This window comes from Salvia hispanica, chromosome 3 (assembly GCF_029641045.1).
Source record: "Salvia hispanica isolate PSC_SH4W2 chromosome 3, Shi_PSC_v1, whole genome shotgun sequence".
Lineage (NCBI taxonomy): Eukaryota > Viridiplantae > Streptophyta > Magnoliopsida > Lamiales > Lamiaceae > Salvia > Salvia hispanica.
In genome coordinates this window covers 40,966,361-41,082,646 of record NC_142694.1, presented here as the reverse complement: position 1 = coordinate 41,082,646, position 116,286 = coordinate 40,966,361, and the positions used below count along the sequence as shown (strand labels likewise).

Sequence of the window (116,286 nt, the reverse complement as noted above, 5' to 3'; positions counted from 1 at the left end):
GAATGGGTGTAATCTATCATCAACCTTATTTTAATCTCAATGGTGGTTTTGATATAGTCAATTCTACTAGTTTTGTTTTGCCCACCTTGGGAGAAATATAATTTTCTAAGTCAAGTCCAAATCCCACACCAAGAAACCAACCCACATAATCCTCATTTTAGGCCGCCAAATGATTGTAATTGTTTCTAGATTCTAGAAAAATCAGACACCGACTAAATTCAAGTAAGAAAAATCAGATACCAACTAAATTCAAGTTTAAGAAAAATCAGATACCAACTAAATTCAAGTTTAAGAAAAATCAGATACCAACTAAATTTAAGGTGGAAGAAAAATCAGATAACAACTAAATTCAAGTTTAAGAAAAATCAGATACCAACTAAATTCAGGTTTAAGTATAATTAGATAGCAAGCCACAAAATCTTTCTTTTTAGGTGATATTTTATGGAGGGAAGAAATGAGGTAGTATATAAAGCAAATGATAAAACACTAAAGAAAAAGTAAGTATTTTTGCGTTGGGATAATAGCTGAATATATAATGAATTTTGATTGAATTTTGATTGTAACTTCAAATCAGAATATTAAATTATAAATTATAATTTTTTTCAATTTGCCATTAGTATATAAAATATCATATTTTTTTAATTATAAAAATGACGTTGTTTTGTTAAAGTAACTTTTATCTTTTCTTCAAATTTCTTTTCTATAATTAAACAACAACGCTTTGACTATCTCCAAAATTCACCAAAGATGACATTTTGTACACAACTGAAATAATTAATATAAATTAAAACCCTATAATTTACTATTTTATTTTCAATCTCAAGAGACTAACAAAATAAACTAAATTTCATGATTTAATTTGATACTACTATATTCTTTTTTGCATGTGTTTTTTATTGCTACTCACAGTTTCAACCATTAAGAAGGTGAACATTACTCCCTTATCCCTACGAATATGTCATTCCCTTTATTCCAAGAGTGTCGAATTATACTCACTCTGTCCCACTTTAGAAGCACTCGTTTACCATTTTTTAATGTCTCACTTTAAAAGTCCCGATTGAAATATTCTATAAATAGTATTAGGTTCCACATTCCACTAACATTTTTCCACTCACAATTTTATTATAAAACTAATATAAAAAAAATAGGACCCACATTCCCGTTTTCATCAACTTTCTTTTACATTTTTTAAAACTCGTGCCGAACTCAACCGAGACTCCTAAAGGGAGACGGGGGAAGTAGTATCTTTTTGGCTTATCTAAACGTGTCTTTAATAATCCAGAACAATTACACCACATCCAAAAAAAACTTTTCTGTCACATCATCACAAAATAAATTAAGAAAACTAAAAAAAAACGAAAGGAGACCGACGCGGAACCGCAGAAGCCACTGTCCCTTCCGCCCCGTCCACGCCGCAAACGCAGCACCACCTTACCCACCGTGGCACCTCTTGTCCAGCAATAGACCGTCGCGACAAGTCTATTGTTGAAACTTTAAAAGTAATTGAGTCATTCAATTTTGATTTTTTTTTTTTATCATTTTTTATAATTTACTTTATCTTTTACTTTATTTCATTTTTACTATCCTTTTTTAACTTTAATATTAAAAAATATCCCAATTATCTTTGGACAGATAGTACTTAATTTTCTGGCCATTCGCAATAAAAATACCGCACTCCAGGTATTAAAAAAAGTAAATTGTCAGTAAGAGCATCCGCAATGGTAGGCTAGCCATCGGCTAGCCGATTGACGTGGCTAGCCGATCGGCTAGCCGAACCATTGGAGTAGGCTAGCGGGAAATCGGCCAAAATTTCGGCGTGGGCTAGCCGATCGCGTTGCGCTGGCCGATGCGCTAGCCGATGCGCTGGCCGCCATTGTGGCGTGCCGATCGGCCAGCGATCGGCCAGCGCTATTTTTTAATTTTTTTAATTTTTTTTTTGAAAAAATATATAATGTATTTTTTAAATGTTTTTTTATGATTTTTTTTTAATTATGTAATTTTTAAATAGGCACACAGACGACGGGCTAGACCCAATACAAATTTAAGACCTAAAACAGAAACATGTCCGTTCGGCTAGCGGCAAACTATAATGGATTCAAAGCATACTAACATTTGTTAATGTATTTTTTAATAAATTAGTGAGGAGTAGAGTGGGACGGTGGCTCGTGTGTGGAAGCCCGGATTTTATTTTATTATGTAATGTTTTTTATTTTTGGTTAATGTACTTTTTTTATTTAAATAAAATTAACGAATTTTTTCAGTATATGTGTCGTAAATTTAATTCCGTAAATGTAGTATATTTTGAATTATTTTTATTGCGGCTGGCCTATGACTAGCCTATGGTTGGCCTAAATCTGATGTGGCAGGTGGTTTTTTTAGTGTTGCTGACGTGGCAGGGGAGAGAATAGCTGGCCTACCGACTATTGCGAATGCTCTAATACTACTCATACTTAATTTTTTTTGCTGGCCATTCGCAATAAAAATACCGCACTCCAGTTATTAAAAAAAAGTAAATTATCATTAATACTCGTATCTTCATTTACATATCCCATCACGAGATCCATTAATTAGAAAAATAGAAATAACAATAAGTGAAGAAAAGAAAAAAGAAAAATCGGCAAGGAGGAGTGATTGACCCTGCGCTACCGTGGTCCCCACTTCCATACTGACGGACCCCAAACCCAAATTCCAATCCAGTTTATCACGCAATACTAAATTCCACACCAGAAAAATCGAGCAGACACGTCAAACCAAAAAAGATGTTTAATTTATTTATTGACGAGACGTCCGTGACGTGGGCCCCACCTTATTCCCCCACCCGTCGCTTTCATCGCCCCCTCCCCCCTATAAAAACCCGCTCCCTCTCTCTCCTTCCTCATCGCAGAACTCGCTTATTTCTCTCTCTACAATCCCCAATTTCACATTCAGTTACACATTCAATTTCACTCTCCGCGCTGCAAATCGAGCTAGGAGCTTCGTTTTTCATCCAATGGAGGAAGTAATTAAGAAACGAGCCAGGGACGAAACGGAAACGGAGGAGATTGACTCGCCGGAGGTGAAGCGGCTGAGGGAGGATCTGCTGGACGGAAACGACGAGGATTCCGATCTCTGCACCTCGATCCACGACCTCGACTCGTTCATGAAGAGCTTCGAGGAGGAAATCACCGCCTCTCCCGCTTCCGGTCACGGATCCGGAGCCTCCGGGGAAGGAATCGTTGAATCGGTGTCGGATTACGGCGAATCCGGAGCGATTGACGAAGGAATCGTCGAATTAGCTTCAAATTCCGGCGAATCGCGGTCGGATCTAGGCTATCTGCTCGAGGCGTCGGACGACGAGCTAGGGATTCCGCCTCCTGCATCGTCTCCTGCGAAGGAGCTGGTGACGGTCGAGTCGGACTCGTCTGAGTTCGGAGGCGAGTTTTGGGAGGTGGATGAGTTCGGGTTCGGGTTTGGGGGAGGTGAGAGTGGTAGCGGTGAATACGTGGCGCTGGACGGGTTGTTTGACTATTCGGATGTAGGATTCGGGTCGGGTGATGTGGTGTGGAGACCCGAGACGTTGCCGGCGCAGTGAGGGTGAGGGGTTTTTTGTTCCCACCTTATGCTGGCGTTGGTGTTAGGCGAAGAATATTGTTAATATATCAATTTATTTTATTTTATTAGTTACATTTGTTTTGATACTTGGAAAAAAGTGAGACGAAATACTGGTAGATGAAGATACGTTTTATGTTTCGATTTTGGCCTGAAGGTTTTCTAATTGGACGGATATTTCTATGGAAATGGAGAAATAATATAGAGTTAATAAATGATTAATTAAACTACAAGCCGTGAGATATTCCCTTAGTCCACAATTAAGAGGATTAAGAGCTCCCGGTGGCTTTTGTGCACTTATTTTATAAAAATAATAAAAAATAGTTAGAATGAATAAAATAATAAAAATAGTTAAAATGAAACACTTATTTTATAAAAATAAATAAAAAATAGTTAAAATGAAGAAATGATAAAGTAAGAGAGAAAATAATGTTGACATGTCTTATTTTATCATTTCTCCACTTTAATTATTTTTTATTATTTTTATAAAATAGGTGCACAAAAGTGATCGGGACTCCTAGTCGCGGACGGAGGAAGTAACATATAAACTAACATTTAATTTTATTTTTACTTTTAATCATAATTTCAATTTTAATTTTTTATTTTATTTTTTCATAGTCACATTCCTATGTCTCAGTCATATTTTTTTGTCTGTCCCTCTATAGCTCTTTAAATATTTTTTTGGGTTCTATCGGATATGAATCATTTTTTTTCAGCAAAAGCTTACTTATTTTATTTTATATATTTAGTTTTATTTTATTTACTTTTTGTCTCTCTATCTTTTTCCTAACATATTTTATTATCTATTAACTTATATAACTTTCAACAAAATTTAACTCTCATAAAAAATAAACAAACGCCTCTATTATAGACGCACAGAAAAAGTATCAAATATTTATTTTTAAATTTTTGTGGTAGTACTAAAAGAATATATAGAGTATTCCTTCCATCGGATAATAAATGACACATAGATAATGTTAGAAAATTTTAGAATAAATTATTTTGTGTGTTACGTGGAGTATATCTGTATTAAAGTTAGGGATTAAGAAAAATGAATAGTAATATTTTTTATGGATAAATTTATAAAGAAAGTGACAGGTTAAAAATAGTTTTGGTGAGAGAAAGTGTCACTTAACAAAATTACATTTAATTTTCATGAATAAAGTAATAGGAATTTAATCTCTGAATCTCACTGAGTGAGACAAGAAAATGTTTTTTGTTTTTTTTTTGGTTTGATCATAGGGGTACCGAATCCACCTTCGGTGGAATCCAACTAATCCTGTTCGATCGGATTTGCGAATTAAGGCCGAAAGTTTCCCAGTGGGTGGTGAAGTTTGAACTCGTGACCTTAAGGTCACCACAGCTCCGTGCTGCCAACTGTGCTACAACCCGTGACCTCAAGAAAATGAGTTTTGTTAGTTATTAATAGAGTAGATTAAAGTACAAGAAAATATAAATTACTACAAATGAAAATGTAAGAGAGAAAGTCAAAAAAATAAATGGAATACTTTTTTTTTTTTGAAATATTATCTAGTTTTGTCATTTTGATGAAATGTTCTCCACTTTATTTTTTATTTTTATTTTTTATAAATGGATCTTACTTTCTACTGATTCTTTACACTCACAATCTATTATAAAACTAATATTATAAATATAAGACCCTAATTCAACTAACTTTTCTTCATATTTCTTAAAATACGCGCCGAGTTAAACTTGAACAATATTTCATAGACGGGAGGAGTGTTTATCTTGTGATATCCCAAAAGGAAATATAAATCATTTAATAAGGGGGATGAAGTGAGTATTAATTTTGTAATAAAAATTTTACTATAAGAGCATCTCCAGTACTACGGACTTTCTGTCGCCTTTCCCAAAAACACCTCCTGCGACGTCATAAGGACTTCCCACTGCACAATCCGGACTTCCAATCGCCCTTCCGCGCGGACTTTCCGCAATAAAAAAAATTCACAAATATGCAATTTACGTTACAGAATTAAAATTTCGACACGAATACGGACGTGGAAAATGCAACGATTTTTTTGTAAAAAAAAAGCATACATATTTAAACTAAAAAAAAGTACTCCAAATGTGTGGGAGAATGAGTTAGTGAAAATGAGTTTTCGACAAGAAAAAGCATGCTTGTTTTCCCTTAAATCTCTATAGTTTGCCGCTAGCCGAACGGGGCGTTAGATTTTTTTAAAAAATCGTATATACAGAGTTTGCAACGAGCCGTATATATAAAGTTTAAAAAAAATGAGAGTGAACAGCATAAAAGGGCCCTAACTTTTCGGCTTGTTGCACCATTGACCCCTAACAAAAAAAAAATCCCACCACAAGGGTCTAACAAAATATGAAATCACAAACCTTGCATATTTTACCATTTTTCAGACGAAATTGCCCAAATGGCTTTAAGGGCAATTTAATCTCGTTATCCCTCAAACCTGTAGAACTCTACACACCTGCTATGCACACTTTCCTATTGTTTTTCTCTCTCACTCCACTTTCTTCTTCAAAGTTTCTCTCCTAAAATTTGCTGAACATCTATCAGCGTAAAATAAAAAAATCTCTCTTCCACTCAGATTTCTCCACTCCTACCCACTCTCTACGTAAAATGGAAATACTCTCTCCACTCCTACCCACCCTCTCTTCCACTCAGATTTCTGGAGCACTCCTTGGAATGTCCTCCCTCCCCTCTTCCGGTTCTCTCCCGGTAAAGCACTTCGGTCGCCTGGGTGAAAATAGCTGCTGGTTTACTCAGATTTCCAACGGCCGCCGCTGTACTAGATCCAGTGTAGTGGCGGTGCTCGGCGAAAATGGATCCGGCTGCACACAACTTTCCTCTTGCTGCAGGTTTTGGAAGTGGTGACTTTCCAGATCTGGATGTCGATTTAAGAACAAATTTGAGGCAGTGTTGAATCTGAATTTATAAGCCTCTATTTTAATTTTTTTTGTGGATTTCTTTTGGGAATTTGAACCAAAAAAAAATTGTATTGTTTGGGATGAAAAAAATTTGAGCATAATTCTCCATAAAAAAGAACACAAACTGCTGAATATTTTTTTTGCAGATTAGAATTTACCCATTTTTTTCCAATCGACCATTGTGGCATTGTTCATCTCTATCACAAATTAACCATTACGAAAAAAAAAAGAGAGAAAAGTGTATGTATTTGCATTAAGGTAATATTGTCATTTTATAGCATATAAATATAGTAGTGAGATAAATTATCCAATTTACAAAACAATATCATAAAATTCTTATCCATAGAGCTGTCAGTACATGTAGCAGGTTGCATGGCAGGGCGATAGGGCGATGTCAGCATGGAGAGTGTTAATTTGACAAGAATGACCTTTCAGGGTTTGAGGGTGTTATCGTCCGAAAATATCTGGTTTGTGATTGTATATTATGTTAGATCCTTGTGGTGAGATTTTTTTTTGTTAGGGGTCAATGGTGCAACAAGCTGAAAAGTTAGGGCCCTTTTATGCAGTTCACTCAAAAAATAAAAAAATTGGAAAGTCCGCGCCCGACATTCGCGAGTCGCCACAATGGCGGACGTCCGCACGCCCTTCGGCCGACGACCGCGCCCCTCCCGCGTCCTCATGGGACGTCCGCATCCGTCCCTCCACGCCTTAATGGCGGACGTCTCGGGCGCCCTTCCCGGAAGCCTCTCCGACGTCCGACGGGAAGGGCGCCGCTGGAGATGCTCTAATATCCCCTCCATACCTTAAATTTTATCACTTTTTCCATTTTTGCTCGTCCCACAAAATTTGTCACATATAACTTTTTACCTTTTTTGGTAGTGGACCTCATATTTCACTAACTAATTCTCACACACATATTATTATAAAATTAATATACACCCTCTGTCCCTGATTAGGAGTCACACTTTTCCATCGGTTTGTCCTCAATTAAGAGTCACACTTCATTTTTTATCATATATAGTAAATAGGTCTCACATTCCACTAACTCAATCCACTCACATGTTATTATAAACCAATATAAAAAAATAGGTCTCACGTTCCACTAACTTTTTCAATCAAATTTTCTTTACATTTCTTAAAATCCGTGCCCGGTCAAAGTGTGACTCCTAATCGGGGACGGAGGGAGTATAAAAATAGGATCTACTTTCCATTAATTTTTTCAGCTCACTTTCCATTATAACTCCTTTCTGAAACTCGTACATGATCAAAATGTGACAAAATTTAAAGGATGGAGGAAGTAACTGATAGATAGTGAAATTGTTTAAAATAAAAAGATATTTTAATTGATTATAATGTTGAAATATTAAAAATAATAAAATGGACCATTTAAGGTAAATGGATAGAACTTTGGGGCTAATAGCATGTTGATGAATCATGTATGAACTTATTGAACAAAATGTTAGCATCTTTATTACCTACTTTGAATGTGGTGAAGAACATATAGTATGGAGTAATTTTTACTTTTTAAGTGTCCAGTCAAGCTTTTACCAAAATTGAAGTTTAATCAAACTGAATCGAATGTATAACGTTAAAATATGTAAATAGAAAAAAAAAATTACATAAAATAGTTTAAGGTAAATATCACGATCACCTAATTAATCATCAAAACGAAGTCGTTTGATGTACTAATTTGCTATTTGAGCAAAAGTTTATCATGTTATTTATATTTGTAACATAACGCGGCATATAAGATTTAATTTTTTCAGAATATTTGATCTTGGAAAATTGTCATTAGACCAAAAGTGTAAGTATTATTTCACCACTTAAAACTAGTGATTAATATTTGAATTGTCTATAGTTTCTTGTACACCAATTGTAAACTCATAGTTCTGAGGCCCATTCGTTGAAACGAGTCATATGGATCAGACGTTTTTAAATAAATAAATATAACTAATGACTAGGCCCATTAGATGTGGCCCAAATTCAATTTAGATTGCCCTATTGTATGTAACGGTTTTTTCAAATGATTTTAAAACCATAATTAATATTAATCACGTAATGATAATAATAGTAATAAAAAAAAGTGAATAACTGGAAATAATAAACTCTTAAGTATTACTCCCTCCGTCCCAATTTAGGAGTCTCATTTGATTCCGGTACATATTTTAATATTGGTGTATTTGCTTTGTCTGATAGTCACAATTACCTGTTGGTATCATGGCTTAAATGACGTTTGGTTTGGCAGTTTTATTTTTTGTATGGCCCGTGCAATGGGCCCCGGCCCAAGCTTTGGAGGCTGCAATGGCTAGTTAACTTATCGGTAAAATTTGGGCCGATACATATCTGTATTTCCCATAAATAACATGTAATTACACTTTTGTCCCTGAATTGTCTTCCTAAATTTTTGTTTCTTTCTTATGCAGAAAGAGAGAGAGATTCAGCCAAACTTTTTACAATTTGAGATTTACAACCTGCGTCGACCCCCTTCTCCTTCAATCCCAATCCGACCACATATTCGTCGCCGATCCGTCGGCGAACACAGCGGCCCTGGCCCATCCGCCACCAGAACCACCGACCGCCGCTCAAGTCGGCATATTCGGAGAGCCAGCGTGCCTGCAAGTAGGTGTGTTGAAGACGAAGGGCATGACAGCGGCGCTCGCGGGTAATTCGGGTGTGTTGTTCATGGTTTGCGGCGTCGGATGAGGCGGAGAGATAGTGGAGGAAGATGGGGGAGGATGTGGCCCATTTTCTTAACGATTTTTTTCTTATCAATTTTGCGTAGGATTTCTGGAAGTCAAAGCCCTTAGGATTTGGATAAATTTCTCATTCTAAACAAAACAGATGTTGTGTTGCTGTGGTGTGAGATGGGTGCACAAAAGAAAGTGCGCGGCGGCTATGCATGAAATTTTTTGGAGATGTGATGACTTACCCAATTATAATTCTTGAGGGACAAAGTTGGAAATAAGAAAATGGATGAGGATATTGAGGAATTTGTGAGTAGTAGCTGATGTTCCTTTACTGGCAAACCAAACGTTTAAGTTAAAATCACTAACCGCAGAAAAGGAACTTTCTATGAGACTCCAAACATTTTCTAATGAAACGATAACCGACAAACCAAACGAGCCCTAAATGTAAAGGAAAATTAGTGAGTAATGATAATGAGATGTGAGTCCTAATTTTATACTCCCTCCGTCCCGCTTTAGCAGTCCCATTGACTTTTCTGCACCCGTTTTGTAAAAATGATAATAAATAGTTAAAGTGGAGAAATAATAAAGTAAAAAAAGAGAATAATGTAGAGAAGACTATGAAGAGCGACTAGCGACTTTGCCTCATGTGCGAGTGCCAACCAGCCCGCCCTGCTGTCCGGCCTGTCGCATAGAGCATCCGCAACGCTGCCTCGTTGCGGCTCCCGTCTCGTCTCGACGAGACGAGATGTCTCGACGCCCGACGCGTCCCGGCGAGGCAAGTCTCGAGGTCGCGAGACACGCGCCCGGCGCCACGTGGCGCGCGCGGGCTGATGGCGTGATGCCCACTCGCCGACCCGCGAGTGGGCGTCGGATTTATGACGTCATAATTCAATTTTTTTTTAAAAAAAAATCAGATTTTTCAAAAAAAAAAAATAAAATTTAAAATAAAAAACGGTAATATTACCGTTGAACGGTAATATTTTTAATTTTTATTTTTTTTTATATTCTATATATACTCTTCTCCATTCTCCATTTTACACACAAACACACATTTATTCTCTCATCTCTCTTTCTTTCCTCTCCAATCACTTCTATAAAATCATTCCTTTATTTTTTTCTTCTCCCAAATTTAATCAATTATGGATCCATTTGAGCAAATGCGTCGAATAATGGAAGAATCGCTAGAAGCAGATCGACGTAGGGAGGAGGAAGCCGCCGCGCCTCCTATGCAACGCCGGACATACATCCACCGTAACCGGGAGGAAGCCGCCGCAAGGTTGGAACGTGATTACTTCAGTCCGAGCCCGGTGTGGGGAGATATCTACTTCCGTCGCCGTTTCCGTATGTCACGCCCGCTATTTTTGCATATCGCGAACACATTGGCGGCACGGGAAGAGTTCTTCAGAGAAGGGTTCGACGCTGTTGGCCGTCCTAGCCACACGACGCTCCAGAAATGTACTGCGGCGATCCATCAGCTTGCTACTGGACAAACGGCGGATGCGTTCGACGAATACCTGCACGTCGGAGAATCCACTGGGCGACTTTGTTTGTTGAACTTCTGCAAAGGCGTCCGGGCAGCCTTCACCGCCGAATTTCTGAAGAAGCCAACCACCGCAGATTGTCAGTTTCTGCTCCGTCTTCACGAACAAGTGCACGGATTCCCCGGGATGCTCGGGAGTGTCGATTGCATGCATTGGCAATGGAAGAATTGCCCTGTGGCGTTGAAGGGGTCATACACGAGCGGCCACAAAGGCACCCACCCCACCGTTATACTCGAGGCCGTCGCCGACTACCGGCTATGGATTTGGCATGCGTATTTCGGGGTCCCCGGCTCGAACAACGACATCAACGTGCTCAACAACTCCGACCTCTTCGCTGAAGTTCTGAATGGTAAAGCGCCGGCCATCAACTTAGTCGCTAACAATCGCCAGTATAAAATGGGGTACTATCTTGCCGACGACATCTATCCGAAGTGGCCAACCTTCGTGAAGACGTTCAACAGGCCTACGGACGAAAAGCAGTCTCTTTTTGCGCAGAAGCAAGAGTCTGCTCGCAAGGATGTGGAGAGAGCGTTCGGGGTTCTCCAAGCTCGATGGAACATTTTCAAAGCCCCGGCTCGACAGTGGTTTATAGAGAATATGGTCGACATCATGTATACGTGCATAATCTTGCACAACATGATTGTCGCCGACGAAGGACCTGAGGCGGGAAATTGGTTCGACCCTGAAACCCCGGGAAGCTCAACCGCAAGTAGTCCGCCTCGAACGGGAGTGCATCCGTCTTTGCAAGAGCGGTTGTCTATTCGGGCAAGGACACGTGATTCTACCGCCCACGCCCAACTCCAGGAGGATCTAATGGAGCACATTTGGGCAAAATTTGGCAACCATTAGATGATCGTCACTAGAGAACTCCTTCTTCTGCTTCTTTGCCTCCATTTTTTTTATTTGAGTTTAAGTGTGCAATTTGTAATTTCTAGTTTTTTAATTATGTCTTTTTTATTTTTTTATGTATTTTAAATTGTAATTTTATTTTATTTATAATGAAGTGTGTTTTTTATTAATGGAATTTGTTGGAATTAAAAATAAAAAATGAAATTGAATGAATAGTTAAGAGATGGATAAGAGATGGTTAAGAGATGGAGGGTTGCAGGTGCTGTCTCTTAGTTAAGAGATGAGCTGAAAAGTACAGTGGGGCCCATGAATAGTGAAGAGATGAGACGGTTAAGAGACGGATAAGAGATAGCGTTGCGGATGGCCTTAGCCTCCCCGCAACGAGTGGAACCGCAATCGGACATGCCAAAACCACCTCGTGCTGGATTGATGCCCTTAATTCCATCTCATGCCCTCTCCATTACAATTTTTCAAGCATCATCTAATAAAAAATATAGTTCCATATAATTGAAAATTTAAATAAGCTGGAATTATAATTTAATTGTTTCAATAATTGTATTTTAGTCATTGGTTGATTGGTAGAATTCGGCATCCAATCTCGTGACGGATTTATTAATCTTATCGTAATTATCGTGATCTTGTATATGTGATGTAATTCATGTTTTTTGTGAAATTAAGAATTGTCGAATGAATCAATCAAATGGCATCATCAAAATCTATTAATTATATCTATCCATCAGATACCGAAAATTAAATTATCCATATGTTAAGTGGAAAAATTATTTAACTTCTAAAAAACATTATGTTTCTATTTAATCTCAACTCAATATTTTAAATTTGGGTAAATTGTCAGAAAATTATGATGTTTAGTGAAACTCTGGTCCGTCCCACATTTTTAATAAATTAATCAAAATATCATGAAGTTTGAATTTGTTCACAATTTTTTAATGACGAATATATTGATATGCAACGTGAAGTCATATGTTGGTGTCAATGCTGATGAATTAAATGATGCCGTCCATTCACGAATAAAATTGTGTACATTTGATTAAGAAAACGTCAACAATGTTTACATCTGATTTATAAAATTGCGGTAAAAACTAAAATTAGACTGAATTTAGTAAATTTTTTTGACAATTATATTCATCCTATATATTGTACTAGTAGACATATAATTAGTAGTAGTAGAATAGAGAAAAGGTTGTATGCGACATTTTGACGTGTCCATCTCTACAAGTGGGCCTGAAAACTTCGGATTATAGCAAAAAAGTCCGTTTCCCACCAAAATAATGGGTCACCAAAAATTTATTCAATTTCTCATAGACACGAAATGATGGGGACACGAAAGTCTATCATTTACAATAATTGCTAATTTGATTTGAGTTACTAAATTTAAATAAGCAACGTCACATGATATATACCTAGTCTAATTCAATAATTTGATTTGAATTTGATTGACTACTTTCACTTTCGGTGGTAAATCTCCACACTCTTGTTTAAATACTATAAAAAGATATTTTGTCACGGGGAAGTTATCAATATTCTAACAAAATTCCAAACCTCTTGGAAATCTGAATTTTCTCTTTATTTTTGTGCCAACTACTGAAATCAAATGTATATATCTTCTAAGGCTTTGGCATTTAATTAGGCATAAATTTCTTCTTGAGATCAATAATTGAACAAGAATTGTACCTCGTGGACAAAAAGCAATAATTAACATTGAAAAACTATAGAAAAGCCAAATTGAGGAAACAGAATTTTCCAATGAATGGTGAAACTGACAAAGCAAGAGTGAGAAACAGTAACCACCACTACTATTTTGAAATGAAATATACGGAGTATATAACTTAACAAAGCCAAAACTGGAGAAACATTATCTAAATCAAAAAATATCTAATCACACTAGTATTTTGAAAAGAAATAGCCAAATTTTCATGGCCACGGACAAAATTTATATTTTCATAAAATATAACATATGTCTTTACTTGAATATTCATCACATACAAATTACAATCCTTCTTGCTAATCATCCTAAGGAATTTAACTTCATTCAAACTTTTATCGACGTATGTATCACATTCGATAAAGTAATATATATTGGCACTTTTTAAGGGCATGGATCCAATTTACTATTCATGTCAATGTCCTATTAGAGTAATCGAACCAAGATTAGAAAATTCAATGAAACCCTGATCTCTCAAAAACCTAGTTTATTATCATATCCATAAAATTGAGGACATAAACAGCTTGCTTACTATTTTTACTAGTATCAACCCCGTGCGTTACACGGTTTATTAAATTTTCTCATATAAAATTGAAAATTTAAATAAAATAAATTATGATATTTTTTGCACTCATTTTGCAAAAATAATAATAAATAGATAAAGTTAAAAGAGAGTAAAATAAGAGAAAGAATAACGTAGGTAAGACTATTCTCTACATTATTCTTTCTTTTACTTTACTCACTCTCTACTTTAACTATTTATTATTATTTTTGCAAAACGAGTGTGAAAAAGGAAATGGGACAATCTTTCTGGGACGGAGGGAGTAGAAAATAAAATTATACAGTTTTTAATCACTAATACAATATAAACCAATGACATTTAATTACAAAGCAATTTTGATTTTGTTATTAATAACTTTTGGTAATGTTGAAAAATCAAAATAACTTTCCATATTGTCTTGTAGATTTTTTTTAATAATGTTGAACTTTTAATTTAATACTTATATTGGAAGTAATTACATTGTTCATCAATCCATTTAATTACTAATCATATAACATTCAATAATTTCACTATTAGAAAATCAATTAACAATAGCAAATTAGTCAAGTCCATTAATAGATCAAAATGCATCCAAGAAATAAAAATTTCAATAAAAAAAATAGAATCTAAAATCATTTATGCTCATGTAGCTCTGCCCCATCGCCCATCGACCCTCATCTATCTCCAATAGCTCACCGTTTCCAACACTTTCATCTGCGTCGACACCATCTTCTCAGCCCAGTCAGTTTGCTCCCATATGTAGATAAGAACTTCAAACATAGTCAACTACAACCCCCATATTGCACTTTGAGAAATATTTTCATTCGTGAATAATGCGAACACAACTTATCATTTGTACTATAAAATTTATAAAATACTTATCAATTTCAAAACCAAATTTGGCAATGTGAATGCGTCCATGATATCAACCTTTGATTGATAAAGTTATGGTAGACTGCTAATAGAGAAATCTCATTTCCATAGTTTTAACTATCCTCTCTGATAAGAACATAAAAACAAATATGAGTAACATAATAATTACACTTAAAGAATGTGTAAAATGTAGAAATATGAAAAGATACTATTAATAAAAAGCAAGAATCATACTGAAAACAAATTCGTAGAAAATTCAGTGATGTAATAGATTATAGGTAAAGGTAATGAGAAAGTGAGTAATAAGCTAGTGAATGGCACATGTATATAGAAAAAAAATATAGAGAAGTTACAGTGTGTTAAAAATTTACATTAAATTATTATTAATATAATTCCTAATAATGGGACGGTTACAAAGTTACAAATCTTCTAATTCATGTAACCCCAATTCCATGGTTGATCTATATGTAATGCTTATTATTGAAATATTGAGATTAAATTACAATTATTAAAAATTTATAACGGCCAAAAATTTATATACCTTTATGAAGAAGACTTCCAAGCCAAATATTTGTAACGGCCAAAATATAAATAGATGAATTGACTCAAATAATTTTTACAAATGGTGATTAAATTTGTAACAGTTATATTTATAAATTGAATTAATTTTTTGATTGGTCAACCAAAATATCTAAATTTTATTAAACAATCCAAAACTTATAAATATTTGCAATTAAGGGCAAAACTCGTCTTTTATATATGTATAGATGAGGTTTAGAAAGCTTAAATAACTTAAAAGGAAAAATAAAACAAAATTTTATAAAAACAATAAAAATATGATTTCGCACCTAAAACGACCTCCAATGGCCAAATTCCATCAAACATCATTGTTCCTTAGCTTGTTACGCATGTTCTGTGTCAATTTCAAGTCATTCTCAGACCGTAAACTTTTCAGTTCATCCACTATAATTACATCCACTACTAAGGGAAATAAAATATGGTCATAGATATCATATATATATATATATATATATATATGTAGTAAGATAAACCGAGTTATCTACATGAGAGTCTTTAAAATCCATCTTTCCTAAAAACCACATATTTTCCTGCTGCATTTTTTTGTAGGGTTGTTTGATCACTTACATTGTTGAAAGTGACAGCTCACTTATCACAACCTTACTATAAAATGCCTATCTTCAACTCCATTTGGTCCATAACAAAAATCAAGAAACATGGCCACGATAAAAAAGAAAGATTCCACCATCAAAAGGAAGCAAGGTGGCTTGATCACAATGCCCTTCATCTTTGGTGAGTACTTCTCATCTAAATTAGCATTAAATTATAGAAGTATTAAACCTAATTAATAATGATTATAATGTGATTTTGCAGGAAATGAAGTAGGTGAGAAATTGGCTGTGGTAGGATTTAGCACAAACATGATAAGCTACTTAACCGGGCAGCTCCACCTTCCCATGACCAAGGCCGCCAACACGCTTACAAACTTCGGTGGCACCGGAGCCCTCACGCCGCTTCTCGGGGCTTTCATCGCCGACGCATTCGCCGGGAGGTTTTGGACCATTGCAATCGCCTCACTCCTTCTACAATTAGTTGAGTTTCTTATTTAATTCTTGTTTTTTTTGTCCTTAACTTTCACCTATTTTGCTAAAACTTTGATTTAATTTACGTGTTATTTGGTACAGTTTGGCGACGAAACGTTCAGTCAATTTGCCAATAAAGAAAGCTGGCGAGTTGACTTAGCGTCTCGTCCCCGGATTATGCAAATAAAGAAATAAATTGAACTTTTTGGCAAAATGAAAGTTTAATCATTTTAAGTAAAGGCAGGTGGAATATATTTTTCTGAAAAAGCAATGAGAGTTGATGATACGAAACAAATTTAACCAAATTAATTTGCCTAAATATACTAAATAGATAAATGTAACACATTAAAAAAAAAAAAAACTAAAGTCTGTCCATTTAAGTTTAGATTTGTTCGCAATTATTTATATCATTCTCACTGTATATAGGGAATGATAAGTTTGACCGTCTCCGCTATCCTCCCGAGCCTAAGGCCGCCATCATGCAAGCCCGGGCCCGGCGTGCGATGCGAGGAGGCGGACTCCGGCCAGCTCGCCTTCCTCTACGCGTCGCTCCTCCTCTCGGCGCTCGGGTCAGGCGGGTACCGCCCCTGCATCGTGTCGTTCGGGGCGGACCAGTTTGACGAGAGCGACCCGCGGCAGAAGGTGACGACGTGGAAGTTCTTCAACTGGTACTACTTCTGCATGGGCGCCTCCATCCTTGTGGCGAACACCGTCATCGTCTACATCCAGGATAACGTCGGCTGGGGGTGGGGACTCGGCGTCCCCACCTTCTTCATGGCCGTCTCGGTCGTCGCCTTTGTGGCGGGGTACCCAATGTACCGGAAGCTAGACCCTGCAGGCAGCCCCTTCACGAGGCTGCTGCAGGTCTGCGTCGCCGCGTATCGGAAGAGAAAGGTGTCTTTCTCTTCCGATACGAGGGCGTTGTATGAGAATGAGACGCTTGATGCGGCTATTTCGGTTGGGGGCAAACTCGTCCACACCAAAAATATGAAGTGAGTTTTCTTTCTCGCATATGATTGATTTTTTTTTTTTGTAAATCTCACTTTTGGGTGTGAATGGTTTGATTTAGTAAAGAATGAGGTTAATTCGTAACTAATCATAAGTTAAGTAGCTTGTGTAGTATTTTATTACATACTTGAGTTACTAATATTTTTTATTTTGCGAGGGTAATGATGTGAATTTTGACTAGTCAACATAATAGTCTGTGTATTGTTTATATTAGGCGCCACCTAAAGATAAGAGATTTTGTGTGATATGTTTCTTAGCATCACGTTATTAGATAAGGTTCATGTCTCCCTATAGTGCCAAAACTACATTCTTCTCGATATTGTAAATTATGTTTCATTTTTTATTATCGGTCTCCGATTCTGCTTGAATATGTCACTGATTAAGTATCAGAATGTATGTCTGTCGTGTGTGTTAGTTATTTTGCATAACTTTGAGTATATACATTCGAATCATTATATACATGGATTGTATTATTGAATTTGGTATGTCTTGTCATTTTACACGATACATTCCGATAAAATTGACGCAAATTAATGATGTTTCATTTGGTTAGGTTCCTTGATAAGGCGGCGGTTGTGACCGAAAACGACGATCCTAAGGCCCCTGATCCATGGCGGCTTAGTAGCGTCCACCGCGTCGAGGAACTCAAAACCCTAATCCGGATGGCCCCGATATGGGCGGCCGGAATCATCACCATCACTGCGGCCGCCCAGCAGAACACTTTTTCCCTCATGCAAGCCCGGTCGCTGGATCGGCGCCTCAGCCCAAAATTCACGATCCCGCCGGCCTCCATGTCCGTTCTCACCCAGGTGTCGATGCTCACCACCATCGTCTTCTACGACCGCGTCTTCGTCCCAGCCACCCGCCGCCTCACGAGCCTTGACCGCGGCGTGACCTTCCTCGCCCGGATCGGGATCGGCTTCGGCCTCTCTCTCCTCGCCACCCTCGCCGCCGGCTTCGTCGAGGTCCGGCGGAAGGGGGCCGCGGCGGCGCACGGCCTCACCGACGACGGGGCGGCCGCGATCCCGATGTCGGTTTTCTGGCTAGCGCCGCAGTACTGCCTCCACGGTGCGGCGGAGACGTTCACGTCGATCGGGCACCTCGAGTTTTTCTACGACCAGGCGCCCGAGAGCATGCGGAGCACCGCGCCGGCACTGTTCTGGCTCTCGATCTCGGCCGGGAGCTACTTGAGCACGCTGCTGATCACGGTGGTGCACCGTTACAGCGCCGGCCGCGACGGATCGAACTGGCTGCCGGATGATAATCTCAACAAAGGGAGATTGGAGTATGTGTATTGGCTCATTACACTACTCCAGTTCTTCAATATTATTTACTACATCATTTGTGCTAAAATGTATACATACAAGCCATTGCAAGTAAAGGAACTAACAGATCAACAGAGGGAAAGAGAAAATGGAGTTGAGTTAGTAGAAAATGCTTAGTATTAGATGCAATGTAATTTGTAAAAGAGTGAATTACATATTTAGGACTTATACTTATCACGACGCACGTTTGCGGTCCCTATACTTACAAAATATCATTTGCAGTCTCTATACTTGTATTTATGCACATTTTAAGGTTCTTTTCTTTTTTTGACATTTTTTATGACAAAAATACCCCCAAATAAATGATAGGCAAATTTATATATTACTATTTTCTCTCCTTTTTCTTTCTTCTTCATATTTTCTCTTTCTTCTTTTTGTAAATGACTTGTATAATTACAACAAAAAATTGAGATGAGACATATTTGAAGAAGGAAATTAGACAAATCAAAATCAAATGTTCAGCTAAGAATTTTATTTTACATTATTTTGTTAGAATTGCGAAGAGAAATTTCTGATGTGAGAACCCACATAAGTCGCGGGCGCTGCCCACTTGCTAAATACACACAACCAAAATTACCATAATTTCATACATTCCATTTATCGCTTATTATTCCTCACTTTACGATTGATTAGATTCAAATATTCACTTGTTGAAATTCGTCGTTCAAATTTTTAATCTTTTATTTACGGGATCATTAATTATAATACTCCACATTTGAAGCATAATCACAAATACTCGAGTGTGATAAAGAAAAATGACGTGAAAATATAAAATTTATCATCATATGATTAAATTTCTCAAAAAATTTAACAGAATACAAGGAAATAAGATTAACAAACCCATAATTTTAGTTCTAATTTTATTATAGACAAAAGAAAAAGAAAGGAGGATGAAAGAGAGAAAATAGTGTATAAATTTTTTCTTGGGGGGTATTTTTGTCCAAAAAAAGATCAAAAAGTGAAAAGAACCTTAAAACGTGCATAAGTACAAGTATAAGGACCGCAAATGATATTTTGTAAGTATAGGGACCGCAAACGTTCGTCGTGATAAGTATAGGTCCTAAATATGTAATTCACTCTTTGTAAAATTGAATAAAATTAGATTATGAGATTATTTCAGCCTATACAAATATATGTGTCTTGAATTACATAAAAGCAAAACTAATTAGCGGTTAATTTTTTTTAGATTCAACGACTTTTTCTTGGTTAGTTTGCTTGTTTTCCTCTCAAACATTTCTTTACTACTATAAATAAATAATTACCCACTATTTTTCACATTAACCATATTTCTCTTCCACAAACGGTTTTCGTTTTTTTATAACAAAAAACTGTTTGCTTTTTCTTCGAATGGCCCTCAAATTACGTTCCCTTTTTTCTAGATCAGGAGGCTCATTCAAAGAAAAGTACGATTTTCATCCATTTCTTGAATTTCACATGATTTTTTAATACATATAGGCTTATTTTTTCTCCTTTTTTTGGAATTTTTGGAGGAGCGAAAAATTGGTTAAGAGCTCAAGAATGTCGGGGCGTGAGGGGGATGGTGTTGGCACTGTTGTGGGGGGTAAGTTAACGCCTTTGTCGGCGATGGCGGACGCGTTCGAGGACCTCTCGGCGACGTTGAACGCAGTCGGATTCAACGGAGATCTCGATTTGAAGAGCTTCTGTGATGCGTGCTCTCATGTCTCTATTCTCTTTGGCTGCCTTGGCGCGGCCTTTAAATTTGCTGAGTTCGAGTATTGTTCGAAGGTATCTCTCCCACATCCGATTCTATAGCGTTAATCATAGTTTATGGCCCGACTTCGTAAATTAGTTGCGAAAGTAATCCACCTTAGGAATTCGGAAGCCGGAATTGTTTCACGACTAACTCGAAAAGAACATCGGCAAAAGACAATAGGGTTAGTTGTGAAACAACGTTTCATGAATGCAAGTTTTAATGCAAAATTAGTCAGGTGGAACACGAGATAGAAAGAAAATGGTTATAATATTATTGGTCGAGAATGAAACCCACCGCAATAGAGGGAGAAAACTTGTCAACAATAGAAAGGGATTAACAAAAATGGAAAAACGGTATTATAGGTTGTGGACGGAGGGAGTATCATTTTTGCAAATCGATCGAAAGATCAGATCATATACAATAATTAAACCCAAGTTTTATCTCTCTCTCGTGACATTCATCCATGTTTTTCAGGTGAATGGGCTTAAAGGAGCAATAAACACACATTTGACATTATGCAAAATAATAGATGATGACATAAAACAAGACAAAGTTAAGACAAAAGGAAGTCTTACTCGTCAGTTGCGAAGAGTGAGACAAGGCATTGATCTCATTGCAACTCTGTTCCAGAATTTCCTCAAGTCAGAGTATGTTTTGCTCCAAATTCTGTCACATTTCAAACAATTCATTCATGGCTAATCGAGTCACGTATTTCCAACACAGTGACCCGAGTTTGAAAGAAGCCGCAACGTCGGCTTATGCACAAACCTGCGCACCTTACCACACTTGGGCTGTAAGAACTGCTGCTTCAGCAGGGATGTATGCTCTTCCTACAAGGGAGCAGCTGCTCGTCAAAATGAACGAAACTCGTAGGTTTCCTGACTTTGTTCTTTTTCTGCAAAATGTGATTTTACGCTAAAAACGTCAGTTTTTTTGAGCAGAGGAATCAGCAGAGAGGGAGATGAGAAGATTCATCAAAGCCTCGGTTCCGGTCATAGCATACATTGACAAGCTCTACACTGTGAGAAATATCAGCTTGGATTGGTGAGGCTGTGGAGGTTTGTCGCCCGGATCTCCAACGGGCGAATTTCTGCTTATAGATCAGAGATATTATGTGTATAGAACTAACAGTTGAGATGTCCATTTACTAGTGACCAAATGGTATGTGTACATATATGCAATTATATACCATTATAACAACATCAAGTTATGCTAAATTACAGGAACCAAATCATAAAACAATAATAACTCAGACCAATTTCATTAAAAAAAAAAAAGAAATGTGGAAAAATGATGATCATCCTGCTCACATAGACAATTCAAAAATGCATTCCATTATTTCATATTGCAAAACTATAATATCAGAGGAAAAGAATCAAATACTAGACTCTTCGACTGCCTGCTGCATCTTATTCGATGTTAGCCGTCTACATTGTCAAGCTTTCTGGGTTCTGGATGATTTTCATGAATGTTTGAAGGAATGCAGCCAAGTCGGCACCATAGATGACTCGGTGGTCAGCTGTAACATTCACCTGAACAAGAAGTTTTTCGAGTGTCATTATATTGCTAGCAAGCCGAGGAAATTGAATAGTTCCACATTAAACAATGACTCTTAATGTAGAAGCTAGATTTGCAGTAATGAATCTTATTCATAACTACAACAATATGCTAATAAATGCTAAGCATCTAGGCTTTCGATATCCTATGACCTCATAAAAAGCTACTAATCTATCATTCTCTCGAATATAAACTCACCCATCAAAGGGTAAGTTGTACCCCTTAATTACGAGACTCGTGATAACCAAACATGTTTATAAACCAGTTGGTATTATGGAGCTGATTCATGATTCATGAAATATAAATTTAGACAAAGTATAGTGGAGTTACCAGCATCTGGTTTTTAACGGTGAAGAATCCTTCTTTGTCAGCTACAACGGTAGGCTTTGATGCTCCCACGGCCATTATAGCTCCCTAAACAGATAGCTTAGTAAATAATCATACTAACATTTTACGATATTATATATCATGTTATGGTTAAGTCATCACCTGTCCTGGAGGAAGTATAGCATCGAATCTATCGACTCCAAACATGCCCAGATTAGATAATGTGAAAGTCCCTACATATAAATTATGTAATTTAGTTGCAACGCAAAGTGTTCTCGGAAATTGATACAAATCTTACAATATGAGTACCTGAGTTGTATTCTTGGGGCTGAAGTTGCTTCGCTCGTGCCTTTTCAACTAGCTCCTTCCACTTCTTCGACAAGAGATACAAATCCAACTAGAACAACAGCAGACAACCAAGTTATGATCTTGCAACTGTTGAACATTTACAGTTGCCACACAACAAGAAATCAAGCAGTGAATTCACGATTTGCACCTTATCAGCATCTTGAAGCACGGGAGTGATCAACCCATCATCCATTGCTACAGCCACAGCGATGTTTACGCTGCTGTTGTATGTAAAACTTTTCCCATCTTTACACGATGAGTTCACCACCGGATGCTGAACCAGTGCCATTGCTGCAGCCTTTGCTAGCAAGGCTGTCATCGTAACACCCTTCGCCTTCACCTATTATCAATCGAATACTTCACATTACATGTAACTGCTATATACTATCTGCCAAATAACACCAACTCATACCAACCTTTTAAGCAAACAATCGCAATCGATCGATTAAATCACATTACTACGGAAGGCCTAATATTTTCAATTAAATCACATTACTGATCATTAAAACTCTGACAAATTCATCAATTCAACATGAAATTCAAGCATTATCTATTAATTACGTAAAACCTAATTTATTCAATTAAATTGGGGAAATTAAGATCAAATTGAGCAAATGTACCTTCTTATACAGAGCATCAAGCGCATCCGTTGCAACCGGATAACCAACTCTGAAAGTCGGCACCGAGAGGCTCTCGATCATATTCCTCGATACCGCCGCCTGCATTGTGGTAAACGGCACAATTTTCGCCCCTGGAATCTCAGGGTAACTCACCGCAGCTTTCGCCGGAGCTGCAGGCGCCGCCGCCGCCGGAGCTGCCACAATCGCCTTCGGCGCAGGAGCGATTCCAGCAGCTTTCTCCACATCCTCCGGCGTAACCCTACCGTACGGCCCCGTCCCCGCCAATTTACCAACATCCACCTTATGCTGCTTGGCCAATTTCTTCGCAAACGGAGTCGCCACCACCTTCCCCGGCGCCGAATCAGCAGCAGCCGGAGATTCAGCTACCGGAGCAGCAGGAGGCGGCGGAGGAGGCGAGGATGGCGAGTTCGCGGCGGCTTTTGCTTTGGCTTCTTCAATTTCAGCCTCGGTCTCGGCTAGAATGCCGATCGCGGCGCCGACGGGGGCGGACTCGCCCTCAGCGACGACGATTGCGGCGAGTATACCGTCGTAGAAGGTCTCGACGTCCATGTCGGCCTTGTCGGACTCGACGACGACGACGGATTCGCCCTTGGAGAGGAGGTCGCCCTCGGATTTGACCCAGGAGACGATTTTGCCCTCGGTCATGGTGGAGCTGAGGGCGGGCATGAAGATCTCGCGGATCTTGGCGCGGACGATGGCGGGGGAGGGGCGGGGGCGGGGGCGGAGGAGGAGGGCGGAGGGGCGGAGGAAGGGGGTGGAGGAGGAGACGGAGGAGGAGAAGGAGAGGGAGGCCATTTTGCGATTGCGGCGTATGTTAGCGGTGGCGGCGTAGGAAAGGGGAGGGAGAGAGAGTGATGAAGTAGAGAAAAAGGGGCGGAGAAGACGAGGGGGAAATTTGGTTGAGAAGATCGCCTCACTTCACAACTGCCAAGTGCCTACTGTGTCTCAATTTCTTGGTGACAAAATTGGTTTAATTTCTAGAAAAAAAAATGTAAGTCTTGTTTTTTTTTATTTGTTTACAAAAATTGATCACCTTGTTAGATCATTAATATGGCTAAATGGATGGTGGAGGTTTGGATGATAGAGCTCTTGGTATTTCTCAATTGTCTATTTTAGTTGGTTGGATTTTTGGTGGAAGTATGGATTTCTCACTGATGTTTGAAAATGTTTCACTGTAGATGCAAAACTTTGGTGCATTTTATATCGTCTTCATGTGGCAAAGGAAATGAGTTTTAGAAAATTGGATGTGGAGAGTAGCAGTTCGGGTATCAATGATTTTGGGACGTTGATGTCTCTATTAGTTGTCAAGCCACTGTGCAAAAAGGTATATTTTTTATTCAAAATTTTGGTTATGTGATCATCCATTATGTGCATAGGGAAAGAAATTTTGCTTCCGATTATTTGTCGTCACACTTTGCTTATGAGTTTGATTACTCTAGAAAGAGTCCTGCTAGATAGTTATAGCTAATTTCTTTATGAAAGATTAAGTATTTCTTATATTCATTAAGTTTTCTTTTGCGTGTTTCCCGCCATTTATTATCCAAAAATGGTTTATAAAAGTATTTAATGTCCAATGAATTAACATTACTCATGTAAGGGTTATGGGCCGCATTTTTGGGTTGAAGGTCGTAATAACTAATGATACATGGAGACCCTTCTATGAAATTTAATGGGCTTTTATGAGTAATCAAACTTAATTCAAATGCACAATTTAGAAGTCCACACAATCGAAAATTGTTTTCATCGACCAAATAAAATACAACCTATATACTTATTTAAAAATAGCATGACCAGTATATTAAACATACCGATATTAAAGTTTACAACCACTGGAAATATAATTATTTTTCTAATTTTGATGAGGATTGTGATCCAAGTTAATCATATGCAAACACCCATAGTTAAGTTCTATTTCTTCCTAACTGTCCGGAAAGAAGTTTTCCAACCAATGTGAAGCTTGGATGATGCAAATAATGACTAGGACACTAGGTCACTAGAGTCATGAACCGAATGACAATAAACGAAACAAAGAAGAAAACTAATAGAAAAATCTTCATCCATCTTCTCTCGGCAGGCCACATAATAAGCGGAAGACGATGGCGGCGGGGGTGTGGTTGTCGTGCAGGAGCCACGGGTTGATATCATGCATTGCTTAAGACTTTTTGAGTATTGAGGGGACACAAACATAAATCCACGTCAACAAAATCAATACACATATGCAGAGGCGGAGGCACCGTGGGGTCGGGGGGCCCTTACGCCCCTCAACCATTTGAATAAGTACCACGCCTATGTATAATATATGTATGAAAAATTGAGTATATGAAATGCTAGAGAGTTGTTCAGATTTCTGCCTCTTCACCGCGAGGTATTGAGTTTGATTCATTCCTAGAACATTATAGTATTTGGTTCCCTATTTCTTTTAGATTTATTCATTTATATTTTATTTATAAATAATATTAGTAAATTCGATTTTGAAGTTATACAAGTAGTTAATTTGCTGCTTTTTTCAGTAATTTTTTTTTACTTTTTTAGTAGTTCTATAATAGAAAATAACTCATTGATCTAATAAATATGAAAATATTTCATATAATATTAGTAAAAAAATATGTTTCCCACGCATAGCTTTTTATATTGCTCACGTTTGTGCGCCGTTAGCACTGAATAGACTCAACAAATTTAATGGTAGTTTGGGCCCCTACCGTTAACATTCTTATGCAACATTTCCGAATCGCTTTTGGCATAAAAATTTTGTTATAAAGCAATTAAAAAGAAGTGAAATTGTAATTTAAAATTCAATGGTAGAATATATATTACTAAAATATAAAATAAGTATATTCTCCAGAAATATAATCCATTATGTCTTTAAAATAAAAATAAAATAAAAAGTATATTTAGAGCAGCCGGTCCCGAACACGATTCGCTTAGCTGTACCATCTTACCTCTTTTGGCATCCTCCACTTGGCATTCGACACGTGACACCATACCTTGGACACGTAGTCCCATAAAACCTTTTCCCCATATTTGCACTTATCACTTTTTTTATTTAGAACAAAAATAAATTTATTCTTTTTAGATTCAATTCATATCGCCATACGCTTTGAACATAGACTCTGCCTTATTACTGCACACTCTCTCTCTCTCTCACACAGTCGCGTTGCCACTAGCGACTTTTGTACTATAAATATAGTTCAGCCGAGCTTCAGATTTTGAAGAACTGAATTCGCAGTTTAATTATGCATGAAATGCAGAGCGACGGCGTCATGATAGCACCGTTTGTGATGAAAACCTACCAAATCCTCAGCGATCCGGCCACGAATCGGATCGTCGCATGGGGCGGGGCTAACAACAGCTTCATCGTGCTGGAGCCTTTGGATTTTTCGCAGAGGATTTTGCCGCTTTATTTCAAGCACAACAACTTCTCCAGCTTCGTGCGCCAGCTCAATACCTATGTGAGTAGCTCTGTTTTAGCTGTGATTTTCGGTGATCGGAGATCGGTCAGCTTTGAATTGAATGTGATTTGTGTTAATTTGCGGAGATGAAGTGTAGTTTGGTGATAATTTCTCTGCAATTTGAGTTTTATGATTTGTGACTCAGATATTGACCTAATTGAAAAACTCGCAGACGATTATTCCATCCGGTGTGTAATTGCAGAAGTGATTGCGTGTGTTTTCAAGGAAAAATATGCGTGATAATGGCGTTTTTCATTGGGGATTTTGTTACTGAGATGTGATTGGATTTGTTCATTTGATATTTGGCGAATACTGGAGTTTGCTGCTTATAAGAAAATAAAAAATTGTTGTTGCAGAGGCTATGATACTGTTTTTTCTTAGATTTAACATTTGTGGTGTAATTTGTTATTTTGTTTGTTGTTTGATCTGGATTAGGGTTTCAGAAAGGTTGATCCGGACAGATGGGAGTTTGCAAACGAATGGTTTTTGCGCGGCCAGACGCAGCTCTTGAGCAAGATTGTGAGGAAGAAGCACGTGAACAGAGGCTGCACTTCATTCGTGAGCAAACACGAAGAAGAGGAAGAATGTGATGATGATGATGGTGGTGGTGGTGGTGTACCTGGTGGTGATGAATTGGTAATGGAGATTGGGAAGCTAAGGCGCGAGCAAGAGTGTCTAGAGGAAGAGCTCGCAAGCATGAGCAGGAGGCTGCAGGCAACGGAGAGGAGGCCCAAGCAGATGATGACTTTCTTGAGCAAAGTTGTTGAAGATCCTCAAAGTCTGCCTGCAATGATGCTCAGTAGAGGAAATGCGAGGCAATTAGCGTATGACATCAGCAGCAAGAAGGGTAGGATTATGGAGTCTTCATCGAGCTCTTGTTCTTCGGGTGTGGCATTGCCTAGTTCATCAGCCAAGAGTGAAGAGGAGAAATCCGAGGATGATAGGTTTGGTGTGTCTGTGATCAGGCAGGAATATCATGGTTATGGAAATCTTTCTAGCTCATCAACTGATGGCTCTTCCGGTGGCGTTGGTGCATGCGGAGGCGGGGGTGGGGTGTTTGCCCCACCAATGAACGGTGGTGATGGGGTTAGTTGGAGTTATTTTGATGATCTTGAGATGGATAGACAGACCCCAGCACCATATCCCTTCTCACTTCTTGATGGAAGATTTTAGCTCCTTTTCTTCCAATTAAAAGCAGGCATAAGAGTGTAGTGTGTTGATGCATTCTGTGTAGTTTTAAAATGGAGTAGTACTATATATATATATATATAGTAGATTGGGTCAAATTAGCTCATCTCACATAGCAATTTAGATCTAACTCACGCTCAAGTACTCCCTCCGTCCACGATTAAGAGTCTCATTTCTAAATGACACGGATTTTAAGAAATGTTAAGAAAAGTGGGTGGAATAAAGTTAGTGGAATAAAGTGAAGTTTTAAATGATATGTGAGTAGAATGAGTTAGTGGAATGTGAGGTCTCTTTACCATTTATGGTAATTATGAACCAAGATTCTTATTCGTGGACGGACCAAAATGGAAAAACATGACTCTTATTCGTGGACGGAGGGAGTAAGTATGTAGCACAAAATATATGTAAGATGGATTTAAATTTAGATCCAAATTAATAGTATATTTATAATTTTCTAAATACTAGGAGTACTTTAAAACAACATATATATTGTAGAAAATGTTAGAAAAGTAGTGAGATGTGAGTAGAATGAGTTAATACAATATGATTTACCTATCTTGTATATCCTGTATAATAAACTTGAAATGAGATAAGTAGTGGTGAAATAGTTCAAATGGCAAAATGAGATATATATGTTGAGACAGAGAGTAATAATTAATACTCCATCTGTCTGTGAATAGGAGTCCCGTTTTTCTATTTTGACTCGTCCATAAATAAGAGTCCCGGTTCATTATAAATGGTAAAGAGGTCTCACTATCCACTAATTCATTTCACTCGCATATCATTTACAACTAATATATACAAATGAGACTCTTATTCCATTAACTTTCTCCTATTCACATTTCTTAAAACCTGTATAAAAAAAAAACGAGACTTATTTTTCACGTACAGATGGAGTAGAAGTCACTTTATTTGTAATCAATAATTCTATTTTCACTTTTGTTGAGCATCCACAAATTTAACCATTTAATGTTTGTAAGTATTTTTAACGAGGTTAACTTTTTTCTATTATTTCCTCAAATTATATCATTAATAATAAATCTTAGAGTATGAATTTCGATTACCAGACTTGTCATGCAAGCAGACAATTTAACGCAAATTTCGAGTAGAAAACTCCTAATTATAGTAAGACTCGAAAAATGGTGAGTTGATTTTAGTGGACCATACCAACTTGGCATGAAATTATAAAACTAAACTCGTGATGCAATCAGACAATCTAACACAAGAATCAGTACATAAAATTCCTAATTATGATCGACATGTTGAGTTGATTCATGTGGACCATTCCAACTTGTCACATGGTCTTCACGTCCCATTCATTTCAACCCAACCCCACCATTTATTCATCCCAATTCCCAAACACAAATCAACAATTTCCTTCCAATTAAATATCAAGATTATGATATATATTATTAAAAAAAAATAACGAAAACCCCATATTAAAATAAACATCATTATTCGTAAATATATTTCTTCGATTTAATTATAATTCAAAATTTTGCATGTAAAGACAAATGATGATGTCCCCTTCCATTTAATCTTCGGTTTGTATTATTTTATTTTATTTTTGAATTGCATTTGGAAGTTTCCAAAAATATTAATAGACAACTTGCACAAGTTACATTAATTTCGTAGTCAATGTTGGTCCAAGTTGGTGTTCAATATAATCTACCGTCAGTCCCGGCTAGAATGACATATTATTTGGCCGACCCAGAATTTTAGAAGTTATCAATTAAAGTATTTAATTAGAAAAAGAAAAAATGGGTGTAAGTATTAAAATAGAGAGAGGAAAAAAGATAAATATTTAATGATAGTGAGAAAAAATGATTAGGTATATTAGTTGGAGAGATAAAATTTCTAAAAAAAGAAATAATTATTTTAATTAAGATAAATTAAAAAGAAAAATCTATCATTTTAAACCTGACGAAAGGAATACTACTAATATATCAGTGTTTTTCAAATAGATGAATACGTATGTTCTCCAACCTATCTTTTCAATTATATAAAAGTATCACAACCACATAAGACATTATTCACCCAATCATTGTAATTTATAAACATCAAAGGGCAAAAACGGCATAAGCACTACTTAAACTAGGTTGACAAATGTTGGAGCATAGAAATATTTTGGCAAAGGAACTTCCATCCCACCAAAGAAATGAATAAAATAACACTAGCAAAATTTTTAATGGATAACCACTACCTATTATTAACATTTTAAAATTAAGACGTGGCCACGTGACATGTAGGCAACCACGCCACATCATATCCGCTCCACCAAAACTTAGCCACAGGTCTAGTAGCTATTTCTCCATCCTATTCCAGATGTGCTCATATTATAGATTTTAGAAGAAGTTGGTAAGTTGAGTAATTAAAGAAAAAATATAATCCTTCCGTTTCATTCTAAGATTAAGATTTAGTTATGGCATCAATTTTAAGAAAATTAGTGGAGTGTATAATAAATGAAGTGAGGTAGTGGTTGTTGGAGTGCATAATAATTAAAGTGAGGTAGTGCAAAGTAGGGTCCTTTTGACTTTTTGTATGTTTATAATTTTATTTTTTATTTTTATGAAAATGATGATATTTGAGTGTAAATTTGATGAATAATGAGGTTAAATTTTATGTCCAAATATGATAGATTCTAAATGTGACTCTTAAACTGAGACGGACTTAAATGGCAAAATGTGACTTTAAAACTGTGATAGAGGGAATAGTAGTTGAATATATTAATGAGTTGGAAGGATTCAAAGATTTATTTTCAAATATAAAAAATGAACATCTTGAGGGGCTGAGATTCTCTCCTCTGGAGGGGTGTACCGCAGGGGTACTATTCCTCACACCTTATTATTTTATAAATTTTTATTTTATTTTATTTTATTTGATGAATAAAATAATGGGTGTGAGGAACAATACCCCTGATATGGACCCCTCCACGTCCCCTCTTTCCTATTTTAAGTTGGACAAACTAAAAAAGAAAAGTGAAATTCTGGAATTGAATAGAGAAAGTAGTGGGGATGTATATTCAGATATTCAAATTTATGATCGAATTCTTGTTTAATGAACGTTCCAAAAATTCAAATTCTGTGTTGCTATCCGATGTTTATCCGAGAATTCAAAGGAACAAATAGCATAATTTGAAATGAATAGAAAATTTTCAAATATTCTAATTTTTCATGTGTATAATATCTTAGACATTGTAACTTTTAAAACCGGTATATGATTCAATAATTTTGTATGCTTTTATTCATTTGTTCAAATTATGAATATCCTCAGTACAATTTTTTTCGTTTTAATAGGTCCTTATACTTTGATTATAAATTTTATTAGGTCTTTATACAATTTTTTATTTTAAGAATTTTTTTTACTTTTATCTTAGATAATAATTTATATTTAATTAATTAAATTTAATGAACCTTTTAATTTTATTATTTAACTTATCTTGTGATTATAAATATTTAGGGAAATGTATCTTTCAATATAAATATAAATAATTAATTGAAAATTCGGATAGTTATTTTAAAAAAAAAATTGATTTTAATCTTCAATCATCACGGTTAATCTTTTTATTATTCTCTACAACTTATTGAGATTATTGGATAACAAGATGATATTATCTTTATAGACTATGCTAAGTTAAATAATGGAATATTAAAAAGTTCATTAAATTTAATTAAATTTAGATTATTATCCATGATAAATGTAAAAAAGTTTCCTAAAATAAAAGATTGTACAAGGATCTAATGAAAGTTATGATAAAAGTATAAGGATCTACTAAAACGAAAAATCGTACAAGGACCTGATAAAAATATTGTGAAAAGTATAAGGATCTTTTAAAATGAAAAAATTATACAAAAACCTAATTAATATTTTGACTAAAATATAAGGATCTAAGAATGTGTTTTGCCAAAAATATATTAGTCATAACTTATGATTTTTGAAGTTAATCTCAACAATATATATCCAATAGAAATTTTAAATTCAAATTATGTAACTTGAATCGAATAATTTGAAGCGAAAATGAGGAATTTAGAAAGAAATAATTTTCCCGCCTCTTGAGAATATGGTGGGCCGGCAGCTTAGCTGTCATCTGGTTGTATCCTTTTGACTTACGACAGCTATTTTGCCTTTATTCGAAACCCTTTAATATTTTACTTTTATTTTTTATTTTTATTTTTATTTTTATTTCTTGTACTGTTATTTATTTATACTCATCTCTTTATACAATCCCTCTATTGGATTCTACGCCTTTATTTGTCACTAGTCACTTCATTTCGGTATATTTACATTATGATCCCAATATTTTCAGGTTGGGCCTTATATTCAATAAATATTTTTATGCTTATGAATTATACTTTTAAATGTATATGTTACATTTTTATTTTTAGTTTATCTCATAAAAAATATTATATTTTCTTTTTAAAAAAATTTCTCTCATATTAATATAAATATACTATTTTCTCTCCACTTAACATATAAAATAATAATACTCCCTCGTCCATTATTAGGAGTCTCATTTTTCATTGACACGAGTTTTAAGTAATGTTAAAAACAATGGATAGAAAAAATTTAGTGGAATAAGAGTCTTATTTTTATATAGTACTTAGTTTTAAATGATACTCCACGTGAGTAAAACGAGTTAGTGAAATGTGAGACTCTATTAACATTTATAGTATAAATGAACTGATACTCTTATTCGTAGACAGATTAAATGAAAAAACGGAACTTCTATTCGCAGACAAAGAAAGTATCTCCTAAAATTTCATATTTATTACCCAAATATATCATTTTTTATAGGACATTGGGAGTAATACTTACAACTCCTAAATCCTAATACACTTGTTTGATGCATGATGAAAAATAAAACGTGATATATTTGGTATGAATATATATTCATGCGTAATTATGGTATGACACAGATTTTGGTAATTCGATTCATTATATTAGTATATAATATAATTAAGATTTATATTGCATATTTTGTTTTAGGTAGTAAAATCTACTACTATTAATACCACATAAAACCACAATGAAGACGATATTTTATCGGTGGATTACAATTATAGAGTGTGGGGAAATATTATATTTGCTGAAGAGAGGAAGAGTAATTAAAATTCTCTTGCTGAAGAGAACATTGAATATCTCAACTTTGCTGCTTGAGGTAATTCAGTGAAACATGTTGTTTAGCATTTTATTTTGATAAATGGTGTACAGGCTGATATTTTTCTACTTTCAATTTTACCAACATATTTATTCAACCTATAAATCATGATTTATTTTATTACCTGGGTATACAAAAATCAGACGTGAACGTGCATGACATTAATGGATTTGGTTCAAGACATATTGGTTTGTATCCTTATCGGATTGAATCGTTAAGGACCTGATTGTTTCGAACTGGGTGGGGTTGGGTTCAGATAACTCTTTAAAAATACTACTCTTTAATAATACTATTCCCTCTCTGTCCCACAATAGGAGTCACTCTTATAATCTTATTGTAGGCATGAGTTTTATATTGATTTTATAATAGAACGTGAGTGAAGTGAATTAGTGGAATGCGAGACCTAATTACAATTTATGTTAAAAATGAAGTGTGACTCTTATCGTGGGACATACCAAAATAACAAAGTGTGACTCTTATCGTGTGACAGAGGGAGTACTATTTTTTAAAATTATTTTTAAAGTTATACTTTAGTTTCATTCTCTAGGTCAATGTAAATCATATTTTAAAATCTGATTTTATCGTGTAATATCAGATTTTAATTGTCTGAATTATATTTTTATCATGTGAATCATTTTAAATCATATCATATAAGGTTTTATGGTGTAAATCAAGTTCAAGTCGTTATCGTCTTGTTATCGTGTGTTTGTCAACGCATGTTATATTATGTCATTAACGAGTTAATATTGTGTGTAGGTGTCGTTCGGATTTGAAGGTAGCAGATCAGGTTCATGTTTGGTTTAAAATTTCCTTAACAAGTTCTGTTTAATTAGGATTTATTAGATTGAGTTGTTACCAGTGACTCGATAATGGCCTTACCCACATGATATGCCACCGCTACAGGCACCATTAAACTCGCATTTCTTTATAAAACTAATATTCCACGTAAAAATCACTAATCACTGATACTCCATGTAAAAGTGGAATCCAAATTCTGGTACTTCTTTTCGTTATCTTCTGATATAGTTAAATGAATTTTTAAAAAGTAATGCCCAGTCATTTTGATATTATGGTCTATGGACAAAGGATTACATCAAAATTGTTAAATACGAGTCAAATTAAATGAACATGTGGTTGTTACAATAATTATATAGTAGAGTGATAAATTTAAGTTTGACTTTGTTTTAGTTTTATGTGGAGCATCTAGCATATTAGCACGAGGATAAATGCCCTCTATCAAATTTCTCATATATATATATAATTAAAACTTATTCTTAAAATATTTAAATTTATTTATTAATTGCCCTTTCTGAAATATTAGAAATTGTATATTCAGTTCATGCATTTTAGTAATTCATAGGTTGTACGGCCAATATCTTACAAATACTAGACAGGTATATTTAAAATAGTTTGATATTATAACTAGATTCTTTACAATCTTTAACTAATACTGACGATAAGATTGTCCAACTTTTTTTGTCAAAACAATAGTATTAATTATATATAAATATACATAAAATGATGTATTCTGTGTTATAGATAGGGTGTTAGGTAAATATATTCAATTAAAATGTTGATATGCATTGCATTGCATGTGCTTCTATATAATATAACCAACATACATATGTTTATATACACACACAAATATTGTACTCCATTTTACTTGATAGATATAGTATATAAACTATAAAACTGGCCTACGACTTGAATGTTTGTATTTATTTGCCCTTGAATAGGCATTTCACATGTCTTGAAGAGATACATTGGACTTAATAGTTGATATTTGAGCATTATAATGCAGATGCTTAGAGCTTTCATTTTGTTTATAAATTCAACATTGAGATTAACTTGAGCTTAGGACTTGATAGTTGATATTTGGACTTTATAACACAAATGCTTAGTGCTTTCGCTTTGCTTATGAATTCAAAGTTGAGATTTACTCGAGTTTAGAACTTGTTAGTTGATATTTGAGCGTTACAAAAGCAGATGCCAAGAGCTTTCGCTTTGACGGTAAACGTTGAAATAGACTTGAGCTTAGTACATTGATAATATTGATGCAAATGGTATAGCTTCTAGATCGAATATTAGAATTATCTTGAGACGTGAGATAATGCTCAAATATTAACTACATCATTTTTAAATAGAGAAAATGAACAAATCAAACATTATTATTCATATAATTTATCAAAAGAATGGTACCAATATTAGAATAAGCTAAATAGGAGTAACAAAAAAACTAATGCAATATAACCCAACATTTGACTATATATATCCAAATATTTCATTGAAACGCTCATTTTTGAGATGTATATGCAGACACTTGGTTAACTAAATACTTGATGACTATAATAAGCTTATTCCAATTTAACCATGTCACAACACAACACCTATATGTCCAAGAAAGTGCAGCAGTTTTGGCGTATTCCCTCATTCTCCATAAACTCTAAAATTAGACTTTATAGCACTTTAGTTAATACATATAGTAAAGTATTGGGTCACACTCAATTGATTACTCCCATTATTGATTTTTTTGAGTGATATTTTAATTGTATGTACATGTAATCCTTTATTTCTTTGTGATTTTATCATTTAAGATAATTTATGCTATAAAACAAATTTTTGTGAGTTTTAATTGTTTTCGATTGCTCCACACATTTGAAACCAAATACAATAATTTGGAAAATGATACATTAGGAAATAAGAAATAGCTTAGGGACCTTTCTGCAAACGAAAAATAACGCACGTAGCTTCGTGCGAGTTTCCTCCGTATAATCGCCGCGCTCAAACTCAATCTCAGCCGTCCATTTGAATCGCGTAACCCTAGGCCGCCCACTATATAAACTACTTTCAAAACCGAAATTCAACTTTGAAATCCACAATTAAAAAAAAAATTCGAAACCAATTCATCCTCCTCTCTATCCCCATCCTCTCCCCTAAAACTCTATCCAATAATTCCGAGATTAGTTTCAATTGATGGGTGCAACGGCGACGGGCAATTCAGCGGCGGCATATGCTGCTTGGGAGGAGGTGGCGGCGTCGACGGAGAAGGGGCGGCGGGAGGTGCACTATTACCTCAGGCGCTGCGGCAGCGGGGGAAGAGATCTGGTGGTTGTGGGGAAGGAGAAGACCGCTAGGCATATGTCGTATCGTTACAGGATTGGAGATGGCAAATTGGTGCCGTCGATTCTGAGCTGCGCTTCGAGGGTGAAGCTGAGGTCGAGAAGAGAGGTTGTTGACTGGCTGGAATCGATAATTTCAGGTGATGTTCGTTTCCTCCTTTGTTGATTATTGGGAGATTTGATTTTCTCTGTTGAATTTGAGGTATTGGGCTCTCAATTTTTTATCCCTAGTTTCTGATTCTACGAAAAATTCCTCCTTTTCCCTCTTTGATATGTTTGCCGAATTGAGTTCCGATTTTTTTTGTTTTTGTTGTGTTATGCGGATTTAGATCTGCGCCCTTAGCCGTTTGAATATTTGAGCTTATAAGGTTTTCCTCTGTTTTTCTCTGATCCCTCTTTTTTCAGCTGGATCTGTGAGAAAAAGGGAAAAATGGAGTCTTTTTTTTTTTTTTTTTTTAATGTTTGATTCTAAAATTGCTGTATTGATGGATGTCACGGATGGAACTGTATTGCCGAGGCATCCAATTAAGTCGTATACGGCAGATCCATGTTTTAGGTTAAAATGCTATTTTTGGGAAATTCAATTTCATTTTGGGCATTCGTCTTTTTGTCTTGCGTGCTATTTTGATCTTTTAGCAACCCTTCGATAATATTGCTGTGAGAAATGAGAATGAAAATTGTTATTATTGCTACTTCTTTTGTGTTGAGCATAAGCCAAATATACTTGACCAGCAAAATGAGTTTCTTTGCCATAATTTAGTGTATCCCAGATATTGCATTTTCCCCTAAAATAATAGCCTTTTCTTTGTAGTGCTTAAAAATATGTTGCATATGGTAGGCTGTGTTGCACTGTTTATGATAAATCATTCTTATTTGTTTTCCCTGTTTCACCTTTTAATTTGTTCAATCTTGAATTTATCGCCTTGACTTCCTTGAGGCTCGCAAAGACTGACACTTTCTGGGGTGCAGGAATATTAAGCCAATTTCTAAAAGCTGGTCGAGATACTCTGGAATTCAAATTCCCTTTCTAGGTTAACATCTGAATGTTCTCTCACGGCCACTATTGTTTTGTTTTGCGTTTGCCTTCCTTTGGGTTGTGGTGGCCATAATTTGGATGTTGAAGATATATATCTAATATTTTAATGCGTATTTTTAACGGTTTTATTTTTTGCTTTAGTCCATTTTTTAATTGAGCGTATACTGTGAATTAACATGCTAGTTTATTGAATTTGGTGAAGCTTATACCACTTGGTTTTTTACTGTTGTGCTTATTGTTTCTTGTACCTGATGTTTCAGGTAAGCAGCTTAATGGATCCAATCAATTTGGAGGTGGGATGGATAGAAAATTAGATGATGACGTAATTGAGGTTAGTTAATGACATTGTTTTTGTTCGTGTCTTATGGTTGAACCATTTATCGTCAGTGATTAATTTCTCTCATTGTCTCCTCTTTGCTTGATCCTTCTAGGATGTCATGAAACAGAAGTTGGGTCCGTGTAAGACTAAATCTACATGGATAGGTTCTTCCTGGACCTGCCGGAAAAAGCGGACACATTACCAGTCATTCTGTCGCAATGGAGCTGTGATTTCTGTAAGCTTAAGTTCCTGATTTGTTACCTTTTAAGTTGCTAACTCATCTTATGCTTTTCTCTTAAAAACCTCCCTTTGACTTTCAGGCTCAACAATTTGTGTATGTATTGGCTGAAGAAGGCAAAAGACTTGTTGCCTACTTAGTTGATATGTATGAAGATACCAGAGGCAACAAGATGGTTGTGGTACGATGGTTTCACAAAATTGATGAGGTTGGTTTTGTTTTGCCTCATGATTATAATGACAGAGAGATTTTCTTTTCTCTGTGTCTTCAAGATCTCAGCATAGAATGCATTGATGGACTAGCAACTATTCTCAGTCCGGAGCATTATGCAAAATACGTAAGTGAAGCAGCAAATACAGCGTTGATGCCTTTTGTGTGCTGTAAACTCTTTGATAACGATGATGTCAAGCCTTTTGACATTACCCGAGTTAAAGGTTATTGGAAGCAGGAAATATTCAGGAAGTCAAACAAAACTGTAGGTGAGCCTGTTGGATTAAGGCCCAACAAGAGAATTCGCTGGTCTAAAGAGAGTGAGCTATATTTGAAGTCCCCTGACAACGGAGAGTCTGGTGTGACCAGTTCGCAAGTCAGCAGTGACGCTCATCCAGACTGTAAAGGAAGGTTAAAGATAGGTAGTAAGAAGGAACATGGCTCCTCTGTATCTTTACCTCCTCGAGATAATTCTGCATCATGCAAGTCTGAGCAATGTTTGGCTGTTGGCTCCCAAATTGAGGTGCTCTCTCAAGATAGTGGCATCAGGGGCTGCTGGTTCAGGGCTTTGATCATCAAGAAGCACAAAGATAAGGTCAAAGTACAGTACAGGGATCTCAAGGATGCAGTTGATGATTCAAAAAATCTGGAGGTAAGAACGATGTTAGTTTTTGGGTGTAGTTAGTCAAAAGTAAGATTCCTTGTTGATGGAGTTACTAATTTGGTCTTCCACTTTGCAGGAATGGATATTGGCCTCTCGACTAGCTACACAAGATACATCTGGTATTCGTTTGTCTGGAAGGACCACTGTCAGACCAAGCCTGTCATCCGAAAAGGAAAATGTATCTTGTGCAGCAACTGTTGGCACTGTTGTTGATGCTTGGATGCATGATGGATGGTGGGAAGGGATTGTTGTGAAGAAAGAATCTGATGATCGGTTTACTGTGTACTTTCCAGGTGCGTGTTATTAGCTTTCCTTTGTGTTGACTCTTGAACTTTGTTTATAGTTTCATCTGATATAACTGTACATGTTAATATTAATACTGTCATCATCTTCCAACCAGATGAAAAGCAAGAACATGCTTTCAGTGCTGGCGATTTAAGGTATTCAAAGGAATGGTTCGACAATGGGTGGCAGAATATCAAGCCAAAGCCAGATGTCGTCTCGAAACTCGATGGCAGTGAGAAAATATCTGAAACTAAGAAAGATGAGCCACCTTCCTCGGTTAAAATAAAACTTGCAGTATCCTTGGACAATGATGCTTTGAATCAAAAGATGATCAAAACGCTAGCCCAAGACGATAAAATGGTAGCTGAGCCACCAGCTGTCAGAGACCTCACAAAAGATTATCTGCTTGCTAAGCTACGATGGCGATCATCAGGGAAAAGAAGTCGCGGACGGAGCCCTGTCAAGTCCTGCCCTGAGGCAGGGCTGTCTACATTCAAGGGCGTCTTTGTTAACTCATCCATGAAGTTAGATCAGGACCACTGCAAATCCTCAAGAGATTCTCGCTTCAGTTCGTCGGTAGTGTCACCTATGTCGAACCTGGTTATGTCAAGGTGATGCTGCTCCTCGTAGTTTGTGGTGTACATTTGTAGCTGGTGTTGTAGTTGTTTAGAGAGATGGCTAACAAATTGTGATGGGCGACGAGCTTGTCCCCCCTTGTATAAATTAGGTGGCCTTGGGTGTGCCATGTTGATCCCAGGCAGTTTTGATATACTAGCAAAAAAGGTGTAGCTGATCAGTGATAGGAAGTAGGATTTTGATTTCTACTGGAAATCCTTTTGTAGACTGTAATTATTCTTTTCAAATCAAAGTTGGTTCTTTTTATCTTCTAATGAATCATTAACTATTCTTTTTTGTGGGTAGCCCAAATATGTATGTGTTGATCATTGTTTTGGTAAACCCAATTTTAGATATCAAAAAGTCCAGACCTTTGGCATTAGATGAGTTGTCCAAGTAAAAACTCCTTGTTTTTTGCTTAGTCTTTCTATTTCAAGAATAGTTAGATAGATTGTTCCCAAGTTAATGAATCTGATAATCTATTTGTGTTGTAACTACCAACTTAAGCCAAAATAAGTCAATTCAGACAGTCTTAATCCAACAATGATAATCTATTTGTATTGTAACAACTAAACTTATGCCAAAATAAGTCAATTCAGACAGTCTGAATTAATCCACAAAATGATAATCTATTCGTATTGTAACTTCCACAAATTGATAATCTATTTGTATTGTAACTACCAAACTTAGCCAACCCAAGACAGTCCACCCAAAAATAATCCTTTTACCCTTAGTACTCCCTCCGTCCAACAAGAAGAGCATAACTTTTTTTTCTTCTCGGGACTATTTTAAGAGTCCTTACTTTCTCCGACGCGGGTTTGAAAAAATGTGACCAATAATAAGATAAGAGCCTTACTTATTTTCGACCCGGGTAGAAGAAAGGCGAACATGAATAAAAGTCTTCCTTTTTTCGACATGGGTTAAAAGGAACACAAAGAAATGTAGTAAAAGTACTACTTAAAGTTATTGAAACGTGAAATACCTTATTATGAAATGAGTTAATGTAAGACCTATTTACTATTTATAGTAGCAGACTTGTATTGGTGGATGAATAAAATGATAAAATGAGACTTTTACAGGCGGACATGAGAGAATATTACTCCTTCTGTTCTGTCCGTCATTAGATGTCTTATTGCATTCCGACATGAATTTTGAGAAATGTTAAGATTAGAGGGTGAAAAAAATAGTGTACTAAGATTCCCACCTGTATTAGTTTTTAATGAAATGTGTGTACATCAGTTAGTAGGACGTGAGACCCTATTACATTTACAGTAAAAATGAACCGAGACTTCTAATTGCGGACAGACTAAATTGAAAAAACAAGACTCCTGATCACGGATGGAGATCGTATTTATTACCTAATCCAAATTGGAGTGGAGCTGATTGGTTTATTACAACTAATAATGAGTAGTAATTAAGATTGTAAAGTCTTCAAACCAACCTTACCCCTATAATTATGTGTCAAGAATTCAATGTACTATATCACTTTCACCTCATCACATACACCTACATCTATATATCTCATTGTGTGTTTGTGTGTTATTTATGTGAAAAGTTGCCCCATTTCTTTGCCTACATACATAGCATCGTTGTTGTTTGTGTTGCAAAATCATTTTCCGACCACCAACATAAATCTTTTCGACCACTTTTTCCACCAACATGAAAATGACCATTTCCACTCCCCTTTATTCGTGATCATCTTTTACTATTTATTTATTTATTATCCAAAGAATTAACACTAGTGAAAAGGTGCAAAAGACATGTCTCTGGGGAGATGGAAGAGGGAGGAGAATTCGGTGGCGGCATTCCACGGCGGTACAACGCTCGCGGCCGTGGAATCGCTGGCCTTGCCTCGGGTGCAGGAGGTCGTGTTCTTGGCTGACTTCCGGTGCCCGAAATGCCAGGGGAGAGTGGCTGAGATTATGGCCAAAATGAATGGTATGTAACGCAATTACTATGATTCAATTCTAGTGCTTCTTTTTTGCCTTTTGCGGTGGCGCCGTCGCAGGAGGCGGTGCCGGCGACGGCGGGGTTGGTGGTCCATGGGTAGTGGCTTTCATGACAACCTTGATTTGGGGCGTAGTTTGTGGATGTCATCATAGGATACCCTTTTCATGATAATGGTGGCCCTTTCTAGTCAGTGTAAATTTCTTCCTTTTTTCTTTATTTTTGGATAGGGTGACATAGTCCCAATTTTATTTTCTAATAAAATTGTACTCCCTCCATCCCAATAAATATGAATCATTTGTTTTTTAGCACGAGATTTTATGCAATGTTATTTAGTGAGTTAAATAAGAAAGAGTAAGTAAGAGGAAAAAGTAGAAATAAAATTATTTCTAGTTTAGAAAACATTTCACTTTTAATGAGACAAAAAGAAAATGTTTCATTTTTAATGGGACAGAGGGAGGAGCACTCCCTTTGTTCGACAATAATTGACTTAGTTTTGACTAACTCGGATTTTAAGAATGTAATTTAAAGTGATGGAAAATGTTAGTCGAATTTGGGGTCTATTTCCAAAATTAGTAAAGAACAAATGAGACAGTTATTCATGGATGTAAAGAATACCAAATTCGGATGATTAATGACGGATTGAGGGAGTTATATTTTTTGGTTTTATTGAGTAATTAACTAAAATAGATATTACCAGTGTTAATTAATTACATTGGTCATTTTTTATTTTTTGTAATAAAGAAGTATATGAGGAAAACATTTTATCTAAGTAAGTTTTTTTAAATGGTCGTTTTGGTTGTGCAGGGGAGACTCAATCTGTGGTGGTAAGTGTTTTGGAGAAGAAGGTGACGCTGACGTACTCGTTTCCGACCAATGAAAAGCCGGCCGGCCAACAACTTGCTCACCGGAGTTCATTGAGCAAGACTTCTCTATTGTTGCGCCTCTTTCGCTATTCATGTAATTAAATCTTATCTGAGAACATTTGACTGAAAAAAAAAGAGATCAGAAAACTAAAAAATATATATATATCACATATTGTTACCACTTTGTAGATGTGTAAATAATTTTTGGCATGGTTGAATAATGTTTGGAACATTGATGATTACAATGATAATTTCAGTGGCTTCATCCTTTTAGGCTTTTAGTACACTGTTTATTATACAAGATTGAGTTTTAAGAATATTGTTCGGTTGAACATATGTGACAAACGAGACCGTGGGAGAAGAAAAAAAGGTATAGTAGTGTGATTCCCCCAATTACTTCGTAAGGAACAAAAGTAATAGTGGTTTCTCCGTTTATTTTCGTAACTGTTATGACTCGAACTCTCAACCTATTGAACGTATTTCAAATTAAAATAGTACTCCACCGTACTTTATTCATAAACAACTTTTTTGAGGTTCCCCTTTGTGGAGGAGAAACAAGAAATCAAGAAATGATACTATGCCAAGGACACGACAGCATCATGTTATTCACTAGGAAAGGAATCATGAAATCCATGTTAACTAAGGTTTCCAAAACTTGGACACACAGAATTAGATTCCTTGTTCAAAGAAACAAACATATATATATAGCCATCGAAAAAAAACAAGACATGTAAAGATTCATGATTTTTCAACAAAGAATAAGTACCAATTTCCCCTCTCCTTTTCTCCACAACTTTTTAGGGCAATTCAACACCCATTAAAACTGGGATCTCATCAAAGCTCTATGCTAGCAGAGGCAAGTATATCCACTATGTGTTTGTGTGTGTGTTTATAACTTTTTTTACAAATAATTTCAATAATTTTTTCTTGTTAAGCATAGGTTCATTGCATGGTGATGAGGATAAACCTCGATTGCAATGCTTGTTGCCGAAAAATGAGGCGAATTCTCCTTCGGATGAAAGGTATCGACCTTACTATAGTAATAGTTATATACGAAACGTAACATAATAATAAAAACATGTTTTTTGGATAGAAATCGAGACACATTTGATAGAGAAGCAACAGAACAAGGTGACGGTGTGTGGAAGATTCGTCCCTGCGGATCTAGCCATAAAGATAAGGAAGAAGATGAAGCGAAGAGTTGAGATTCTTGAAATTGAAGAACTTGGTAACAATGTTAATGGACATATAGAACAAATGCCTCCTGTATTGGCACAACCAGTTTATTAGTCATAAAGATAAATGCTTATGTAATTTATTTTTGTACTATATAAAATAAAATACTTTTTTGCTTGGCCGGATTTAAATTTTACATAGTTTCTCATTTAGCCTATAGAGAATAAAAGGATTCAGATTGAATAATTTCATAAGGAAATTTAATTTTCCGAAACGCCCAAATAAATCTTTGAAACCACATTATATCGAATATTTTCAAAGAAAAAAGTATCACCGCGCAGATCGCACAAGAATGCGGCCGTTAACATATACTCCATAAAAATCCATAATAATTGAATAGTACTAGTTACTCCTACATAGTTTCTCATCGACAATAAAAAGATTCCAATATTTCGATTAACTTGAATTGTTAGTAGAACTGAAAACTTATGCTAAAAGAATATTTAAAACCGCATTATATCGAAGATTTTCAAAGAAAGAGCAACTCCGCTCATACATCCGCACAAAATTGTGGCCGTTATCATATGCAAAAGTTTACAATTAACGAGTAGCAGATGCACGAGAAAGTAATGTCAATTTCTTGAGGGTCAAAATGCAAATTAATAAGGGTCAAAATGAAAATTATTCGAACATTTAGGGTCAAATTGAAAATCCCACATTCTCCCTCATTATATTTTCGCTCGATCTCTCAAAATCACGAATTCTTTGGCTATTTGTTTGCGAAATTTGATTCAATTAGATTTGGCGAACTTTTACCCTAAAGCCTTCACCCTAAATCTGCAATCGTTTTCCCTCAACCCTAATTCAGCTAATATGGCCGGCGATTCGATTGAAGCGACGCGCCGCAAGCACCACCGATCCTCCGCCGACGACGCGGAGGAGCTATCGAAGCGCCGCAAACATCGCCACCACCACCGGCATCGCCATCACCACCGCCACCGGAGCAGCAAGGAGAAGGAGGAAACGACCGAGCTGGAATCATTGGAAGGTGATAGAATCGATGATGCTGAGGTTGAAGAAATCAAATTGGAAAGTACTGCGGAGGACGGTGGAGCTTCTTTGGTGAAGCCTAAATCTGATCTCGCCGGATTGGATTATGAGATGGAGGAAGGAGAGATAGTGGAGGAGGATGGCTTAGCTGATTTGGTTAACAAGGATTCTGATAAGTTGCAGAAGAATTCGCAATCGGATGCTGAGATTGGGGGAATTAAGAAGAATTCTCAATCGGATGTTGAATTTGAGGGGAATAAGAAGAATTCGCAATCGGATGTTGAATTTGGGGAAATTAAGACGAACGGATGTGTTGATTTTAACATGGTGTGTTCAGATCCCTTTGCTTATATCTACATTTTTTCCTTCCATTTTGGTATACATTGCTTCATGGTGTTTTATAGGTTCTTTGAATGTCTATTGCATAAGCTTTTTCACTTGAATTTGTTTCATGGGCATGGCTTTTGTGTTTTCTTATAACGCTGTTGTCTCACAGTTTGTATATGACATGTTCCTACTGGAAAAGTGACCCAAAGTCAATTCTTTGGAACCCGGATATCATGAGCTCCCATGACTTCCTTTTATGTTTATTGCGTCGAGTTTCTGATGATCATATTTGTAGTGATAGGAATATGTTATGCTTTCATGCAAATATTCTTGCTGCATTACATGGATCCGGAAAATTTTATGAAAGAGAGCCTTGCACCCTGTATTTACGTTTTGGTGTCAGGCAAAGTTCCCTTAGGCGTTTCCACTTTCCAGAAGACTGAATGATGGCCTTGAATTGATTGTAAGACTTGGTTATGTGTTCGGAACTTAATTTGCAAGCACAGTTAGTTATGTATATTTTTGGGTTGTTGAGTAATGTTTCTGTCATATTTTTTTTCAGGGAGTTAATGAAGATAGTCCGGAAACAGTTGATAAAAGACTTCAGAAACTGGGGAAGGACAAAACAGATAGCAAAGAAAGTGGTGAGATAGATCAGGAGAGAATATCTAATTCTGTTGGTCTTGCAAATGGGGGTGATGACAATAAATATCAGGAAGTGGATAGTACACATCTCTCCCGAGATGATAAGAAAACTCAAAATTTTGTTGATGAAGTTGATCGAAGAAGTTTGAGGAACTCTTCATCTTCCGAGAAAGAGAGATCATATAGTAACCTATTGAGGTCACCTGATTTGTCTAGGGGAAGGTCCCGGTCCCGAAGTATTGTACGTGAAGCTTCTGTGGAGGACCCCTATCGTAGGGAGAAGAAACGTCGGAGTGGATCTAATGATGAATGGACTGCTAGAGATGCCAAAGCATACAGACACAGCAGTAGGGACATCAGTGACAAAGATCGGGAGCGTACTTCTAGCAGCAGATATACGGAGAGAGTAGAAAGACACTATAGCAGGGAGGCTCGGGACACATACAGGGAGGGCAGCAGGGAGAGGGATAGAGATAGAATTAGAGACAACGAAAGGAAGGAAGAGGATATTGGAAGGGGAAGAGAAAGAAACAGACTTCAAGATAGATATCTAGGGGAGAGGGAGCAAGATATGCGGGAGAATGATAGAGACTGGGAAAGGGAGAGAGTAAGAGACAGGGAGAGGGAGAGAGTAAGAGACAGGGAAAGGGAGAGAGACAGGGAGAGAGAGAGAGACAGAGACAGGGAGAGGGATCGAGTAAGAGAAGACCAGATCAGGGATCGGGAGAGAGATCGACAAGGGGTTAGAGATGGCAGAAGAGCTAGAAGCAGGGATAATGATATTGATCGATTAAGCAGACGCCAGAAATATGACAAGTGTGAAGATGCTGTTAGAGATAGGGTTAATGAATCCAGGCACAGAAGACACTATGAAGATTACCATACAGAGAACACTAGGAGAAGCGATTTTGAAAATGAGAGGTCTAAAGATAATCTGGGTAATGAGAAGTCGGAGAGGTATATATTTATTTTAAAGAAATTAGTTGATTTATGGGTTTTTTTTATCATCACCCACCTTCTAAAATTGTTCATTTTGTACTTTTGGTGGTCACAGAGAAGATGATAGGCAAGAGGACTATCAAGAAAAGATCGCAGTGCAACTTGCTGAGCAGGAAGAGGACGATCTTGAGAAAATCAAGGAGGAAAGTAGGAGGCGAAGGCAAGCTATCCTTGAAAAGTACAAAAACAAACAGCAAAAACCCAAAACCCGTTTACAAGGTATCAGAAAAGATAATATGCGCTGACTCTTTGTTATTTGCTAACATGAGTATTTCTCTAGCTGTTTGGGAAATAGTTAAGCTTGAGCTTCACTGGGAGCAACACTTTCTCAATATTATGCTACTTTTATGTGCAATTTTTTGGCATTTTATTATGTTACCTGGTATTCACAAGTTCGTCGTATTTTTACATTCAAGATAGAGATGGATTTGTGAAATAACAGTATTTGCTAGCATACTATGATGATGTCTATGCTAGATTATAATTGAATTTTCCTAAATTCTTCTCTTTTAAATTTGAAATTTTACTTCATTTTATGAAAACATAGACACTTCTCATATATGGATATTGGATGTTAATATGTTGTTTACTGTTTGATTTTTTCTTATGGTATTTTTATGTTTCGTTAATTCTTGCACCTTATGTGTCAGTAGTGGATACAGAGGGAGAATCTTCAGCACAAGTGATATCTGCTGAAGTTCTACCGGAAAACTCTGACAATCAGGCCGAAGGAGCAGATGATTATGTTCCTGAACCGTCCTTTGCTGTGGGGAAATCGCCTTCACAAAATGGTCTTTCAACTGTTGAAATGGCCACTGGAACTGGTGGGCTAGGAGAGGGTACCCCCAAGGTATTGTTGTTACCCTTGATTTAAAACATTTTGTGTATTATCAGCAATCATGAATGACATCTTTTGTTGGTTGTTTGTGTGGTCTTTATATTGTAATCATGTCAATTGTCAAAGAATGATGTGTTTCCTTATGGAATTGTTGCAGAGCGAGAGATCCAATGATATGTTCTGTGATGATATTTTTGGAGAATCACCTGCCGGAGCTCGTAAAGCGGTTAGTCGTGGTTCTTTTTTACTGAATTAAATTTTTAATTGAAGTCATGTTTAATCTTTCCCCATGTTGTAGTTCTTTGATGTGCTTCTCTTTTAGGAGCCATTTATTGCTTCTCTTCTTATTTGGATCATACACTTCTTCAGGGTAAAGGGGATGGTGTAGCTGCTGAAAAGAGTGGACTTAATGACAATTGGGATGACGCTGAAGGTTACTATGGTATGTGCCTGACCATTAATATCTCTGGTTCATTATGTCTGTATACATGTTTTTATAATGATCCATGATATCATCTTTGTGATGCTTTTGGCTTGGTTAAATACCTATTTCCTGGTAAAACATGTTTCTTTTATAACTCAAAACATATCATACTTGGTAAAAATTGGAGTTTTTGGTGGAGTTGGGTTTGGTGAAGTCTCATTTTCATGATTCGGATTATTGCCAAACCCCCAAGGTCTATATGCCTATTTGTATTCGTGTATCTGCACTATTTCTGAAAGTGTAAATTTTCTGTTGGATCTAATTGTAGCCTCATTATGTTTTTGACAACCAGGCTACCGTTTTGGGGAAGTACTTGATGGCCGTTATGAGATAATAGCTGCCCACGGAAAAGGTGTATTTTCAACTGTTGTTCGAGCAAAGGATCTAAAGGCAAAATCTGATGATACTGAAGAAGTAGCAATCAAAATCATACGTAACAATGAAACAATGTGACTACCTTTCTTTAGCTTTAAATAGTTGCGATCATTGGAAACCCTGTGCTGACCATCTTAATGTTTGTGTTTTATCTTCAAATACAGGTATAAGGCAGGTATGGAAGAGTTGGTCATTCTAAAGAAGTTAGTCGGTGCTGACCCTGAGAGAAAGCGCCACTGTGTTCGTTTTCTTTCTACCTTCAAGTACAGGAACCATCTATGCTTAGTTTTTGAATCTCTTCATATGAATTTACGTGAAGTTCTGAAGAAATTTGGTCGTAATATTGGCCTGAAGCTTACAGCTGTGAGGGCATATGCTAAGCAACTATTCATAGCATTGAAACACCTGAAAAATTGTGGTGTTCTTCATTGTGATATCAAACCAGATAATATGCTGGTATGCTGGCAGCTTCCTCTTCTTTTATTTTCTAATTATGTTTTAGCTTCCCTGTATACCATTTTGAATTGATAAGTTTGATTTCTTTCTCTAGGTGAATGATGCAAAAAATGTGTTGAAGCTTTGCGACTTCGGTAATGCCATGTTTGCTGGTAAAAATGAAATCACACCATATCTTGTTAGCCGTTTTTATCGTGCCCCTGAGATAAGTAAGTGTGACACTATTTGCTATGTAATATTGCTTTCTTTTTTATTCTTTTTTTCTCATAATTAATCGGGTTTATTTCTGTCTTCAGTTCTAGGACTATCATATGACCATCCTATGGATATTTGGTCAGTTGGTTGCTGTTTGTTTGAGCTTTACACCGGGAAGGTCCTATTTCCTGGTGCTACTAACAATGACATGCTTCGTCTTCACATGGAACTGAAAGGTCCTTTCCCGAAAAAGATGCTGCGTAAGGTAAGTAAGAAGTTTGGTTGTTTGTGCTGGGCATTTTTGATGCCCCTATTTTGTTTGTTTTGTTATTTGATGGTCATGTGTACTTGCTACTTTGTTCCAGGGAGCATTTACTGATCAGCACTTTGACCAGGATCTAAATTTTCTTGCAACAGATGAGGATCCAGTCTCCAAAAAGGTTGGTATGCTACGTTTAGATTGCTTAGCTATCCCTATATATAATGCTCCACTTTCATGTCATCTTTGCTTTTGTTGAATTTTCACTCTATTTTGGCAGCCGATAAGGAGGTTGATTGTGAATATCAAGCCAAAAGACTTTAGCACATTAATTTCAGGATCCCCGGGCGACGATCCAAAAATGGTTGCTAATTTTAGAGATCTTATGGAAAAGATATTTGTCTTGGATCCAGATAAGAGGATGAATGTATCACAGGCCTTGGGCCATCCTTTCATCACGGGCAAGTGAACCATGATGATGATTTCTGACTACAGAACTGCTGTTGCATTAGATACTCATGCATTTGGTCTCGTCTCAATACTGAATTATCTAATTGGACATTTATCTGTCTTTGTCTTCTGTCTGGGAGCGAGAGTTCAGGAGACATTGAATGGGGCATGGTTGGAGTTCTTTGAGATGATCTTGGGGAAGGCAGTTATGGAGTTCTATCCATGGATTGTTTTCTGTTTCTATTGTAAGAAACTCACTGAAGGCGTTTCCTTTGCTTGTACTAATTGTTAATGATGACAATCAAGAAAGCTTTAGAAATCATTGTTTTTCAGTCATTCGGGTTTACTTCTACTCTCGATCTGGTATTATTAGTTACATTAGTGGCTCTAGTTTCCTCAGCATAGAGATCTGAATAACACTGCCTCCACCTATATATATGTATATAAGACATACTTTTTAAATCTGTTTCTTTTTCGGGATTTTATTCCTATACTCTATTGTAGGACATTTGGTTCTGGAGAGTCTAATCTAATCTTTCATTCAGGACCCTTCATATGCTATGAGGAAACTGTTCAATGGTTTAGATGATTAAAGGCATTCTGGAGAAGGTACCTTGGTTTGTCTTTTAGGAGTTTATGTGGTACCTTTAAGAACTAACCAATTTGAACGCGAATTATTCTAATGATTTTTGTTATTCACATTGGTTTGGGTAGTCAAGTTCATGAATGGTAAATTTGACAGCAATATTTGCCCTTCTCTGTGACTCGTCTATTAGCATCTGAATGTTTGAATGAATGCTTGCTAGTAAATTCATTGTTGGTTTATTTTGTTGCACCATATGTGCCTTCGCATGGGTTTTGTTTTCTTGCTTCTGCCTTGGAACTTTCATATTACGTACATTGATGTTGACATATATCTGATCCATGGTTTGGTTGTTCTGGAGGACTGTATGCCCTGAAGATGTTTGGATGCTGCTCTGGAGCATGAAATAACTCATGTAAGTTTCGCGTTTGACATTTCTATTCCATTTTTCTTTTTATCTTTTTCTTTCTCTGTTGGTGGAGGGAGGGTGTTTTGGTAATGTTCCATTCAATAAGTTGTTCCAAACCTCAATCATGACCGGCATCTGTTGTGTTTGTAGGTTGAGCATCCCTTCACACTGGTAAGTGATTATGTGTTGCCTATTGTCTTCAGTCTCTTTCTTTTTTTGCTGCTAATCAGGTTTCTGATGCTAAGACGTCCTTGGCATCATGTTCATCTATTTATTCGATTTCATTCAAATGACTGCCCAATTCGTTTCCATTTTTTTGATTGACAAACCCTGTGTCACCTTCATTAGGCTCATTTGATCTAGAATCAATTATGTCTCTGTCTTTTAAGTTACTGTTACTTGTGGCAAGCTTATAATCAATATTCTCGTCTCATTGATATTTTGTTGGGGATTCTTCTTCAACTATAATGTTTCTGCGTTCGTTGAAAATATGATGTAAACGTGTACCATGTGAAGAGCAACGATGCTAAGCTGGTTTCATAAAGCATAAATACCTTAGGAATTGTGTACTTGACTAAACTTCCCAATCTCCGAAATTCAATTTTGATTGCCGGAGACTCACAAGTAGTGATGCATTATCTTGTTTCATTTGTCCATGAGCAAATGTATAGAGACTAAATCTGTGATTGATGTGTTCTTGGTCTTATTTCTCCTTCATGCTTTGTATCTTCACTTTCTACCACTGTTCATTTTCATACACGCAGAAACGAGGCAACTTTTTCTGTTTAATATTTTGTTTAATGATATGCAAATTGTGTTAGATGGTATCTGGCAGAGTTCTCAGCTTTGTTCTTTTTAATTTACAGTCCCTTTTCCCCATGAAGCGTGTATATTTATCTCTTCTACATAATTTATAGCAGTTACACATACCCACCATGTACAAACTGTTGAATCCTCGTCTAAATTGCTTATTTGCGTCTGGATTGCCTTGCTTCAGCCCAGCCCTGTGTTATCGAAGGACTGCAAGCCGACACCACAATCCACATCTGTATTCTTGACTAAGTTCCTCCGTTTGAAATAATAATTGAAAGAAGTTGAAATAGCCGGACCGAAACGTAAATTAATCCAACTAAAGAAATACCTTGAATATGTTAAGGTATTGAAAAAGTTAAAACAAATTATTTGAATGCCTATTACAGAATACTAGAAATGATTTTGACCGAATTTTTATGGAAAAGTAGCATACCACATTGTATGCTTTAACGAAAATGTCAATATGAGCTAATGGCATACATTTACTTTTAACGATCTTTTTCGAAAATGCTAAATTTGTGGTACGTCTATTTTTAGTACGGTTACCAAACTGGTTTTTTGTATGCCATATTGAAATCTGATCTATCGATTTTTAGTAGTATATCGTATCAACATTGAGTATCTTGTAATCTTACGAAATACTGTATTGAATTTTGGTAAGGCATATCAAAATATCCTTAAACCAAAACAATACCTTTATTTGCTATGGTATGATCATAAAGAATTTGATATAAAAATTTGGATATGTACCATACCGCGTACTGTTACTATATTGAAAATTTGGTATTTAAATGAGGCGCCAATATATGTGATACAGCAATTTCAGCTGAAATTGCACGAGCAGCAGGGTAAGTAACTGGAGGCAAAATAAATCTTTAATGACTAGTATCATGCCACCTCGTCATTGTTCTGTTAAATAGTCTCAGTTCTGTTTCCGCCCACTCTCTACTCTCTACTCTTAGCTCGTGAATTCGATATTTTCCGGCGTCGAATAGAAAAACCGGACTACCGCCAGCGGCGGCGGAGTAAAGACATTTGAAGATGCAATCCTCCACAGTGACATTATGCACCGCCGTTTCTCCGCCGGCGATAAATTGTGCTTCATCTAGACCGTTGCGAATCGTCAATTTTAAAACACCTGCTTTGATTTCTCGTGTAGATTTCATCGGCGATGACCGGATTAAACGACGCAGTCTGTCAATTTCTAGTAGAGGCGCACGGCGGTTGCGTTTGAATCGAAATTTCATTTCTAGCACCACTGCCGCAGCTGGCGGCGGCGGCGGTGGTTCCGTTTCGGAGCTGAACGACGGCGCTAGGAAACTACTGCAGGTTATTCTGTGGATAGCTGAGGCTGTTTATATCGTTTGGCTCTTCTTACTTCCCTATGCTCCTGTAAGTGTAGCTCCTTTATTTAATCAATAATTTAGCTTAATTTCTACTTTTTTAGGTATTTAAGTATTTTTATTTCCGCAGCAGCTCTGTTTATGGATCAATTCATTCATACTTAAGTTTGATTGTATCTGTGAAATTTCATTAATGTTTGAGATTCTGAGGAGAATGTGATTGCAGATGTTGCTCTTTAGGCATAAATCATAATGCAACTTCGAAATGAATTAGAATTTTACTGCTGATTTATTTGATTGTAGGGGGATCCTGTCTGGGCCATTAGTTCAGAAACAATCAGTTCTCTGATAGGCCTTTCACTCAATTTCTTCTTTATTCTGCCTTTGACAAACTTAGGTAATACTTTCTTCAGTTGCATCGTCGTATTTTATACGGATATATATGCTACTTACTCTCGAATTTGATGCTACGTGATATCAATTTGCTGCTGCTTAATGGCTTATTGCAAGTATCGTGATCATGTGTGATATTGTGCTTTGGCAGAGCAGTCGGTATTCATCTCATTGAGGCACCAGTTCTCCATCCAGTAAGTTTTGCTGGTACAGCAAACTTTTAGGGCCTCGTTCTGTTTTAGGCTGATTTCGTATGCTGTTATCTTGTTTTGCTTAGATGTCTGAGGGATTATTCAACCTTGTTATTGCGTGGACGCTGATGTTTGCTCCTCTGCTTTACACTGATAAACTGAGAGGCAGATTCAAGGGATCAATTGATGTATTATGGGGCTTTCAGATGTTTCTCACAAACAGTATGCTTCTCAACTTGTTTGTGCTTGCCACACACACACACACACACACAGTCATTTGATATTGCTTTGCCAACTATGCTTTCATGATATTACCCTTTACATGCTCATCTCATTTGCAAATTCTATAGTTTTAATGATTCGGATTGTGTCCTCTACTTTTATTGGCTGCAGCGTTCTTGATTCCTTACATGGCTATACGTCTGAACGAGGCTCAAGAGGACGACACTCCAAGAAAGACCTCTCAACTTGGTTCAGTCATGACAAACGGAGCAGCCATTGTTGGACTCACTGGTGGGATTGTAAGCTTGCTGTCGATAGTTTGGGCCTTTTACGGCCGAGGAGATGGTAATTTTGGAGATTTGGGAGAAAGACTGGAGTTTCTGCAAAACTATCTCGGATCCGAGAGACTTGCCTACGCCTTCATCTGGGATATCTGCCTGTACCTAGTTTTCCAGCCATGGTTGATAGGCGACAACCTCCAAAACATCCGACAAGACAAAGTTGATTCGGTTAATCTTCTCAGATTCATCCCAGTAGTCGGCCTAGTCGCCTACTGCCTCTGTTTAGACACCAGCAAAGAGACATAGCCTTATATACTACTACTACATGTGTTACTAATGCCTTGATTATTTAACAGATTCCAAAACTTCATTCTTGAATATGTGTTATATCTTGATAAGTTTGCAATGAAAAGGGCCCTTTCTATTGAGAGTCAAGCAGGTAAAATTACATCACAAAGTCAAAATATTACAACATGAAGTGCCGAATTCAAGACAGATTGCCACCACTCTGCTGCCAGAGATTGATGATGTCCGTGGCCTGATTGAGAAGAATGATCATCTTCTTCTGCGAGATCCACGGCTTGCTCTCTAGAGTCGCCTTGAGCTCTTCCCACGCATCCTTCCTCGGCCAGAAGAAGTAAGGGCTCAGCGGCACGGAGCCATGCCCCGGTATGCTCTGATCTAGCCCGAGACCGATGTTCTTCTCCATCCATATGAACTTCAGCACCAGCTGCGGGCCACCCACGGTCTGCTGCTTCACAGCTGACTGGTAATAATGTATCGAAAACACACACTCACTATGTGCATTTCATGATTGGTAATGTATAATAACAGTAGATATATAAATTGTGATAGAGCAATGCTAATAAAAATTGAATCTTTTTTTATGGTGAAAAGCTAATTGAGCAGTGTAGGTGAACCTGAGGTTGTGGGACGATTTCGGCGGCTGTTTCTGCCGGAGCTACTTCGGCGGCGGCGGCGGCGGGCTTGAATTTGAGGTGAGTAGAGCGCAATTGGGAAACTCTTGGGTTCACAGAAAATGAGGTTTTTGAGGGTGGGGAGGAGAGGTTCTTGAAAACAGAGGAAGGGCGGCTTGTAATAGGGCCCTTTATGCTTGGTTGCACTGACATGGATAACATCTTCTGCTTTTCTCAAAATCGAGAGAGAGAGAGAGGAGAGGAGAAGGAGAGATGGAGAGGATTGATGTGATAACTGATAAGGTATCCAATCTAGAAGAGAAGGGAGGGGTCATGGGCTTCACAGTTGGGCTTTTAATAAGACTAAGGATCGATTTAATAGGGCCCTTTATGCTTTGTTAAACTGACAGATGGGCTTGGTTTTCTTATCTAATTTTTTTGTTCATATTAATAGAATTTTAAAAAGACATGGATTAAAACGTTTTCGCTAAAAGATCAGATTTCTTTGGTTGAAGACCATGGTTATTGCATCGCCCGATCCAATGATTATTTCATGTGTTGTCATGCCGATTTATAGGTACTTCGAAGAATGTGACAACATGTACTTTGAAGAACGTGACAACATGCCATGGATTTAAGACTGCTTTGTGCTCAATTATAGGTATATCGAAAGATGTGACAAAGATTTAAGATAACTCTGTACCAAAGGTAGGAGTCGAACCTCTTGTCATTTGATTAAGGATGGTCGGGTTATATTCTACTGGACCGGTTCAATAAAAAACAGATTAAACATTGACTAATCAAATAGTAAGCCATAAACTTAATAATTATATTGGAGGATGTCACACGAAAATCTAGAGAATCAAACTAGTCAACAATAATTATGTAATTAAGCACTAACTTACAAACACTGACACCATAAATAAATAAAATCATAAAACAAAGAATGTTTATATCAATAAATATCTTGCATAATGATTTGACAATGAAATCTCTTCAATAGTAGTAGTCCCGAAGTTTACATGTTAGTCGCGTTCCCAACAGACGAATGGCTCTAGGAGTTTCGAAAGAGATACAAAATTCATTGAAAATATGTTTACGGCAAGTACGTCTGTTTTCGTACGAAATTGGTAAAATATAAAAGAGAAAGAGAAAATCAGTTAAAGCATTATTAGTGGATAATGAGATCCACAAAAATTAGTAGATTCACCAAATTAGTAGTGTAATGTGTGGTGAATTTTTAAAATAAAAGGCAGACCAATTTTAAGAGACTGACCAGAATAAAATATTTTTTGGTGAGTATATACATTCTTTGTTCCTAAATAGGATTATGTATTGTTGTGCTCCATTTGCAAGTGAAGAAACACTTTTTTCTTGACAACGACTTATACATCTATATTTTTGTATATTATTTTGCATTATCTTTTATGATATATTTATATGGTTGTTAAATTTTTGATTTATTTATATGATTTATTTTGCTTACTATGGGATATTTTTTGAATATATTCCATATATTATTTTCTTAAAGTCTCTCTATCTATCGATTACTCTCTCTTTCAGTGTATTTTCTCCCCATCTCATATTTCAGTGTTACTTATTAACAAACTTACAAAAGTGATTGTGTGGAGAAAAGTTGTGGTTTATGTCGTGAAAGGATAAAACAACTTGATATATGGATAATATGTTAATATATGGTTATTGCCATGTGGTATTTACTCATTCGTAATGAAAACAACCAAAAGTGCTGAAAAAAGAGCATTATCCCTTTCCACATCAATGGAAAGCTACAAGAAAATTGAGATATTTGATAAAAGTTTCCATTTCTGAGTTGAAAGGCCATGTGAATAGTTCATACAAATGAATTATTCATAAATATCACAACCGTGAAAGCTCCTAATTAGGTGGCCTGAAAATATGTATATAAACAAAATGTAGAATGCGACAGTTTTATCATTCACTCCCTCCGTCCGTGAATAGGAGTCCCGTTTTTCCATTTTAAGAATCCGTGAAATGGAGTCCGTGAATAGGAGTCCGCGAATAAGAGTCCCGATTCACTTTTACCATAAATGGTAATAGGGTCCCACCTTCCGCTAACTCATTCCAATCACATTTCATTTATAATTAATATATATACAAGTGAGACTCTTATTCCACCAACTTTTTTCCACCCACTTTTCTTAACATTTCTTAAAATCATGCCGCCCATGAATGAGACTCCTAATGGCGAACGAAAAGAGTATTAATTATTAAAAAAAAGTGATACTATAATTACTATTCACAGCTGAGAGAGCCAATGGGAATTCTTACACCTGTGTTCATAGTTGATTAATTATTTCAGACAAGATTCTATTATTATAAGAGTTTTAATTATTTCATTTTATCACTACCATGATGTACAATCATTAATCATGGTGTTTATTTGTCTTCTTATCATAAACCAATTAAAAATCTTTCCTTTTTCCCTTTTTAAAATTTTAAGCATTAAATTTAAAGATTGAAATTCAAATACAAGACCTTTAGCCTCTGACATATACTCCACATTACTTTACCGCTATGCCAATACACCGGAGCTTTTGCTTTTTCAAAATTAAGTAGATCATGACACCATTAATTAACACTTTTGTAATCAGTTGTAGTGAAAAAATTATGTACTAAGTTCAAGTCCTTTTTCAACACGTTCTTGCTTGAATATATTAAATTGAATTAAGGTTTGGTAATGAAGCTATATAACCAAAATTGTCAGCATTTGAATATGATTTTGACTCAAGTGTTACTACTTTACTACAATGAGTAAGTTGTAACTAACTGTGTAAGAAGTCAATTAGAAGTGATGTCTAAATCCCTATTTAATTATGATCTCTCACAATAATGCTGCAATAGCTTCAGTTAACAAACTTAACAAACTGAAGAGTTCTGCATTCATTCCTTCCTTCATTCAATCAATCAATCAATCTTGAAAGCAAAGAAAAAAATGAGCAAAAATAGCTTGCTCTCTGTAGCTAGCATGGAAAGCATTGAGGAACACACCTCGTGCCTGGCCTCAGCGTGCAACGGGTTAAAGCAGCAGTGGCGCGACTCTTTTGATTTCGCGAGAAAGGCGTTGGAGATGGGGCGGAAGGATCCGAGAAAGGCGGTGTATGCACTCAAAATGGGCTTTGCATTAGCCCTGGTTTCATTGCTCATATTCTGGGACATGCCTATTGAAGATGTGTCCCAGTATTCAATCTGGGCCATCCTGACTGTCATTGTGATGTTCGAGTTCAGTATAGGTAGGCACGGGCCATTGATCATAGTGTGTTTCTTGCTTGAATGATAGAGCAGTGATTGTGTGTTTGTGTGATATTGTGTAGGGGCAACGTTCATCAAGGGATTCAACCGCGGATTAGGCACCTTTTCGGCTGGAATACTGGCGTTTTTGTTTGCGGGGCTATCTATCTTGGCTGGACCATGGGATAAGGTTGTGATTGTTATAAGTTTCTTCGTCACTGGTATGTTTCTAGAAATGGGACTATCAAGATTTCATTTTTTGCTTCTGCTAATTGAAGTTGAATAGGTTTATGAGATGGTTTTTACTTTGTTTCAAGAAATGGGACTAATCAAGATTTCAGTTTTTCTGGAATAAGTTTATGTGAGTGTGTTTTCACTTTGTTTCAAATGGGACCAATCAAAATTTCATTTTTTTTGCTGGTAAATGAAGTTGAATAAGTCCATGTGACTATTTTTTACTATGTTTCATGAAATTGGACTAATCAAGATCCCATTTTTTTTCTGCTAATGAAGTAGAACTAGTTATGAGACTGGTTTGTACACTGTTTCAAGAAATGGGACTAATCAAAATTTATTCTTTTTGTGTTTCAGCTAAATGAAGTTGAATAGGTTTATGAGATTGGTTTTTAACATTTTCAAGAAAAAGGATTAATCATGATTTCAGTTTTTTCTGACTGGTTTATACAGTGTTTCAAGAAATGGGACTAATCAAAGTATATTCTTTTTGTGTTTCAGCTAAATGAAGTTGAATAGGTTTATGAGATTGGTATTTTAATATTTTCAAGAAAAGGGATTAATCATGATTTCAGTTTTTTCTGCTAAGCGAAGTTGAATATGTGACTGGTTTTTTACTCTGTTGCAGGAAATGGGACTAATCAAGATTTCATTTTTTTTCTACTAAATGAAGTTAAATAGGTTTATGAGACTGGTTTTTACTCTGTTTTATCATGGTTTGCAGGCTGTTGTGCATCGTACTTGAGGCTTTACCCGACAATGGCGCCATACGACTATGGATTCCGTGTTTTTGTGCTTACATTCTGCATACTAATGGTGGCTGGGAACAGAAATGGGGGCTATGTATTGGCAATTCTTACTAGATTGGTGCTGATTGCTCTTGGTGCTTGCATGTGCTTCGTCATCAACATCTGTGTGTACCCTATCTGGTCTGGAGACGATCTGCACCGCCTCGTCGTGAATAATTTCAAAGAGCTTGCTACATCTTTGGAAGGTCTAAATCTGATTCGTACCAAAAAACACTCAACACATACATATCATCTTTCCCAAAAAGGTCACTTTTTTTATCTGCTCATCAGGTTGTGTCAATGGCTACTTGGAAAGTGTTAACTACGAACGAACGAGCAGCCGGTTCATGACTCAAGCATCCAGTGACCAGATGTATCTTGGCTACAAATCAGTCATAGAATCTGCAAGCAGAGAGCAAACCTTGGTAAAAAAAATTTGAACTTTATTCATGAATTAGTGCCTCATCATGGTAACATAACTCTTAACCATGTGCAGTTAGGTTTTGCTCTATGGGAGCCGCCTCACGGGCGCTACAGAAAGCTTCACTATCCGTGGAAGACGTATGTGAAGACGAGCAACGCTGTTAGGCACTGTGCTTACACTGTGATGGCACTCCATGGATGCATTATGTCTGAAATTCAGGTAACTTTTAGTTTCTATCATGTTTCAACGTTGTTAGGTCGATTACTCGGGTTTAACTTTACAAGATCTCAGTCACCACCAGAGAAACGGAAGGTGTTCTGTGAAGAGCTCAAGGAGGTGAGCACTGAGGGAGCAAGGGTTCTGCGCGAGCTGGGAAGCAAGATAGACAAGATGGAGAAGTTAGGAGGATTCAAGAACATTCTAGACCAAGTGCACGTTGCGGCTGAGCATCTGCAGAAGAAGATAGACCATAAATCATTCCTCCTTGTGAACTCTGAGAGCTGGGAAGTTGGGAGCCCCAGGAAGGATCTAGAAGAGCTAGATGATCCTCCACAGCAGCATCTTGGCCTAAAATGTTTGAGTGAAACCTCTATTTACGCGCATAAGGCTCAAACGCAGATGCCAGAAGAAGATTTCCCGCCTATGCAGAATCTGAGGAGGCTTGTGCCATGGCCTTCCTCATTTTGTTTGGTGGAAAGTAATGGAGTGTTGGTGAGAGAAGACGAGGCCAAGACTTATGAGAGCGCGAGCGCCTTGTCACTTGCCACGTTCGCCTCGCTCTTGATTGAGTTCGTGGCGAGGCTGCAGATTGTGGTGAACTGCTTTGAGGAGCTCAGTGAGGAGGCAGAGTTTATAGATCCTGATGTTGTTGTTCTAACAGAATGTGGAGGCCTTTGGACAAGGCTAGTGAGGAGTTTGAGGTTTAAGAAGTGATTTTATATTGTATAGTTTGGATGCAAAAAATTTCAAAGATTTGATCTTTAATTAAAAATCTGTCTCAATTATACTAGCCTTTGTGCTTGGTTGAACTGAGATGGTTTGAGTTCACCGTAACGTGACCTTTAAATTTCTGTTTATTTCTAATAAAATGAGTTCACACTTCACCCTCACCGTAGCGTCCTTTAAATTTCTGTTTATTTGCCAATAGAAATGAGAGAGAGTTGTTGGGAGAAGATAAGGTATGAATCTTGAAAAGAGAGAAGGCCTCTAAACTTAATTTGGCTTTCAATAAGATTTTTGATTGAATTAGGCCCACACCAATAATATACACTTGAGTTTTTTAAGTATAAATTGTAATAAGAAAAATCATAGTACTATTATTTTTGTTAAATTATGGTACCTCATATAATATTGATCAATGATCATATTTTGACTGTCTCCATAACTTTGAATAATCGATACTACAATTCATGAATCTGAACAAATATGAATCCAAAATATTTCATCAAGAAAAATATTAAAATTCGTAGGTTTTTACTACTGGTTTTTGAAATTGGGAGACATTTGGCAAAAGTTCATGGTTTTTTCTTCCCAACAATTTTATCTTTAATTTATTTTGAAAACCTTTGATTGCCTTATCAAGATTTCAAACGTTTTATGTGGAAGATCAGATTTTAATCATTGGCTAATCAATACTTAAATTATTGATTTAATTTATTAATAGTAGGTCATCATATAAATATTTATATTGGAGCTTGTCAGACGAATATCAGCAGAATCCAACAAGTCAACAAAAATCATGCACTACAAATCCCTAACTTACACACGGCTGCATCCATATAAAAAAATCGTAAAAAATATTCATTTAATTATTAACTTGCATAATAATTCGACACAGCACACCTTATGTCTGTAGCTCTACACAAGTAGAAATCTTGAAGAAGAAGAAGAAGAAACCGACGTTAACGTGTTAATTATATATGAGTAATAAATAAGTTTATATACCGAGAGTAATACTTACTTTATGTAATTAGAAATTGAATGATTTTGTTAATGTGCCAAATTAACAAAAAAAATTATCTATGATTGTTGACATGTGTGGTTTTCTAATTTGTAAGGAAAAAATAGCATTATCTATTTCCACATTAATTGAAAGCTACAAGAAAATTGTAGTAATAATACTCCCTCCATCCCAGATAATTTGGGACACTTTGACTCAGCACGGGTTTTAAGAAATCTAATGGAAAGTGAGTTGAAAAAGTTGGTGGGATGCGGGTCCTACTTTTAAAGTATTAGTTTTATAATAAAATATGAGTAGAAATGAGTTAGTGGAATATGAGGTCCACTACCAAAAATGGTAAAATTGAAGGACAAATTATGTGGGATGGTCCGAAATGAAAACTGGGTCGAATTATCTGGGACGGAGTCTTTGATAAATTAAAAGTTCCAATTTTCGAGGTGAAATCCCATATGCGAATAATTTATGCAAATGAATTATATTCAATAATAGCACCATACGTGATAACACCTAATTGGATGGCAATGTAAATATATATAATAAAAAGTGGATGCGACAATTTATCATTTAATAATTCTTCATATCGATTCAGAGTTGAGAGAGCCAATGAAAACTCCTACACCTGTGTTAATTAGTTGATTTTTCCAGACAAGCTTCTAATAATTATTTAATTTCATCACTTCCATCATCATTCATGATGTTATGTCTTCTTGAATGAACCATCAACAACTTTTTCTTTCATAGTTTCCCTTTTTTAATTTCTTGCAACATCGAATTTAAGACCTTTGGCCTCGAGTAGTAAATGTTCTAAGTGTTTACTACTCTACCGCTATACCAACACGAACTTTTATTTTTCGAAATTAAGCAAAGTGTGACAACATAAACACGTTTGAAATCAGTTGTAGGAGAAAAATAATGCATAAAGTTCAAGTCTTTACGCACGTTCTTGCACATATTAAACAAAAGAATCAAGATTTGGAATCTGGTTTGTGACAGCTACGTTTGGGGAACCTAAGTCTAATTTAAATCGTCATCATTTGTGAATGATTTTGACTCAACTATTATTTTACTACAATTGGTAAGTTGTAACTTGTAACGAACTGTGAAATAAATCAATCACATGTGGTGTCTAACTCCCTATATATGTTTTGATCAATCACAATAATGCTCCAAAGCAAAGAGAAAAAATGAGCAAAACTAGCTTGCTTTCTTTAGGTAGCATGGGAAGCATTGAGGAAGACACGAGCAGCTGCTCGTGTCTGGCCTCAGTGTGCAATGGATTCAAGCAGCAGTGGCGCGACTCATGTGATTTCGCCAGAAAGGCGTTGGAGATGGGGCGGAAGGATCCGAGAAAAGTGGTGTATGCACTCAAAATGGGCTTTGCATTAGCACTTGTTTCACTGCTCATATTATGGGAAATGCCTATTGAAGATGTGTCCCAGTATTCGATCTGGGCTATCCTTACTGTCATTGTGATGTTCGAGTTCAGTATAGGTAGGCGTGGGCGTTGATCACAGCGTGTTTCTTGCCTGGAAGAGAGAGGACTAATTGTGTGTTTGTGGGATCTTGTGTAGGGGCGACATTCATCAAGGGGTTCAACCGTGGTTTAGGCACCTTTTCGGCTGGAATACTGGCCTTTTTATTTGCAGGGCTGTCGATATTGGCCGGACCATGGGAGAAGATTGTTATTGTTATAAGTTTCTTCATCACTGGTATGTTTCTAGAAATGGGACTAATCAAGATTTCATTTTTTCTTTCTGCTAAATGAAGTTGAGTTGAGTAGGTTTATGTTACTGGTTTTTACTATTCTTGAAGAAATGGGATTAATCAAGATTTCAGTTTTTTCCCTGGTAAATAAAGTTGAATAGGTTTGTGTGACTGGTTTTTACACTGTTCCAATAAATGGGACTAATCAAGATTTCTTTTTTTTTTCCTGGTAAATGAAGTTGAATAAGTTGATGTGACTGGTTTTTACAATTTTTCAAGGAATGGGACTAAGCAAGATTTCAATTTTTTCTGCTAAATGAAGTTGAATAGGTTTATGAGACTGCCTTTTTACTTTGTTTCTTGAAATGGGACTAATCAAGATTTCAGTTTTTTTCTGGTAAATAAAGTTGAATAAGTTTATGTGACTGGTTTTTATTTTGTTTCAAGAAATGGGACTAATCTATAGTAGTAGTATTTCTTTTTTCTGTTTTTTGGAAAATGAAGTTGGATAGGTTTATGAGACTGATTTTTACTCTATATCAAGAAATGGGATTAATCATGATTTCAGTTATTTTTTCTACCAAGTGAAGCTGAATAAAACTTGTGGAACTGGTCTTCACTCAGTATAAGAAATGAGACTAATCAAGTACTAGTATTTATTTTTCTGCTTTTCGGCAAATAAAGTTGAATAGGTTTATGTGAGTGATTTTTACTCTATTTCAAGAAATGGGATTATTCACGATTTCAGTTTTTTTTTTCTACCAAGTGAAGCTGAATAAAACTTGTATAACTGTTCTTCACTCAGTATCAAGAAGTGAGACCAATCAAGATTTCATTTACTACTAAATGAACTTGAATAAATTTATGTTTCTGGTTTTTACTGTGTGTCAGGAAATGGGAGTGATCAAGTTTTCTTTTTTTACAACTGCAGCTAAATGAAGTTGAATAGGTTTATGAGACTGGTTTTTACTCGATTTCAAGAAATGGGATTAATCAAGATTTCAGTTTTTCTGCTAAGTGAAGTTGAATAAACTTCCGTGGCTGGTTTTTAATACTATGATACAAGAAATGGGACTAGTCAAGATTTCATTTTTTCTGCTAAATTTAAGTTGAATAGGTTTATGAGACATGTTTTTACTCTGTTTTATCATGGTGCTCTGCTAAATGAAGTTAAAAATAGGTTTATGTGACTGGTTTTTACTCTGTTTTAATCATGGTTTGCAGGCTGTTGTGCATCGTACTTGAGGCTTTACCCGACAATGGCGCCATACGATTATGGATTCCGTGTTTTTGTGCTCACATTCTGCATACTAATGGTAGCTGGGAACAGAAATGGGGGCTATGTATTGGCAATTCTTACTAGACTTGTGTTGATTGCTCTTGGTGCTTGCACCTGCTTCGTCGTCAACATCTGTGTGTACCCTATATGGTCCGGAGACGATCTGCACCGCCTTGTTGTGAATAATTTTAGAGAGCTTGCTTCATCTTTGGAAGGTCTAATTCTAGTTCACTCAAAAAAACACAACAAATGTATATTCTTTCCCAAAAAGTTCACCTTTTTGTTTCTTGAACTCTTGATCAGGCTGTGTCAATGGCTACTTGAGGAGTGCCAACTACGAAAGAATGAGCAGCCGGTTCATGGATCCAGCATCCAGTGATCAGATGTACCTTGGCTACAAATCAGTCATAGAATCTGCAAGCAGAGAGCAAACCTTGGTAAAATTTAAAAGAAAAAAAGAAAAAAGAGATGAACTTTGATCATGAATTAGTGCCTCAATATGGTAACATAACTCTAAACCATATGCAGCTAGGCTTTGCTCTATGGGAGCCGCCTCACGGGCGCTACAGAAAGCTTCATTATCCGTGGAGGACGTATGTGAAGGCGAGCAACGCTGTTAGGCACTGTGCTTACACTGTGATGGCACTTCATGGATGCATTATGTCTGAAATTCAGGTACCTTTTTGTTTTTGTCATGTTTTAACATTGTTAGCCCGAGATCTCGGGTTTAACTTTTCAAGATCTCAGGCGCCACCAGAGAAACGGAGGGTCTTCCGTGAAGAGCTCCAGCAGGTGAGCTCTGAGGGAGCAAGGGTTCTGCGCGAGTTGGGAAGCAAGATAGACAAGATGGAGCAACTGGGACGATTCAAGAACATTCTAGAACAAGTGCACGAGGCGGCTGAGCAGCTGCAGAAGAAGATAGACCATAAATCATTCCTCCTTGTGAACTCCGAGAGCTGGGAGGTTGGCAGCCGCAGGAAGGATCTAGAAGAACTAGATGATCCTCCACTACAACATCTTGGGCTAAAGTGTTTGAGTGAGACTTCCATTTACGTGCAAAAGCCTCTAACGCGGTTGCCAGACAAAGATTTCCTGCCTAAGCAGAATGTGAGGAGGCTTGTGCCATGGCCTTCCTCATTCTGTCTGGTGGAAAGTGATGGAGTGTTGGTGAGAGACGACGAGGCCAAGACTTATGAGAGTGCGAGCGCCTTGTCACTTGCCACATTCGCCTCACTTCTGATTGAGTTCGTGGCGAGGCTGCAGATTGTGGTGGACTGCTTTGAGGAGCTTAGTGAGGAGGCAGGGTTTATAGATCCTGATGTTGTTGTTCTAACAGAATGTGGAGGCCTTTGGACAAGGCTAGTGAGGAGTTTGAGGTTTAAGAAGTGATTTTTAAGAGTACATAGTTTGGCTCCAAAAAGTTTCAAAGATTTGATCTTTAATAAGTCAGTTATTGTATGTGAGTTGGGTTTATGAAATATATGTTGGCATTATGTTGATATTTGAATCAATAAAATTCAAGAACAACATTAGTGAAGAGTTGAGATTAAAGAGGTGATTTTCTTTGTATAGTTTGGCTGCAAAAGTTTCATAGATTTGATCTTTAAACTGTCAATTGTTGTGTGGCAGTTGGGTATCTGAAAATTATGTTGATATTTGACCAATAAAATTCAAGAACAACATATTTCATTCAATAAATATCAAGAATTTTAGCTTCTATTGTATTTGGGTTGCCACAAAGATGTGCATTTATCTTGTTTACAATATAAACCCAATTTTATGTTATTTTTAACATTTGGAAATACAATTATATTGTGATTTGTCCCAACTTTTTAATATGTATTACTACATGTTTAATGATCTTAGACAGGCAAGAGAAAATTAGAAATTTATGTGCCTATTTCTCTTTTAAATAACAATTTCAAATTTCTTGGCCAAATCAGAATGGGTCATTTTCACTTTTAAAGATTTAGAAATTTCTGATTAAAAATGTTTTTAGTTTTCAGAGAGGAAATTATATTCCTGAGATGCAATTTTTAGGTGTCAGTAGTTGATTGCATCACGATAGATTAGATATTTCATATTCTCGTTGATTTAGTTTTATTACCGGTGTTTGCCGCTTTTATTACAATAATAAAAGAAATGTTTTTATTGGATAAGGAGATTTTATTCAATTAAAGTAAAAAAAGTTCCAATTTTTATCTCCTCTTTGATGACACTGTATTTGGGTAGCATTTTCTTGTATAATTACATGAAAATCATCGGTCTGCAAACACAAATACAAATTCATAAATATCTCCCTCTCTCTACCCGTCTCTGAATCTCTCCCAAAACGCCTCTGAATCTGAGGGAGCCGGTGCCCTAGGTAAAATCTCTTCTCCTCCTTTCTATTTCCGTGATTTTAATTTACACTAAAGTTGTATGCATCTGAGAAATTTTCTCCATCTGCCCTAATTGGTTGGGGATTCGAAGCCCAGATCTTGGATTTCTTCCCATCGATTTTGATCTGCCTTTTTCTGTAATTTCAATTCGCTTCCCCTATTTTAGGTCGGAGAGGATAATGTTTTCGTGCCTTTCTTTCTTGTTCTTGACCTGAGCTTAGCCCTTTTCATTTGAGTTAGTGATTTTGGCATGATTAGTAATGGGATCTCGTGGTTAGATTATAGTTCTCATACATTCTTCTTTCAAATGAAAATTCTGATCTGTTTGGCAGCTCTTTGATTTTCCTAAATTGATTGGGAAATGAAGTTTTGAGCAGTTTAATCATGTGGGTTGGGTTTGATATTGTTTGATGAGTAATTTTTAAACGAATTTAGTTTCATTTTTTGTTTGGTTGTGTAAATAAAGGTTCAATTGTATATGTGTGTGTTTGGTATGCTGATGTTGTTCTTGATTTGTTTTTGTTTTTGGCATTACAGATTTTCGTACTGTTATTTTGTGCACAATGTCGATGGTGGATGAGCCACTGTATCCAATAGCAGTCCTGATAGATGAGTTAAAGAACGAAGACATTCAGCTGCGGTTGAACTCCATTCGTAGGCTGTCCACCATTGCGCGTGCACTTGGGGAGGAGAGGACTAGAAAGGAGTTGATTCCATTCTTGAGCGAGAACAATGATGATGATGATGAGGTGCTGCTTGCCATGGCTGAAGAGTTGGGTGTCTTTATTCCATATGTTGGCGGAGAAGAACACGCTCACGTGCTACTCCAGCCTCTAGAAACACTTTGCACTGTGGAGGAGACATGTGTGAGGGACAAAGCTGTGGAGTCGTTGTGCAGAATTGGATCACAAATGAGGGAGAGTGATTTGGTCGACTCGTTTATTCCTCTTGTGAAGGTTGGATTTAGTTTGCTCGTGTTACTTCATTACTTATGCTATTGAGGAGTCAAGATGGTTGGTTAGGCACCGATGATGTTAGTTATATGTTTTCTGACTCAACTTGTTTCTGTTGTTGATAAATACAGAGACTGGCAGCAGGCGAGTGGTTTACGGCCCGTGTCTCTGCGTGTGGTTTATTTCATATTGCATATCCAAGTGCCCCGGATATGCTAAAGACAGAATTAAGGTCAATGTACAGCCAATTGTGTCAAGATGATATGCCGATGGTGAGAAGAGCGGCTGCAACAAATTTGGGGAAGTTTGCTGCTACGGTCGAAGCTGCTCATCTCAAGACTGATATCATGTCCATGTTCGAGGACCTCACACAAGATGGTAAATTGAGTTTTGAGTCTTCGAAATCATTGTTGAGATACCATAGGAATATACCATGTGCAAAAAAAAGTGCAAGAAAAAGTTAAATTTGTTGAATTGTTACTTCTGTTGTCTTAAATCACAAGTAGCTACAGACGATGGGAAGTTAAGATTGTAAATGTTACTGTAGGTATACTGAAAGTGACTCGTTTCAATTGTTCTTTCCAGATCAAGATTCTGTTCGCTTACTAGCTGTTGAGAGCTGCGCTGCTCTTGGCAAGTTGTTGGAGCCTCAAGATTGTGTTGCCCACATTCTCCCTGTGATTGTCAACTTCTCACAGGTACAGTCGAAACTATTGCTATGAAGCATTATATCTGTTTATTTTGAATTTATTATAGTTACTTGCTTGAAGATTTTCCTTGGTAATGTTGGTAAGAAGTAGTTTAAGTGTATATATAGCCTCGATAATGTTGTTTGTGCTTGATTTCTCATTATGTTGTATACTGCTATGAATTTGGGTGAGCTCGAAGCTACTATTTTTTATGCTTTTGAGTATGGGTATGGGTATCTCATGATAGTTTTCAACTGGAAATACTTGTGCTTCTGTCCAAGTTGATTATGTTGCCATTTTTTCCCTCTCTCCTACCGTGAGACCCTCTTGATACACGTTTGTTCTCATCAGGATAAGTCTTGGCGTGTTCGTTACATGGTCGCCAATCAATTGTATGAGCTTTGTGAGGCTGTGGGGCCTGAACCTACTAAGTAAGTGTTTATATCCGATCCGTTGCTTAGCTTGATTTTCCCTTCTTTTTACAATGAGTTGTATTCATGATTAAACGTGATTTTATATGTTTCAGGACTGATTTAGTTCCTGCATATGTGCGCCTGCTCCGAGATAATGAAGCCGAAGTGCGAATAGCAGCTGCCGGAAAAGTTACAAAATTCTGTAGGATTCTTGATCCAGAGCTTGCTATCCAGCATATCCTCCCCTGCGTAAAGGTAACCTTCTAGGCCGAATTCTAGCTCGACTTGTTCACTTGTTACAGAATTAGCCCTAATCGTTTTCCCATATCATCGTTTGCAGGAATTGTCATCTGATTCTTCGCAACATGTAAGATCTGCTTTGGCATCTGTCATTATGGGAATGGCTCCCGTCTTAGGAAAGGTAAAGTTTGTCAGCTTGATTCGGAAGTATTATATCAGCTCTAACGTCTTTATTTATTTATTTATTTATTTATTTATTTTAAATTTGGTTATATTACAAATTTATGCAGGATGCAACGATCGAACAACTTCTTCCCATATTCCTCTCCCTCTTGAAAGACGAATTCCCTGATGTTCGCCTCAATATCATTAGCAAGCTGGACCAAGTCAATCAGGTCTGTGCCTCCTCGATTCGGTTCTTCTTCTTGTTTCACTTTATTCACACCATACTTAATATCTTCTTCCTGCCTGCACAGGTTATAGGAATCGACCTACTTTCCCAATCTTTACTACCAGCCATCGTCGAGCTGGCAGAAGATAGACATTGGAGAGTCAGACTTGCCATCATAGAGTACATTCCTCTGTTGGCTAGTCAGTTGGGTGTTGGATTTTTCGACGACAAGCTCGGTGCCCTTTGCATGCAGTGGCTGCAGGATAAGGTTCGTGATTCATCCCAACTGTTCACTTACACAACACTCCCTCAATCATATTCTAAGAGTTTGCGTACTACTTTCTGCAGGTTTACTCGATCCGAGAAGCTGCTGCTAATAATTTGAAGCGTCTGGCCGAGGAATTCGGTCCTGAATGGGCAATGCAGCATATAGTTCCTCAGGTCTGTTGCTTCTTAGATTTCGACGTATTCCCATTTTACCCTTTTTCTCTGTATATGTCGAAAACTCGAGCATTTCCCTGGTTTCCTATGCAGGTCTTGGAAATGGTGACAAACCCACACTATTTGTACCGTATGACCGTGCTACAGGCAATCTCGCTACTTGCTCCGGTCATGGGCTCCGACATAACATGCTCTAAATTATTGCCCGTCATTGTCAACGCGACCAAGGACAGGTAACATGCTCAATTATCCGAACACTTTGTCAACTTATAAGCTAGACGTTGCATCTTATAAGCTTAAGCCGAACGGGCTCTGATAATCTGAGCCTCCCGTAACTTTGGCAGGGTGCCCAACATCAAATTCAACGTGGCCAAGGTGCTGCAGTCGATGATCCCCATCGTTGATCAATCCGTGAGTAAAACAAACCCCCTTCACGGCTTCGATTTAACTGTCTCCCCATCTTTCTGAAAATGCCTTTCTTGCTTCGTAGGTGGTGGAGAAGACGATCCGTCCCAGTTTGGTAGAGCTCTCCGAGGACCCTGACGTCGATGTCCGTTTCTTCGCGAACCAAGCGCTCCAGTCGATCGATAATGCCATGTCGAGCTAGAAAAACGAAGTGACAGCCATTGTTGTTTCTGGACCATCTATTTAACATGCAAATCATTTGTATTTTTGTTTCATTGTTTTTGTTTGCTTCCTTTTTATGTGAAATCTGCAGTTGATAGTGTCTTTATAGTGTAGTGATTTTCTTGTCTGTAAGCTAAGGTTAAAACAGTCGAAAACTAGATACTCAACTCTCATGTCTTAATTTTAGCCCTTTTTTGTCCAATTGTTTTTTATTGGTTGTTTTTCCAAGCCTAGTAATATATTGATGTGGTCTAACTTTTAGGATAGAATGGAGTATTAATAATTATGTAATTACAGAGTTGTGATCAATGTCGAACCCTTCTTAAAGACCGAACTAGAGACCAAATTTGGGCCACTCATTTTTCTTAATCTTATGGTTATGATTAATTTAGAATTAATTTAATATTTTATTAAATAAAAACATTTTTAATTTTTTTTTTAATTTTTTTTAATGTTTAAAAAAATATTTTTAAAATTTGTTTAAAAATTTTTAATTTTTAATTTTTTAATATTTTTATATTCGATAAAAACTTGCTGGAGTAAATAATGAATTATATTCACTACATAATGAACTAAATGAATATATGTTATGAAGTAATTTTTTGCATTCATTATATACTGAATTTACTTCAACTAAAAGATAATTATGTCATAACACATTATGAAGTAATAAATTAATGAAATGAAGTAATAACATAACTGAATGAAGTAATAAACTAATGGAATGAAGTAATAGCATGACTGAATGAAGTAATAAACTAACAGAATGAAGTACTAAACTAATATAATGAAGTAATAACATGACTGAATGAAGTAATAAACTAACGGAATGAAATAATAACATGACTGAATGAAGTGATAAACTAACGGAATGAAGTAATAACCCTAAACCCAACTGAAAGATAATTATGTCATAACACATTATGAAGTAATAAACTAATGGAATGAAGTAATAGCATGACTGAATGAAGTAATAAACTAACGGAATGAAGTAATAAACTAACAGAATGAAGTAATAGCATGAATAAATGAAGTACTCCCTCCGTTCCGCTTAAGATGACATGTTTTCCTTTATAGTTTGTCCCAACTAAGATGACACATTTCATTTTTTGGTAACTTTCTCTCTCCAATTAATACACTCAACCACTTTTTCTCACTCCTATTAAAATATCCATCTATCTTCATCTCTCTACTTTAATACCTACACCCACCTTCTCTCTCTCTCCAATTAAACACTTTAACCAATAGCTCCTAAAATCTCGTGCCGGCTAAGCAATGTGTCATCTTAGCCTGGACGGAGGGAATAATAAACTAACGGAGTGAAGTAATAGCACTACTGAATGAAGTATTAAGTTCATAACATACATTCATTTAGTTCATTATGTAGTGAATATAGTTCATTATTTAAGAAAAATGAGTGGCCCTAATTTAATCTCTAGTTCGATCTTTAAGGGTGGATTTGTGGTTAATAGGACTATGTACTAACATATTTTACTATAAGAAGCACATGCCCTAATATTTGATAATGTTGAACCATATGCACTATCACATGTCTTTCATCCAGTGTTCTCTTCTCTATTTTATTGTAGAATTTGTAGAATGATATTAGAAAAACAAGCTCTATAACTCTCAAAGAAAAGCTCTATATTAATGTTATTCATAAAGTATACTTGTGCTTCAACAAAAGTTGGTTGTATGAATCGATCAATATGGACAAGTGCTTTTTTGCATTTAAACTTAGCAAGATTTTTACTCTGATCATCACATAACTCAAGAGAGTTCCATTATTCATAAATCCAGTCTTAAAGACCGAACTAGAGACCAAATTAGGGCCCTTAAATCTAGATTTTAATGGATGAGATTAAACCATGCCTCATGAATTTCGCTACTTCATTATGCAAGCAATATACTTTAAATCAGGGGTATTTCGGTCAAATTACATCTAGGGTAAAAAATTTCAACGTTGCTTCTCCTCATTCCCGATGCGCATCTTCTTTCTCATCTATCTCGCTCTCTTCTTCTCCAAATCGAAGAATACTTCTCCAAATCGAAGAATTCTTCTACAAATCAACGCATTTTCTTCTACAAAGCGACACTTATCTTCTTCTCCAAATCGACGTTCATTTCTACTGCAAATCGACGCTCATTTCTACTGCAAATCAATGCTCAAACGTTATTTCTCTGCCAAAATCGACGACTCCACAACTTCCTCTTCTACAATTGACAACATCTCAAACCTATTCAAGTCGAAATGTGATCTGTGGTTGACACTCAAAATGTTGAAACTCGCAAATCGTTTACCGAAGGTGAAACTGCCTATTTGCTTGGAGTATCTGTGGGGTTTCAATTGTGATTCGAGCATGAAGAGACATAGTAGAAGAGGAAAACAGTCTAAGGTAAGAGATGGTTGCTTGGAGTTGTGCCTTTGATGTGTTCGTAGAAATGTTTCAAAGAATGTAGAGGTTTGATTAATTCATATACAGTGAAAACGTAGGGAAACTTGGTTTTTCGTATGTATATGGCATTTGCTTGATCAAATAATGGAATGAAGTAAAACTGTAGTCCAATGAAGTAATAATGTTTTAAAATGAAGTAAAATCCTGCTAGAATGAAGTAAATATCTATTCATTTTTAATTTATTATATACCGGATTGATTTGTGTTTGTTATAATTTTTGACTAACAACAGTTAGTTTTTATGTTTTACACCAGTGTCTTGTTTTATTTGCCAAATAAAGTATATGTCCAAGCCTGGTCGTAGATGTGCCAAATGAAGAAATAAAGGATTTGTCCAAGCTTGGTCGTAGATTTGCCAAATGCTACGTGGTTGGTCGGCATTCAAGGAATTGTGACAAAACAGATGAGAAGAAAAAGCAACTATAAGTAATGAGCTGTTTTATTGATTTTCTCTTGTTAGGATTTTGATTTTCTAAAAATGTTGTGATACATTTATTTGTTTGTAATTTATTGCTTCATTCAAATAGGTTTGATACTTCATTCCAGTAGTTAACCACTTCATTTTGATACTTTGTTACTTTATTCCATTTTGAATTTGAATCTGTTTAACTTTTTGCAATCTTTAATGTGAATAGACTGTATGAAGTTTTTTATTCATATGTTAATACTAACCTATTCATTTAAAGAAGACTATATGTGCCTGCATTATTAAGGTATTTCCACCTCCACGGTATTTATTATGATGTATTCGTATAGTTTGTTGTCGTTTAAATTTTTGAAGGTAAAATAAAATCTCATTTCAAAAAACACATAATAACTCTACTAACGAAGTACTTTTATGCATTTTGTTTCATTATCTGTTAACCTTCCAATCTCTTACCAAACAAAATATATAGTACTCCATATGATTAAGATTATCATGATAAGTGTTCTGTTGGACATTCATTTATCAATAGTTCTTGTCTTGTTTTATGTTGACTCAAAGTAATGAACAAAAGAAATGAATTAAATCATTTACGGGATGAAGTTTATAAACTAATGATATAAAGGATTCAAGTGTAGATGAGGACAAGTGATCACTACTTCTTTTATATGTGCATTTACTTCATCCAACAAGTATATCACTTCATCACAATAGCTTTTTACTTCATCGAACTTCAGATAGGTTATTGCTTCAGTTCACAACCTTATTAAATGAGATTATAACTTCATCAATTAGGTTATTTAGTCAATACAGGTACAAGTCCAACTGCACACTTATACGTAAACACAATTCAGTTCATATTACTTCATTACATGTGATTATAACTTTATCGAGTATGTTATTTAGTTCATTACAATTATAATTCTTCGCAAACTATGCATAAAACACAGTTCGGTTCATATTACTTCATTACTTAAGGTTATAACTTCATCATATGCATTATTTAGTTCATTACAGTTACAATTATTCGCAAACTATGCATACAATACAGTTCACTTCATATTACTTCATTATTTGAGCTTATAACTTCATCACGTGTGTTATTTAGTTCATTACAATACTAATTCTTCACAAACTATACATACAACACAGTTCTCCATCCGTTCTTCCCCACTCTGAAAAATTCCTTCAATCCACCGCTATGATTTCCAACAAAAATCCTTCAAAATCGAACCAGATGACGATAAATTGTTCTCTAGCCCGAATCAAGCAATATATGCATTTCTTTTTCGAGCAATTCTCCCGAGTAGTATTTTATTTTCCAATGTATAAATTTTCCAGTAATCTGCATAACAACTAAAATATAAGAAACATGAAAGAATAAGAAACACACACGAAGATTAACACAACAAATCATGAAGTAACTCAAATAATGTGGATTTGACAACCAATCATGAATTAACACGCAAAGAATAAAGTAGATGTACGTATGAATAAAGTAGTGATCACTCTTCCTCATCTGCTCCATAATATAGTTTATATTTATAGTTTATTACTTCAGTAGATTTATTACTTCATTCCAATAGCTAATTACTTCATTCCAGTAGATTACTACTTCATTCCACTTTGAATTTGTTTAACCGTTTTACAAAATTTAACCTTTATTATAGAACTCAGTAGCATCATCAAGTTTAGGAAAAATCTGTCCTATATAGGGCTTCAGTTGGGATGGACAGACACTGATATAAAACATGCAAACTACTGTTAGTGGAAAATTAAAACAAACAATTTATGCCTACAAATTAAGTTCATTATAACAACAATTTAGTTCATTCTGTTGTGTTATTACTTCATTATAACAACAATTTAGTTCAATAAGAGTCGAATTGATTGTATACTTTAATGTGCAAACAACACATCAGTTAAAGATGTTACTTCATTATAATGTTTATTACTTCATTTTTACTGTGATTTACTTCATTATTATGTATTATTACTTCATTTTAGTAATAAAACCTATTGTATAAATAGATCATTTATATTACTTCATTATCATAACTTATTACTTCATTATATGAATTCAATACTTCATACTAACTAGATTATAGTTAATAGGAAAACAAATCATTTATATTACCTTTATTATCATACTTTATTACTTCATCTTATCAATTTACTATTTTATTAAAAAGAATATGTAGTTCATTTTAATGTGCAAATAAGTCAGCAGTTGAGTTAAATCCTAAAACTCTAAACCCATGCAACACAGTAAATAGATAGTTCATATTTAGTATCTATTACTTCATTACAAATGCTTTATTACCTCATTTTACGAAATTACTACTTCATCAAACAGAAAAGTATGCACTGCTGTTACCGCCCACATTAATTCGACTCAGAGCATGTCAGCATACTTTACTAGTCTTAGAAATCATACTTTAATTTGGGGCTGATAGTTCTTTTTTCATTGTTCATATTTAATTTGGGGGTGAAGTAAACATTATATTTCATATTTATAAACTATTACTTCATTATCATGTTTTATAACTTCATTTTGGTAATATACCTAACTGTATAAACAAATCAATTATATTACTTCATTATCATAGTTTATTACTTAATCTTATCAATTTACTACTTCATTAAAAAGAATATGTAGTTCATTTTAATGTGCCAACAAGTCAGTATATACACTACAATAATATCAGCATTTAATATTCAACAAGAACAGAAGTTCAGTTTTACTTGTTATTACTTCAGGATAACCAAAGTTTAGTTTATTATGAATACAAATCGCATATACACTACAATAATATCAGCATTTAATATTCAACAAGAACAGAAGTTCAGTTTTACTTGTTATTACTTCAGGATAACCAAAGTTTAGTTCATTATGAGTACAAATCGCATATAAACTACAAACATGAAAAAAATCTGTTTTACTTCATTAGTTTTAAGCTCATGGATCAACGTTCTAACGTTCCAACGTAGTTTTTAGCTGATTTTTCCGACCATTTACTTTATTATTAATATGTTTACACTACAAATATTGAAAAAAAATCGAAGATAACACATTGCTCAATTAGAAAAAGTCGTGAACCTTCAACTGCGTTATTATTTGATTCTGGCTCTGAATCCGCATAAAAAAGAGAGCCTCCTGAATTTCTAAGATCATCCATAATCGATCCATCATTGATCGATGTAGATCCTGTTGATGTAGATCCTAATCCGTCTTCAACCGCAGAATTTGTTGAAATTGATTCCAATCTGTCAATATTCTCCATGAGAGTCAGATATTGAGAAATTGAAGCATAATTCGTGACTTAAGGCTCAACGCCACCCAATTTTTCAAGCGCGCCGCCGACCGATCCCCTCCAGCACCTCCAATAGCTTTTGATGAGCCCGAAACGAATGAAACACAGATTGAATTGCGAAATTGAATTGAACGTGGAATGAACGCAGATCAACGCAGATCGTGGATGGCAGATTGAGGAAGATCGACGCAGAGCAGATCGTGAATTGCGAGAGAATTGAAGAAAATTGCGAGAGAATCACGTTATGTATGTGTTAAGAATTGATTTCCTAAAATACCCCTTAGCAAGTTTTTATTGAATTAAGTATTAAGTTAATTGCAAATTAATCCTAACCACAAGATCAAAAAAAAATGAAGGGTCCTAATTTGATCTCTAGTTCGGCCTTTAAGAAGGGTTCGACATTGATCACAACTCGATTCAGAATAATAAATTGCCAAGATGTCCTCTTCAAGCCTAGGTTCCTTTTCAACAATTCCAACTCACCACCACAGCCATCACAGTGATCACCAAGCCTTCTAAATTTATAAAATCAAGCCAACTGGAGTTTTGGAACTTAAAGAATCAACCATCAGAATATTTGCACAAGAAAGAAACTAAAAATTCTCAACAATCTTGATAATTTTTTCAAACTAGAGTGCATGCTATACACATTTAAAAATCAGTGTGTCACAATCAAGAGAGATTAATCATTTCAAAATGGAACAAGATACCAAGATAAGAACTCAATGGATTTCATTTCTCTGCCCTTTTATCTATTCACATAATAGGTCTTCTACATCACATAACCACAGTACAACTAAAAGACATATCAAGAAAACTCATGATCAAAAGATTAATTCCCTGAGCTTCAAAAGATATTATATACCAACATCTAAAGGCTGTTAAAAAAACAGTCTAATAGTAAGAACGCTCGCAGAAAGAGAGACCCGACATACACGTTTAAGGAACAGAGACTTTCAAGACCTTGTAACCATGCTACAAGAACGAGCCAATCGATAGGTTAAGCTGCCTCCGTCCAGCGTTGCCTCTCCATCAACAGGTTCAACCTCATACTGCTTTCTGCAGCCTGGGCAACGGGAATCCTCCTCAAGTATTCTCTTGTGACAGAAAAGGCAGAGCCTGAAACCACACGCACAGGGGCAAAAGCTTGAATCGGTGTAGTCTAAATCCTCAAAGCATATCGGACATGCTGTGGGGATTGGTCTGACGTTTTTACAGACCCATACTGATCCTTGGTCTAAATGGCGCTCAGACTTCATTGGAAAACTATGCTGCTTGGCCAAATTGGGTAAGGTCTGGGGACGACAAGCATCATCTGGCCTCCAAGCACAGCAATTTACCAGGGACCTACGATTAGCAGTTCTTCCCCTCTCCGGATCAGCACTGGCTGTATGGATCTGGTCACTTGCATCCACCTGAGAACCAGACTCTGTAGAATGGTCATGATTCTTTGAAGGAGGCGAATCTTTCTGCGTGTCGTCAGTGGCAGCCAATGCATCAGCAATGGCCTCCCAATCCTCCAAGCAATCATCATCGCCAGCATCCCCTACATCTTCATCGCTCATGTTCCCTGAACAGAAACCATTAGTACTACTGCTGCTGCTGCTTCCGCTACTTCCAGTGAAATTGGCCCCAGAATCGTTGCTTCCCGAAACACTACTGGTGTGGCTGGTCGGGCTGTTGGACTGAACGGAGTCCGAGTCACTGTAATGATTCATCGGTGAACCATCTCCATATATCCCCTCCTCACTTCTCATCTTAATCTCTAGCTTCCCCATCGGTTGGCTACTCGGATTTTCCAAATGCACAGATGCCCCAGTGGATGCAGTCACCCCACCATTGGCATCCGCCTTACTTTCACCCTTATTTTTCACTGGTTCCATAAAAACCCCAAATCACCAAATATATCCAGTACAAATGCAGGTATAATTATTGCAATAATTCACAGAAAATGCAAATCACAAATACAGCTACAATTATTGAAATAATTCACCGGAAATGCAACAATTATTGAAAAAGCAGGAGCTTTATAACAGTGGAGAAATATCATCCCCAAATACAAGATCCATTTTGTGCATTCGGAAAAAGGAAAAGGAAATCAAATAAATAGAAAAATCCACAAACCGTGAGAAAGCCACTGCTCACGGCGCGCATCGAGCTTGCACTGCTTCAATTTCGCCGAGCGGTTTGCCTACAGTTTCCAATCAACAAATAGCCGATCTCAGAAATTGCAGAAACAAAAATTCACCACAAATTTCTAAAATTGAGAATAAAATATCTCTAGCTCAATGCCTATTAAGATTAGAAACTGCCGGATTCCTTAAAAAATCATTATCGGAAATTGAAAACGAGAGAAAAATCAATTGAAACGATAAAATGTAAAAAAAAATTCCCCCAAAAAAATCAGTAAAACAACAGAAATCCTAATTTCCAATCCAATTAATCACGCAGCGATGAAAATGCGGATATAAACATTTCCCAAACGAATCAAAAGCAAGGCGCACCCTCTTCTTCTTGGCGAAATCCCTAAGGTTCGATGAGGCGATGGAGGCGTTGGGGATCGAATCGGAAACCATGGCTGAGTCAGGTCGTTGCAGAATCTGAAAAACCCTAAACAGATTGATCGGAGAAACGGGTGGTGAGAGAAAACGGTAGATATAGAGAGAGAATGTGGATAACGGCAACTGCTCTGCTTCGTTTCAACCCTTTCGTTTTTTCCTCTTCTACTTTTCTCAGCTTCGCAGTTGTATTGCTTAAATACGGTCATTTTGACCATTTTGCCCCTACCTTCCGTCGATAGTTACTAGGGATCTGCGAGGGCTTTTTCGTGATACTATTGTTATTATTACAGAATATTATATGGTTGAGAAATGATATTTTTGTTATGGAAGTAGTAGTGATAGATTTTATCTTGTTAATTTTAGCATTTTGTGGCAGCGTGGATTTAAGGGCATGAATAACCCTGGCCCGGATTTGGGCCGCAAGTCCCCTCCACGTCATCATTCTCTCAAATTAGTTCAAATTAGGGGTTCCAGGCCACAACTCCATTAACACCGCAGGCCACAACTCGGGCCACAACTCAGGCCACAACTATTCATTTCACAACATATTTTAATCGTAAAATAGAATACGTTGAACAATTAAAACCGAGAAAATTCATTGTTCAGTCAGAAAATAGGAAAAGAAAATTACAAATCCTAGAGCATCAATAAGACCTAGAAATTTTTTTTACAAATCCTAAAAAAAATTATTAAGACCTAGAAAATAAAATTTTCAATTCCTAGAAAAATTATTGAAATAATTTAGAGGATAGAACTGGAGAAATTGGTTGAAGAATGTTGAAGAAATGGGTATAAATAGGCAAAAAAAAATCAAAAAAAGAAAAAAAATAAAATTTGGGGGTTTGCGGCCTGTCCCGTAGCAGATAACCCTAGGCCGGGCCGGACCCCGGGAGCGGCCCCGGGACCGGCCCGGGCCGTGACTCAACATGCTCCAACGCTGTTCCCGGGCCGGGACTCGCGAGTTGCGGCCCGGCCCATCCGCGTTATTCATGCTCTAAGGTAATTGAAGTACTAATCCAAAGTTTTAATTTTCGCTTAAAAATATTTCTTAAAAAAATTATCTAAATTTATTTAATTAGTAATATTGAATCGGTGAAAAATCATAAATACAATAATTGTGTTTTTTGTGTTTCATACATCGAATTAAATTGATGAGTTGTGGGGTCACATAAAACTCTTTTTTTTTGCAATAAAATAGCGAGTCTAATCTTTGCTGTAATCAATTAATATCTCGATTCTCGACTTTATAAAATTAATGCCATCTGTAATAACTTGATTCAATATTTTTTTTTTAAAAAGAAGATGATATACAAAAATAGTTACTAAATAATTATAAAATCAATTAGTATATCTAAGTTATTAGACAATTTTGGAATTTTGGTGATAAGATTTCGTGTCGGAATGAAGTGAGAAACAAAACGAAGAATATGAATTTCATGTGTAGAAAATTACACTGGCCTTCATTTTTGCTTATAATAATGTTTTATTAATTATTACAATGTTGCTTTGAATTCTAATTTTCATATAACCTATCAAACTCACTTTATTTTCTAGGCACTCATGCATCATATTACCAAAAATACTGAAAGTTTCAATATAAAATTAATATTTACATAATTTGAGGAAGATGAAATTACAGATCCAACACTAATCTTACATAACACTATTCCGAGATTAATTATCAAATCCATCTAACCGAACAACACTCGTAAGACTGAATCTTGTATAGTCTATGTAGATGAACACCTTTACGAAATACATTTTCAATATAAATAATCTATTTGGTCACATTGTGACTAACTATAAAGAATCGATATAACATTAATCATACTCCATGTAAGTTGGATTGATGTACTATCTCAAATCCACTATTTTAATTATCATACAATTCTTAAATTATGAAGATGTACCTATTATAATTGGTAGTACATATAAGCAAATTGTGCCCTTTTTATTCTTAAAATCTAACAAAAAAGATGACTATAAAAAAGGAGAAAAGACAAGTAATATATGTGAACACACATATGTGAAAGCGAGAGATGGCTATGTGTACACGTTGAGTAACAAACTAGCACAAAAAGGAAGCTCAAAATTCCGCAATAGAGGGCAAAAGATTTTCCATGAGGAAAAAGGCTACAAAATTCCACGTGTAGCTAACCTTACAAGTTAAGGTCGAGATTATTTGATTTGGCTAAATGATTTGAGACTAACTTTGTAATAAGGGGAAAATCAAGACTTGTAAGTTAAAACTAATCTCATGTGACACTATCTCAAAATTAAGTATCTGAACGAGTCCATCTAACTGAATAATATTCATATGACTAAAGCTCATATAAGGAGTATTCGACTTTTATTTATATACTTTCAATATAAATAGTGCTATTTGGTTATATTATAGTGCTATTTGGTTATATTATAGTTGGTCATAAAGTATTCTCTCTCGAAATCCATATAAAATTATATAGGTAAACTGAACTAATATACGTAGTAAAGGTTTTGTAAGTTTTGTCATGGAAATAAATGTAAGAACATGAATAATTTACGTATACAATAATTTTAAAAAAAAAATGCCATCTCCAAATTTGATACTAAAAGAAAGAAGACGGCTGTTGTTTGATTTTAATTGGGCTACATTTGATTTATCGAGCTTTACAAGCCCAATATATTAATAAATATAGAAAGATAACCTATACATATTTTACAAAAAGCCCATTTTAGATATAGTCCAAATGCTCGAATTTAATTTTTATAAATGAGTTAATGAACATTGAATTTTGGTCACATTTGAACTAAACCAACAAACCTTGTACTAGTCAATGCGAGTTATTTTTTTCGTCGACAATGAATTGTAACTTTCACTTTTTTTCTCTAATCAATAAATCTAGGTTCGAATTACAACAGTCACAGAGGTAAAAGAGAATACATACTGATCCTCATTCTAAAACAAGTTAATGATGTGAACTTGAATAGTTCGAACCGAAGGATTTGCAGGTAGTTTTCATGATTTTTTTGTCATGTGATTGAATTTGAGATGAATAATCGAGAGATACAATGTCATTTTAGCACTATGAAGATGGATCAAGATAAATTATCATGGGTCGAGTTTTTGAGAAAAATATAACCAAACAATAGTTAAGAATAGACATCGCTTCTGATCACAAGTAAATATTGCAATCTAACAGTCCCATTATGAACATTGTGTGAGGATTAAAATTGAACTCTCACATTGCGACTCCTAAAGAAAACATAACTTATTTAAAGAGTGTTATTCAATCCCGCCCTCCGCTGGGAGACTTTCGGCCTTACTCTGCAAATCCAGTTGAGCAGGATTAGTCGAATTTCACAAAGGCGGGGTTCTGTACACCTATAATAAAATAAAGAAAAGGAGTGTTATTCAAACTTTCTAGTTCAATTACTCATTGTCTAAAAATGAAGCAATACCACATGAGATATAGGGGAACCTTAATTTACAGTTTGAGTCATACTATAAAATGGTTCTATCATATTTTATTTCCTTGAACATCTCCCTTATCTTTTTATAGGAAAATTTCCCAGCATTTTTCCTATCTTTACTTCTAATATTTCTTATGTGACATGTTTACTAATCGATTTCTCAAAATGGATAGTTTCACTCCATATATTTTCGAAATTATATATAGAATTACATAATTGGCAACAATTAAATTATTTGGTGAGAATACTCTATCAATAATTCCTTGGGTTTTAAGTGATATTATATCTCCAAAAAAGTGACACTATTCTGTCAAGAAGAGAACAAATTAAACAAATCAAGTTGGCTACTTTTACATATATAGGAAAATATTAAATAATTAAAGGTCTATTTGCAGTCAATATCGTGTTAGCTAATACCAATATTTCAATTTTCAGTTCATCTTACTTAAGTGATAGTCCACTTGTTATGCAAGATCTTTTTGATAGAGAAATACATGACCTATTTTTCAAGTAGGTCCAAATTCATTGAATTTTGATTTAATTTTATTTCAACATGGAACATATTTTTGAGTGAACTACAAAAATGGTCTTTGGACTATGGGTTTATCTCGCCCATAGTCCCTGGACTTTAAAAATATCGCCAGTAGTCCTTGAACTAAGGGTTTATCTCGAAATTGGTCCTTTTGGCTTTTTTTGGTACGAAAATACCCTTTGATATTATTTTGGGGGGTTTGAGCAATTTGGTCTTTTTACACTTTTACATTTTAAATATGATATTATCTTAGTTACGTACTAACTTTAATATTAATTCAAAATTATCATTCTTCTTCCATTTTGTTATCCTTCACTGAATTTGTTTTTTTTTTATTTCAATATTAGATTTAATTTTATAAAATTAAATTTAATATTTAGATTTTAAATATCAATAAATTTTTTTAATGAAAACTATTAATTCATGGACACTATAAATATTGATTAAAACTATTAATTTTTGTTATTTAATATAATATTCAATTGAATTGAAGAAGTACAGAAAAATAATATTAATCATGATGGAAAAATAAGAGTTATTCTATTTAGCCTCCGTTCGGTTGTTATAATTGCTTGTGATTAAATATTATGAAGTTGACTAAAAATTTGATCCTACTAAAAATTTTATATATGAGTATTTTTGTTGAAATTTTCTAGTAAATTTTGATTGTTTTCAAATTAATAAACGAAAACTATATTAGTCTTACATTAGATGCATATTTATTTCAGAATAAATTGTCTTATATAATCTATTTATGATTAAAGCTACTGTATTAAATATTGATTAAAACTAAGGCGTTGTCATACCTTATTGATTACATAGTATTATACACTATCAAATATTGATTATAACTATTAATTTTTTCTATTTAATAATTTTTATAATTAAAATTTTTTATTGATATTTAAAATTTTATAAAATTAAATCTAATATTGAAATAAAGAAACAAAGTGAAGGATGACAAAAGGGAAAAAGGATGATAAATTTGAAATAATATCAAAGTTAGTACATAGTTGAAATAATATCAGATTTAAAATGTTAAAAGTGTAAAAAGACCAAATTGCCCAAACCCTCCCAAAATAATATCAAAGGGTATTTTCGTACCGAAAAAAGCCAAAAGGACCAATTTCGAGATAAATCCTTAGTCCATGGACTACTGGCGATATTTTTAAAGTCCAGAGACTATGGGCGAGATAAACCCATAGTCCAGGGAACATTTTTGTAGATCACTCCATATTTTTAAAATAGTAATTACAAATAACCATTCATTCAATAGTTATGCTAATACTACAAACTAGATCATCACGTACATATCCGAATATATGGAACTAAAATTTATAATTAGCTAGAGACATCTCTATTTAGATTTTTTTTTTGATGATTTAATTAACTTTGCTATTTGGGATAAATTTAACCTAACTAATTGCATAAAAACATGAATGTTTGCTGACCACTGACCACTCCCTCAGCTTATTAATGTCAATATATGTGTAAAATATTTGAGTGTGACATTTCATCTACCAATTATGCTGAATAAATGTGTCTCCCTACATTAATATACCAAAATCCTAGTTTGACGGTGTCGGCATTTTCTATGTGCAATTTTTCTTCGAAATTATAAATGTATATAATTTAATCAAATTTTCCATTCATGTGGTGTCTTACGAAATTAATAGTAATTTTTCACTCCAAATGCTATCAAACAATTAAAACTTATCTAACAAAAAATCTATAATTAATATTTAGGGAAAAAATAGTTTCAGAAGACTCTGGATAATTCAGTAAAGGGGAGAATAATTAATTCACGTGCATTTAATAAAAAAGTTGACTTTAGCGGATATTGAATTGAATGAGAACTGAATATATTGTTTTATGTCTATAAATACTGTCTACCAATTTTCTGAAAATGAATTAAGTCTCACGTCCATTTATCTATGGTTTTTGTGAAACGTATCAAAATATTTAATGAAGCATATAACTAATCGTCTCCGATTGAAAATCATTATACTATATTTATAAATTAAAAAGTAACTTTTTATTTGGAGAACTAAACACCTCCACGGTAAGACAAACAAATCCTAACAAAAACTCTAATAAGTGGCTTAGTTAAACTATAATTAATAATTTATAATTGTGGTTCTGTGCAAACTGTTGTAGATTGGCCTAGTTCTTGCGATGTTTGATTGTGTGAGCATTTTCCAAAACAAGGGGAAAAAAATATTATAATTACATAATTTTATAGCTATCACACATTCACATTTAAATTTTCATAATGAATTAGTACTATTTTTATTACTAGAAAAATGGTCCAGTCGACATTCAATGAGCAAAGATTTGTGATAGGCGATCATACTACTGCAAAATCCAAAACAGAAAAACAACACCCCAATTCCTAATTGCATACATAAGCAACAACGACCAACGAAAAAAATGCAACAAAAAATTGAACTTCGGCGCGATACCACAGAAACACAAACAAAGTCCATAAAGCTTGGTTGGAGGCCAAGGGAAACAAACTCAATATCAATCTTCATTTCAGCCGATCTATGATATATCTCACTTGATTAAATCGACAATTCTGTTGCAGAGGAGAATTTGGACACCAGTTTCTAATCTACAACATAAGCCGGTAATTTTTTTTCTTCTCAATATTCCAATTTGCTAACAGATTATTGATTGAACAAAGTATTCAATCTATCCAATACAAAACGTTTTAGTGCTTTTGAAGGGATCAAACAAATTTTATTTTCTATGTAACACAAAACTATTTAGGAGTACTTTTGAAGCGACCAAACAATTTTTGTTTTTCTATAAAAATAAGAAAACATGAATATGAAGCTAAACATAGTGACAATTCCCAAAAGAGTATGGTATCGTATAATAATAATTCTTTCTATAAAAGAAGGCCACCAATCTATAATTAATCCCTTATTTTGTCTTAAAATAGATTCGAGAAATCATTTGAAATAAAGTGGTTGGTAAAATAGGTTTGAAGTGATTGAGATACGACTGATTGTCTAACAAAATGGCTAGACACAACCGACACGAAATTTCTATTTCCCAACTAAAACCCATAGTAATAACGTTGTCTTTAAATTATTTGCATGAAAATGAAGTGATTAAGTAATAAAGGTGTGATCAATTGTTAACTTTCTTAAGTTGCTAATTCTGTCAACTAATTAACGCAGTATATTAAAAATATTAATATGATTGATATTAAAATGTCAACACATAATTTTGTTGACATTTCAATAAATTGTGTTGATATTATGTGTTGACATTTTAATGCCACTATATTGATATTTTAACACAATGCATTGATGCGTTAGCGTCATCGTATTGATATTTTTAACACACTGCATTGATACGTTAGCAGAGTTGACAACTTAAAATGTTAGCAATATAACGCACCCTTATTTAATATGTACGTTAGCAGAGTTGACAACTTAAAATGTTAGCAATATAACGCACCTTTATTTAATATGTACTCTCTCCATTCTAAGATATAAGACCCCTTTCTTTTTCGCACTTATTTTGAAAAAATAATATAAAATAGTTAGAGTGGAGAGATAATAAAGTAAGAGAGAGAATTATGTAAAGGAGAGTCTTCCCTGTATAATTCTTTTTCTTATTTTACTTTTCTATTGAATTATGTAGAGGAGTATGAGATATGTATATTAAGAAGTGGAGTAACATATATGAATGGTCGTGGAGCAAAGCATGTACATATGAATTCACATTTATTATTTCTAGAAGAAAGGGAATAGTAGGTTTCGATTTATGAGGGTAGAGTGTGACTTGATAACAAATGGCATACTATAATCATGCAAAATAGTATTGAAAGTATTTATTCACTTAATCAATTAATCATGACTATGTTCTGAAATTTATGGTCAGTGAAAGAGAATTTATTTATTTTTTATAAATGTTTGAAAAATTTCATAGCTGATCAATTATGGTGGATAAAGTTTTCTGAAATATTAAATATGGATATGTTAAATATATGGAGTATAAGGTATACCTTACAAACTCGAGTATTATAATACTATAAAATAAAATAAAAATTAGAGAAGGATGAATTTATTATAAACTATGATAATTTGATGTGAAAATGATGATTTTGGAAAAAACAAAATTCGTCATTCAATGGATTCAAACCAAACCTCAAGATCATGAATTTAATCAACAACATGATGATGATGTGATCTAAAGCCTAAAATTGATTATTATATTAGGTTATATATAGGAGTATAAAATAAATTTTATTTTATCTTATGCGACTATACTCGAATTTCACGATTAACAAATTAGAAGGAATGTCATTTGATTCCAGTCTTGATTAGTTATATAGTTTAATTAAATTATAGCCAAAGTCTAATTATAATTAGATCGAACCTATGTGTTGTAGTGTACGTGTAATTTTGATGCTTAATTATGATGGATTAGTCTGTGATGCTCAATAAGTTATGAAAAAAAATATAATTATTAAAATATATTGCATTTCGAACTAATAAATATTTAATGTTATGCTTTTATAAATTAAAATTAATGTTGGAATTTGGTTGCCCTCTGTATCTTTTTCTTTTTTCTTGCATCATTGATGCTTGATACTCAAACAATACCTTTATCATAGTAAGGCTTAATAACGTAAGATGCAAAAAAAAAACACATTTCTTTTGGCTGAAAAAGAATAACAATGATTGCCAATTCCCTTCAACTATACACTCCTTCCCCTTTTAATTAATAAATTCAACCAACAAATATATTTCTAAAAATAGTTTTAAATGTATTGAGTAATTAGTTTATCCTTTCAAATGACAACTATTATGATGTGTCAGTTATTGTAGTTTATCGATTATCAATTTAAAAAGGTTAATTTACTCATGAATGCAGAATTCCAAGCGTGGTTGAATAAATCATGATTCCTGATTAAATTATGAGGCCCAATGTCATCTCTAATCATTTACTTAATGGTTGACTTAAGCCACGGATCCTAAGTCAGTGGTATAAAATAATGTGTTTGAAATTAACTAAAATGTAGTAATATTTTCATATTAAGTAGTAAGTATATCAAAGTGTACATGTCCTATTATATAGTACTAGCAAAGACCTCCATCTCCTAAATCAATTTCACTTCATTCATGTTTAAGAGTAGTTTATTTATTTTTCAAAATATATATTAATGAATTGGATATTTATTTAATCAACAAGTTATCTTATCAACTACCAAAATTTATAAATACATTTGTTCAAAGATTTGTCACCTTATTTTGGGGAATATGACGCTTTTTTTTTTTTTTTTTTTTTTGGTGTAAGAAAGAGGGAAAATGATGCTTACAAGTTATCACTATTAAATACTTATGCTTTCCATTTCTTGATTTAGATTTAGATTAGAGAGAGCATCCAAGAGATTTAAATAAATAAACCCCATAATTGCTAAAAATGAATTGTTTTTCCTTAATTAAGAGTCTCGTATTAGTAACTCAAATCTTCCCTTGGATAAATGGAATGCAAGGGACGAAAACAAAGAAAGTAATTAATATTTCTTGATTAAGAATTTTAAACGGTAATTAATTTCTAATAAAATCACGTACCCACTAAACGGCACCGTTTGACATGGTTAGTTATGAAGACCAAGAGAAATTACAATACTATCCCGCACCGTTATAAATATTCCCAAAGGAGAAATAGTAAATCTAGACTCAACCATCTTCTCCGACTAATGTCGCCGGAGATGCCGCCGGCGCCTCCGCCACCACTGAAAAATTAAATTCACCACTCAATTCACCACTCAATTCACATTTCTCGAGCTGTATATCGACAATGTCAGCATCCAATTCGGCGAAGCAGGCCAAGGCACGTGACCTAAGGCACCGCGTGCTCACGTGCTTCCACAAGCTCTCCGATAGAGACACGCACTCCGCCGCGGCGTCGGAGCTCGAATCGATCGCGAGAGCTCTCTCCGCCGACGCGCTCCCCTCCTTCATCTCCTCCGTCTCCGCCACCGACTCCTCCGATAAATCGCCCGTCCGCCGCCAGTGCCTCAAGCTCGTCTCGATCCTCTCCGAGAGCCACGGCAACTCTCTCTCGCCCTACCTCTCGAAGATCCTCTCCTCCGTCGTCCGCCGCCTCCGCGACGCCGATTCCTCCGTCCGCGCCGCCTGCGTCGCCGCGTCTCTCTCCCTCTCGTCGCACGTCACCTCCCCTCCGTTCGCGTCGCTGATCAAGCCGTTCGCCGAATCGCTGTTCACGGAGCAGGATTCCAGCGCGCAGACGGGCGCGGCGCTGTGCCTGGCGGCGGCGATCGAAGGATCGAGGAGTCCTGACGCCGCGAGCTTGAGGAGGCTGCTGCCGAGGATCGAGAAGCTGGCGAGGAGTGACTGTTTCAAGGCGAAGCCGGCGCTTCTGGCGCTGGTGGGGAGTGTTGTGGCGGTGGAGGGAGTGCTGCGTGTCGGCGCGGGGAATGTGGTTTGGAATTTGCTCAATTTGTTGGTGGATTTCCTGAGCAGTGATGACTGGGCCGCGAGGAAGGCTGCTGCGGAGGCGTTAGCGAAGATCGCCGCCGTGGAGAAGGAATCGCTCTCTGAGTATAAGGCCTCGTGCTTGAAGACTTTTGAGGCCAAGAGATTTGATAAGGTCTGCGATCTTACGCTGATTTAATTGATTGATTATTTGATTTCAATGACCTAAAATTTGGGTGAATTTGCTGAATCAATTGATTTTTTATAATGACCTAGAATTCAGTTTCTTAGCAAATAGATTTGTGATTGTGTGTGTTGATGAGTATGGATTGATCTGATCAGGTGAAGGCAGCAAGGGAGACGATGAATCAGATGATTGAAGCTTGGAATGAAATTCCAGATCTGCCTGAGGAGTTCTCGCCGGTACCGGAATCAGAGGCATCGTCTAAACGTTGGTTACATGATTTCCATCTCTGCTGTTTACAACTGTTACTGTTTCTTATTCATCCTTTCAAAGTTAATTCATGGTGTAAATCATGCCAGGACCAACTTTCCTCAGAAAATGGATTAAAGTGATTTAATCATTGCTTTAGTGTCATGTGCTGAATGCTTTATTGTGTTGATTATGCTTTTTCAGCTCTTATGCAGTTATGAACTGTGATGTCAGTTTGTTTTTTTGCCTTTGTTGTTTTCTTTCACTTTTCTGTATTAAATTCCTTCTTTGAGATGCAGGTGTTTATATTAATATGTTCCATGTTCTTGTCAACTTTTGACTTGTTGAATATCTATTCTGCTTCTAGTGCTTGGAATTGTTATTTTGTTCATCTGTGCTATAGATTTGGTGTCCAGGCTGGTTCGTGGTATCGTTTTCACGTTCGTTTTTGTCTCAGACATCGATATGACTATATACTTACATCTGAATCTGTGCATTTTCGTGCTTCTTTTCCTAGAATACGTAATTGACTTTGTTGTTTCCGAGTTCAGAAAATGCCAGTGATGGCCGTTACCCTCCTGTCTCCAAGACTCCCTGCTCTGTTGGGTCTAATACTCTTTTATCAAGGAGAAGAAGCCCTCTGGATAGCCCGGCTACCAGGATGCCGCATGCTGATGGTTCTCCAGCTTCGACTGCAAGGAAAAGAAGTCCTCTTGGTTCTAATGTGAAGAAAACAGGCCCAGCGATGTTCCAGAAGTTGGATCGGAAGAAGCCCTCTGACTTGAAAGTTGAAATCGTCACTCCTGCTGGTTGTTACGGGATGGAATCATCCGATGGTAAAGGCGAACATGCTATGGAAACCAGTGAGGGAGAGAAGAAAGCATTTGAAAAGTCAGGAATTAAACGTGCCCTTTTCAAGGAGAACAATGGGAAGCATAAGCTTGGGTTCTTCAGAGGTGTCTCTCGTGTTGTTCCGTGTGGCGACACCAGCATTGTTGTTAGTAATGAAACGGGAGATATCTGTAGGAACCAGAAAGAGTGTGACGACTTATCTTTGATACGGAATCAACTTCTTCAGATTGAAAGTCAGCAATCCAATTTGATGGACATGCTTCAGGTATTCAGCATTCTTCCACTTGTAATTCCCTAAACATTTTCCCCTTCAGCTACATTCTCAGATATTGCAACAGTAGATCATCTGACATTACTTTCTTGTACAAATCTAGAATTTTATTGGAAGTTCACAGAAGGGAATGACTTCCCTTGAGGCACGTGTGCACGGTCTTGAGCTTGCTTTAGATGAAATTTCGTTCGACCTAGCTGTCTCAACTGGAAGGATGTCGCAAAATGGTGCAGCAGGAGCTATGTGCTGCAAGATACCTGGCACTGACTTCTTGAGCTCAAAGCTGTGGAGAAAAGCAGGATCTCGTTCTTCAGCTCCTCGATTACCAGCTTCTTCTGGTGGAAATCCATCCATGGAACACCGAAGGTTTCTCCAAGGTCGCCATGCACTTGTCAAGAATCCACTGGCCAACATTCCTAGTGGCTCCCCAGGAATACCTGAAGTTTCCTCAACTGGAGCCGTATATAATAGTACTGCTTGATGTGTGCCATCCATTTATATGCCCGGGCTACTCGAGGTACCCTCTCATTAATAGCTATCAACCCGACTCGTTTGATTATGGATTTCTCATGTCATATATTTAAGCATCCACTTAGGCTAAATGAAATCGTCTAATCCTTCATACGCTCGATCATATGTATTTGAAGGCTCGATAGACTCTTTATCTCCGGCTTCCTAATGCAGGTAACAGACCAAATAGAGTCTACTATAGCCCATTTTGAAGGATACTAATACTCTCAATACCCATGTATATACACGATTTCCTTGGTGAAACAAGGATCAACAGCACGATCCTCACACCAGTATCAGTCCTTTGATTCTTCGTTTCTGCACGTGTACACAAGCTCCGAGAGTCACAGAAGATGGAGACTGTCCCGTCCATCCCCGTCATGAGAGAAATGGAACTAATCCTGCTTTTAGCAAGTATGGATTCATATATGGTCGAGAAATGATTACTTCTGCTTCATATCTTTGTAAAATTTACTTACAATGATGTTAGACCGCTATGTAATGTCACATGTTATTTTCTAAGAAATTTGATTGTGTTTCTAAAAGTGATTGGTATATTATGAACAGAAGAATTGTACACCAAATCCACTTTAATTAATTTCTAATTGTAAAATTAAATCATATTCGGAAATAAGTGATAAAAATCGGAATCAAGAGGTTGAATCGTTGTGAAAGAAGTTGGTGCAAATAGGTTGAATCGCTATTGATAGGTTAAGTTAATCTATTGATTTACCCTATATGCAGAATTATAATGTGAGTCACATTTAAAAATGGTCTAGTAGATTATACTCCGTAATTCATAGCGAAACAATAACTTCAAAATTTTTAAGAAATTTTTCGAAGTTTTTCATTAACAGCATCCAGGCAAATTTAGATGTAATAAGGCGATATAGGATAGAACACACGTGAAGCATAGAAATTAGTGTACATAAAGATGGAAAATATTACTAGAAAAATAGCGATGCACTCATTGAATTAGGTCACAATTAATTGATGCCATACCCATATCAATGTAGAAAAATAAATATATTTAATATATATATGTAGATTAAAAGACAATATATTTCCTGATTTGAAAGAATTTATTAATTAAGTAGTTCATTGAAGTATTACTTAAGCGGCTTTGCTGGATGATCAAATACCATGATTGATGATTGTGTCAATTGATTACAATAAACTAATGGAGTGTTCGGTTGAGAAGACTAAATCTCATGATTAAATATGTATCATGTTTGGTTCATAAGATTAACCCCTTCAACTTAATCCTAGATGGATGGTCGCATGATAATTAGTCATAGTATTCCCCTCCAACTAAAATAATCCCACAACATGTTTGGTTGGCGGGAAAGTAAAGTTGGCAAGGAAAATGATTCCTAGGAAAATGAATCCCGGGAATATGATTCCTAGTAACTTTACTTTCCTGTGTTTGGAGAGTATCAAGATTTTAAATTTATACTTAATTTAAACACCAAATTAAAAATATATTATTATTATTTTATTTATAAAAAAGAAAAATATTGTAATTTTTTTAATAAATTATTAGTTATAAATATTAATAATTATATTATTATATTTATCATTACGATGGATAGTTTAAATATGGATTATTCATCATAATATATAATAATATAATTATAATTATAGTTACATAGACTATTATACTCATTTATTATAATAATAAATATAATAATTACTATATTATAATTACAATATTTACAGATATTATAATTGAATAAATTTTATAAGTTAAAATTGCACTATGACTTTATTGATTAATTATTAATTTATAAAATATAATAATTATTATTCATTATACAATTAATATTATATAATTATATTTTAATTATTAATAAATTATTAAGTAATATGATGAATTATTATAATGATAATTTTAATTATAATTATTTATTATAGTGAAATTAAGTATAATTTATATTTAAATTATTTTTAAAAATAGTAATAATAATAATAATAATAATAATAATAATAATAATATACTATATTGCTTAAATATGTTAGAATCCTAAAACTGGGAAAAAGAATACCTAAGAAAAGTTAGGATTCAGAATCCTGGAAAGTTGTACTAACTTTCCTTGTTCTTGGATTCTGATTACTTTCCCAGTTTGATTAAAAACCGAAACAAACACAAAAATTTAAAATTTAAGGAATCAGATTACTTTCCCAGAAAGAATCCTGACAACCAAATATGACCTAGATGAATAGTCTCATGATTATTAGTCATGACAATCGAACGTCATCTAAGAATACAAGGAAGATATATATCTCCTTGAGTTTCCAAGACACCTAATTTCAATTATATAATTAATTTCATTGAATGAATAATTAAAATGACGAGTCTCACATTTATAGGAGACTTGTATAGCTAAATAAGATACAGATGTATGAACTAGATCTCAATTTGAGTCTCATTATTTCCCTCAAAAAATAGGATAGATAGTAGAGATAAAGGAGTATAAGAAGTACGTATTTTTTATTAAAACGGAAAATGAGAGTGAGACTTGGCCGGCTATAATAGATAGTACCCCAACATTAAAACATACTACTAATATTTCATTAATTGTATTTAAATATTCCTATAAGGTTAATAGCTTCTGCTTTATTATCGCCTCTTTGATTAATAAAATTTGGAGGGGTAAATACATTAATTGTACAAAATATTTCATCTTAGTTCCATATTAGTTCAAAAAGTTTGAGAAAAAGTTTCATTCGTGTTTCAATTTAGTACATTTTGTCACTTATGTTTAAACGACGTTAACTCTTTGTGTATGTGAAGTACAAATTGTTTCCTCATTGTTCACGTTGGTACAAAAAAAATTATGATCGTTTCGTATTGGTACAAAAAATTTCATCATTGTTTTATAGTTTGTGCATCACATAAGTAAAAAAGTTAACGCCGTTTAAACACATATACCAGAACGTACTAAATTGAAACACAAATTAATATGATATAACTTCAAACTTTATGTACTATAATTTATGTAAACTTCAAACTTTTTGTATAATTTATGTAAAATTCAAACTTTTTGTATTAATATGAAACAAAGATGAAACATTTTGTACGAGTTATGCTGACAAACTTTTCTTGCATGTCACAAAATTAAGTCATAATATTGAAGGTCAAATTATATTTAGAAAATTCATTGAAAAATATGAGTATGTGATAAGTTAATTAAAAACACGTACCCTTCAAGGTACTGAGGGTATTTTCGTTCACAAAATCTTGAAAATAGTAAAAAGGTACTTCGAATGACATAACTCATTGTTGACGGACATCAAATGATATTATCAAAGTTCACGGACCTAAAATGATAGTTTGACAAAGTTGGTGGACTAAAAAAGATATTTATTAATACAGTCTAAATCATGTTTTAATGCCACGTATACTATGATTATTAGAGACTTGCGAATTCAGCTTACCATAATCCATTACTGCATGCGATGAAGTGACTACTATTTGTGTGTCTTTGAAAAAAAACTGGCAGGCTTCTCTCTCCAATTCCGGCAAAGACTCTCTTGCTCCAATCTTATCCGATTAATAAACCCACCGCCTCTTGCTATAGCCTCTCTCTCTCTCACACAACCTCTACATTGCAAATGGCTTCTAAGAACCAGAACAAGGCTCCTTCCAGCACTTCAGCACCGAGTTTCTCTTCCATTAATGTAAATCTCTTTTTAAATTTTATACTTTCGTATCTTCATTTCTCGATTTTCTACATTTCTGCATATTTTGTTTCTGCTAAATTCCGTAGCTGTCTGATTGTGGTGCAATTGAGTTCACAAAAGATGATGTCGATACATTAAGAAAAATTTGAACTACAGGGGAGATTTCAGTTATTATATGTTTTTGGTTGAGTTCTGTTAATCTGTTATTGAATAGTTTCATGCTTGAATTATGATGTGATTCTCTTTTGTTGGAGGAGAAGAATGACGAAATGATTGATTTCATATGTATCTAATGGTTTCTGCAGTCTGAAGCAAACTATGTTGAGGAGCTGGAAAATGTTTTTACACAGTTGGAATTGGCAGTGCATTGATACGGGTATGTTGGTTCTTTGTCTCATCAACATTGTTCTGTTCTTACTCCAGAACTTATAAAGGAAGTACCAGAATTTACATAATTGAGGCTCTCTCCAGAGTTGATGATGAAGGCCAAGGAAGATGACAAATAAAATTTGGAGACATTGCAATCAAAGCTTGCAAAGGAGGGCTGCTCACACGTGTTCAGGAAGAAATGGCAGCCGTTGTGGAGAATCTAAGCATTTTGGGGGGCAACTTTACTTCTCTGCAATTTGTCACTGGTAAGGCCTTTTTGGGGATTGTGCTATTGTTCTTATTTCATTAGTCTGTTCTTTTCATCTGACATGGAAATTCACCATGATCCTAATATAAACAAGTGTGGGCCTTAATTGCTTTAAGGGAAGACTCAATTACTCTTAGATCTATGTGTTAGGATAGTGGAAGATTGGTCTGAACTCTGAAGCATTGCGTTTCATATAGTCTGTTTACGTCACTTTCACAACAATGTGGATGTGTTTTTTTGTGATATACAATGGCCACCTCTAATATACTAGAAAAGATGAGAGATGTGATTCACCTATGTATATTGGTATGTCACATTACATGTTGTGCTTTATTGCCGAAGTATCCTTTTGGTAACCCTCAAAGAATGTAGTAGTGTTTATTTTAATTTTCTTTTTTGCTAATTTTTGCATGGTTTTCAAGCTAGGTTTAGATCCATCTGTACATCTTAGAGCTGATTCCATTTCAGAGTTTAGTTTAGAATGCCGAATGCACCAATAGTCATGTAGAACATTTTTTGAGTTAGTTTGTTGCATTTAATCTCACATGAGAATGCCAAATGCACAAATAGTCATGTAGAACATTTTTTACTTGAGATTAAATATAGTGAAAGCATTTGTAACTCATCCAACTTCATTGAACTTATTGTTATCACTTGCTCAATTGGTTTGTTATTGAACCGTTAATCGAAAAATATTTTGGTTGCCAATCACTAGAACACTAAATATATGCAATTGTTCGAACATTATTTGAAAACGGCTCATTTCATACTTGATTTTCAAAGGCATCCCAGGATGAGGCAATCAAGCAGAAAGAAGCGCTAGGCAGTGCAGCTTCACGCTTGAGAGGCAAGCCACAATAAATGACGGAGGGCCGTGATAGACTTGTCACAAGTTGAAGAGTTACAATCACTTCTTTCAGAGGACGAGGAATTTATGTTAAAAAAGGCAGAAGATTTGGAGATTCTGGCCACTGAAGTACAGGAACTGGAGGTTTGCTTTTCAATTGATGTTTCTGGGTGAAGGCTAGAATTTTTTTTTTGTTAATTGGATACGTTAATTTTTTTTCAGTCAAAATGCGTGGATCAAAGTGAGCTAATAAGGAAACTACATGAACAATATAAGGTGAACAAGGCAATGAATGTTTCATCTTTAAGGAAACTACATTTTAAATACATAACTCGTGCAAAATGTTTCATATTAATACCAAAAGTTTGAAGTTTACATAAATTATACAAAAAGTTTCATTTGTGTTTCAGTTTAGTACATTTCGGTATATGTGTTTAAATGGCGTTAACTTTTTACTTATGCGACGCACAAACCATAAAATAATGATGAAATTTTTTGTACCAATACGAAACAATCATAAAATTTTTTGTACCAACGTGAACAATGAGGAAACAGGGTCATACAATGATGGGCAAGCCAGGACTACAGGATCATAAAGGTTTTAGTCCACGATCATTAGAGCAAGTATTTCAGACGAAACAAATGCTTGAAGCCCAAGGATGGAAGTATGACATACATGTGTGGATGAAACTGTGGTCTTTCATTTATGCCTTACAAAGAACATACACATGCGTTTTGGCTTAAAACTTTTTACTTGTTCAGGTGTCAATGCTTGAAATATACAATGAAACACTACGTGACCAGTTATCAACAAACAAATCAACCTTTAATGCATCACGAGTGGAAACTGCTGCGAAGCAACGTGTTATCAAGCACGATGCAAATGGCAACACCTATGTCTCTCATCTTACTAGAATGGGCGGCACAGAGCAGGTAAATGATGCATATTTTAAATCACCCTATTTCTTTTGAAACACTGTATAAAAGCATTTAAATTAATACTATATGATTAATAAAAGTTTATCATCACTAAGTGATGTCATTGTTGCCTTGCCAAGAAAGAGGAGCATGTGCCTTTTACGAACTCCAAGCTCACCAATCTTCTCCAGGTAATTTTTTAGCTCGAAAAGCCCATGGTCTTTAAGCATTTTTGCCAACACCTGAACTTTTGATGTTGTTCGTATACAGACTTGCTTAGGTGGAGATTCGAAGACTCTGATGTTTGTTAATGTTTCACCGGATCCTGCATCTGTGGACGAATCACTTTGTTCGCTACGGTTTGCTGCAAGGGTGAATGTTCGTCATGATATAAGATCGTCAGATTCTCGATTGAGTTTATAGGATTACACTATGGCATTTTAGATTTAGGAAAGTGTGTTGGTTTTGAAACTGAACTAAGTACTATAATTAACACAATTAGCATCAATTCATCGATATTAGATAGTTAAATATTGAACAGTTAGACTCAACACAATTAGTGATATCAACTTAGCTAATCTTGTCTCGTTACTAAAGAGATTTTCTGTAGCCTATACATGTTTTGAATACTGGGGGTGGGGGGAGATATAATTCGAGGATGATTGATATAAACATAGTAATTAAAAGCAACATCTATGTTAATAGATATACGCTACTCTTAGATTCATTTTATAGTATATGAATTGAAACATCAAAAGTAAACAAGTGGAGAATATATACGAAAATAATAAAATTGTATACTTATTCTTATATTGCAAAGATTGTTATTTAATGATAGTAAATTATTTTTAATTTAAACTTACAGCATGGAAAAAAAGTAAACAAGGGAAAAACAAAAATTAAAAACAACAATTTATTTTTTTATTTATTATTAGATTGCAAAAATAATTATTTAATAATCTCAAATTACATTTTTTATACTACCTCCGTCCCCTAAAATTTGTCTCACTCTGACTCTGCACGAGTTTTAAGAAATGTAATGGAAAATGAGTTGAAAAAGTTAGTGGATTGTGAGTCCTACTTTTATATATTAGTTTTATCATAAAATGTGAGTAGGAAAGAGTTAGTGGAATATGAGGTCCACTACAAAAAATGGTAAAAGTGAAATGAGACAAATTTTGGGGATGGATGGAAATGCAAAAATGAGACAAATTTTCAGGAACGGAGGTAGTATAATTTTATGATAAAGTAATGAAGGCATGAAGCAATAAAAATAAATAAACGAAAAAAATTTAAATGGGAAAAGCACAGTCAAATCAAGAAAAAGCCATATGTACTATTGCATTATACAGATTCACAATACTTAAGAGAGAATTATTTTAAATCTTATATTCTCTTTCGGTCTCATAAACTTATTGAATAAATTATAATTTCTTCCATAGGATTCGAAACATTAAGAGATAATTATGATTCTTGAACTAATTATGGGTTTTATTTTAACAATTTCCTACTCCTATAAATTTGTCTACCAAATATACCCTTTGAAAAGAGTGACAGAGGAAAATTACAAGAAATGCCAGTTGTTGTCAATTTTCATTGAAGTTAACTTAGCTGCCAAAACACGACCTTTACTTCATAATACTCTCTTTCTGTCTCCTCACGCGCCGCCGCCGCCTCCGCCGCGATCAAAGCTCCTCCTCTCTTTCAACAACCGCTAATCCTCCGGCCAGATTAAGGTGAACTGAGGCCCCGTTCCCAGGTTTGCTAACTCATTAACTAAACCCTGTTGTTGGATTCAACTGCAATGCATCGAAATGTGTTTCTAATTGATTGTATCATCTATCTGGGATTCAATTTTCACTCTTATTGCTATGTGTATTACTTAAATTTGCTGTTGTGTGTGGCAACTTGGATATGCTGAGTATCTGATTTTGAGTTTAATTGAGTTTCAGTAGTATGCAAATGTAGGTTTGGGACTTGTAAACAATTTGATGTTAGTTAAAGCTGTGATCTTTGTCAGATCCTTATTTGCTTGTATATAGAGTGATGCTGGATTTCTTTCATAGCTACTGATGTCAAAATGCTAGCTTTCTATTTCTTTCGTCTGAAAATTTAGTAGGAATTTATAACCTTTTCTTATTATGATTGGTTCCAGCTCTAGAAGATTAAAAAATCTGTCTTTAATGTTATGAGAAGACGCGTTGAGTAATTAAAGATTGACTGGTCAATTGATTTCCAAAAATATTTACTTGAGATTGTGTCAATAATTTCGGGAATACGATGCTCACAATATTTGTTCATTGACAACTCAATTGCCAAGGGGAAATGTATATCTTTTTACTATGTTGTTAGTAACATGTTTTACAAAACTCGTGCATCAAGTCTCTCGTTGCTGCTCTGTAATTCTCACAGTTCAAGTATTCTCAAGTCTTTATTCTGTTACGATTTTAGTGATAAAGTCTTTGTATCATAGTGCAGAAAATCTCTGGTGAAGGGGCTGGTTTTTCGAGACTGGTATATAGTAGGGAAAAGGTTTTCAGTCCTTTTCCCAGACAAAAGTTTCTTTGTTATGGAGATGCTATAAACTTGTTTTGTGGAAAGAATCTAAACCAATGAAGAATCGTGTTTGGATTTGAGTAACTGGAGGGATGCTAACTTCTTCTGGGGAAGTATATCATAAATGTCAGTTTTACTTCAGCATTTCAAATGGATGATCAATGGTTTTGATAAATCGTCATCAATGAGTCCTAGGAGGTTGAATGGTCCTGATGCCAAGCCCCTACATCAGCCAAAGTTTGTTCAGCCCCATAAGTTTCCATTGGATCCTATCAATGTCAAACATAACAGCGACACAGTTCAATTGCCTATTTTAGGGGCTATACATAAGATTTCCATTTACATCCACCGATTTCACAACCTTGACTTGTTTCAGCAAGGGTGAGTTCAATTTAGTTTAAATTTATATTTCATTGCTGAACTTTTTTCACATGCTTAGCTGTATTTAAGAAATTCTATTTGCTTATGATTTGTTTAATTTTGTGGCTTCTTAGATGGTATCAACTCAAGATTACGATTAGGTGGGAGAATGATGATTCTGGCTCCTTCGGAACGCCAGCAAGAGTTGTTCAATATGAAGGTAACTGTCCTAGCTTTAGTTTACTGGTAGATCTCCTGGCTTCTAAGCTAATCTGTGGCTCTGCAATATTTAATTTTGCAAATTTTCTTACGTTCTTTGTAATATGAGCTTGAGTGTAGAATGACTTCCAGATTCTAATGTTCTCCCCTCTTATGAACTTGAAGTTAGAATTAGGCACTGAAGGTTCAACTCCCATGACTCTAGTGTGTACCAACATGTTTGCGTTATTTGTTTCAAAACTCTCTAAGACAAGGCATGGATTTCTCTGTCTACTTTGTTGACGTGGTTTCGCTTAACAAAACTACTATTTTAGTCGATTGACATGTTATTCTGTGGGTTGACTCGGGATTGATTGCTGAAAAACATTGGTACCATACTTAATGGATTTACTTCTCTTTCACTTTTCTGAGAGCTGCAAGGATTGATATAGTTTTTGTATCTGAGCAGCACCTGATTTGGGTTCTGATGATATATATGGTGTCTGGAGAATTGATGACACTGACCATAGCTTTTCAACGCAACCTTTTCGAATCAGATATGCGAGACAGGATATACTGTTGGCAATGATGGTCTCTTTCAACTTATCTCTCAGTAAACTTGAGGTAATATGTTTGTTTTTCTGGGGGGAGGGGTGGGGGGGGGGGGGGTTATGTGCACAGGACATGTGCAATCCATGTGTACAAATTTATCTAGTCATACACACACTATAGGTTGTGCAGGACACTGTCTTATAGCAGAACACCATATTTTCTTCTGTGTGGTTTTATTTTTCGCACTCCACATTTATATTGTTCGTGTTGTAGTTTATGTAGCATTTGAAATTTTTGTTTCATTTTCCAGGATCCTTCAACCTCTGCTGTTATTGTGAAGTTTGAGCTGTTGTATGCTCCTGTTTTGGAGAACAGGTTAACAGATCTAATCCACTTTGTAATTAATTTCTCATGAAATGACAGAAACAACTCTGGTTTCCTCTCTATTGGATATTTTAGTGAGTGGAGTTAATCAACAATGAACCAACATGTTGAGCTCTATTTCAACTTGAACTGAGCCATTTGAATCTACTACTATAGGTATAATGTCGATGCTTGTTTGGATACATCCCCTGCTGCAGTCCATGAATTTCGCCTCCCCCCTAAAGCTCTTTTAGGGTTGCATGCCTACTGTCCAGTTCATTTTGATGCATTTCACGCTGTATTAGTTGATACAAGTGTGCATGCCAGCCTTCTGAAAAGTGAGGTTCACAGTCCCTCGCTGAAGGTACCCAGGTTTGTTTCCTTTCTTTAAATCTGATCAGTGCTCAGAACTGTTGCTGGTTTTTTTCCATATGCTTTTTAATTTTGGTAGCTTGTTGCCAATGACCACCTATGATGTACCTAGCTTGAACCATAATCCTAGGCAATCTTTTGAGGAATTCTTTTGAATACTCTGTTGAAGTAACAATAGCTTCTGTTTTCCCAGTGATCCTACAGATGACAAACATGACCTTGCTGTGGAGCACAATAAATCAAAACAAGTATGTTTTCTTGTTAGATTTCATTATAGTCGCAACCTATCATATAAAGCTACCGTCTCTCTTTCTGTTGCAGTTACTTCCTTATATCTAACATTTAATATCATATCTTTATGCTGGCATTTGTTCTGTTGCTCTCTCTAGAGTCTGGCTATTCAATAACCCAATCCAAATATCAAGCCTCCAAACATTGTATACATAATTTTCATGTAGAAAATTGAAATCATAATATTCTGAGTGATCCAAGTGATTTTCCAGTGACTAAACTCATGTGCTGTTGCATAGACGCCTTTGACATGTTCAGTCCATTCTCTTCCATTTGTCATTGCGTAATGTTCTTGCTATGTTTTCTTGTGAACAGGTTATGCTTTTGAAAGCATTATCAAGTGCCCACGACATACTTCTAGAAGAGCTACAAAAGCTCAGCAAGGCTATTGACGTATCAATTGAAATGGAAGATATTTCTTCTGGCATATTATTCGGTTTCACTCAAAGATCTGATCAGGACTCGGCAGACGCTGAAGTTCCAGTCCAAATTTCAAGCAAACCCCTAAATGTTTCACAGGTTCTTCAGGGATTTTATAGGCTATGAACTTTTTATCACTGTTACAGACCTTTTTTCTCAACCTAATCTTTTGCTATATTCCTTTTTGTAGAAACAAAATGGTAAAGTTGATTTTCAGCATGATGATTTTCTCTATTCGTTCTCTGAAGAAAAGCTGGCCAAGTCATTCGATTTGATCTGCAATCGAGTGAATCACTTGTGGAGCACGTTTTTAAATTTCCACAGGTTTGTTTTCCCAGTTAACTTGTTTTGATCAATTACTAAGCATTTTTCCATGCGTGAGCCGATCGTAATCACAAAATATTTTTGTGGGTATTTCAGGGCTAATGCGAAGAAGATTCTTGAATCTCTTTGCAACCAGTGGGCTGTTGATCGCAAAGCTGAATGGTCAATCTGGATGGTTTACACTAAGGCTGAGATGCCACATCAGTATATAAGCAGTGTAGTGGATGATACCACCATCCGTGGATTACGTGGTCGAGGATCCTCACTACGGAAGTTAACTGGCGATGTAATTTTATCATCATAATGACTTCCTTGCTTATCATTTTTAGTATTTTCTTTACACAAGTCAGTTGGTGTTGATTTAATTTTTATTTTTTTTCACTTTTTTCGGGACCACTCTATAGCCTGCTCAGGCGGCTGCTATGAGGGCGGAGCTCCATAGGCGAAGTATCGCACAAATGAGGGTTAGCTTTCTTTACAATTGTGGTATTATCTCACTCATTGGTTGGAGATTCGAGCAAAAATACAAAGATTTTTAGAATGTTTTGCGTAACTGCAGATCAATAATCGTTCTATTCAAGACTTGTATATGTTTGGAGATCCATCACGCATCCCCATCGTAATTGTAGAGCGAGCTGTCAATGCACCTCTTTCTTCAACCAAAGGAATTTTTTCTTTCAATCAGCTGGACCCGAAATATACAAATGGCTTGGTTGCTGGAGCTGACTCTATCCCCTCAAACAAGCTATCTGGCACCACTCGTCAAACTGGCCGTGTTCTCAAGATTGTAGTTTTTGTCCATGGATTCCAGGTGGTGCTCGTAATATACAGCTTCACTTATTAATTTAACACTGCGAAATGCAAGTTGCGTTCATATGCTTTGTCGCCATGGCTTCTCTAAAACGACACTATTGATGTGTAGTTGCCACTTATTGATTGCAAAAAGGTTCATTTAATGTGCAGGGCCATCATCTTGACTTACGTCTCGTCCGAAACCAATGGCTTCTAATAGACCCGAAGGCAGAATTTCTTATGTCGGAAGTTAACGAAGATAAAACATCTGGAGACTTTAGAGAAATGGGCCAGAGGCTAGCAAAGGAAGTCGTATCTTTCGTGAAAAAGAAAATGGATAAGGCGTCTAGATCCGGGAACTTGAGAACAATCAAGCTTAGCTTCGTTGGACATTCCATTGGAAACATCATTCTGAGAACTGCACTTACAGGTTTAGACTCTAAAGCTCAAATGACGAAACTTCCCTCAAATTGACTTTTACGGTACTAATTTTCACATTCTCCCCTGCAGAGACGATTATGGAACCATATCTGAGATTCCTGCACACGTATCTCTCGGTATCTGGCCCACATCTTGGTTATCTTTACAGTTCGAACTCGTTGTTTAATGGCGGTTTGTGGCTCCTGAAGAAGCTCAAAGGCACACAGTGCATTCATCAGCTGACTTTCACAGATGATCCTGATCTACAAAATACTTTCTTATACAAACTGTGCAAGGTAAAAACTTGAAAAGTCTCGCTGTCATTTTACTATATAGAATTCGCACGCTAGTTTTACGAGCTTACTAATAATCTTTTCTAAAATCATAAAAAAATTTCAGGAGAAAACGTTGGAGCATTTCAAAAACATCATTTTGTTATCTTCACCTCAGGTAGTTTGCCTTCTTTGTTGGTTATTTTCCCCTGTTTTGTTCTTCCTTTCAACTTATTGGTAAAATCGGGTTAATTTCTTCGAAATACGAACTTTGCCACAGTTATGCAATATGTACAATGGCTTCCAAATCTTGTTCTCGAATACACACTTTTTCACTGTTTGCAATTTTCCCCCGATTTCACTTTCTCGCGAGAAATGTAAAATGACATCGTTGGCAGACAAAACAATGCTGTTTTGTACGCGTGATGGCTCCAAGAAAACGAAATTAGGAGAAAATTGCAATGTGAAGTTTGTGTATTTGAGGAAAAACCGTAATTTGGGCAAAGGTTCGTTTTATCGAAACCAAGAACGACTACTGTTGAACGAACCTGTAGCGAAAATAACACAGAGCATTCGTGATCTAATTCTCAGGATGGCTACGTTCCACATCATTCCGCGAGGATCGAAATGTGTCCTGCATCGTCAGGAGACTACTCGAAAAAAGGCAAGCTTTTCCTCGAGATGCTGAACGAATACCTGGACCAGATACGGGCACCTTCCTCCGAGCACCGTGTGTTGCTGCGCTGCGATGTCAATTTCGACATCTCCCTGCAGGGAAGAAGCCTGAACACCTTGATCGGCCGTGCTGCTCACATCGAGTTCCTCGAGACGGACATCTTCGCCAAATTCATAATGTGGTCCTTCCCGGACCTGTTCCGTTGACTTGCAGCCGGCTCGCCAATAAATCTCTCCTCCTGAATACAGCATCTCAGGCGCCGCCTGAGCTGTATTCAGCGCCATCCGACCTCCGATTTTTTGCACGCGAGGGGCCAAGTGTCACTGAATCTTGGGGATGGCGTGGTGCGGATGAGGTTCGACGCGACGACGCGGCCCTCCACGGCAGTGTAAATTAGTTTCTGGAATGCAAATTCAGTTAGAGACCTCTCAGAGATGTATCTTTTGTTAATTTAGCATGGTTAATTTAAGCCTAAAATTGTACCATAAATTTAGTTAATAGTTAATGTAAATCTTGGTTGATGATGTGCAGTTATAGAGGCTAAAACCATTTCTTTGCAATCTATTTGCCATGTTTTTACCGTGGTGTATTTATTCTCCGGTCGGAGCTCCGCGTACCGGTCAGCATGGACTTAATCCTAACCGCAACCTGACCCGAATCCAACCCAGTCCGAACCCGAAACCGAATAAAAAATTGTCCTCAACTTTCAACATATTATACATATCACTATATAGTGAATTTGATCAATGCATAACGTAGAATCCAAATAAAAAAGGTCATTGTTATATAAAACGAAATTCATTAACATTTATGTGCGCTATAGTTGATACTCGCAAGATGAACGAACCATAACATAAAATTTTCTCGAATGTACTAAAAACAAACTAATAAAATTTTCTCGAATGTACTAAAAACAAACTAATAATCGACTCCGTTGTTATTTAACAACCACCTTCATGTTATGGTTCTGCATTCTGCATTTAAAATTAGTTTTACATATAACACAATCCATATAGAAAAGTTGTATATATATTAATAAAAGAATAGAAGACTTAATTCTCATGAACTAATTAAATGGAGATGGGGCCATCCCTAAATTTGTAATCACTCCTAAAGATTGAAGATTACTTTTTTAATTAATTTCTAAAATCCTCCATTAATTTGTTTGTCTAAGACAACGTTGTCAGCTTAAAACAAATTAGTACGAGTAGTATATTTAGTACTGTCTTAGACCAATAGTCACCTTGATTAGTTTATAATTATCGTACCACATTGGCTGCTGTGCCTAAATCATTTCATATGTAGTCATGTTATTAGGTTGCTCTAATTTTTAACTATCGTCAAACTAAGTAATTTATACTCCCTCCGTCCCAGATAATTCGGGACACTTTGACCCGACACGGGTTTTAAGAAATGTAATGGAAAGTGAGTTGAAAAAGTTGGTGGGATGTGGGTCCTACTTTTAAAGTATTAGTTTTATAATAAAATGTGAGTATGAATGAGTTAGTAGAATATGGGGTCCACTATCAAAAATGGTAAAAGTGAAGTAGGACAAATTATGTAGGACGGTCCGAAATGGAATATTGGGTCGAATTATCTGGGACGGAGGGAGTATATTCTACTATACGTGTAAAATTAAAGATAGTATCAATTAATACTACTAATAGATATGTAGCACCATTCCATTAATTTACCTTAGCATTAGGTAGATAATGCAAGGTATTTGCTTTTACTTAGCAAGTTCAAGATAAGTAATTTTGTAATTCTCATGTCCACTGATAATAATCTTGATAGTCAATGATAATACAAAGTTTTAGTTAAAAATGAGTAGAATATACTATAAATAAAGAGAAACAGTTGTCAAATGTATTAATAGAGAATAAACTTCACCTTATTAGTGAGATAAATTTGCCAGATAATAAAATATAATTAATTTTTGTGAATGAACCATAATATAAAACATGCATGACTATTGGTTAGAGACGAAAACAATCTTACAATTATGAATAATTGAAGCTGGTGTCCCAAATTTTGGTGTTTTTTTTTTTTTTGGAAAAGTATTAGTAGAATGCAAATTCAATACTAGTAGTATAATATTAGCAATTTGGTAGATATTACTAGTTGCAGTTGAGACTAAAAAGTTCTTTATATTTCGAAGCAATAATTGATTACACTTTCGATAATGGTGACACTACACCATCATGAAGGACTATAAACTTATTAAATATATAAAAATATATATGGTACTTTCTTGATTTTCATAAAGAAATTAATCCTTAAAGCTTAGTGTTTGTCTTTAAGCTTTAGCATATTAATTCTCACTCCCAATTTCAAATTCTGTACTACCTTAATACCAATAAATAACTTTGTTTATTCTTTCAAACAGCTGGCAAAATAATAAAGAAACTTGACTTCATTGGTCCTTTTATAATTTATGGAGTAATATAAAATTTCAAATATGGATTGCTATGATCAATTAAATTAATACTCCTAACAATTTTCTACAGAAGATGTTAGAAATATTGGATAAAAATAAGTACTCCTTATTTTAAAAAGTGGATCGATTGGATAAAAATAAGTACTCCTTATTTTAAAAAGTGGATCGAATTTTGATGATTTAGTTATTTTTTTATTCAAATTTATAATAATTACAAATTTACAATATATTTGTAGTATTTTGTCATTGATAAATGAACAAAATTTAAAGGTTGAGTCACACTAGACGACTAGAGTTGAACACGAAACCTTTTAATAGTGTAGTTGTTTAAGAGATGAAATCAGAGTCATAATATTATGATTAAAATTCTACCAACACATTAACATTAAATCATATTACATGTACATTATTCGATAAAAGAACTAAAACATTTTATTCATACATTCATACATTACATAAAACACCTTTCAATTTAATATGCCAAAAATCTAAGAAAATTGTGTTTGAAGATTCATATTTGATCTTTTAATAAGTTTGACAGCTTATGTTTAGCTGCTGCCAATATAAAATCATAACAAGGAATAAAGAGATTTTATCCATTAATATCATTTATATAGTACAACTGCACATTTTTATGGTAACGATGGATTATACTATGAATTTTATCCGGTCGAATTGACATTATATTTATAATTTATATTCGTATTCATTTTTCATGTGTCCCAAAATTAAATGAGTTATTTTCCCTTAACAAAAACCAACTATTTTAATATAATTTTTTTTATTGTTTAGGCAATTAACTCAATAAATGTCATATTTTTTTAATTATATTTCATATTTTATTAATTTTTTTCTCTAGTTAACTCGTCGAATTCAATTCTCTTGATTTTGAGATGGAGACAGTTTGATTACTATTTTCAAACTATAAATATAAAAAATTAGTAGGTGATTCTTTTTTTTATTCGGTTGACCACTACACAAAGAGTATGGATTAGTAGTTGACTTCAGTCAAATCAGTTGCTATAGGGCTAATTCCACTATGATTTATCATTATGATAAAGTGAGCAATACTATATTCCCAAATTAACGATATTCATGGGATAATAGTTCACAGATTTGATTATTGTATCACCACACAATCACGAAATAAATGGAAAATAATTATTGACCTCCTTCTAAAATTACCTCCCAAATTAATCCATCTGTATTTTTTTGAGACCGTCCTAAACTGTGAGTCATATTTCCTTCCGCAAAAATCTACCTTATTAATTATTCCTTTTGTGCATAATTAAATGTTTCATATCTTACCGATAAAGTTTTGATAAATTATTTGACTTTATAGATTAAAAAAAGTTAATGGAATATAAATCCTACATTTATATATTCATATTAAAATAAAATGTGAGTGGAATGAGTTAATGGAATGTAGGATTCACTTATTAAATACTCTCTCTGTCCTACAAAAAATGTTATACTTGTGAAACGACATGAGATTTTAGAAAATTTTGTTTTGTATATTAAATGGAGAGATAAAATATACTACCTCCGTCCACGAAAATTCGTCCCGGTTTGACCGGGCACGGGTTTTAAGAAATGTAATGGAAAGTGAGTTGAAAAAGTTGGTGGGATGTGGGTCCTACTTTTAAAGTATTAATTTTATAATAAAATGTGAGTAGGAATGAGTTAGTGGAATATGTGGTCCACGACTAAAAATGGTAAAAGTGAAATGAGACAAATTTTGGAGGACGGACGGAAATGGAAAAATGGGACAAATTTTCGTGGACGGAGGTAGTAATTTTTTTATTTATGTGAAAGAGAAGTTTTTCAAAAATGAAAATGTAACATTATTTGTAGGACAAACTAAAAAGAAAAGTGTGATATTTATTTTGATGAGATATTTATTAGCTAATGGAGGAGAAAGGAGAAAGAAAAAATGAGATATTTTAATGGCATACTCTAATTATCTGATTCTAATTTTTGTGTGGAACAGATGAATAGTCTGTGTGACATAATGATATATTTGAGTAATTTAATCTTAACAAAATAATCCTCTTAGAGCACTCCCAATGGAGTTCCCTTATTTCTCCCTTATTTCTCCCTAACTCCTGCCACATCAGCGCCACATCAGCATCACATTTTATCCCCAGTTTTTAGCCAACCCCTACAATGGTTTCTCCCTTATTTCTCCCTTATTTCTCCCTAACTCAACATTTCATTTTTACATCATCACTAATTTAATTGTTTTATTTTTATATATAATAAAGCTAGCTTATTTAATTTATAAAGATAAATCAAATAAATAGTAATAAAGTTCGTTGTATTAAACACGGGTACACATTACAACGAAGAAAATTAAAAAAAAAAAAAGTACACGAATGGAAATAAAAAATCAAAAAAAAAATTCAAAGAAAAAAAAATTCAAGGGCGGTGGGCGCGGTTTCTATTTGCCCACAATTCTTCGATGATATCGTGTTGTAGTGCTTGATGGGCCTCCTTCTGGTGTATGTCCATGAACGCCTGGAACCGTTCATGTTCGTTGTGCGGTACACCCTGGCGGGCGGACTCGGTTGAGACACCGTGACTCGATGATGCAACACTTGGGTCGTTGGTGACGTCGAGGACGCCTTCGTGTTCATCTTCGATGATCATGTTATGCATGATGATGCACGCATACATGATATCGGCAATATCCCCCTGGTAGAAAAAGCGCGTCGGACCCTTTACCAGTGCAAATCGCGATTGGAGCACCCCAAATGCCCTCTCCACATCCTTGCGCGCAGACTCTTGCGCTCGGGCAAAATACCTTCTTCTATCTCCGAGTGGGCATCTGATCGTCTTCAGAAACACGGGCCATTGCGGATAGATGCCGTCAGCCAGGTAGTACCCCATGTTATGCACATTGCCATTGGCCGTGAATTCGATGGAGGGGCCTAATCCGTTGATCCGCTCGTTGAAAAGGGGCGAGGAATTGAGAACATTTAGGTCGTTGTTCGACCCGGCTATACCAAAATAAGCATGCCAAATCCAAAGCCGTTGGTCGGCAACGGCTTCAAGAATGATGGTGGGATGCGTACCTTTGTAGCCGGTAGTAAACTGGCCTCGCCACGCGGTTGGGCAGTTCTTCCACTGCCAGTGCATACAGTCGATGCTGCCGAGCATCCCCGGAAAGCCGTGGGTCCTCCAGTGCCAATCCAGTAGGAACTGGCAGTCAGCTGCGTCCGGCGAGCGAAGGTAGTGCTCCCCAAATATCTCTCGCACGCCCTGACAGAAATTCTTCAGGCACTCGTTGCCAGTCGTCTCGCCGCATTGCAGATACTCATCGAACATGTCGGCGGACCCTCCATATGCCAACTGCCGGATGGCAACAGTGCATTTCTGTAGGGGCGATAGTCCGGGCTTCCCTGCTGCGTCTCGCTGGAGCCGGAACTCGGGGTAACGCGCGGACAACGCATTAACAATGCGCAGGAAGAGGGAGCGGCGCATTCTGAACCGGCGACGAAATACATCTGCCGGATAACGTGGTTCCTCCGCGAAATAATCGGCGAACAGCCGATCGTGCGCACCAGTGTGGTTGCGAGGGATGTATCGGCGCCGCCGGCGGATTGGCCGTTGGGGGGGTGGCTGCTGCATTCGAGCGATCTCGCTTTGTATGCAGCGGGAGATATAGTTGTTGATTGGGTTGTTGGCGAAACCCGCTACATCCCATCCGGTGGGAGCGGGAGGTACCTCTTCTTCGGAAGAAGAATGTGATATTTCCTCGTCGGACTGAGCACGAGACGATGAATCAGAACTCATTTAATAAAGATGGAGAGAAAAAAGATTGAAAATTTGTGTGAATGAAGTTTGTGGGTGATGAATGGAGGAAGAGGATGAAATATTTATAGGGGTGGGATAAAATAGCCGTTCGGCCAAAAAAAAAAAAAAAAATTTTAAAAATCGCCGATTATCGCCGAGCGTCGCCCACAGTGGCCGGCGATCGCTCGGCGATAATCCGGCGATAAATCGCCACTCGGCGAAGCAACGGTAACATTATCGCCGAATTATCGCCGACTTCGCCACAATGGCCGGCGATAATTCGGCGATAATCGGCGATTTATCGCCGAGAATTCGCCACCTCCATTGGGAGTGCTCTTACATAAATTAAAGTTGTATATATTCAATCAATTTGTTTTTGATAATCTCAAATCTTGTTAATCCGGCTAAACCAAATCAGAATATTCACATTATAAAATGATAGTTTTGTTAATAATCTCACCCGACAGCTAGCTTTCCATCTTAATCGCTGCTAATTATATTTATGAATTTAATCCACTATTATCTCCTAATATATCCCATTTGGTAATATCCATAATTTCCATTATTAATTAACTAAATAAATTAAATTCCAGCAACGTATTGTACGGCCTCCACGTTTCCAAAAGGCCCTCTTTCATCTCAGTATAAAAGCGACTTTTCCACCTTTCATTTCTTCATCAACTTTTCCCTTTCTCTTTTCGAAATTCGTCGGAAAATTCCGATGTCGATCCCCGGAGATTCTCCGGCCACCGCCACGAGCGGCGTTAGCGAGATCATGCTGTTCGGTGTGAGAGTGAAGGTCGATCCGATGAGGAAGAGCGTGAGTATGAATAACCTCTCCGAATACGAGCAGGTTAGTAACGCAAGCAAGCCGGAGAAGGCGAAGGAGCGCGGCGGAGCTGCCGGATACGCCTCCGCGGATGACGCAGCGCCTCAGGCGGCCGGAGGTAGCGGCGATCGTAAGCGAGGTTAGATCTATGAGTATTTTTTTTGTTACTACGAATTTAAGTTTCGTTTTGATTTAGGTTATTAATGTTATGATCGTGAAATTGAGTTGTTAATTTAGCTTAATTTCAGTTTCGTTTTGATTTAGGTGATTTAATGTTATGATCGTGAAGCTTTTGAGCTGCTAATTCAGCTTAATACTTTTCAATTTGTTTATTTGCTTATCTGATTTCTGTGAAGAATAATTTCATGTAGACGGTGTAGTTTACTTGCTTGTGAAATTTTCTTCAAATGTATGGAATCAATTGCATTCACGAAAAGAAATCGAAAAAAAAGTAACAAAATTAGGATGTGAGTATTCAATACGAAGATAGGTTTCATTTGTGGTTTGTGGATTCTCACAATTGAATCGGTGTGGATTTGATTTCATTGTTCAGGAACTCCATGGACAGAGGAAGAGCACAAGCGGTTCCTCGTTGGATTGCAGAAGGTTGGGAAAGGAGATTGGAGAGGAATATCTAAGAATTATGTGAAGACTCGTACACCGACTCAGGTTGCTAGTCACGCTCAGAAGTACTTCATCCGCCGGAACAACCTCAATTGCCGGCGCCGGCGCACCAGCCTCTTCGACATCACCACTGACTCGGTAGATCGCCTATCCAATAGCTCTTGTGTTCATAATTGTTCTTGCTGGTTTATGAAACTAAATTGAACATTCAAGGATATGGATTTCTGAGTGAAAAGTATGTTTATGTTCACAAATGATAAATCTGATTGAAAAATATGTTGTCCTGTTTCAAATTAGGTTGCTGCAATGCCAATGAAAGAGGCCAGAAACCGGCAACAGATCCCGGCTCAGCCCGTTGCACGGCCACCCTCTGTGCCTCGGCCATTGACAGCCAATGCCAATCTATTCTCAACCATGAATGGTCCTGTTCTATTACCAATGCAAGGTGAAAATTTCTTAGCAAACAACTCACCAGCCATGTTTGTTCATCGTTGCTCTCTGCCTCTGACCTCAGCCATGGCTGAGCTAAGCTTAAACCAGCAAGTTCCTCCCGGGCCATCTCAATTGTCACTGCGGTTGTCCCTGTCCACGGGTTCCTCGTTCCCGGTGACACCAAGCTACAAAAAGGGAGATGGCATTGTTAGTGTTGCATGAGGAGGAATAGTTTTGGAAGAGAATAAGGACTATGGAGGAATAGGGCACATCATAGGTATAAACATTCTTAAGATAAATAGAGAAACATTGATTAAGACATAGATTGCTCAACACTAGCTTTGGACTATTAATCCTTCTAAGTTCTATCTATGCATTGTACAGGCTGGAAATATATTTTATGTCTTGTACCTGCCCATTTTGTGCTACTGATATTTACAGGAAGGTTTTTGCTTTGCTTTTCTCCTTTTTAGTGGTTTTTTTATTGAATACAAGTAGTAAGTGGAGTAATAAATATCATTTCATTTTATCTTGTATTAAATGGAGTATGCATATCATTTCATTTGTTTACTTTGTTGGGAGATACTCCTATTCACCAATAAATATATATCTCATAGTTGACATGCTCTTCCCTTCTTCACTAATAAATATCGCATTTATTGGGAGATACTCTCTCTTTCACTAATAAATATCTCATAGTTGACACTTGACATGCTCTTCCTCTATTCACCAATAAATAACACATTTATTGAGAGATATTCCCTCTCTCACCAATAAATATCTCATAGTTGACATGCTCTTCTCATGTTCACCAATAAATATCGCATAATTGACCCTGTCTCTCTTACTTTATCATTTCTCCACTTTAACTATTTTTCATTACTTTATGGAAGCAGAAAAGTCAATGAGACTGCTAAAGCTGACATTGCTCTCTTACTTTACCATTTCTTCACTTTAACTATTTTTTATTACTTTTACAAAAAGGAGGCAGAAACCATTTCTTCACTTTAACTATTTTTTATTACTTTTACAAAAAGGAGGCAGAAAAGTCAATGAGACTGCTAAAGCGGGACGAAAGGAGTATTTTATAAAAGAAAATAAATTGAAAAAAATTAGTGAATCTATTTTTATTTTTATTTGTTTTATATAATAAAATATCATAATTCATAATTAAGTATACATCATCGATTTTGGGTCGGTTTGATGAATTTAAAATGTGATACTGTTTATGCAATTAATCACCTTTTCCACTTTTGGCCAAATTAATGATGATGTGGTTGGTAGTAGTTTTTTTGTTTGTCACATCACATTATCACATTAGTATTAGGTCTTTATCAATTTGGTGAAAAATGTAAATAGTGCCATGTTCTTATGTCACGATGGTGTCACACTAGCTACAATTTTGCTAAAAATTGGAAATTATATGAAATTTGAAAATAATAATGTGAGAAATTTATGTTTAAATAATTGTATAGTAGCCCCATAATAAATTATTTAAAATGAAATTCATGAATAATAGGAATGAAATGATGGTAAAATGGAATGAAAGAATGAAATGAATATTAAATTTGTCATTTATCTTATAAACTAAATTACTGAACAATGTTTTTGCATTATTAATAATTTATTACAATATCATCAAATTTCAGATAAAATATTCAAGAAGGATAAATAAAACTGAACTAAAATAAAATAAAAGTGAATGATGCAATAGAGTTCCAAACTTCCAATCTTCTCCTTTTGAATTCCCCAAATTTGAAAATCGAAACCCTAGCGATGATGCGAAGCCTCTTCTCCCGAAATCTAATCAATGTCGCCAAATCCTCCACCGCCGTCGCCGGCGGCCGAAGGAGCTATAGCCTGGTGCCCATGGTGATCGAGCATTCATCGAGAGGGGAGCGCGCCTACGACATTTTCTCTCGGCTACTGAAAGAGCGCATCATTTGCATCAACGGCCCCATCTCCGACGATACCGCCCACGTCGTCGTCGCGCAGCTGCTCTTCCTCGAGTCGGAGAATCCCGCCAAGCCAATTCACATGTATCTGAATTCCCCCGGTGGCGCTGTTACTGCTGGTAAATGTGTTAAATTTCCCGTTTTGTTGATTTTTTTGTTCAAAATAAGTTTGGTTTTGATATTTTTGATGGAAATTTTAGTCAGTCTCGGGCTACAGAGGTTTTTTTTAATTGATGAGGAGAAACTATGTAATTTTAATGTTGTTTATTTATCGTTGAGCTGAAGTCTTATAATTGGAAATGGATATCTCTGTGACAAATTTTGAATGGCATTGTAGTCGATCATGATCAAGTTTCAAGCTTTGGTTAAACTGAATCAGGACTAATATTCTAAGCTTATTTACATTATGTAAAGTCCCGTACAAGGCGATTGACGGGGGATTTTGCCCGGTTTTCAATTTTTGTGAGCTGTGTTAGTATGTGATGTTTTGGATTCTGAGTGGGTTTAGTTTGGGGGAGGTGATGAGAATGTCATAATTATTTTTTGTTGCTGAGGAGTTTTGCATATATATTGCAAATTTTTGTTTAATTTGGTAGGATTTACTGTCACAATCAATGTTCAGGAACAGTAGAGAACTAGAGATTAGTCTTGAATATTCAGCTTTGGTAAAGGATGGGGATGAACTTGCACTCTGATTCAAATTTATGATCCTTATGCAACTTAAAATGA

At 35.8% G+C, this 116,286-nt stretch overlaps 18 protein-coding genes across 26 annotated transcripts in view; 15 read left to right on the top strand and 3 right to left on the bottom strand.

The window, feature by feature from the left end:
- The first annotated feature begins 2,868 nt into the window (after window positions 1-2,868).
- Window positions 2,869-3,659, top strand: LOC125216953 (uncharacterized). The gene has a single exon (XM_048118743.2). It carries the CDS (start codon window positions 2,990-2,992, stop codon window positions 3,569-3,571), a length of 582 nt encoding a protein of 193 aa, XP_047974700.1. The 5' UTR covers window positions 2,869-2,989; the 3' UTR covers window positions 3,572-3,659.
- A 12,221-nt stretch (window positions 3,660-15,880) lies between these two features.
- On the top strand, window positions 15,881-18,928 carry LOC125215323 (protein NRT1/ PTR FAMILY 3.1-like). The gene is made up of 4 exons (XM_048116710.2): window positions 15,881-16,032; window positions 16,114-16,331; window positions 16,749-17,314; window positions 17,884-18,928. Exons 1-4 carry the CDS (start codon window positions 15,957-15,959, stop codon window positions 18,770-18,772), a joined length of 1,749 nt encoding a protein of 582 aa, XP_047972667.2. The 5' UTR covers window positions 15,881-15,956; the 3' UTR covers window positions 18,773-18,928.
- A 979-nt stretch (window positions 18,929-19,907) lies between these two features.
- Window positions 19,908-21,586, top strand: LOC125209889 (ACD11 homolog protein-like). The gene is made up of 5 exons (XM_048109462.2): window positions 19,908-20,058; window positions 20,146-20,401; window positions 20,844-21,016; window positions 21,093-21,238; window positions 21,311-21,586. The coding sequence occupies exons 1-5, from the start codon at window positions 20,003-20,005 to the stop codon at window positions 21,415-21,417; spliced, it is 738 nt and encodes a 245-aa protein (XP_047965419.2). The 5' UTR covers window positions 19,908-20,002; the 3' UTR covers window positions 21,418-21,586.
- A 17-nt stretch (window positions 21,587-21,603) lies between these two features.
- On the bottom strand, window positions 21,604-24,183 carry LTA2 (2-oxoacid dehydrogenases acyltransferase family protein). Its single transcript, XM_048109461.2, has 6 exons — window positions 23,222-24,183; window positions 22,750-22,941; window positions 22,563-22,650; window positions 22,416-22,486; window positions 22,257-22,340; window positions 21,604-21,901 (listed from the first exon to the last, which is right to left on the bottom strand). Exons 1-6 carry the CDS (start codon window positions 24,035-24,037, stop codon window positions 21,797-21,799), a joined length of 1,356 nt encoding a protein of 451 aa, XP_047965418.2. The 5' UTR covers window positions 24,038-24,183; the 3' UTR covers window positions 21,604-21,796.
- Window positions 24,184-26,305: 2,122 nt separating this feature from the next.
- On the top strand, window positions 26,306-28,338 carry LOC125211869 (heat stress transcription factor C-1b-like). Its single transcript, XM_048111815.2, has 2 exons — window positions 26,306-26,691; window positions 27,127-28,338. Exons 1-2 carry the CDS (start codon window positions 26,476-26,478, stop codon window positions 27,862-27,864), a joined length of 954 nt encoding a protein of 317 aa, XP_047967772.2. The 5' UTR covers window positions 26,306-26,475; the 3' UTR covers window positions 27,865-28,338.
- A 7,573-nt stretch (window positions 28,339-35,911) lies between these two features.
- On the top strand, window positions 35,912-39,790 carry LOC148930796 (uncharacterized). 2 transcript variants are annotated; one of them, XM_089068584.1, is made up of 7 exons: window positions 36,220-36,296; window positions 37,126-37,187; window positions 37,453-37,523; window positions 37,624-37,746; window positions 37,832-38,611; window positions 38,700-38,916; window positions 39,024-39,790. In XM_089068584.1, exons 3-7 carry the CDS (start codon window positions 37,491-37,493, stop codon window positions 39,521-39,523), a joined length of 1,653 nt encoding a protein of 550 aa, XP_088924710.1. In that variant the 5' UTR covers window positions 36,220-36,296; window positions 37,126-37,187; window positions 37,453-37,490; the 3' UTR covers window positions 39,524-39,790. The 2 variants fall into 2 exon arrangements, with proteins under 2 accessions (XP_088924709.1, XP_088924710.1); XM_089068583.1 differs by lacking the exon at window positions 37,126-37,187 and having other exon boundaries at window positions 35,912-36,296.
- Window positions 39,791-40,994: 1,204 nt separating this feature from the next.
- LOC148930795 (Copper transport protein family) lies at window positions 40,995-43,690 on the top strand. 2 transcript variants are annotated; one of them, XM_089068428.1, is made up of 4 exons: window positions 40,995-41,458; window positions 43,149-43,192; window positions 43,277-43,358; window positions 43,430-43,690. In XM_089068428.1, exons 1-4 carry the CDS (start codon window positions 41,284-41,286, stop codon window positions 43,624-43,626), a joined length of 498 nt encoding a protein of 165 aa, XP_088924554.1. In that variant the 5' UTR covers window positions 40,995-41,283; the 3' UTR covers window positions 43,627-43,690. The 2 variants fall into 2 exon arrangements, with proteins under 2 accessions (XP_088924554.1, XP_088924553.1); XM_089068427.1 differs by lacking the exons at window positions 43,149-43,192; window positions 43,277-43,358; window positions 43,430-43,690 and adding an exon at window positions 42,278-42,620 and having other exon boundaries at window positions 41,015-41,461.
- A 579-nt stretch (window positions 43,691-44,269) lies between these two features.
- Window positions 44,270-51,409, top strand: LOC125210007 (uncharacterized). 3 transcript variants are annotated; one of them, XM_089068426.1, is made up of 15 exons: window positions 44,270-44,889; window positions 45,452-46,491; window positions 46,589-46,752; window positions 47,196-47,383; window positions 47,529-47,597; window positions 47,741-47,813; window positions 48,148-48,304; window positions 48,395-48,686; window positions 48,781-48,895; window positions 48,983-49,146; window positions 49,247-49,321; window positions 49,421-49,835; window positions 50,136-50,199; window positions 50,535-50,588; window positions 50,733-51,409. In XM_089068426.1, exons 1-12 carry the CDS (start codon window positions 44,386-44,388, stop codon window positions 49,607-49,609), a joined length of 3,030 nt encoding a protein of 1,009 aa, XP_088924552.1. In that variant the 5' UTR covers window positions 44,270-44,385; the 3' UTR covers window positions 49,610-49,835; window positions 50,136-50,199; window positions 50,535-50,588; window positions 50,733-51,409. The 3 variants fall into 3 exon arrangements, with proteins under 3 accessions (XP_088924552.1, XP_088924551.1, XP_088924550.1); XM_089068425.1 differs by having other exon boundaries at window positions 47,187-47,383; XM_089068424.1 differs by having other exon boundaries at window positions 47,184-47,383.
- Window positions 51,410-52,221: 812 nt separating this feature from the next.
- On the top strand, window positions 52,222-54,260 carry LOC125210006 (uncharacterized). Its single transcript, XM_048109583.2, has 5 exons — window positions 52,222-52,787; window positions 53,042-53,135; window positions 53,288-53,325; window positions 53,409-53,544; window positions 53,716-54,260. The coding sequence occupies exons 1-5, from the start codon at window positions 52,437-52,439 to the stop codon at window positions 54,129-54,131; spliced, it is 1,035 nt and encodes a 344-aa protein (XP_047965540.2). The 5' UTR covers window positions 52,222-52,436; the 3' UTR covers window positions 54,132-54,260.
- LOC125215822 (uncharacterized) lies at window positions 54,225-55,034 on the bottom strand. The gene is made up of 2 exons (XM_048117389.2): window positions 54,746-55,034; window positions 54,225-54,591 (listed from the first exon to the last, which is right to left on the bottom strand). Exons 1-2 carry the CDS (start codon window positions 54,962-54,964, stop codon window positions 54,313-54,315), a joined length of 498 nt encoding a protein of 165 aa, XP_047973346.2. The 5' UTR covers window positions 54,965-55,034; the 3' UTR covers window positions 54,225-54,312.
- A 2,564-nt stretch (window positions 55,035-57,598) lies between these two features.
- LOC125212019 (aluminum-activated malate transporter 9-like) lies at window positions 57,599-60,567 on the top strand. Its single transcript, XM_048112022.2, has 6 exons — window positions 57,599-58,014; window positions 58,096-58,233; window positions 58,971-59,240; window positions 59,326-59,459; window positions 59,531-59,677; window positions 59,750-60,567. The coding sequence occupies exons 1-6, from the start codon at window positions 57,717-57,719 to the stop codon at window positions 60,389-60,391; spliced, it is 1,629 nt and encodes a 542-aa protein (XP_047967979.2). The 5' UTR covers window positions 57,599-57,716; the 3' UTR covers window positions 60,392-60,567.
- A 1,996-nt stretch (window positions 60,568-62,563) lies between these two features.
- On the top strand, window positions 62,564-65,938 carry LOC125215711 (aluminum-activated malate transporter 9-like). The gene is made up of 6 exons (XM_048117225.2): window positions 62,564-62,909; window positions 62,990-63,127; window positions 64,347-64,616; window positions 64,705-64,838; window positions 64,930-65,076; window positions 65,149-65,938. The coding sequence occupies exons 1-6, from the start codon at window positions 62,603-62,605 to the stop codon at window positions 65,788-65,790; spliced, it is 1,638 nt and encodes a 545-aa protein (XP_047973182.2). The 5' UTR covers window positions 62,564-62,602; the 3' UTR covers window positions 65,791-65,938.
- Window positions 65,939-66,613: 675 nt separating this feature from the next.
- On the top strand, window positions 66,614-70,738 carry LOC125214549 (uncharacterized). Of its 2 annotated transcripts, XM_048115622.2 has the most exons (13): window positions 66,614-66,766; window positions 67,320-67,738; window positions 67,867-68,113; window positions 68,321-68,433; window positions 68,776-68,855; window positions 68,951-69,092; window positions 69,178-69,258; window positions 69,368-69,472; window positions 69,554-69,736; window positions 69,817-69,909; window positions 70,003-70,142; window positions 70,254-70,320; window positions 70,400-70,738. In XM_048115622.2, the coding sequence occupies exons 2-13, from the start codon at window positions 67,346-67,348 to the stop codon at window positions 70,514-70,516; spliced, it is 1,761 nt and encodes a 586-aa protein (XP_047971579.2). In that variant the 5' UTR covers window positions 66,614-66,766; window positions 67,320-67,345; the 3' UTR covers window positions 70,517-70,738. The 2 variants fall into 2 exon arrangements, with proteins under 2 accessions (XP_047971579.2, XP_088925104.1); XM_089068978.1 differs by having other exon boundaries at window positions 69,817-70,142.
- A 6,707-nt stretch (window positions 70,739-77,445) lies between these two features.
- On the bottom strand, window positions 77,446-79,465 carry LOC125215868 (uncharacterized). The gene is made up of 3 exons (XM_048117444.2): window positions 79,235-79,465; window positions 78,855-78,921; window positions 77,446-78,603 (listed from the first exon to the last, which is right to left on the bottom strand). Exons 1-3 carry the CDS (start codon window positions 79,304-79,306, stop codon window positions 77,687-77,689), a joined length of 1,056 nt encoding a protein of 351 aa, XP_047973401.2. The 5' UTR covers window positions 79,307-79,465; the 3' UTR covers window positions 77,446-77,686.
- Window positions 79,466-88,977: 9,512 nt separating this feature from the next.
- LOC125214927 (TORTIFOLIA1-like protein 3) lies at window positions 88,978-92,348 on the top strand. The gene is made up of 5 exons (XM_048116158.2): window positions 88,978-89,912; window positions 90,080-90,188; window positions 90,722-91,287; window positions 91,397-91,810; window positions 91,978-92,348. The coding sequence occupies exons 1-4, from the start codon at window positions 89,100-89,102 to the stop codon at window positions 91,772-91,774; spliced, it is 1,866 nt and encodes a 621-aa protein (XP_047972115.2). The 5' UTR covers window positions 88,978-89,099; the 3' UTR covers window positions 91,775-91,810; window positions 91,978-92,348.
- Window positions 92,349-99,473: 7,125 nt separating this feature from the next.
- Window positions 99,474-106,015, top strand: LOC125213239 (uncharacterized). 3 transcript variants are annotated; one of them, XM_048113667.2, is made up of 16 exons: window positions 99,474-99,648; window positions 100,368-100,826; window positions 100,940-101,025; window positions 101,473-101,627; window positions 101,866-101,930; window positions 102,096-102,290; window positions 102,469-102,538; window positions 102,897-103,100; window positions 103,192-103,325; window positions 103,422-103,611; window positions 103,730-103,789; window positions 103,885-104,136; window positions 104,289-104,547; window positions 104,628-104,833; window positions 104,937-104,987; window positions 105,401-106,015. In XM_048113667.2, the coding sequence occupies exons 2-16, from the start codon at window positions 100,570-100,572 to the stop codon at window positions 105,689-105,691; spliced, it is 2,475 nt and encodes an 824-aa protein (XP_047969624.2). In that variant the 5' UTR covers window positions 99,474-99,648; window positions 100,368-100,569; the 3' UTR covers window positions 105,692-106,015. The 3 variants fall into 3 exon arrangements, with proteins under 3 accessions (XP_047969624.2, XP_047969623.2, XP_088925136.1); XM_048113666.2 differs by having other exon boundaries at window positions 100,363-100,826; XM_089069010.1 differs by having other exon boundaries at window positions 99,475-99,648; window positions 102,484-102,538.
- A 6,380-nt stretch (window positions 106,016-112,395) lies between these two features.
- LOC125213240 (transcription factor MYB1R1-like) lies at window positions 112,396-114,058 on the top strand. Its single transcript, XM_048113670.2, has 3 exons — window positions 112,396-112,685; window positions 113,100-113,308; window positions 113,468-114,058. Exons 1-3 carry the CDS (start codon window positions 112,439-112,441, stop codon window positions 113,822-113,824), a joined length of 813 nt encoding a protein of 270 aa, XP_047969627.1. The 5' UTR covers window positions 112,396-112,438; the 3' UTR covers window positions 113,825-114,058.
- Window positions 114,059-115,302: 1,244 nt separating this feature from the next.
- Window positions 115,303-116,286, top strand: part of LOC125212542 (ATP-dependent Clp protease proteolytic subunit 2, mitochondrial-like) — a 2,451-nt gene continuing 1,467 nt past the window's right edge. The window contains exon 1 of one of the 2 annotated variants that reach the window (XM_048112745.2): window positions 115,303-115,676. In XM_048112745.2, coding sequence (XP_047968702.1) covers window positions 115,379-115,676 — 298 coding nt within the window. In that variant the 5' untranslated portion in view covers window positions 115,303-115,378. The remainder of the gene's footprint in view (window positions 115,677-116,286) is intronic. The other variant, XM_048112744.2, reaches the window with a different exon arrangement.

Coding starts and splice junctions, on each gene's coding strand:
- LOC125216953 (XM_048118743.2), top strand. CDS start 2,990: ATGGAGGAAGTAATTAAGAAACGAGCCAGGGACGAAACGGAAACGGAG.
- LOC125215323 (XM_048116710.2), top strand. CDS start 15,957: ATGGCCACGATAAAAAAGAAAGATTCCACCATCAAAAGGAAGCAAGGT. Junction 16,332..16,748: donor CCTCACTCCTTCTACAATTA/GTTGAGTTTCTT, acceptor CACTGTATATAG/GGAATGATAAGTTTGACCGT. Junction 17,315..17,883: donor GTCCACACCAAAAATATGAA/GTGAGTTTTCTT, acceptor TCATTTGGTTAG/GTTCCTTGATAAGGCGGCGG.
- LOC125209889 (XM_048109462.2), top strand. CDS start 20,003: ATGGCCCTCAAATTACGTTCCCTTTTTTCTAGATCAGGAGGCTCATTC. Junction 21,017..21,092: donor CAGAATTTCCTCAAGTCAGA/GTATGTTTTGCT, acceptor TTTCCAACACAG/TGACCCGAGTTTGAAAGAAG. Junction 21,239..21,310: donor CGTCAAAATGAACGAAACTC/GTAGGTTTCCTG, acceptor TTTTTTGAGCAG/AGGAATCAGCAGAGAGGGAG.
- LTA2 (XM_048109461.2), bottom strand. CDS start 24,037: ATGGCCTCCCTCTCCTTCTCCTCCTCCGTCTCCTCCTCCACCCCCTTC. Junction 22,487..22,562: donor GCCCCAAGAATACAACTCAG/GTACTCATATTG, acceptor ATTTATATGTAG/GGACTTTCACATTATCTAAT. Junction 21,902..22,256: donor CCGTTAAAAACCAGATGCTG/GTAACTCCACTA, acceptor CTTCTTGTTCAG/GTGAATGTTACAGCTGACCA.
- LOC125211869 (XM_048111815.2), top strand. CDS start 26,476: ATGCATGAAATGCAGAGCGACGGCGTCATGATAGCACCGTTTGTGATG. Junction 26,692..27,126: donor TGCGCCAGCTCAATACCTAT/GTGAGTAGCTCT, acceptor GATCTGGATTAG/GGTTTCAGAAAGGTTGATCC.
- LOC148930796 (XM_089068583.1), top strand. CDS start 36,011: ATGGGTGCAACGGCGACGGGCAATTCAGCGGCGGCATATGCTGCTTGG. Junction 36,297..37,452: donor GCTGGAATCGATAATTTCAG/GTGATGTTCGTT, acceptor CTGATGTTTCAG/GTAAGCAGCTTAATGGATCC. Junction 38,917..39,023: donor GTTTACTGTGTACTTTCCAG/GTGCGTGTTATT, acceptor TCTTCCAACCAG/ATGAAAAGCAAGAACATGCT.
- LOC148930795 (XM_089068428.1), top strand. CDS start 41,284: ATGTCTCTGGGGAGATGGAAGAGGGAGGAGAATTCGGTGGCGGCATTC. Junction 43,193..43,276: donor AAAGCTCTATGCTAGCAGAG/GCAAGTATATCC, acceptor TGTTAAGCATAG/GTTCATTGCATGGTGATGAG. Junction 43,359..43,429: donor AATTCTCCTTCGGATGAAAG/GTATCGACCTTA, acceptor TTTTTTGGATAG/AAATCGAGACACATTTGATA.
- LOC125210007 (XM_089068424.1), top strand. CDS start 44,386: ATGGCCGGCGATTCGATTGAAGCGACGCGCCGCAAGCACCACCGATCC. Junction 46,492..46,588: donor GGTAATGAGAAGTCGGAGAG/GTATATATTTAT, acceptor TGGTGGTCACAG/AGAAGATGATAGGCAAGAGG. Junction 48,305..48,394: donor ATACGTAACAATGAAACAAT/GTGACTACCTTT, acceptor CTTCAAATACAG/GTATAAGGCAGGTATGGAAG.
- LOC125210006 (XM_048109583.2), top strand. CDS start 52,437: ATGCAATCCTCCACAGTGACATTATGCACCGCCGTTTCTCCGCCGGCG. Junction 52,788..53,041: donor TCTTACTTCCCTATGCTCCT/GTAAGTGTAGCT, acceptor ATTTGATTGTAG/GGGGATCCTGTCTGGGCCAT. Junction 53,136..53,287: donor TCTGCCTTTGACAAACTTAG/GTAATACTTTCT, acceptor TTGGCAGAGCAG/TCGGTATTCATCTCATTGAG.
- LOC125215822 (XM_048117389.2), bottom strand. CDS start 54,964: ATGTTATCCATGTCAGTGCAACCAAGCATAAAGGGCCCTATTACAAGC. Junction 54,592..54,745: donor AAATCGTCCCACAACCTCAG/GTTCACCTACAC, acceptor CATTATTACCAG/TCAGCTGTGAAGCAGCAGAC.
- LOC125212019 (XM_048112022.2), top strand. CDS start 57,717: ATGAGCAAAAATAGCTTGCTCTCTGTAGCTAGCATGGAAAGCATTGAG. Junction 58,015..58,095: donor GATGTTCGAGTTCAGTATAG/GTAGGCACGGGC, acceptor GATATTGTGTAG/GGGCAACGTTCATCAAGGGA. Junction 58,234..58,970: donor TATAAGTTTCTTCGTCACTG/GTATGTTTCTAG, acceptor CATGGTTTGCAG/GCTGTTGTGCATCGTACTTG.
- LOC125215711 (XM_048117225.2), top strand. CDS start 62,603: ATGAGCAAAACTAGCTTGCTTTCTTTAGGTAGCATGGGAAGCATTGAG. Junction 63,128..64,346: donor TATAAGTTTCTTCATCACTG/GTATGTTTCTAG, acceptor CATGGTTTGCAG/GCTGTTGTGCATCGTACTTG. Junction 64,617..64,704: donor GCTTGCTTCATCTTTGGAAG/GTCTAATTCTAG, acceptor ACTCTTGATCAG/GCTGTGTCAATGGCTACTTG.
- LOC125214549 (XM_089068978.1), top strand. CDS start 67,346: ATGTCGATGGTGGATGAGCCACTGTATCCAATAGCAGTCCTGATAGAT. Junction 67,739..67,866: donor CGTTTATTCCTCTTGTGAAG/GTTGGATTTAGT, acceptor TGATAAATACAG/AGACTGGCAGCAGGCGAGTG. Junction 70,321..70,399: donor TCCCCATCGTTGATCAATCC/GTGAGTAAAACA, acceptor CTTGCTTCGTAG/GTGGTGGAGAAGACGATCCG.
- LOC125215868 (XM_048117444.2), bottom strand. CDS start 79,306: ATGGTTTCCGATTCGATCCCCAACGCCTCCATCGCCTCATCGAACCTT. Junction 78,922..79,234: donor ATTTCGCCAAGAAGAAGAGG/GTGCGCCTTGCT, acceptor TGGAAACTGTAG/GCAAACCGCTCGGCGAAATT. Junction 78,604..78,854: donor TGAGCAGTGGCTTTCTCACG/GTTTGTGGATTT, acceptor TTATGGAACCAG/TGAAAAATAAGGGTGAAAGT.
- LOC125214927 (XM_048116158.2), top strand. CDS start 89,100: ATGTCAGCATCCAATTCGGCGAAGCAGGCCAAGGCACGTGACCTAAGG. Junction 89,913..90,079: donor AGGCCAAGAGATTTGATAAG/GTCTGCGATCTT, acceptor TGATCTGATCAG/GTGAAGGCAGCAAGGGAGAC. Junction 91,288..91,396: donor ATTTGATGGACATGCTTCAG/GTATTCAGCATT, acceptor GTACAAATCTAG/AATTTTATTGGAAGTTCACA.
- LOC125213239 (XM_048113667.2), top strand. CDS start 100,570: ATGTCAGTTTTACTTCAGCATTTCAAATGGATGATCAATGGTTTTGAT. Junction 102,539..102,896: donor AGCACAATAAATCAAAACAA/GTATGTTTTCTT, acceptor TCTTGTGAACAG/GTTATGCTTTTGAAAGCATT. Junction 103,101..103,191: donor AACCCCTAAATGTTTCACAG/GTTCTTCAGGGA, acceptor TCCTTTTTGTAG/AAACAAAATGGTAAAGTTGA.
- LOC125213240 (XM_048113670.2), top strand. CDS start 112,439: ATGTCGATCCCCGGAGATTCTCCGGCCACCGCCACGAGCGGCGTTAGC. Junction 112,686..113,099: donor TAGCGGCGATCGTAAGCGAG/GTTAGATCTATG, acceptor TTCATTGTTCAG/GAACTCCATGGACAGAGGAA. Junction 113,309..113,467: donor TCGACATCACCACTGACTCG/GTAGATCGCCTA, acceptor GTTTCAAATTAG/GTTGCTGCAATGCCAATGAA.